General features: G+C 38.9%; 2 protein-coding genes across 2 annotated transcripts; one reads left to right on the forward strand and one right to left on the reverse strand.

Annotated features, from left to right (window-relative positions):
- Positions 1-14,823: 14,823 nt before the first annotated feature.
- On the reverse strand, positions 14,824-119,621 carry LOC135699494 (neuroguidin). The gene is made up of 5 exons (XM_065219776.1): positions 119,375-119,621; positions 118,604-119,182; positions 31,526-31,754; positions 30,842-31,459; positions 14,824-16,392 (listed from the first exon to the last, which is right to left on the reverse strand). The coding sequence occupies exons 2-5, from the start codon at positions 118,610-118,612 to the stop codon at positions 16,253-16,255; spliced, it is 996 nt and encodes a 331-aa protein (XP_065075848.1). The 5' UTR covers positions 118,613-119,182; positions 119,375-119,621; the 3' UTR covers positions 14,824-16,252.
- An 8,676-nt stretch (positions 119,622-128,297) lies between these two features.
- Positions 128,298-130,955, forward strand: sip1 (septin interacting protein 1). Its single transcript, XM_065219758.1, has 2 exons — positions 128,298-130,251; positions 130,309-130,955. The coding sequence occupies exons 1-2, from the start codon at positions 128,382-128,384 to the stop codon at positions 130,884-130,886; spliced, it is 2,448 nt and encodes an 815-aa protein (XP_065075830.1). The 5' UTR covers positions 128,298-128,381; the 3' UTR covers positions 130,887-130,955.
- The last annotated feature ends 13,224 nt before the right edge of the window (positions 130,956-144,179 follow it).

Below are 144,179 nucleotides of genomic sequence, written 5' to 3' on the forward strand. Positions count from 1 at the left end.
TACCAATGCTTTGGAATCCAGCATATTTTGATGATGATATATTTTGCTCTCACGGAGCTATACTTGATGCTCAAGCTGGGCTCTTGCCAACCCACATCGCTGAGAGTTGCGGAGTTCGTTCTCGGGTGTACATCGACTCTGCCTACCTAGCAGAAATTTTGACTTCGTGATACGCTCACCCAGAGCAGTAAACTTGGAACTTCGTGATGTATTCGTACAGAGCATGGCTCTTGATGGCTTCTCCCAGTGCGCATGAATGAGTGATTTTGTATTGTATTCGAGAATGAAGTGCACAACCACGAAATGAAAAAAAAAAAACATTATTTACCTTTCTGACGTTTATAACACGCACACTTGCCTAATCCCATTTACAAGGGTGAAGTTTGTTATCCTCACTTTCGCTTCAGCCAAAAAAAAGGTTTGTTATTGTTATCCTCACTTTCGAACCATCAATACTCGTGCGCATAGAATGAACTATGCATATATTCCGTAACTCCAAAGTGGCAATTGTATTCGTAGGGTAACTTTCTATATTCTCGGCAAACGTCCCTAATTTAGGCAAAGCAGAAATAGCTCCCGTGTTTGTAATCACGACTTCGGCATTTCAACTGTCTCCTCATCGTATGGCGGATCATCTCTTGTGTCGAAAACTAAAATTGCAGTTGAGATACAAGAGATATTGGGCTATGCCGGGAATACATACATAGAGTCGGAGATAGAAACTTCTACGCTATCTATCATGTATGAGTTACACATAGAGCAAACTTCCTTTAGCGAATGGCAATTTTAGTTTACGTGGTAGTGTTTTGATTCTCGAGAATTTTGTATTTAATGCCATTGCATACGTGTTGGGTTGTTTCGCCTATTTTGCCTTTGGTCAAGAAAAATTTCTGGATCAACAGTAGAAAAAGGCCCATCAGCATTTGTAAACAAACCATGCCAAAGCCCTTTACTCACAGAGCGAAGGCAACCCACGCAAACCAACACCATCATCGGATAGGGCAAACTTCCACCTACACAATGATATTGTTGGTTTGTGTGGGCGGCCTTCTGTGAGGAATGGGCTTTAGAACGGCTTGTTTACAAATACTGATGGGCCCTTTTCTATTGTTGATCCAGATTTCCGAACAACCGCATTTGCAGCGACCGTAACGAATTGAATGAATGAACATGTTAATAGACAACAGGAAAATACAAAAACATCACCAAGGGATAATCCATAAACGGAGTAATTAGTGCTTTTACTAGTTGCCGCGCGTGCTCTCTCCGAATGCATAACGAAGCTCTATATTTACGGTTTCACCGAGTCCATCCCGAAGTTCAAAATGTTGTTTGGTGAGCAGAGCCGATGTAAATCACGCCTCACTCAAGAACGAACCCCGCATCACGCATCGTGTTGCGTGTTTGTGGAAGTCCAGCTTGAGCATCAATCTGAGCTTGAGCTCTTTTGCGCTCTTTGGATTTGACATCATTGCTCTTTATATGTGAGGGATGAACTAGCTCACGATTAATGAGCAGTAGACTGATGCAAATTTTGAAATTTTCGCTCCACAGTGCTTAAACGGTTCCAAATTAATTTGACGTTTGGCTGAAAAACGATATTCCGCAAAGTTATAGCTTAGAAAATTTCCCGTGAGAATAATTATAGAAATTTTCGAAAAAGCAATATGGAAAATGGGTAGAAGACAATGAACAAAAAGTTTGGTTTTCCCATAGTAATTTCCATATAAACTTCGAATAATTTGTGCCAAGTCAGTTTCTTACCAAATGAGTTTAAATTTTGGGAGACTAATCAGGACCTGATTTGAAACCGTTTGAGCACTGTGGAGCGAAAATTTCAAATTTTGCATCAGTCTAATGAGCATCTATACGGCATAATCTGAATTCGAGGAGTTAAGGCAAGCCTACTCCTTAGATACCATTTCAATCGTTTTTAGATACGTTTTTTGTTTTCAAATATAGTGCTTATGAAAATACATATCAGGCGAAACATGTCAGAAGGGTCTAACTCGAAACGTAAACAATGACTTGGATCGTCGGTTTCTTACGAATGACAGCACGCACACCCACTAAAATTAGCTAAATCATCTGACAGAGAAATGTTTGTTCTATGAGCTGGTGTAGTCAGATTCCGTGGGTGTGTGTGGTCATTCAAGAGAAATCGACGTTCAAAGTCATTGTTTACGTTTCGAGTTATACCCTTCTGACATGTTTTCCCATGATATGCCCTTTTAAAATATGACGCTTGAGTCAAAATGTTCTAAATGTCTATGGAAATTCCCCCTCCACTGTCAGAAACATAGTCAAAATTTAATTTAAATCGGAAACATTCAAATCAGGTCATTTACCTATTTCGCGTGGAACTGCTCTGGATGGTTTGATTTTACTCTGCTGCATTGCTTGATTTGATTTCCAGCAAACCACATTCCGGACCAGGCTTGGGCAAATATTTGACAAAACAATCAAACCCACCAGCACAGGATAATATTATTCGATTATAAATGTATACAACCATATAAAACGCACAAATAAACTGACTTACGTTACCATTTTCACTAGAACTTCAATCTAAATATCTAATTTATCGATTTAAAAAAAGGTTTAGGAATTTTGTTTGAGATATCCTCAACAAACCGAAACGTTATTTTTGATAGTTGATTCGAAATGCAATTTCTCTTGTTTGTTTTTTTTTTTTCTTTTTTCAATTTGATCCTGTCAATTATGATTGTGACTTATTCTTCGTGAGACCGGGTGCAGGAGACTATTGCGAAATGATTGTTCGAATTTTGGATCTCAAAACGTAGAGGCAAATTTTGGTCCACTTAAACACTAAACCCAATACTTATGGTTAACTTACTTGCCTAAAAATAGTAAAAAATTTAAATGTATATCAATTAATGGGGATTTCCAAAGTGCAAATTTCGTTTAACTTATCTCTACTAATACTTTCGGTTATCGGCTTTTCATTTAAAAAAAAACGCAATACTCACACGCTTTGCCTAATTAAGCAATTTATATGACTCTGTCGATTGTAAACAATTTTGCTTTAAATAATTCGATCATGATTCGCGATTAAAGTTAATCAACGGGAAATAATCCCGGTCATTTTGGGGGATGAGAGAAGGAGAGGTGGGGTGAAGAAAAAAAATAAAATATAATAATTAAGCTCCACATGGTGTGATAGTTATTGCTCTGTCAGGATAAGCATGTAATCCCGCATAGTCAGTGCAATGCTGGCCGCCCGCCCATCTACGGAGTGGGTGATGCATAATAGTACATATCTTTTAAATTGCTTTTAATTCAACAGCTTCAGATCCGGTGATTACCAGAGGATTTGGGCGTAGAGAGGGGAAACATCGAGGATCATTAATTAGTCCAGCGTTAAGCGATCTTTATCGAACTGGTTATGAATAGCTACTGAATAAATGCTGTAGGGACGTAGAGGGGCTTGCATTGATTATCTGGATAGCCCTTTGAGTACCAAAAATATAAAATAGTTTGAAAATGCTACCGACTTTTGCGTCATTACCGGTTGTAGAAGTACCTGCTACTCATGGACAGCAGCCGGAAGATAATATGTGGATCATATTGTCACATTCCGTACTATCGTGGGGTAGGACAATCGGTTCCAAGCATCCCTGAATTTGGTATTCAATGGGTACAAAAAAAAAGCTTTCGACCGACTCAATCACGAGAATCTGTGCGGTGGCGCCCCCTGAGATGCAATGAAGCAGTTCCGGATACAATCTTCAACTTTATCGAATGAGGCTTGCTGAATTCTGCAAAATGGAATCTAGTCCAACCTTATCCGGGTACTTGCTGGTGTGTGAGGCAAGCATTGAGCTGGTGTGAGGATTATTTACCATCGCTTCGTAGACGTTCTGACCATGTAATTGGGTTTCGCGATGGAAACCTCCGACCATTTAACGTTCCAGAAAAATTTAAAAAAAGCAATAAACTTATGATGGACCAGCCTCCAGTTCGATATATAACCCCAAAATATAAGCCTTTACTCGAAATGGTAATGATTGATAAAGGTTTAGAGGTCGCACCAATGCATCATTGCAATGATTTGTAATTTGTAGGAGATTTCAGAGAATTATTATGGGAAATTATTGATTTTCACTTACATTGGTCTGACTTTGGCTGTAGTTGTCCAAACGTTGAATTAGTGGCTGTCATGACAATGATCAATAAGCCTGATGTCATGTTACCCTATTAGGCCTATTCTGCGCGGCGCATGAGGTGAGGTGACAGGGAAGTGATGGTGAAATGACAATTGTCACCTCGGGTGAGGTGACTCTCCATTTGAATTGCACGGGGAGTCACCTCACCCGTGGTGACAATTGTCACCTCACCTCACCCGCCTCGCAGTATAGGCCTATGGCCTAGGTGTTTTTTTTTTCTCGTTTCTATATTTCGGATTAGCTGGTTTTGAGCCAAACGAACTGTCAAAGCCATAGCCAATCGTCCAGCGTTTATCTTGATTGCATTGGCAGTGTTGCAAGACATCATCTAGCCAAGGCAGTTAGTTTTGAATCCGCTCCTCTCTTATACTAGACCCTCTCGAAGGTAAATGGATGTAATGTCGGCCTAAATGCATCTAATTTGGGCCCATGCATAAATTCAGCAATCGACTAAATATTCAATAGCGTTCAAAAATAGCCATTAGTACCGTCCCACTGGCACGTTTATTTAGATAAAATTGATAAATAGCAGATTTTTAGCGATGGGCCCAATCTTAGATCCATAGGCCCACATTAGAGCCATTTCCCTTATGCTGTAAAACTTTGGACAAGTAGAGGGAAAGCTAGAGCGATACAAGTGATTCTTTAAATTCGTCCATAGTAATCCCCATACAAATTTTAATTCATTGGCGTGACCTCTGAACCTTCATCAATCTTTACCATTTAGGTCCATATTCTGGGGTTATCATTCGAACTGGAGGGTGACCTATAAGAATTTCATCCTTTTTTTTTCAAAATGAAGCACCCTACTGTGCATCGCTCGATTTCTTCCCGCGATCCAGCACAAAGCATCACAGCTTAAAGAATGGCATCTTTAATAGGCCTATCATGTCTGTATGACTTCCCCCAGACTTCTCGATCCAGTCAAACTTGCTGGTTCCAGTCATCTCAGTTGTTTTGGCTCTGTGGGCCAGAATGGTGACGGGGTCTTCAGACTTCCTAAAACTCCAAGCACAATGCTTCAGAACTTGATCCGTTGTTGCAAATCTGACAGGTAGACAATAGATTTAGCAACCACTTTGCCGGACTCTGACAAGCATGCGTTTAATAATGGACCCATGGACAATGTGTTTTTATATTCCACCTCAGCTACTCGTCACTCTGATTCAACTCATGCATGAACTACGCCAACATTTCCGTATCTACTACTGACTGTTGGAAATCCCAAGTAACAATTCAAGCTGAACATTAAGAACAGAAGCTGATAATTGGTTGATTTAAGGTGTACAAAGCTGAATAACATCAGGCTGAATATATAGTTGATTAGTAGTGCATGAAGCGATTTGTACCCCCATAATCCAACCTCAATAAGTTAGCTGATCTAAAGATTGAACAAGCCTTATTTAAGCTTAACACAACTCCACAAATCAGCAATGCGTTATTTTGATAGCTTGATTTGTTAAATGTCGTCAGTGTCTGTGTCCCTCGTTGCATGTCCGACATTTTTGTTCTTCTAAATTCACTGCCTACCTTTCCAATTACAAGCAGTGGCAGCAGTAGAGACAAGGAAAAGGAGATTTTTAGAAATAGCTGGTAGATGTGGGCTGCGACAAGTATACATTTGTATTCCTGTGTTTTGTCTGTTATATTGCACTGAAGTTTCAGACCGCATTTCAAAAATATTAGTTGTTGTTTACAATTCTGCATTGCTGTATAATACTCTTCCGGTTGCTGTTATTCAACTTAAATTTGACGTGCTTCAAGTTAATGGTCATACCTTTTGCCACACATATGCTTAAATGGTCCAGTAGGTATGGTTGACGCCTGTGATTCAGCGACTGCCGGTTCGAATCCCAAAATCCAAAGGTAACTTTTAAACTAAAATTAACAACATAAAGGTGTAAATTCAATTAGTCAGCAACAATTTAAAGCAGTTCCATATAAATGCATCATATATGAAGCGGTGTTACATTATTATTTTTGAAATAAAACTAGAAGGCTGAACAAGGGTTGGAAAAGACTGTTATGTAATGCCTTAAAAAGCTTATAATGTACATTACTGTTCAGCTTTTGGCTGACTAAAATCACCAGATTTAGGCAAGGTTGCAAAGACTCATTTGACGTAAAACAATGTTTTTCTAAATTATGAAATAATTAGATGCCATGATCAAATTTTGCATTGGTAGGATACAAGAAGAGGTTGCAAAGAATGTGTTTGACATATTAAACCTGTTTATTTCACTTCATGAGAGTCACAAACAGCGATTTTTCACAAACTCACTCACTCACTCACTCACTCACTCAGCGATCAGCAAATCGCTGATTGTGACTCATAGAAAGCAAAATTTACAGGTTTTATGTTTCCAACGCATCTTCTTGTAAGTTACAAGTAAAACATGCCACCATACCATCTTTTGGTTTTATTATTCCGAAAAACATTATTTTAGCTGAAATGAGTCTTTGCAACCTTGGATTTAGATGTTTAAAAGCTGAACAAAGGTTAACGTGGTCTATGTATAGCAATTATTCAATCTAAGGCTGAATTAAAATCGATTAAACAACACTTGTTAAGCATCAAATTGTTACCTGGGGAGCTTGCTCGCTGATTCGCAAACAATGTAGCATGCAAGAAAAACCGAATATATAGAAACGTCAAAGTGATCCGATGGCCGCGCTGCGGTGAGTAGTTCGCGGAAACGATAACATTCAAACCAATCGTTAAATGCGCAAGCGATGATCTAGAATGAAGAGTTACGTCTGTTTGTCTATGGCTGTATTTATAGTAGTCATATGTGTAGTGTTTACCGTTCACTTTTAGAAATTATTATCAACTTCGGTAATGTTATATACCCCGTACAGACTATGGCTTATATCATGTAATATAGGCTGTCTTGCAATGAGCACTCAAACATAGGATTTCCAGTGAAGACTAGATATATGAGTGCTCATTGCAAGACAGCCTATATTACATGTCATATCAAACTTCATGAATTTCAAAAAAAAAAAAATCATATCGTCCGGCCATTTTCCACAGAGATGGCGCTGTTCCGCTGGCAGGAAGTGATAAAAATCCCCATATAGAAATTGAGAGAAGAGGAAATAATTCGCTTTCGGTGCATATTTTTTTTCCGAGAATTATTGTTAAACAAGCTACAATTAAATACAAATGATTTTTGCCCATACAGTTTTACCTATTTTACTACCAGTCCAAAGAGAGCCAAAAAATTCTAATTTGAGAGTGAAAGTTCTCTCTCACGAACTCAATCTCTCAACATACCATGTATGATGACACTTGATTTGTGATTTCCCTTTCACAGATTACACAATAGAGTACCAGACATGTTTTTCAATAGCGACCTAAAATATTCATTAGTGCCGTTCCAATGACGCGTTCATCTAGATAAAATTGGAAAATAGCAGATTTTTAGCGATGGGCCCAATTTTAGATCCATAGGCCAACATTAGAGCCATTTTCCCTACCTAGTATGCACTTAAGTGAAAACCGTTTTCAAATCCGTTAATTCAAATCCGAAATAGACCCAAATGATGTTGTTCCATTTGGCCATATGAAATTTGGCTTCATTCGAGTTGTTTGCAGATGGACGACGTTGCAGTGTGCCAAATGTGTTTAGTTGCCATTTATATCATGAATAGTGACGCAAGGTCTGAATGTGAGATCATCATTGATATTGATACGCGTCATGTTGAAGATTATACATTTCCCCGGGGGCACTGGAACATTCCCGGGAGACCCAATGTGACCGTGGACTTTCAATATAGTCATTACTGGCCGAGTTCTGCAAAATCATGAAGTTTGATGTGTCTTGTTGATAATTGGTCATTTCCCTGAGGGCACCAGAATATTTACGGGATATCCGTAAAGATTTCATGCTCGGACGTGCTAGAGTGATTGTGGACTGACAATAAGGCCATTACCGGACAAGTTGTGAAAAATCATGATGTTTGATATGTCGCACGATAGGTTTTAGTTCATTTCGGCCACTTCCCCGGAGGCTCCAGAACATGCCCGGGAGGGCTAGTGTGACCGTGAACTGTCATCAAGGTCAACACCGGCTATGTTTTGTAAAATCATGAAGTTTGATATTTTTCTTTTTTTCTTTGCCCTTATTTAACGTCGGTCTCTGTTCCGCAATCTAGTACCAATCACCGATGGGCATCGATTTCCATCCATTGACGGTAACGGAATGTGTAGGAAGCTGCATTCCACACCTGCGTAGGATATCGCACCCATTCAATTCAATACACATGGGCCGGGACCAAAGGCTTTACTTACCTTCCAAAGGAAGACGTGACCAGAGATTTGTATGCCTCAGAAAAATCCCACCGACCTCGGCTGGGATTGAACCCAGACCCATTAGGTTGAGAAAGCAGTCAGGAATACCACTACACCACCGACGCTGGCTATGAAGTTTGATATGTCGCACACCGAGTTTTGATTTTTCTTAAGAATTGGTCACTTTCCTAGGGATTCCGGAACATTCCTGGGAGGGCTAGTGCGACCGTGAACTGTAATGCCATTACTGGTCAAGTTTTTAAAATCGATATGTCAATAGACATAAGATAGGCACACAAAGGCTAAATAATCGAGTCTTGCCGTTATGCTGAAGTTTTCCTTGATTTGAATCTTTCAAAAACTAATGTATTGAAATGTATTATTTTTACCGAACAGTTCAGCTGTTGAAAGTTCGGTAAAAATTACCGAAGTCGGTAATCATTTCTATGTGTGTTCTTTAGAAAATGAGCAGTTCTTTTTTCGTGTTTATGCCAAATGGCCTTTTAGCTAAACGACAAAGGAGATCGTTGACACTTTTTTTATTTTGCTGCTGTTTTTAACCATTTTAATCATGTTTGAACAAACTTCCGAATATTTAGGTTAGCGACTGAAAGTCAATTTTTATTTGTTATATGCGACAGTTAGAAGATACTGAGAGGTTAGCACATATCATCGGCAAGAGACGTGCGTGTGAGAAAATTTGCGAAAAAATCTAAGGGCACCGGTGGGATTCGAACCCACAATTCCCATTCAGTACACGGGTGCATTGCCAATTATACAACGGTGGACCTATGGTCTACGGATGTATTTGGCTAATGACATATGAGTTTCGAATCCGTTTCCCTCCCTTAGTCTTTTTGCGCAAGCGTTCTCAATTTCAACATGTGTGATGTAGAACAGAGACGAGTTGTGTTTGTTCACATCGACCGATACTGAGTGGTTGCGGTACAAGCACATATCGTCGGTAATAGACGATTGTTGTGTATTGAGAACGCTTGCGCAAAAAGACTAAGGGAGGGAAACGGATTCGAAACTCATATGTCATTAGCCAAATACATCCGTAGATCATAGGTCCACCGTTGTATAATTGGCAATGCACCCGTGTACTGAATGGGAATTGTGGGTTCGAATCCCACCGGTGCCCTTAGATTTTTTCGCAAATTTTCTCACACGCACGTCTCTTGCCGATGATATGTGCTAACCTCTCAGTATCTTCTAACTGTCGCATATAACAAACTTCCGAATGTTCAAAATCTCATGGACGGGATCGAAATAGATCAGACCTTGGCGGATGATAAGTGAAAAAGAAAAAAGGAAGGTCCAGGAGCGGCGTTTGTTGGGAGCTGTCTTAGCTGATGGGCAACGAAGATCCCAAGATGATCACGATGGTGTGAATCCAGCCGGCTTATAATGATACCGAAAGATGCCGGACTGTTGCATTTGATGCATCTCTTTCCGAGGGCTGGCAACGAGTAGCGGTTTTCCTTAATCAAGATCCAAGAAACTTTTCTGAACTGCATTCGGAAGTTTCAAGGATTATTCGGGTGAGATCCTTCCTTTTTATTTATTTAGTTCGTAACATTATGTTCCATATAAATTTCACTAATACAGTACTAAGAAAACAAATTGAGGAGCTCGGCTAGCTTAGCGGCTGCTGCGTTTGCTTACTGTGCATAAGATCGTGGGTTTATTCCTCAATATAACAATCATATGCTTTTGGTTGTATCGCCATCGGTGTATCCTGACCTAATACAGTACCCAATACTCCAACGCCGTAGTACTTATGAAGGTAGTTCGGGTGCTCACTTATGAGGAGGTTCGGTGGTCTCTCGTTGAGTAAGTACTACATCAACATTTCCTTTCCTATCCCTAGTTACGGTAAAAATAGGCGTGGCCGGGAATAGTGACAGTCATGCTTTTGGTATTCTTGTCTAGATTGGAAATAATGTTAACTTCCTAGCATTATTCCTGAACGCAGTCTGACTAAGAATTTCAAAAGAGGCGTGAGTGTCACTAGTATCCGAAGTATACCGTAGCAACGCTGACGCTAACGCTAATGTGTTGATCGGAATTACATATAAAATCCTTCTCAAGAGCAAATGTTGCCAACGTCGGTAAGATCACCGCTGGGATCGAAATCTAGTGATAGCAAGTTGAATGGGAACTTGATCGTAAATTTTCTGTGATTTAAGAAGTTCGTTGGCCTTGTGGCAACCAATTTTGCTTACTGAGCAGAAAATCATGGGTTCGAAAATTTTAGGCTTAATTTTTTTTGTCATTGATTTTTTCATCGCGTTTTAGCAGTTTTAGCCCGCAACAATGTGCCACTCGATAACATAGTTCTAGAAAAGAACTTAAGTGCAAAGCAAATGCAAGTGATCGGGTAAAATGCATTTCAAAGTGTTTTTTTTATCAGCATCCTTTTCGTTCGAACTGTTATTAGGCGATTTTGATTGGATTGGAAGCGGATTGTGCAAGAGTTTCTTTGAAGATCCGATGGAATGGTTTGAAGTGTTGAGCTAGAACTAGCCCAAGTAACACAAGTTCATATAATTATGTTGAGTAAACTGCTATACAACCAAAACCAGTCATACAAAGGTCATAAAAACTGTTATAGGACATGTGTGTTGCTCGGGAGGAGGTGCAACAGTCCTCCACGTTTTTGCTTCACGGGTAAACCATCGTTTATTTGGTGAGATCGTTCCTGTTTATATAGTCACCAGTTTCGGTTTCTACAACTTTGTCTTAGACATCATTTCGAAGAGCCACTTTCGTGCTGTATTTTGATGAGAAATCAAATGTCGGGTGCGCTATTGTCAAAGGTTGGGAACGAGTGGGTATGGCCAAGTTCCAACATAGATTTGCCAATTGGTTCATTCGGGAGAGTAGTGCTAGTGCTTTTTTCTAGTTTTAAACGTTTGATGTTTTGTACCTTAAAGTTCCATTTTTGTGATTATGATTTGCCTGAAGAATTTTTGAACTTGTTTCGCAATAACCCGGAAAAGTCTTGGAAGTGCCAGTAGTGCAACAGGATAGTAAGAGTACAAAATGAAGGAAACTTTATTTTCATTTATATGTTTTTAAATTTATAATATATCTCTCACCTGTTCATGTTCAGCGTTGGAAAATTTTGCGAGGTTTTATGAAGCACACAAAATGAAAAGTTCGCGACTCATTGTGAGTTTTAGCGAAATTTTCCTGTAGATTTATTAGAGACCCGTTTTTTCCATTCTTTACACAAGGGAAGATAGAACTAGGGCAGTGCGCAAAACAGTGAGTCATTTTGATATGAAGATGAACTGCCATCTGCCTCATCATTCACTGCCTCGTGAGAGTCTGAATGATTCAGAGGTAAACGAGTCACTGACAGCCGAGCACTCAGTCAGTAGCTCCTTCAACACGTTTATTCTTCCGTGATGGTACCCAATATTTGTTTTGAATGACTGAGCGTGCATTTTCTATGGAAAAATGACTCAATTGCATGCTGTGTGAGCGAAGGCAAGCGGTGTGCGTCGCCTGCTCGTGAGTGACTGAATGTTTTTGTTGGCTCTTTCATTGCCTCGTCCTTTACCGTTTGGTACAAACCGTACAAACAGTCTGCACAGAGCAATGGATTGAATAGTGCAGTGCTTTCACACTCAGCCTAGGCAGTCAATAATTTTAAGCTCTGAACTAGGGTTCCTTCCGAGGGGGACGACTCTATCTACGCTGCAGGAAAGATTGTGTTGTGCTGTGGCTAGCTGCTTGCACGCTGAGTAGATAGAAAGAAGATTGATGACGATTCTGAAGATTTCCTGCAAAAAGATGATGCTCGATGCAAGCAGATGCGAGAAATGCAAGAAGATTTTCCGAAGATTGATTCGATAGTGTGAGATTTTTTGAACATCTAAAATTGAGATTTAGATGTGTCGCCCCCCTCGGTTCCTTCCTCCTTTTCGTTTTTCCTATGGCCTTTTATCCCATTTTTTTCCTTTTCAGAAAGCGAGTAATGGCGCTATAACCATAAGCCATATAGGGCTAAGACAAGAGCTAGTGCTCATGTCTAACCATTCGAGGAAAATTGAGCATCATTTAACTTTTTTAGATTAGATGCTCCCAACGCCCAATCATTTATAACAACGGAACGTACGGTACGAGATGTTCACGTTTCATCCATTTATTGGATTCTGAAACATCGTGTTTAAATCTTTGATTTAAACAGGCCCGATGTTTCTGAATCATCTCGCCCCTTAAATGCTGCACAGTAGGCCTGGCCGTTTTGATATATTTTGCGCATCTCTGATGTACAAAATATACCAAATAGACAAGAAAAAGGATGGAGGTATGTCTATCATTTTTCAGGATGCTTTCATGAACTGGCTGTGTTGGTGTTAAATTAGATTAGATGGCTAAGCGACATTTATGTCAAAATACCAAACGCGGTAGAGTTTTTGAAACTGCATCGATTTTTCGGGGAATGTTTCCCTTACCGGCTATTAGGGGAACTTGGGGCAGTTTGGCCACCTTGAGAAAATCATCACTAATGATATGTACCAACTATTGATAGTTGCAAGCCCATTTTACATAATGAATACAAATTGAATAATAAAAGAAAACTTTTGAATCCTATGAAAGAAGATTTGAAAAATGTAACTGAAATAAAATCGTTGGGGTACAATGAGCACCCCATCGGGGTGGTATGAGCGCCCTTGTAAACAACCGGTAAGAATATTATGTTGTATTGAGCTACTTCAAAATGTGATTTCATATGATAAAGTGGATAATGTAATAATGCAAAATTGAAGAATTTTAAGTACAAGATGTTTGAAATATCAGTTTGAAATGCAGATTTAGGTGGAAGGATATGTTTTGAGCCTGAAATGGAAACTTTAGACTAAAAGTCTCTTTTACAAAGTTCTTTCTTATAGTTAGGCCCTCATTTTTATGACAATTAATTCTAGGGTGGTTCTTATTGTCATTGAAATCATAAATCTAACTTTTTTGTTTGAAGGAATTAGGGTATACATTTTTCGGCAACTGAGCTGAGCTAATTTTAAGCAACTTTGTAAAACAGAACTTGTTTGTATCTCTTGAATTGACCGATTTAGAGCTATTTTCTTGAATTGAGTTGGGGTGTCTCTAAAAAAAACAGTTGTTTTGCTCTAGAAATGAAAGCCTAACTATAAGCAACAACTTTGAAGAAGAGACTTTTAGCCTAAAGTTTCAATTTCTGGCTCAAAACATATCCTTCCACCTAAATCTGCATTCTGGAACTACTGTGCAGTGGTGCTCATAATGCCCCGAATGTACGTAAGTAATGTTTATTGAAAACTACAAAAACATCATGTCTCATAAGAAACCAATGACCGTTTATATAGCTGTTTAAGGAATAATAACGATAAGTTATAAGAATCTACTGATAGATCTTATTTTCTGAATCAGAAATCTTATATCATTTTTGACATTTTGAGCTAGTCTAACATTTTTCAAATATTCGCACTAGAGAAAAGTAATGTTTTAAACTAAAATGAAATGAAATGCATAGTTCAAGTACGCTTCAAGCATTTTTTTTTTTTGTAAAACACGTTCAATAACTTGATTTTTAAGCGGGTGGCCATATTGCCCCATTGGCGATATGAAACGTTGGTATCCATTGTCTAATGTCTAATTCATTTCAGTGAGCATCCAGGCCGTAAATCTAACATTATCAAAGCTAAAAATCCCATTGCTCCTAGCAACCAAAGCAGCAAAAAAATCCATACACTCTAACCCTTAAACCACCAATCAGGGGCACCGAAAGGATCATGCTCATTACGTTGCAAAAATAAATTAATATCCCGCAAACCCCCTTTCCCCGCCATAAACGACCAAGCTCGCCAATTGTTTACGACGACGACAACGACTACGATGACGATCCGATAACCATTATCAATAATATATTGGCACAGGATGGCAGGATGCAGGTGCAAACGATTGGGAGGAGGGCACAAATGCACGCAGCCAGCCAGGTAAACCACGCGCAACCGGTCATTTATGTTTGCATCATAAATCAATATTAAATTATTCACGCCCAAATAGGAGTCGGCGGAAGAAAAAAAGTATCCGTGCAAATAGCTATGTAACCCGGTACTGCTGGTAACAATCAATGCTGACTGTGTTTACCGAATCCACCGTCGATGAAGAGCGCTCAAAACCGCATGAAAAAATCAACATTCGATGATTGACTGACGGCTTGTTTGGTTTGGAAATGGAAACTATCACACCATTTAATAATTTAGGTATTCAAATTAAATGAGGGAAATTACCAACCAATAAACGAAAGGAACTTATGATATTATCGAATAATTAAAAAATAAACAAAACTTACCTAAAACTAAAAACGAAACATTTATTGGAAACGAAAACTTAATCAGAAACTAAGCAATAAACAGTTAAATGGAGAAGATCTTAACAGATAAAAAAAAGGGTGATGAATCTTTATGTTCCTAATCTACTTTCTAGATGTCGCGGTATTCCACGACGGCATTCCTGTGTCTGTAATTGTATTTGCATCCCATTCGACTCTGCTTGCATGTACGTATTTTGATTTCATTTCACTGCACAATTGGACGAATTGTATCTGTTTATTCTGGTATTGTTATTATTATTTCATCTGTAGTAACTTTTTTTTTGTTTTGTGGTTGGAATAATATTCAAGTGTTTATCTTCTTTGCTCTTTGCGCGTTCGCTTTGTCATAAAAATGTATCTGATTATGATTATAAATTGTTTCTTTTGTTTAATGCCTTCAATACAACTATTGTGTAATGGTTGTACAAAATAATGCCGTTTCTTTAAATTGTATGTGTGTATTATTTTCTAAACTACCGGGCATCATCTTGCCACCATCGTTTGATCAACAGGTTGCTGATCAGGCGAATTCGGTGTGAGTAAATTATTCCAGGCGATCCCAGCAGCACCACGATTCATGTTTATCTGAGGTTATCTGTTTATACTTGCATTTTGTTTATTTCAACACAAAACTGGTCAACTGAGTGTTATCTGTGTATGTTATCTTGTTTGTCTATAGAAAAAGAATATTTGTTTGTTATAATTCACTATGTAAAAGGCAACAACTGTTTCTGGTTCAGCGAACATCGATCGTTGTTCACTAGTTCTCTTGTTAATGCTTCTTCATATATATGTAACTATGGTTGCACTTAATCGCTATTTGTTTCATACACCGTTAGTATAATATCTTTGTATATATTTGTGGCGCGAAAGGTGGTGCCCGACCGCCGGGAACAATTTTCCTCCCCCATGTGAGCCCAGAGCATTCATGCGTCAATTGGAAGAAACTTGAAAATATTCTCGTATAAATATATCATAAAGGCTCTTGGTGAGTTGTATTTTCATTTAAAAATCAATAATTCTTATTTCAGCAACAGTAACTTGTTGTAAGTTTTCTTATTAGTTTTATTTTCTCATCGTTCTATTTTGTTTCACTTTTGCACATGATCAGTAAACATCATGTACCCACAATGGCTTAATCTAGTTTTTTTTATTGTGATAAACCTTCTAATTAGAATCAAATTAAACGGAACGAAAATCAACGATTGCAAAATTGGAAAACGAACGATAATGGTAAATCAACAGTTCCCAGTTGGTTTCTAGTAAGTTTCAAACATATATAAGCATAGAACATAGATATAAACCTAAATCAATCGAAGAACATACTCGGAGAAAATCATAACCGTTAATCAAGGAAAGAATAAACGTTGAATAGTTTTGTTGTCCAGCACGAACGCCTAGAAATTAACGGAAACGTCTTTTCTTACCGTGCTTTTTACCGCCCTTGGAAGCTTTGCGTTTCTTGCCGGTGGCTTTCGACGACGGATGTTCATCGTCCAGGGCGCTGATGTCACCGAAGCTCGTCAGTTCGTCGCCGAGAGAGCCTATGGGAGAGATAAAAGGGATAAAGGGTGGTCGTTTTAGATGAAAGCTCGAAACACTCAGGAATTGACGATATGGGACATGCGCAATGTGGGAAGCTTGCACTGATGACTTGTGTGGAAGTTTTATTCTTGTTGTATGCAATCGACCAATACAGTCAACTCTTCCTAGCTCGATTCGATATTTTCGGGATTATCGAGTTAGGAAGAATGAAGAACTTTTATGAGAAAAGTAGACAATGAGATTTAGGGTATTTTCGTTTATCGTGATTAAAGAATCGCGAATTTCGTTCTAAATATTTCAAACATTTTTTTTAATAGTTTGAAACTATGCAGTACTTCTCAAAAACTACCCCCGTGGAACAGCTTTTGAAAGACGTCCATACTTTTACTGTAGGGCTTTACTGCCGCTCTTTGAACGTCGGTCCCATAGTCGTTTTCAATGCAAATGGTAGCTAATTATCCATATTTTCATACCCTGGATGAAGTCATCAACGTTATTCTGAAAGTACAGTCAAATTGGTTGTCCCATCCATTACATCAGAAGCAATAGTTCCAAGCAAACTTAAAACGCTGATTTTCGTTATGGGACGGAGCGGTAGTTTACCCCTCATAACTATGTCGAAACAAAGCTTAAGTGATGTACAAATGATTAAATGATACACTGGAGTTGCTTTTTACGCGGGTGATACGTCCCGCGTAAAAAAAACCGCGTAAAAAAAAACCGCGTAAATTCCGGAATCCGCGTAAAAAAAACGCGTAAATTCCGAAATCCGCGTAAAAAAAACCGAGTAAAAAAAGACCGTGTAAGAAAAAATCGCGTAAAAAGCGATATACCGCGTAAATTCTGAAATCCGCGTAAAAAAAAACCAAAATCCGCGTAAAAAAAAACCGCGTAAATTCCGGAATCCGCGTAAAAAAAAACCGCGTAAATTCCGAAACCCGCGTAAAAAAAACCGCGTAAAAAAAACCGTGTAAAAAAAACCGCGTAAAAAGCGACTCCAGTGTACAGTCAAATAATAGACGACCTTTTCAATGATTGCGCAGTTTACGCATTTACAGAGCTGGTAACAATCAATGCTGTCAAAAATAGTGATTTTAGTGACCATGTTGAAGAAATGAATGAGCAAATAGTGACTTATAGTTGTAAGAATAGTGACTAAAAAGTGAGCTAAGAGAAGAAAGTTAGTCGTTCTGATGGCATACCAAATAAATGTTTGTTATTTTAGACTTATTCAATTCGAATCTCAAAAACACTTCAATATGTACGGAACCTTTAAAGGGAAAGATTCAATAGAATGTTTATGGCTAAACATCCAAGAACCTACTACCTAGAACCTGAAAAACCGGAAATCATCAGGGAATTTAATTTTTTTCTGAAAATACGTTTAAGTTTCAGGGAATCTTATCATTACTAGGAAAATTACTCATATATGAAAAAAATAAAGTAAAATCCCTCCAACGATGCTTAAGCATGTAGCCAAAATGACTGATATTACAAAAAATATTTGAAGATACATGTGGTGCTAAAGTATGGAAAAACTTGAATGGAATAATGGGAAGGACAAACCAGGTTTCTAATACTGAGCTCCAATACAAATAATAGATGTAAATCATCGATTAATCTAGAAACTTGTGAAATTTTTAACGATTTTTTTGCAAACATTGGAGCAGAGCTCGCAGCTAATATTCCAAAAAATAATTTGAATCCACTAAGTACTGTTACTCGACTTGAGCGACTCCTGTTTCCACGCTGTCTATTGTCAATATTTTTTTTTCATATGATAGTTAATAGACTTGTAAAATTCTTTAACAAATTTAACGTTTTGTACAAATTCCAATACGGGTTTAGGAAAGGAAGTAGTACTTCTACGGTAATAGTTGAGCTGGTTGATTTTTTATTGAATCAAATTGATAATAAATGTATCGTGGGAGGTCTCTTTTTTTATTATAGTCACTTTAACGCTCTTGGGTCATTCGTGGGAGATTTGAACTCGTGACTTTGGCGTGAGAGGTATGGATGCTAACCACTACGCCGGGGTCGCCCCCTAGGAGGCCTCTTAATTGATTTAAAGAAGACGTTCGATACTCCTAATCCTAATCATAATCATAATATTTTGTTTGCAAAATTAGATTGCTATGGCATACGTGGACTGGCAAATGACATTATTCGTAGTTATTTAAGTGATAGACAACAGTTTGTAGTACTGAAAGATGCACAAAGATCGCACCGGCCAGTAAACGCAGGAGTTCCTCAAGGAAGTAATATTGGGCCCCCTCTTATTTCTGATCTACATCAACGATAATGGAAGATTACCTCTTAATGGAATAGCCAAATTATTTGCGGACGATACAGCACTTTTTTACCCTAATCATGATTCTTTATCGATTGTTTCTTGCATAAACGATGATCTGAAAGTTCTCATGAGATACTTTGATACATATTTACTTTCGTTAAACTTATCCAAGACTATATATGTAGTGTTCCACCCACCAACGAAAAAAAAATCTTCCGCACAATAGCCCGTCAATTGAATCTTAAGTAATAGAAAAGGTATCCAGTTTCAAATACTTAGGTTCGGTGTTAGATCCTACGCTATCTTGGGGTGATCATTAGGGACGTTGCGATACTTAAAAGTATCGATACTTGATTCGATACTAGTATCGAATAACTGATACTGAACAAAGTATCGAATCATTTGGTAAAAAAGCAATGTGATTGAATTTAAATTAAAAGTCCATGTTTAAGATCAATAACGAACAGTTTGTATCATTTTATTAAAAACAAAAGCATTTAAACCAACTAATTGAACCATTCAGCATCATCGACGCTTGCTAGAAATATTAGTTTCTGTAAATATTTTGCTGACAATCGGTTTCTGGTCTCAGTAATTATAGATCCAGCCTTTGAAAAGAGTCGCTCGCATGGAACAGAAGTTGCCATGCTGACCATATGCATCCTAGCCTGCTGATACAGCGCTGGAAAAACTGACTTCATGTCCTCCCAAAAGAACTGTCAATACGCGCGAGAAGCAACGGTGCCGTCAACGTCAACTAAATCGAGTTACTTGTTTTTCCATCCGATTCGATACCGATACCGCGAAACCACGATAAAAGTATCGATATTGGAGAAGTATCGATTGTAAAGTATCGATACTTAATTACTTGGTATCGAAATAAAAGTATCGATACTTAACTGATATCAGTAGTATCGCAACATCTCTAGTGATTATATAGAACACGTCCAAAGGAAAATTTCGTCTCTCTGATCGTGTTAGCAAATTTGTGCCTAGGAGTGCGCTTCTAACGGTTTATCATGGTTATAAAGTCTGGAACGCGCAAAAATTGGTCAACTTCAAATTGGAATATTTCTGTTAAAAATGCATTTAAAAAAAAACTGAAATGCTGCATTTCGAAGTTGAGTGTATATACAATGGTTCCTATGATGAGTGTTCACCAACTGGGGGCAATATCAACACTGCGTCGACACAACCATCGACTACGATGTCCAACCGGGGACGTCCGAAGATGTTGACCGGTGTCTACAAACCATCGAGGAGGCGATTTCCCGGGCCAGGGAGCAACACGTGCCAGTATCCAGACAGGTGAGTAACACTCTGAACCTTGACAACCCTACTCAAAGATCCGTAACACCATTCGTAAGCAGTACCAGCGTACTGGCCTGCCTAACTTGAAGACCAATTGTAATCGATTAACAAAGATCATTCAGGCCAGGATGGTGGATCTCAGAAATAAAGATTATGCTAGTAAGATCCGCTCTCTCCCAGATTGTGCTAAGCACTTCTGGAAACTTACAAACATTCTTAAAAACAAGCCTAGGCCCATTCCACCACTGACCCCACTGGATCGTCCCGGCGACCCAGTGGTTCATCTGATAACTCCTGAAGAGAAGGCTGCCGCGATAGGTCAACAATTCGTCAGCTCCCATAATCTCGGAGAAAACATCGTCAGCCCTCATGAATCTGAGGTTGCTGAAAATGCAACCGATCTTCATCAGATTCCTAACATTTTTCCAGAGGAATCTGAGATTACGGCTGACGAACTGTTGGCCTTTATCAAATCATCTAAAAACATGAAGGCCCCAGGTTTCGACAACTTCCTGAATCTGGAACTCAAACACTTGAGTTCCAGATTCTACAACCATCTGGCACTGATTTTTAATCAGTGCCTCAGACTTGGCTACTTTCCATCGTGTTGGAAGTCAGCTAAAGTGATACCCATCCGGAAACCTGGGAAGGATCCGTCCTCTCCTTCAAGTTATCGACCAATCAGCCTTCTCTCAGGGTTATCAAAACTGTTCGAAAGAGCAGTGTACCACCGGCTCCTAACATCTGCCGAACAAAACAACTTGTTACTCGAGGAACAGTTTGGTTTTCGGAAAGGTCATTCGACCGTCCACCAGCTGACTCGAGTGACAAACATTCTCAGACGGAACAAGTCTGTTTTGAAAACATCTGCCATGGCGTTGTTGGACGTTGAAAAAGCGTTCGACAATGTCTGGCATGATGGCCTGGTGTTCAAATTGCAGCAGTACGGTCTTCCAATCTTCCTAGTGAAGATAATAAACAACTATTTATCAGTCCTGTCTGTCCAAGTATCTCTGAATGGCATCACATCGGATGCTTTCAACATCGGTGCCGGGGTTCCACAAGGAACCATCCTTGGCCCCATCCTATTCAACCTGTTCACCTCCGATATGCCGGCTCTCCCTGATGGTGGATCGTTGTCTCTGTTCGCAGATGACACATCCATCGTCTACAAGGGTAGGGTCATCGGAGCTCTGACTACCAAACTTCAGAGAGGCCTTGACGTCCTGTCTGAATACTTCAACAGCTGGAAGATCCGTATCAACGCGGTTAAGACCCAGGTCATTATCTTTCCCCACTCTAAATCTCCCAGACTTGTTCCGTCGGAGAATAACAAGATCTACCTGAACGGCAAAGGGGTGGAATGGTCCAAAGAGGTCGTGTACCTCGGGCTAACACTAGACAGCAAGCTTCTTTTCAAAAACGAAAACCAAGTGCAACATCTTGATAAGATCGTTGTATCCACTTGCTGTCTATAAACAAATCATCCTTCCTGTAATCGAGTACGGTATGCCAATCTGGGAGAGTTGCGCAAAATGCCATCACCTTAAACTCCCAAGGATCCAAAACAAGATCCTTAGGATGGTCCTAAACAGTCCCCCGCGGACTAGAAATTCTGAGATCCACTTCCTGGCTGGAATTCAAACATTAGAAGAACGGAGAGTATTCATCCTGGAAAGGTTCAGAGACACCTTTCTGAGATCAAATCATCAGATCATACGTGATCTAGCACGTGAGGTTAAGTAATACTCGTAGTTAGGTAGGTTATCACTTTTTTTCAATTCAAATAAAACAAATCCCCAAAGGGGTATTTTGTAAACTAGTTGAAAAACGCAAATATTAAATTAGAATATCAAATTAAACAAAGATGAAGAGCCAGATAGGCTAATTAATTGATATGATAAATCAATGTAGGGGAGAACAGTACATAACGCACCCCCGGGGTAAGACGCACTTTTTCATTTTATTTTGAGTTTTTCTTGGAATTTTAAATCCAATTCTAGGATTTATCATGCAGGATTTTGAGTTCAGATGCTATGCTAGAAGTGCTGCTTGATAAGACAACAAAAAAGTTACTTAAAAGCCATGAAAAACACAAATGAAAGTCAGCTGGTGCGTTCTGCCCAGGGGGTGCGTTGTATACCATTCTCCCCTACTACCATAATCAACAGAAATAAACATAATTTTACTACTACTGAGTGTTCACCGTTTGCTCTCCAGTCTCCAGTTTTCAAAATGACGTCCAGGCAAGAGGAGCAGCGTGTCAAAATGTTGCTCGCGCAGAAGAGAATCCGAGAATCCCGAAGAGTTCGGGAGCGTCTGTCGACCGCCAGGAAGCATGGAAGCGGCGGCAATCGTAATCCGGACGTGGCAGCGACGACGAAGAAGGTGGCGGTGAAATATAAGCGGAATCTTAACCTCTCCATCCGGGACGTCGCTGGCAAGCTCAATGTCTCCCATACTGCTGTGAAGCGGGCCATGAAACGAGCCGGGTTGTCGACGTTTAAGAAGGTGAAGGTGCTCACAAAGTTCGACTGTGTCGTCATGGACGACGAAACTTATGTGAAGGTGGATTTCAAGCAGCTTTCGGGAGAGGAGTTTTATACCGCATCAGGAAAAGGAAAGATGGCTGAAATTTTCAAAACCATCAAACCATCGAAGTTCCCGAAAAAATATCTCGTCTGGCAGGCCATATGCACGTGCGGTCTAAAAAGCGACATTTTCATAACTACGGGAACCATCAATCAAGAGATCTACGTACAGGAGTGCCTGGAAAAGTGGCTGCTAACATTCCTAAAGCAACATAATAGACCTGTGCTGTTCTAGCCGGACTTGGCGGGCTGCCACTATGGGAAAAAGGCAATCGAGTGGTTCGATGCGAATAACGTGGTTGTGGTACCCAAAGACCACAACCCTCCTAACAGCCCAGAACTCCGCCCTAAAGAAAGGTATTGGGCCTCAAACGGAATCTCAAAAAACTAATAAATCTATGCAAAACGAGCAGCAGTTTAAATCTAACTGGCGTTCGGCGGCGAATAATGTCGATGAGACCACTGTGCAAAATTTAATGGAACGAATATTTTTCCTTTAAATATATGAATTGAACTACCAAAACAAAAATAAGAAGATGTTTGTAATATGAATTTTGACTGAAAGAAACTTTTTTTTCCTTGATTTGTTTTCCGTCGATCTTGTTTTCGTGCTGAGCATCAATGCTACCGACGCCAGGAAGGCAGCTCCCACACTTGGACCCTACCTATCAACCCATCAACTCATGAACCGGGGACCAACGGATTTACTTCCCGAAGGAACGCGTGATCAGAGATGTTATGCCTCAGAACATCCCGGCGGCGCCGACTGGGATTGAACCCAGGCCTGCTGGGGTGAGAGATAATCACGTTTACCACTACACCAGCGGCACCGTTGGAAACGATTTTTTGTCGACCAATTTTTGAGAATCATTGTTTGGAGACATGCTTGCAAAGCTTAAATGAAAAAGCTTCAAGTATTGCAAAATCGATGTTTAAAAATCATTTTTCGCCTACCGCAATTGTATTCTACTTTCCAACTTTACACCAACATATCGCACAGTATTCTCCCATTACGTGGCTTGTGTAAATTAGAGTCTAGCTTGTTTATATACGATACGCTAAAAAACCCGAACATGCATCGTAACCTCATCTTACCGATCGCAAATCATGAGCACAACACTCGGTATGCAAATCATTTAATTCGCTCGAGGGCATTTACATGCCTTGGTCAAATACGAATCTCCTTTTCTGGTCCATCTGTATATAACGTACTTCCGGAACGCTTGAAAAACTTGAACAATCGATTGTTATTTAAAACCAGTTTGAAACAACATTACAAAACATATATTAATGCACTTTGACTATATGTTTTAGTATTACTTCTGCGTGAAGTTAACGATTTACATAGTTGAAGATGCTAATTTCAAATAACAGACTAAAGTGGTAATTTTTATACGATAGATGGAGGAGATGAAAGTCTAGAGTTGATAGTTCCGTAAGAGTACGGCAGTGTGAAGATTGTATATAGAAAGTAGATAGCGAGCTAGGACAACTTTTAAGGAAGGCACAAATCAGTTTTTTCATCTCTCTTTACCAAACTCCCCCTTTGGAGAGGGATGGTGAGGGATGGCAATTCTTAGGAAAACTAAAATAAAATTTGAGGAATATTTCAATGGAATTGTGATAAGTATTTTAACTATATTTTTGTGATATTTTTTGAATCATTCAGAGAAGCGTTCCAAGTGAATTTCTGAAATAATTCCATTCAAGTTTCGGGAGAATACGACAGTGGCGTCGCGTCCACATGTGCAACCTGTGCACGACACAGGCGTAAATAATTTAAAAAAAATGCGTTTAGATTTTTAAAGATTTTATGATCACATTATAGCTGTACTTCTTTACTCCAGACCACATGTGACCATGAATACACTATTTTATAGTGTGGTTTAATTAAATCTTCGGCCTTGGTTTGCTTCAAAAAGGATTAAATTCAGTTGGGATGGTCTGCCTAATCCCTAATGCATTGATTTCTAACGATCATGAATCTTCTCTAAAGTTTTAACAATTCACTGAATTGGTCTGGAATATCTCTGCTTTGAGGATATCTGTTTTTTCTTGAAGTTTTTTAGAGCTTTTTTAGCGAGATTAATATCTTTCTTGAAGTTCTCGAATCTTCTCTAAAGTGTTTGCAGTTCTCATGAAGCTTGTTGTACTACTCTGAATTTAATTGAACTGTCTTAAAAATGTGTATACCTCAATAATTTTCTTAACACTCTAAAGTTCTCTGGAAATCTAGGAGCTTATTGAAATTTCCCGTTTATTTAGTGAAACTAATGGAACTGTATTCCCATGCAATTCCCTTTCTTTTTGGAGCTTAACTAAACTTATTTGAGGGGGGGGGGGCGAAATGACCATAAAAGTTTCTGAAGTTCTCGGATCTTCCCTTAAGTTCCATAAACTTTTATGAAGTTTTTGAAATGTTTCTGAAGACCTCTGTACTTCTGTGAAGTTTTCGAAGTTATTCTGAAATTTTAGGAACTTCTTTAAGCTTCCGCATATGATTTTCATTAAAGTTCTCAAGATTTGTCTGAAGTTCAAATTATCGAAACTAATTCATAGCTTCTTCAATAGTCTAGAGTTTCCTGATGTTTTTAAAACTGCCCAAAATATTACTGGAATTTTACTGGAATTGATTTAATTGCCTTTAAGTTCTGCAATTTTCCTTAAGTCTTATAAAGTTTAAAAATGCTCACGGAACTTTGCCGCGTACATCGTACGGGTTAGGCAAAAAGGTGTGCGTTTGACTTTGTACTGTTGTATTAATGGCCCTTCGCTCATTTTCAACTTCTATTCAATTTTCATACTGCCATAAAAACACTTTGAATGCTGAAAACACTAATTTTCCCTGGAACGCCTGGACATCCCAGAAGTTTTCTATGCTTTCATTAAATTACACTATTTTTTTTAAATAATTCTCTGAAGCTTCTAAAATTTTCGAATCAATCATAGAATTCTCGGAACATCCAATAATTCTAAGGAACTCCTTGTAAGTCGCTGCAAATTTCCTTTAGGTAATGTGATTTTCCTGATGTTATCTGATCGTCCTTGAAGTACTCGAAATTTCACTGAATATAATTAAGCAATCTAAAAGTATCTAAATTTTTTAGAAGTTCTCTGGAATTTATTTAGATTTTCTAGCCTTTTTTTATTAATGGAACTTCTTTGATGTTCTCTAATCAACTTTTCGATTTTTTAGATCTTGAAATTTCTATGATAACACCCTTGAAATACTCCCACATTTTCCGGATGTTCATATAATTGTTATTGCGTTCCATAAATTTTCTCTGAGCAAACCAAAGTTTCCGGAGATTCCGGTTTCTGCAATTTCTTGAAATTTATTGAACTGCCCTTTAATTCTCTGATCTGTCTTGATGTTCTCGGAGCTTTCCTAAAACTATCAACTTTCGGTTCTGCTTTAAAATAAATGGAATTCTTGTTAATACCTTCAAACTTCCCTGGAATTCTCTGGATTTCTGTGAATTTCCTTAAATATTTCTGAAGTTTTTATAAATTTTCTGAAGGTTTCTGTACTGAATCTATCTGATCATCTGATGAGTTCTCGATTTTATTTCTGCACATAGTGGAACTATCCTGAATGTGTCTAAACTCACGCTTATAGATTTTTAAACCAATTCAATAGTCTGGGGTAAAGTTTTGGGGACTTCCCCTTAAGATCTCTGGAATTCCCCAAAGATCTCTAGATCTAGCTTTTTCTGAGATCAATAGAACTTCACATTTTTGTTAGTACGAAACTTCAGGTCATTAAAAAAATTGTTATCTTAGACTAACTAAAATGAAGTACGTGTTCAACTTCAACGTTTCATGGATTTGATAGTAAAGCTGTTTCTTTAAAACTGATTGTCATAGCATAGCATATGCGATTGCACAAATCGTAGGTGGATATATAATGATCAGCTCATATATTCCGCAAAAACATAATATGTTGTCGCAAAAAGAATACTTGGGATTAATATCCTTTTCCCATACCATGCAATCTGCAAAACAAACCTCGCATTGTATACCTGGCTACGTCCTTACAATCGCAGGGGAAAGGTAGGAATGTTAGTTCAACATCTACTTAAGAAGGTGCAGGGAACCCATACTACCTTCATAGACGTTACAGGAAATGGAAATCTTGTTAGTAGGGGAAGGGGGATATAAGGATGCTCTATTCCACAATATAAAGCAGTATAAACATGAGATAAATAATTTATATAAATACAATCAATTATATGCTTACCTTTTTAATATATTGAAGTCATTTCCTTTCATACACCCGTTCATTCTTTTTCTTCAACTGAGTTTAAAATGACTGAATCGATGGGTTCAGAGCAAACGTAACTTTTAAATAAAAATGGTGCGAATCTATCAAGTATTACCATCATTATTGAAATAAACTTTATTAATAAGACAATAAAGAGATAGAGTATTATATTGTATGCCTTAATCATCTAACTTTACTGCTCATCTGAATCAACTGACTCATCAATATCATATATCTCCTCGATTTTGTTTGTCACTTTCTCTCTGTCTCTGGCCAGATCCTCCCATTCTTCCACGCTTAGATCCCCAAATCTTTCAACATTTTGTCGAATTATATCAAACCAAGTGAATGGTCGTCCTATCTTTCTATAATGCTTTTTATATTTAGCAGCTAGTTTCAGCAGATGATTATCCTCCATTCTGATAATATGGCTCCAAAATCTCATTTGAAGGGCTCGAATTTTTTTGGTCACGGTTTTCCCTCGTAGAATATGATTCCCATTTGGCCTTTCTCCGTCCATAGTACAACAGCTCGCCAGTTCCGCTACTATTTGTCTCTCGTATTTTCGCATAGACGTACGAGTGTGTTTGGTGATGACTGAAACTTGGGTTCCAAACGTCATTGTAGGAGAAATGATGGTGTCATACAGTAAGTTTCCAATCTCCACACTTGGCCTGTTCTCTTTCGCGAATGCAATAACAGCCTTAGAGGATTTAATGGCTTTCTTACAGCGTGCTTTAATAGATTTGAGGCGGTGTAATCTATCAGTTATGGTCACTCCTAGGTAGCTGAGTTCCTTTGCAACCATGTAAGTACAACCATCAACAACTAACGATGTTGGTGCTTCTCCTCTAGGTGCCCTAACAACTATTTTGGTTTTTATGGGATTTAAGAACAGGTTTACCTCCTCAAGATGTTTCTTCAGCACCGGAATGATTATGTTCAGCTGTTCTTTACTACATCCAATAATCAAAATGTCGTCTGCGTACACTAAAATGATGGGGTATCGAATATTGTGTACCTGATCCAACACGAAGAAACCATGTAAATCTGCTTCCGTCTTTCTGAGGACCTCTTCCATGATTAAATCAAACAAATACGGTGACAATGGACATCCTTGATTTATGCCCATTCTACGATTCTCCTGTGCAGATTTTTATCCATCCCAAAGCGTTTGGTATGTTTCCTCCCGGACGCATTCAACAATTCTGGCTATTAACCCTTTTGGAGCTCCTTTCTGTTGCAAGATCCTTGGGAGATCTTTTAAGGAAATTTTGTCGAACGCTTTGCTGATGTCGAGACATCAGCACCAAATCATCTCCCGCATTCCACTTTTCTTCTAACACTCGTTTTACAACAAAAAGATGATCCATTGTTGATCGCCCGTGTATGAATGCTGCCTGATGATGGCCGATTGGGTCTGTGCATCGAATTAGTTCTTTTAGTATCCAGGAAGCATACAAATTCTGCGGTAGTCATTTTCATTCTTAGGATATGCAGATTTTGGTATTGGAACTAATAATGAATGCCTCCAATGAGCTGGCAGCTCATTCTCATCCCATACCCGTTGGAGAACTTCTTTGAACTCGGTGATTGTATTTGAGTTTGCATATTTAATCAGCTCTGCGTTAACGTTATCCAATCCTGGTGCTTTGCCATTTTTGCTTTCCCTAATTATGATATCCAAGTCTTCAATATCAGGTACGTTACAGGAATCTGAATCCATCACATTGATTTTTTCCGGCAACAACAAATCACCGTCTTCTCCAATTTTCCACTTCCGCATAGATATGTTTGGTTTCCGTATCCTATTATGTTTTTTTCTATGTTTTTTCATGTAATGATGAGCTCTGCTAATTCATTCACCAAGCTTAAAACTATTCAGATTTTCAAAAAATAGCCTTTGATCATTTTCTTCTTTTTTCCTACACATCTGTGAAAAATTAGTCTTAGCATCCTTCAACTGATTTGCTACATTCTGGCTGTACGGATGCATTTTGATTCTAAAAGACCACTTCTTGACCTCCGCCATTGCTTTTCTACGAGTAGGTTACAACGGTATTTTATGCAATTCAGATATGGTATTATTAGCTGCCTGCTTTAGCTTTGTCACAAGAGAATCCCATGCCTCCGAAATATTCTCGTTTCGAATATTTATTCTGAAGTTGTTTAACGCATCATGGTAATTTCCCTTAAATTTGTCGTCCTGCAACAGTTTCAAATTCCACTTGATTTTCTTATTATCTTCCAGCACTTTTTCCTTATATGAGATATTTGGGCAACTTTCAGAGATGTTTATATAGCAAGAAAGCATTTTATGATCAGTATCAACTGATAAGACCCAGTTGGCTTGAATTTTCTTTAAAAAAATCCGCGAATTGTTTTTAGTCATAACATGGTCGATCTGGGAACCCTTACTTCCTCTGACCCACGTTACTAATAACGATTTGTTTGACATTGTGCTCCTTAGAGCAAGATTGTGTCTTCGCAGAAAGAATTTCAATTGTTCACCGTTACTATTTGACTGAGCATGGCCAATGAATTTCCCAAATAGGTTGGTATCTTCATCATCTATGTCATCCCTACCGATTTGAGCATTTGTATCTCCTATGCAGACGAGGTTCTTCTGATTCTTGACAGCTAGTATGCAGCGGCCGAAACTGTTTAAGAATCTGCTATATCCATGATTAGGAGCGTGGAAGTTCATGATATGCATCGTTATCCTTTTACCGGGAATCGAGAGCGCAATCTCGGCTAACTGTATATTATCAAAATTATCCAATTTAATAATTGCAATATCCAGACCCTTCCGAATCAGCAACGCCAATCCTCGAATACGGTTCCCACCATTTCTCGATATATGCCACGTGTAATCCTCACTACACAATTGTGTTGCTTCAATACTAATCTCTTGAAGACATGCAAGGTGAATATTTCGCTTTACTAGCTGATTATTTATCAACTTCCGTTTTTCTGACTGGCAGCAACCTCGTACGTTCCAACTGCACATAGCTGGTAAATATTGAGAAACATCATCAAGTGATGCAGAGACTTCACGTATAGGTTCTGCTACATACACTTCTGTAACACTGTGAAATAATCTAACTCCGTTAATTGCGGTGTAGCATATTTTCACATGTCTTAATGTATCAATTCCTATGACATCTGGTTCGAAGCAATTCCACATATTCCCCTCAACATCAAATACCTTCACTTTCACTCTGCATGTATTCGCTAAAGCTATTAAATCTTCGAAATCTGATAGATCAAGGTGAATCTGTCTTCCACTGTCGTAACCCGATATTGTTCTTGTTATTTCTTTAAAACTGATTGTCATGTCTTAAAAACGATTGCGTTAAAAACATATTTTTAACGCATTTCATTAATAGCATTCTTATTATAAACCTGCGCCAAAGTTATGGAAAAACATGGAAAACTCAGGGAACTTTATTTAGCCAAATGAGTGGACACCCTGTAGATAGAGAAGAACGATTAAACGTAAAAAAAAACTCTATACAAGGTCGTCAACTTCGAATTGTTCAACAAATAGAACAAAATGTAGGCCTATTAAGAAGAATGATAAATCTTGAAATAAATTCACGTTTGAAAAAAATTTAAAATAGTGACTTATTACAAGAAAAACTGACTTTAGTGACATGGTCTAAAAAAAAGAGACTTTTTAGTGACTGGCTTGAAAAAAAAGTGACCATTCACTAAAAAGTGACTCACTACCAGCCCTGTATGTTGGCAAGTTGATTAATGTTGGTTTCCTTCCTCCCCCTCTCCGTTTCTCAATTCAAAATCATAGGGGTTCCTTTGACAGTTACTCGATGCTACTCTCATTTTCGTTGAATACTATTAATCGAAATTAGGTGCAGACAAACGTCGATTTCAAATCGATTTGGGTTTGAACCAAAATGTATAATTTGAAGCACATACGTCAACTGCAATAAGGAGCTAGCAAGAAACCACAACGGCATAACACTCACCCAACGTCGTCATTTTCCGACTTCTATGCTTATCCGCCTTGGTCATCGGCAATCGCATCAAATATTTCTCTTCGTACTCCTCCCGTTCCCGTTCCTTTCGGGACATCTTCTGCATCGCTCTCGAGCTGGAGGAAATCTCCACCGGCGTATCCAGATACTCTTCCTTCAGTTCCTGAATCATCGACGACCCCAGAGCGCGCTTCCGTGCCCATTCCATTTGCTTTCGCGCCCGATCCGACTTTGATTCGTCACTGTACTGCACGGCCATGTGCTTCGGAGGCACGTACACATCGCTGCTACTGCTGGGTTCGGCCTTGGCGGCCGCCGATTTGGCTGCCTTGGCCTTCCGAAGTTTCAGCATTACCTTGGCTGAATCGTCCGATTCGTCACCGGAATCAGCGTCGTCCGCTCCGGCTGATTCCGGAAGTTGTGACATTAGATTAGCCGGGTTCGCTTTGAAGGATGTCGGATCGTCTGCGACGCTCGCCCCGGTGACTGCCGTTTTAACCAGTTTATCTATCTGGTAGCGCAGTTTGTAATCGATCGGACGGATCTTCTCCAGTACGGTGCGGATTTCGATGAGCCGATCGATCGAAGGATCTTTCTCGATTTTGTGACCTAAAATGAAGATTTTTGATTGTGAATTCAAAAACGTACTTTGAATGAAAGCTAGTTTCTACGTACCCGAACATTTCCTCAGCACCACGTAGGTCAGATTGATCAGATAGTTGAGCAGCATGTGATATTTGATCTCCAGGAAGTTGAGGCCATACTCTGTGGACAGTTCGCCCGTTTTGACTCGCTGCAGCATATTGCCAACGAGGTCGGAAACCTGTTTGAAGTTATTATTCATCTCGTCCAGCAGTCGGAGGGCCTGGGGAAGATCCGGCTGAATATCGTATTCGTCGAGTGCCTATCATGAAAAATCAAAATAAAAACATTTCATGTTATAGTTAGTTCGATCCACAGACAGCGTGAGTTGAATGAAGCACAAAAAAAAACTTATTTTCTATTCTATCGTTCAGCCTCAGTGTGCGTTCAGGTCGGTTTCAGTCCAGCTTTCGACTTGCATATGGGTGACTGAGCCGAGGCAGGTTTGAACGCGGTCCGTTTGTATTTATAAAGTGCATTTCATAAATGATGAAATCCGGAACACGTTCCGCCGTAGCTATGGATGCGAAACAATGCCCAGGATTTCCCGAGCTCGACTCAAAATAGTCAGGCGAATACAAAACAACCACTGATAGGAGCGAGAGTGGCCGGGGGAAAAAATGCGATTCCGTCCGTCATATGATGAAACGAACGAACGAACGGTCAGTGCCAGCAAGAGCACCACATAAAAAGCCTTGATATTAATATCAATATCAATCAAACAGTTTTTTTTCCCGAAGTAGAGGAAGCTGACGTTGAACGTGCATGTGTATTGGATGAGGGCACGGAAATCCGGACAGTGGTTTGAGATGAAGGGAGTGGAATAAACGGGAAAGGTTCTGTTGCGAGAAATGACCAATATGCAGCATACGTGATAGAAAAATACGTGGAACCGAGGGATGAAAAAAAAATAATAATAAAATGCATCGATGGCAAAGCCGATGAAGCTGCCGTGGTCGTTGCGAGGTAAGCTGTGGGCTGCATCATCAGTAGTTCGTAAAGCGTTAGAATGAAAAATTTACTATTCACGTTATTATCAAAGAAATTAAATTTATTTGAAGAAAATAAGCCTGGAATAAAAAACAAATTAACTCGGGATGAATTGATAAATAATAATAAATTTATAAAAGATCACTCGCGCTGGTATTTCTATCAGATATTTTGCTTGGTTATTCGGACTTCCAGTAAACAAAACTAATTTATTGCATACCGTCCTACGTTGAGGCAGGTTTTGTAAACAACTGTAGAAGATTTCAACCGCTTCGAAACGTAGAACGTGTCCATTCAAATCCAATTTTTAAACTCCCGGTTTTTTTCCGGTTTTTTAATAATAACCCAACTCAAACATCACTCCTGCCTTAAACAAAAAAAGCGTCCAAAAATAAACGATTAGAGATAACCTATTTTTTTCAGCAGAATTGCTCTACAATACGTCTGCTTTGAAGAAAAAATATGGGATAAGATTTGCATTAATATGTTGATGATCTAGATCTCCAAATTCTCATGGAATCATGAATTCGTATAAAATCAAAGAGTTTCACTGCTAAAATGATCCCAAATCTTGTTTTGGTATGTCGGAACAAGCAAGATCTGAGCAGAAGAAACGAAGTATAAAAAGTACTTCAAATCTTCCTCGAGTTACGATCTTAAAGTTCATTTTATAACATACTAGCTGAGTGTGCCCGGTCTTGCTCGGGATTCAATATTAGCTTGAGTTTATGCGCCGATTTAAAAAAAAGCATGCTATATTGTACGTAGCCCCCCCCCCCCCTATTATCTAAGGGGCTACTCCCTATGATTATCTCCTTATACCCCCACACTCGCCCCCACATGCCTAATTTGGTTCCATTTGCTTGATTAGTTCTCGAGTTATGCAGAAATTTCTGTTTCATTTGTATGGGAGCCCCCCCTTACAGAAGGGGGAGGGGTCTCGAACCATCATAAGAACCTTCCACGGCCCCAAAAACCCCTGTATACAAATGTTCACGCCAATCGGTTCAGTAGTTTCCGAGTCTATAAGGGTCAGACAGACAGACAGAAATTCATTTTCATATATATAGATAGATAGATATATAGATAGATAGATATATAGATAGATATATAGATAGATAGATAGATAGATAAAGAGATAGATAGATTGTGCAATACAAAGATGTGTTGCCAAAATATTTATAATTCTCCAAATTATTCTGGCGATATTTTACAGGTTAATCGAAATCTTAATCGATGTACACTCAGAATTTTTGAAAAAATCGTGTTTGAACATTACATTATTGAATTATACAAATCATTCCGGACTGGGCGTTGACTCAACGAAGAAAACTAAATTCTTTGATATTCCCTGATTTTCTAGTCTTTTTTCAGGAAAAAAACCGGATATACCAAATCAGTTATATTTTTGTAAATTTATATATTTAAGACATGTCCTTAGCCAGGTAAAAAATTAAAGCAGTAGCCATGGCGTTACTTTGATTGATAATGATGTGTGAATGAAACTGCAATCATTTTTATACCAATCATACACGAAATTAAAGATAAAGGTATCATAAAACGATTGGCTTACTCCCAATAACATGCATTTTCATTTTTTGATCGCCAGAATGTGTTCATGTTCCCCTTATTTCCACAATTTCCTCACCCTTATTAGTTATTTTTTTACCGTTTCTGGACTTTCCGTTAGGAACATTTCTCCGCATATGAAACACTTGTCTTTAATCCCCCGTTATAAAATATATTCCCCATGTACAATTCAATGCCCATCTCAGCTCCATTGAACATTTGTTATGGATAACACGTTAAATCAAACGCTTGATCGCAGCGGGATACCTCCGGTGGGAAATCGTTCACAAGCACGTATTGCACATCCCAGTCCAAGTAACATTGCAAATGTTTTTGAGGTTTTAAAGCACTCTACAAGTCTAAGTCATGGTTTACAGTATCCTCATAAAACCAAAATTATTACATTGAAGGCAACCAATAAGCCCGCTAATTTGGGTTGATTTTGCTATAAAGCTAACATACGACTAATAAAGGGCTTCGGCAAATTATTAGTTAGGATTATTATTAACCAGGCTTGTTAATTACTACCCCCACTTTCTTTCCATCAACATAATCGAAAATTTGATATTCAGAGTTGTGCTTTCACAAAATTAAAAATGTTGGTCCATGTGACCCTGAGTTCAATATTTAATCATAATCTGCTACTTCAAGTAATCAAAAAATCCGTCCATCCAAGCAGGATTATAATTCTAAAATTGCATTGGATAGCTTAATGTCTATATTCATCCGGCTCTTAAGCACACAATGAGGAACTAGAACTACAAGTATTCAGAAATATTTCTCTTAACTTTTTTTTCCATTCTTGCATTTACAAAAAGACGATCCAACCCCTTTTCTGAGGTTTATTATTTGTTGGATCGAACTAAACAGCACCAGAAACGCGCTAATCTATTTGGAGCATGAATTTTGTTCAAAGAGGATTATGAAATATTTCCCTGATTTTTAAAGATATTCCCTGTGATTTCGTGATTTTCCAGGACTGAAATGGAATTCCCAGAAAATACAGGTTTTTTCAGGTAGTCGACACCTTGCCGGATATCTGATCTTGAAGTGCTGCAGACTTAACAAGGTATACGATTATTCGGCTAAATGATAGAAGGGTTAAACCTTCTAGAAACCCCTTAATATCATTGACTTTTTTTAATTAGGTTTTCCAAAATGCCTGGAATTCAGATCTTTATTTTTTTATTATAGTCTTACCAAACGTAATTCTAAAAAATACTCTGTATGCTGTCGTGGTAGGAATAACGGCAAAATCACCAATTGCCCCGTGCACGAATATATTGCGAGTGAGAGCAAAATGTGCAATACATTTGTGGATTTTTTTTATACTTTACCACAGTGAAAGACATAATATGAAAGTTGTGGACAGATGTTAAATGATTTGCAGGGGTATATTTATAACATTTGAACTACCCCCTTAATTTTTTTCACAGTTTGCGATATGGAAAATATTTCTTTGCTTGCCATTTTGAAAAGTTAGTATCAGACTTTTTATCACCTTAATAAGCTTCAATCAAAAGCAGTAAAACTACAGAAAGTGTTTTCTTAAGTTGGATGTGTATTCAACTAAAAATCAAGTTGAACACAAAAAACTTGTTGATGTCTAAACATGCGTTTTATTTTTCATAGTTCAATGTAACATCTATACATTAGTAGATATTATGCTTATTGTAAGACCATTGTTTAAGTCTTACTTCTTACCATAGGCCATTGCTCGAACTTTTCCTAGTACATGGCCCATCATCTTCTACACGAGCCCTGTTCCCACTTGCTTGGCGCCACATTCAATTTTTTGTTGCAATACAGAGGCGTCGCGTGCCTCATTTGTTTACCTGTGCACCAAACTTTGTTCGTTATAGTTTACCACCACATATAAGTTTGCGTTTTTTTTTTTTTCAAAGCTCCATGAATTCGAAGGACATATTGGGGAAATGGGGGTAAAATGCCCAGTCGGGGCAAAACGCCCCATGGCTATATCTGACGAAAGAAACATTTTCAAATTGCGTTTGATATGCCAATCTCTTCTTTTTAACAATAAAATGACGGTTTTGATAACATAAACATTTTATATAACATGAAGCCTTTCAAAAATGAAAAACATTTTTTTTGGCCTTTTTCATACAATTTTCACGATGCCTTGCGTAAGGTTTTACGCTAAAAACAATCAAAGGACATACCTGTGCATTGTCCTCCTCACGAACAGTGGCCCTGGTATTCAATTGCCAGCAACAAATCTTTCTCGTTTATCAGTTTTTGTTTTAATTGATCGAATTTACTTCAACAACTCTAGGCGGGTCAAAATGCGCCATGCAAAAATAAAATAAATCTAATAATGGTTGCAGTGCAACCAAAAATTTACATATTGTTTAATTTACACTTGCATCATTACATTGTTCAATATCTTTAAGGCTTTACATAGCAGATGATGTTAGAATTATTTCAATACGTTTAAAATATTCCACAAATTTAACAGAATTTGTTTTAAAAGTAAAAAGTGTCCCAAGATGACACTTTAATCTGAATTTAGATTGCATCCGATAAAAAACATTCTTCATAAATCATCATTCTAGCAGCACTGCGCGTAGCAATACATAGTGCGCGTAGCAATGCAACTCAAGGCAAACGTCAAATTGTAAAAGAACGGTGTTTATTTTAATCGGTCAAAATGCCGCGGAAATACATACGAAAAACGAACTGGCGGCTTTGGACGGAGGACACACTTATGGCGGCAGTGAACGCGGTCAGGATGGGTCTGTCGAAAAGGCAGGCCGCAATCATTTATAAGATTCCGAGGAAAACACTTTCACGGTACCTAAGTATCGACTCCCACAACGAACACGGACTGAAGTTTCTGCCGCTGGGGAGCTTTTCTCCTGTCTTCAATACGGTCCAGGAACAGGAGCTGATGCAGTTCATCATTGAAATGAACCAGTATGGCCTTGGTGTGACAAGACAAGAATTGAGGAGCGTCGCTTTTCAATTAGCGGAAAAAAATCTTGTGAACCATCCCTTCTGTCGTGAAACGGAGCTTGCAGGACGTGATTGGTTGCAGGGGTTCCTGAAGCGACATCCGGAGCTTTCACTGAGGTCTCCAGAGCCGACGTCTCTTGCTCGATTGAAGGGATTCAACCGGGTCAGTGTTGATCGGTTTTATGAGCTTCTTAAAGATATATATGACAGCGCCGATTTTCCACCTAGCCGTATTTGGAACGCAGATGAGACAGGTTTTAGTACTGTAAGTAATTGATTGATAAAACTAACAATTATTACAATTATTTACATATACCTTTGTTTTCAGGTTCCAACAAGGGCTCTTAAAGTTGTAGCAGAGAAGGGCGTGCGTCAAGTAGCGGGAGCGGTCTCCGGTGAGCGAGGTGTAAACACAACAGCCATAATGGCCATGTCAGCAGCTGGACAGTTCCTTCCTCCTCTGTTGATTTTTCCGCGAATACGTATGAACGAGGCTTTGAAGGTTGGAGCACCTCATGAGACTATTTTTGCGTGCAACGCGAGTGGTTGGAGTACAACAAAAACATGTTCAATGTGGTTTGACCATTTTTTAGCATACACACGACCAACGGCAGATGCCCCAGTGCTCCTTATTCTCGATGGACATTCAAGCCACACAAGGAATCTGGAAATGCTTGAAAAAGCAAAGAAAAACCATGTTCGGATTCTAGCCATACCACCTCATACCTCGCATAAGCTGCAGCCTTTAGACGTGGCCTTCATGGGGCCGCTTAAGGCTTATTATATCAAGGCCATCAACAAGCTTCAAAAGCAAAATCCCGGAAAAGCTGTTACCATCTACAACGTCTCTGCCTTGATAAATGAGGCATTCATTGCAAGCTCGTCTGTCGCGACCGCTCAAAACGGTTTTCGAGCGACCGGAATTCTCCCAATCAACCGCCACATTTTTTCCGGAAGTGATTTCGCAGCGTCTGATTTTTTGAATGGAGATCCTTCCAACGACGTCATGGTTGAACTTGCTGTTGGAAATAACGAGGCTTGTCCTGAGGCTCAAGGCATTGTTGATTCTGCGTATTCCGTAGATTTCACCGAACCGTTTGAGCAAAACATTGTTTATACCAGCGGAGACAATGATCTTCAATATGATGTGTCTGATATGCTTGTTTTGGATCCAAATGTGTACTACAGTGTAGAAGAAAACGGGAACATCGTTGTCCATTCCATAGTTACTGATGATCACATTGTTGAAAACAGCCCATGTGGATTGGAAGTCATCCCTCCCACAGCTGTTTCGGAAGAAGAGAAGGAATTTACTGCTGATACTAAGCAACGGCGTTGGGATTACAATAGAGTGCCAACAAAAGGAGAGTTGAAGAGATTTGATGTGCCACCCATCGCAACAGCACCAGTAACGACGGGTCATAGCGTTAAACGAGGCAGAAAACCTAGAAAGCAACAGAGTGAAGAATTGACATCATCTCCGTACCGCAAAAAACTGTTGAAAGATAACGCATCCGAGGAAATCAAGATCATTAAAAAGAAGGATGTGAAAAGAAAAGGTCGGCAACGCAAATCTGTAGCATGTAATACGATGGATGATATTTTGTGCTCTTTCTGTGGAAATGTTTTCAGCTCGTCCGAAGATGGGGAGGGTTGGATGATGTGCATTCGATGCAAAACATGGTTCCACACTGAGTGTGCAACTAACCCTGATTCAATAACATGTGACATGTGCGTTTGAAACAGAAGCCGGTTTTCGAACTTGTTGTTTTTTTTATGAATTTAATATTCTGAACTTTTAAAGAACCTATACTTAATTAATTTCAAACCCCAAATAAATATGAATTTCAGCTGAAACTGTCTTATTTTAATGTATTTGTCACAATTTCCATGTCCTTTCCATATAATTACATCAAACTGCCCGCAGATGTTTGTACCTAATCAAGAAATTACATGCGGTGCATTTTGCCCCTTTATTGTGGGGCGTTTTGCCCCTTTGTTGTGGTTCGTTGTGTACACACATATGCGCCTTTTACCCCTAAAGTATCTTAAAATGAAATTTCGAAGTCTTTTTTAATTTTTATGATTTTAATCAATTAAATTGAACTTTCTTACTTCAGCAGCAGTATATAAAACGCAAAATTGTCTTATATTTCAGACACACGTGTTAATTCTTGACACGAATTTTCTATTAACAAGGAATAAGAGCTGCTTCTTAAGGTGGGCATTTTACCCCCTCCTCCCCTTCTCTATTACTATCACCCCTATTCTGTATTTCGTTCGAAACGAAATTCTCATACAAAAAAAATATTTTTTTGTATAGGAATTTCGTTTTGAACAAAATACAGAATAGGGGTGTATATTAATCACTACCTAACGTATTTGAAGGGCCCATCATCTTGTGTAAACAAAACTTGTATGGCCCTTTTCGCGTTAAGCGAAGAAGGAAGAATTGCAAAACTTAACTAATTCTCGTTTTTATCCGGGACGAGACTTGACAATCCAGCTTCTCACTCTTCTTAATGTTTTCGATGAATGCCCTTCGAAAATTTGAGCATGGTGTTTGACGGAGTTGACCAATGATGCCAGGATTGCAGAATGTTTGTTCTATTTTAATTTTAATTGGATTCGGAGTTTCTATTGTAGTTTAGCAGCTTGTACATCATTTTTGTTTAACACAATAAAAACAACCATAAACAAACAACAATATCCATCGCTTAAAGCACGCCGTGGACCCTATTTTCCAACTTTACTTTCGCAAATATAAACAATTAACAACGCCATTGACGTCAACCTTGATTCCGGCATCACTGCCAGTCAGATTCCTTTTTATTCCACGATTGCTACTGTCAAATCGACCAATCAGCAACTGGCTCGGATTTTACAGCAAATTGTCAAGTCCCGTCCCAGGTTTTTATCACAAGGAAGTCGAAGAGTTATCTTTCGACTGAAGCGTAATGAAGAATATCCGTCAAACACTTTCGCAAACATTTTTTGATGCAAAACAGTGTCAAAATCTAGAGAAAATTCATGAAGTCCCCTGGGTAGCAAACTTGAATTAATCAACTCTTTATTCATCAGAACAACACTATCAGAATGGACCAGGGAAGCTCATAAGTTTTAACAGGCGCACCGGCCCAACCATAGGAGAGATTTGATTGAGAGATTTACAACTGACAAGAGAGTGAGAGCGAGCTTTTGCTTTTCTCCATTACTCTCTATACAGCTATAATGTGGCCTTAAAATCTATAAAAATCTAAACGCATTTTTTCTTTAAATTGTGTCGTGCACAGGTTGCACATGTGGACGCGACGCCACTGTTCCAATAACATGCGTGATATTGAGAGCGTATGAGAGCGGAAGAATATCATTTGATTGATGATTTTGCCAACACTGCACCTCATGCTGTCCAGAAAAGGCAGTAGTCTCCTCCGTAGGCACTCCTCCTGGTAAATTTGTTGGTTCATGGTCTCAGAAGTAACGAAAGTTCTGCTTTTCAGACCGCAACTGCAGATTGCTTGCTAGACAAGGAGCTTTTTGGGGAATTTTAACTTCTTTTTAATTTTACATTCTTCCGGGGCACTCTTCCGGTCAACCTAGGTATAAAATTCCTGCCCAGGAATTTGATCGATAACTGCCAGTAGTGGATAGACTGGAATTTTCATTTCGAGCGTGCATGATCGAATCGAGACGTGCGGGCTCCGGTGAAGCCATGATGTAAACAAATGGAGTTATCTTGACACACACTTAGATTATTTGACCGAAATCTGTGAAATTTTACCGAAATCTCAACAGCTGAACGTTCGGTAAACAGTTCGGTGAATTTTCACAGATTTCCTGTAATTTTTCACAGATATTCGGTGAAACATTACAGGAAATCTTTGAAAAATCACCGAACTGTTTACCGAACGTTCAACTGTTGAGATTTCGGTAAAATTTCACAGATTTCGGTGTGCAACCAATGCCTACTATGATTATATGCACTCTTAAACTGAGGCAAATAGACTTAAGAATTTCATAAGACTCGACTTATGAACAACACATATGAATTCCATAAGCGCGACTTATGAAAGGTTTTCGTCTAACATGAGGTAGCCTTTAGTCATTCAATTTTCCCAAGCGTCGACAGACGAGTGAGTGGTCAGGATTCTGGACCACCATGGTTCAATTCCAGTCTGCTGAGGTTTTTTTATATTTTTTGTCAACATTATTTTTCATAAGATAAATCTATAAAATTCAAACCGACTTCTTGTGGCTATAATTCATAAGTGCTTCTTATAGAATTCATATGTTCTTTTGCCTCGGTGCAGCTTGATTCAGTGAAATTTTGAAAAAAAAAATACTCAAAAAATGTGTTAATGGCAGCGTTTTTAATGTGTCCGGATTTTATCGTGTTCAACCTTTAATATAGAGCAGTTCCAGACATAATAGAAAAAAAAGAACTTTTTTCATTCGGCCTTCTATGATTTGTATGAAACTTTGCGTAAATGTTATGGGCAATGATTAATAATTTTTGCAAAAATTCTGCCATTTTGGATATTGTAAAATTTTCAAAACGACGCCCTTGGAATTTTTCAAAATTGAGGCACAGTTGTAGAGAAAAATAATGTCTTTTGTTTTTTATTTGTTTATTTTAAGTAAAAACTAAAAATAAATGTTAAAAACCCAAATATCTGCTGGATTAAAAAAAAAATAAATCGAAAAGCTTATGAAAATGCCAACTTTTAGAATGCTGGAACCATGGACCAGGGTTACCAAAACTACAGATAATTCTGTATTTCTACAGAATTTTCAGAGTTTTTAAAGCAAGAATCTGTATTCACAGATTACAGACTTTTAGGATCTAAACAGATTGCACAGATTTTTTAAAACATGTTCAAACATTTAAAATATTAAACTTGAGATGTTCAAAAACAAAACATTATTTTCACTTATTTGACCATCACCAACTTATATGTATATCTTTTTTTTATAATGCGTTTATTTTTCCAGGCTCATTTGCTGTAGCTTTGCAGAGCCTATATGTATATCTAAGCATGCTTTTATTTTGCGGAATTAAAAAGAAGAATGAGAACTGTCAGAGATATTCTTTTTTGCCAAACCATAAGGAATTTATGATACATATATTGTTATCTATTTTATTGTCTCTTTCAGAAAAATGGCTCACTGACTTTTTAAAGGAAATTTTTAAATTATCATCACAGATTTTCTGGACAAAAGCTAAGATGAAAAGATTTTTTTGGGCAAAAACACAGATTTACTTTTGACAACCCTGATGGACACTTGAAAACTGACAAAAATCGTAGAAAAAAAAAACTTTTTGAACGCTTTGTTGAGTGAAGTAATGAAATTGGCTTGTTAGCGGAATGCTTAAATAAAACAGCAAAAGAGGGTTATCTTCCATTAAATTCCACTTAATTAATTTTGGTATCTATGACAGATACGTATTTCGACTACAATGTGCAGTCTTCATCAGTGTCATTCCCACTAAAGAACTTATCAAAATCTAATCCCCTAAAGTACTCATCTCCTAGGTAGAAAAGCAAAGATCACAGGTATAAAAATGAAACTACATTGTGTTTTATCAACATATACAAACGTTCGTGATCCTAGATTTAGAAAAACAAAAACAAAATTGGAAATGTATTCATCATGTTTTCAACTGAGAAAAATCCTCAATTTGGAACTAAAGGTTTTATTCCAAAGAAATTCTGAAGAGGGAAGATTAACGAAAAAATATATATATATATATATATATATATATATATTTCTGATCACGGGAAGTAAAGCCGTTGGTCCCCGGTTGATGAGTTGATGGGTCGATATGTAGGGTCCAGGTGTGGGAGCTGCCTTCCTGGCGTCAGTAGCATTAGTGCTCAGCACGGAAAACAAGATCGACGAAAAACAAACCAAAGGAAAAAAAAAAGTCCCAAGAAATTCTGAGTTCTGAATTTAATTCGAAGGAAATTCTGAGCAGAATTTATTGGGAATCGTGAGAAGAATAGCAGGAGAATTTTATGGAGAATTCCATTAGAACAGGTGGAAGCAGTACTATGACGAGCACCTCAACGGTGATACAGTAAAAAACGAAGGTTGGCCGGCAACAGACCTTGGACCTTCACGAAGTTGAGGAGGAGATCGGTCGGCTGAAGACAACAAAGCAACTGGTGTAGATCAACTACCAAGTGAGCTATTCAAATACGGTATTGAATCACTTGCTGGAGCGCTGCACTGGGTAATTGCCAAGATTTTTTTTTTTTCCTTTGGTTTGTTTTTTCCGTCGATCTTGTTTTCCGTGCTGAGCACCAATGCTACCGACGTGCCAGGAAGGCAGCTCCCACACCTGGACCCTACCTATCGACCCATCAACTCATGAACCGGGGACCAACGGCTTTACTTCCCATCCGAAGGAAGGCGTGATCAGAGATGTTATGCCTCAGAACATCCCGGCGGCACCGACTGGGATTGAACCCAGGCCTGTTGGGGTGATAGGTAATCACGCTTACTACTACACCACCGGCGCCGTTAATTGCCAAGATTTGGAAGGAGGAAATATTAGAGGATGCAAGGTGTCGTATGCCCAATCTACAAAAGGGCGACCAGTTGGATTGCTGCACCTACCGCGCGATCACACTGCTGAGCGCCGCCTACAAGGTACTCTCCCAAATTCTATGGCGCCGCCTATCACCATTTGCAAGAGAGTTCGTGGGGCAATACCAGGCGCTACCACGGATCAAATTTTCGCGATTCGGCAGGTTGTGCAGAAATGCCGCTAATACAACGTGCCCACACATCATTTGTTCATCGATTTCAAATCCGCATACGACACAATCGATCGAGATCAGCTATGCCAGATTATGCACGAGTACGGATTTCCGGATAAACTGACGCGATTGGTCAAGGCGACGATGAATCGAGTGATGTGCATTGTTCGAGTATCGGGGACACTCTCGAGACCCTTTGAATCTTGGGGGGTTACGGCAAGGTGATGGACTTTCGTGTCTGCTATTCAACATTGCGATAGAAGGTGTGATCAGAAGGGCAGGGATAGACACGAGTGGCACGATCTTCAGGAAGTCCATCCAGCTTCTTGGCTGGATAATTTGAATGCGTATGCTTTTTCTGCTGAACGGAAACTTGAGAGAATCGTGTGTGGCACGTGTGTGCGTGGTTTTACAATGTTATAAATAAAAAGCCTGTATAGTATAGTCGAAAGCGTATACAGAATACGAAATAAAAAAGAAAAAAAAATCATTGCATCGTCTGTAAGGACAACTTATATCATTAGCTGAGGTGTCCGCTGTGGAGGATAATAGGAAATGCAACTAACAATCAATGTAGTACATTTTTGGTTTGCGTGTGCAAACCCCATATTGACGCAACTTGACGCATTTTAGTTATACATGCTTAAAAAAATATGTTCAATGTTAAATAGTGATTTAGTAATATAATAGCTTAGATAAAGAATGCATAACAGATTTTAAGTCATTTTATTGTATAAAGTGTTAGTTTTCAACGTTCATTATTCAACTATAGAGTCAGGTTTTAATCATTTTTATCAACCTAAAAACAATATGAAGACTGAAAGACAAATCATCCATATCGGATTAATCAACCGATCTCCATAATTTTCTCGACAATCACCAATTGCATCCCACAGTACAGCACCGTTCGAATTAATATATGCATAAATACACCGAACATTCCCATTCGTATTTTACCCCCTTCTCATGAACCGAGAGCGCAACATTCCAAAAATCAACGAACCAATCAGTCGGCGCCGCAAACAGAGCACTCTTGGTCGGGATTCGAGATCTGCCAAGAGTACCAATTGGTGGTGCCACCAGACAGGCAGGCCTCTCTCCATAATCAACGAACCGTACCAATTCAGATCCCAGCTACCGAATTTTTTGGATCAAGCTGAAACACCCCCTCGAAAAAAAAAATAACAATAATGCCCACTCGTTGAACTCCCACCCTCTAGAAAAAAAAATATCCTCAAAATTCGCGAACACCACGAATGAAAAAAAAAAGCCAGTAAAAATATTACGATTCCAATTTTAAAATATAAATTGAACTCCCGAAAAAAAAGATCCCACCTCTCCACTTACTTCATCGTTCCACAAAAGCGGTCCCCCCATCAGCGTTTCCCGGTTCGCTCCTCCGGCATTATTGATTTATTTCCATTCATTTCATGTTATTCTTTTTTTTTGCCGATATGTTGCTGCTACACAACGGTCCGGCTCGCATTTCCGCGCGCACTCGATTTTTACGTTTTTTTTTTTTTTTGTTTTTCGAAAGCCGGGTTCTGCTCCCGATTCCTGATGAAGAGTAACAAAAAAAGGGTATTCATCACATACACACAAACCTGCACACAACAAAGCATCCTGCAGCATCCAGTAGCCAGCGAGCAAGCGAGCGGCACAACAACCGTTTGCCATTCTGGTCCCTCGATCGTAGTTTCGAATGGCTACACCAAAAAAAAAAAAGAGGGGTCATGCTGTTTCGATGTGAAATTTCACTTAACTGAAAATCCTACTGCAAAATCGCATTGAAGTTTCATTTTTTTTTAAAGAAATTGGAAAAGGTTGAATGCGTTTCCCGGTTGGAATCAACTTGAAAACTTTTGTCAGTGTAGGGAAATCTTTTTGATGTGTGATAGGGTGGTTCTCACACGCAGAAAACATACTACCCGAAATTTGGGTTCTTTATACTTAATTTTGAGTTGAGCCTCTCACTTGCGCTCGTTCTTGTTGTCAAAAAAGAAACGAGAAACTCGACCCAACGATATATATCAGCCCAATAAGTTACTTTTGAGTAAATTTCATATTCGCAGTTTTACCCGAATTAAACTTAATTTTGGGTGCAATATACTTAACAGTAAGTTTTTTTTTGTTGCTGGTTTTAAATGGAAACTACTATATGCGATTTACTCAAATTTGGGTTATTGGGTTGAGCCCGGGAATTGAAGGAAAAGTACTTAATTTTGGGTAGTTTTTCATCTCCGTGTAACGCTTATAATGTTTTTCAAAAAGCACCACATGAATAACAAAAAAAAATGCCAATAATAAAACTGTATGGCGACAAAGAAAATTCACTGCTCATTGAAAACAACGTTTACTGTGAACTTATTGATTAGAATTACTTGAGATCCACCCTAAGCAAAGCGTTAAATCGCATTGTATAGTTACATGTTAAAATCATCTAAGAAATAAATCATTAAGGGGTAGAATTCTTAACAACCCAGCCTTTGGTCCGAATCAATATCAGATACATCCCATTCAGCACAATTCAGTATGTCTTAGCATTCTAACAGAAACTGCTTTACGCATGGGGAAGTGTTAACAACATTATAAGTAGATATGTAGGTAGGGATTTCACAGCAGCTCTAAAGCAACAAGCAACAATTTGTATATACCTAGTGTTGTTCATATATCGAAAGGAAAGAGATAAAGAAAATGCTTGTTAGTGCGACAACAGGAAGCCAACAGCTGAGTCGAGTGTTGATTCTGACTTTTTTCAGCATAGCAGCACGTGGTAAGCACGTTGAACAAAATTCACGAAGGGTTGAGGATGCATGTTGGCACGGGTAACAAGTGTGTGCACAAGCACTGTAACCTCAGTTCAGTCCCAACCGAGAAGAGGATTCAAAGATTCTAACTACCAAGATAGCTAGATTTTCGACAAATGGATGAACCGCAAGGTCAAGATTGCAATTTCAACTTAGAACACAAAATGACGTCAAAAGTTGATGGAGCAAAACTTTCGGCCATGACTACCGCTGCTTCAAAGTCCGCCAACCATCTCTCATCATTCCAGCAATTTCATGTTTTGGTCATCAGTGGATTTGTGCATGCTCCAGTTTCAGCCGTCTAGAGTAAGTAATATGTAGGAGGCAACCTGGCATTGAGTGCTTTCCATCCCAATTTTCCAATACCGATCGCAACACGTCATCATCATCATCATCATCATCGTCGAACGGTTCTGATGGGCATTTTTCCTGTCACGGTTGCTGCTAGGTGACTACTATGGTTAGTAGCCCGCAGGATGCACATGTGAACTCAATCCCGGGTTTCCAGTAGTAGTAGGTAGGTGACACGATGTGTGGAAGAACCAGTACATATTGAACGAAAACACAACAAAAAATCCTTCTACGAGCTTTCTGCATTCGATTCAACGGAATTTCAAACTCCTTTTTTTTGCTTCTTTGCTGCATGCTGTTTTGTTTCGTTCAAGCTCCCATTTTTCCCACTGACAACGAGGTGGGCTACTCACTCACTCCTCGGCAATAGCCAATGTTGAGCTTCGTCATCGTTATGTGTTGTCCTGGGAATGGCCTTACTGGTGGTGTGACACGGTGGGAATTTTGTGGAAGGAGATTCAACTGAAATTTCTTTACAGGCTAAATTGGCGTGGGGTGGTTTTCAAGAAGAAAACGGATCATACTCAACAAGTGGAAGAATCGCTTCCTGAAATGTGCCCTTCATATCACTTAGCGCTGAATTTCTACCCTATGATTTTTTTTTTGTAAGGTTCAGCTCAAAACGCGTAAAGCTATCTGTGGTTGAGGTCAAACAAAAATGACGTAGCATATACACTATCGATCATAAGTTTAAGGACACTCCCAAAAAACCATGCAAATATGTTTTGTTCAATGATCTCTCATTTTACGTTCAATGTTCGATCTCCAAGGGTTATTTGAATAGTATGATTGGTATAGCATAAGTGTTCTACTACTGTTTTTATTTCAAAATTTGGCCAACCCAATTCTGAGAAAATCAGTCACGATTCTTCAGAGTAAATTTTGAAAAATATTGAAACTTTGGGTAAATTTTTAGCGCACAAAATTTGAAAATTATATTGGACATTTGCCTACGACGAAAGTTCAATTCAATACCTTTCAAATGATCTAAAGAGAACGAAAATTGGACGTAACATGACAGAGATATGAACATAACAAATTTGTCATGTTTTTTTGGGGGTTTCCTTAAACTTATGATCGGGAGTGTATGTCGATATTTTAAGCACCCCCACCCCCCCGGCACTCTTACAAAATCTCAAACACCATCCTGAAAAATACGAACACTCAACAGGGAAATGTAAGATTCTATTACAGATTTGCATGAAAAGTATGCAGAATTTGCAATGTTTCGCGACATGAATTGTTTTAATTATCTGCAGCTCGGTCAGTGCTCTTTGTCGTCGCTTTTGGAGCAAAATTTTCGACAATAATGGCCGAAAAGGCAAACTTTGTGTTTTGCCTATCCAGATGGGAGTTCAAGGCCAAACATGGGCGAGATTGTAGACTTCGTTAAATCATTGGACGCGAATCATGGTGACATATACGCCGCATAGGGTTGATGCATATATTTTTTTTTTAATTATTATTATTATAGTCACTTTAACGCTCTTGGGTCATTCGTGACTTGTCCGGGGGTGAGATTTGAACTCGAGACTATGGCGTGAGAGGTATGGATGCTAACCACTACGCCGGGGTGGCCCCCAGAGGCATATATTATGTCACGCTCTAGGGGGGGAGGTCTAAGATTTTGTGACAAGCAATGCATTAGGTATTGGAAAAACGTTACGATAGGGGGGGTAAATTTCTCCTCGATTTAGCGTGACATAATTATTGCATGGCCCCATATCGAATTGTTTTTCTTTTTCCTTGGTTTGTTTTCTGTCGAACTTGTTTTCCGTGCTGAACATCAATGCTACCGACACCAGGGAAGCAGCTCCCACACCTGAACCCTACCTTTCGATGCATCAACTCATGAACCGAGGACCAACGGCTTTACTTCCCTTCCGAAGGAAGGCGTGATCAGGGATGTTATGCCTCAGAACATCCCGGCGGCGCCGACTGGGATTGAACCCAGGCCTGCTGGGGTGATAGGTAATCTCGCATACCACTACACCATCGACTCCGCTGTATCGAATTGTTAATATGAAGGCGTTCTAAACGACAACGCCACATTCCCGATCAGGTACTAATTTCTCTGCTGTTAACAACGGTTAACGAGGAACAAATTCAACATTCGTACCCGTACACACCAAAAAATTCTGAATTTTACTGGCGATGTAAACATCCATGCATGCAAATATTAATGCATGTAAACTTTCTTTTCACGTAAACTAGCAGCTTGCAAGAAAGGTTGCAAACAAAAGCGGACAGTTGCATACAATATATGGAATATTGCATGACATGTCTCATAAATTTACACGATCTATAATCTAAACTTGTATGATATATGACGCTCCATTTATGTGCATCATAGAAACGGAAATTTACACTACTTTTTTTAGCTGTGTAGGTACGAACAGCTCACAAGCTTCAAATTCTCCATCTATACGTGCTGCTAACAACGTTCAGCAAGTAAATGGAGCTATCTATGCTGCTATTGGGTTCTTTAAGGGTTTTGAGGTAATTGGATATTCGTAATCTACATCACAAATAGAACCGAAATCCAAAATTTCATCCATTTTGGAGCACTGGAACTGTTTTAAATAAGTGTGATTACATAAGCAAAAATCACCATCTTAGCGCCCCTCGGTGGTACTTTGTATGGGAGTGAGCTGTCAATATGTTAGTTTTGTGTCAAACAGTGAAGTGATCAGAGAGGGGGCGACCCCGGCGTAGTGGTTAACATCCATACCTCTCACGCCAAAGTCACGAGTTCAAATCTCACCTCCGGACAAGTCACGAATGACCCTAACACTCGTGGGTGACTATAATAAAAAAAAAAAGAAGTGATCAGTTTGCTTTAAATCCTGATTTAAAAATCAAGATTGAAGTAAATTGGATCGAAAAAAATATCGTTGTGCTCAGAAAACGAAGCCCTCTCAGATGATGTAACGAAACCGATATATTTTTCAAAATTCAAGAACCCAATTGCAAAATTCTAGCCAACATAATTTTAATGGAAATTTTGATGATTTTGAGTAAGGTAGCATTACTGCTCCTAAAATGGAAATTTTTACAGAAGTCATTAATAGACATGATTACTGATATGTTAAAAACTAACTACGTGTTTCATGCTATTCAAACTGGAGTTAGATTTGCGAACTAGGGGAAATGAATGCAATGTCGGCCCAAATGTCCCTAATTTGGGCCCATACATAAATTCAGCTATCGACTAAATTTTCAATAGCAACCAAAAATATCCATTAGTACCGTCCCAATGACGCGTTCATCTAGATAAAATCGATTAATAGCAGATTTTTAGCGATGGGCCCAATCTGAGATCTATAGGCCAACATTAGAGCCATTTCCCCGGTATCGCCATGACTTCGAAATTCAGTAATGGATTTTAAATTATTAAATAGTTTGAATTGGAATGCTCGATCTCTTAAAGATAATGAAGACGAGCTATTTAAGTTTTCTAAAGTTCATAAAGTGCATATCGCCGTTAAAACTATAAAGGACGGGGACGCAAATTATTTTATTTATAGAAATGATCGTCTTAATGGAGCCGGTGGTGGCATTGTCATCATTGCTCATAGACGTATCAAACATCAATTTCTTTCTTCATTTGGATCCAAAGTTTTTGAACCTTTGGAAGTTTCTGTCGTAGCAAAATTTGGACAACTTACACACTTAGAAATACCTAATCTTACACGTGACGGAATCCATCTTTGACATAAAGGATGAGACGTAAACAAACATGTCATGTAAAATTAAGTGCTCCGAGGCTGAAAAGTTCGAAAGTACGTTTGATTCAGCTGAATTTCGCGTCTATTATGACTAAATTTTATGTCAAAATTGACGCTCGTATATGTCAATTTTTCTAAGTGTGTACGTTTATAGCTGGCTATTTACCATTCTAATGCGTAGACCAGCAAAATATTTTTCTCAAGGGTGACCTTCAGAAACTTACCCGTCATGTAGGTATGCATGTATGATAACCATAATCCCCCCTTTGAAGATCTTGTCTTGTAAGTAGCTCAATTTGAGCTACCGATCTGAATTCAGAAACTTTCCCGCCATAGTTCTAAATTATCTATTATTGGTGATTTTAATGCAAAACAACGCTCATGGAATAATGCTCAAAAAAATTAATGTTTTAGTATTCTGTTTGATGATTGTTCTGCAGGTTCCAAACATCCCAACATGCTTTTCTTTAGCAAGAAATCCCTCAACTATTGATTTGGTCTTAACTGATTCATGTCAACCTTGTATCCAATTGGTTACCCATGCTGACTTCGGTTCTGATCACCTTCCAGTAACTTAAGAAGTATCCCAAGCAGTGTTGAGCAAATATCAAAAAATCAAATCTCACCAATACCCAAGATCACGCTTGATTTCCGTAGACAAAAATCAACAAACATACAACTGCGGTTGATTTTGCAAGCTGTGATATTGCAGCTCGGAATAACAAGCTAACAAAACTCACCAGCTGCAAATCTCAACAAACTGTGGTGAGATTGAGTTTCATGATTTTTGCTTTACACCCGAATGCAACCGAAACTTTCATAACGGTTGGCAGCAGTAGCTTTTCGTGTCTGACATCGGTGAAGAGTAAAAAGAGATACACACTTAGAAAAATTGATGTAAATTTAGATGCTCTGAGACTGACATATACGAGCGTCACTTTTGACATAAAGTTGAGTCATATTAGACGCGAAATTCAGCTCAATCAAACGTACTTTTGAACTTTTCAATCTCGGAACACTTAATTTTACATGACATGTTTGTTTACGCATCTTCCTTTATGTCGAAGATGTATTCCGTCACGTGTCAGATCAAGTATTTCTAAGTGTTTACACACTCAGAAAAAATCATGTAAATTGAGGTGCTCTGAGAGTGACATAAACGAGCGTCAATTTTTAAAATAAATTTGAGTCATAACAGACGTGAAATATAGCTCAATAAAACGTACTTTTCGTCGAGCAACGAAGTTTTCAGTCTTGGAGCACTTACTATTACATGACATGTTTGTTTCCGTCTCATTTTTTTATGCCAAAGACGGATTCCGTCACATGTAAAATTAGTTATTTCTAAGTGTGTACCAAACTATACTCTCTCTTTCTAAGAAAACGATGTACAACGGAATCATTTTTGTGTAGAGTCAACTCTCAGCTTGATTTGTGCTCGTTGTGAATAGTCTCGCAATATCAAAGGAGCTTGAAAAATCAATATCAAGCATGGTATTTTGTTCCAATATCACGCGTGATATTGAGACCGTATGCGAGCGGAAAAATATCTTTTGATTGGTGATTTTTCCAACACTGATCCCAAGAAATAATTTCTAATCCCAACAGCTCTACTTTCAATCATCAAATTTTAATGGAATATAACTTTGATCCAAACATTCCTTTGCCCTTGAAAATCTTACTACTTATATAGTTGAAGCAAGAGCTGCCTCAGTACCAAAATGCGAGGTTAAATTCGATTCAATTGTAATAGACGAAAATCATCAGCTCTTAATCCGTCTTAAAAATCTCCGTAGGAGGCAATATCAAAAAAACACGTGATCCTGCCGTGAAAGTTATCTGGCGGTATTCGTAAAAACAAATTAATAAGCGATTATCTGCTCTGAGGAACAACATTTTTTTTAAATAATGTTTTGAAATTAGACCCAAGTTCCAAACTCTTTTCGAAGCTCACAACAATTTTGAAAAAAAAAACCTCAAAAACCTATTCCAGCGCTTAATGAAGGTGGTCAAATTTTGATCACAAATTCGGAAAAAGCTCAGAAACTTGCTAAACAATTTGAGAATTCCCATAATTTCAGTTTGTGTCTTACTAGTCCTATTGAGAATCAGGTTGCACGGGATAATCTGAATATTTTCTATCGGTAAAATATGTTTGATGATTCCTGGGGGACTGCATAAGTATAGATTATTATTATATCGACTGTGAGCATTCATAAGGTCGTATAAGCGATTATCGATTCTCTTCGTCGATTTTCTCTTTGCATTGCTACAGCTAAACGAAACAATTTTCTAGAATTTGTTCAATGCAGAGTTGTAACAGGTTGTATTGGCTATCAAAAGCAACAGCAAACGCACCGAGAAACGTTAATTCTAGTGAGTTATTAACAAAAGAGAAAATCTAAGAAGAGAATTGATCATCCCGTTTACGCCCTTATGCATGCTCTGCTCACTGTCGATATGTTTTCTATAGTATTCTCTTTCAATTGGATGAAAATAATCCGTAGTACCTTTAATCGTATGTCAAGGAACGAACTTCTGATCTGACCCATGAGCTTCAGCACAGATTCCTTGGTGATAATTGTGGCCACTTTTTTCCAGTCTTTTTTCAAATTCTTCGATTGAATTCGCTGCCTTAAAGTGTTTCCGGAGATATCGCTTGGAAAGGACCCAAAAACTTTGTACCAAGCTACCGTATCTTGCGAGTAGTGCACAAGTATGGGAAAATTCATTCACTCGCGCGAGCACCACAGAATCAAAATAGCCATCATCACCTACAAACAGATAATGATGTGTAAATTATTCCAACCAAGTGACTCTGCAGGTCGACTCAGAACTGACAGCAGTACCTAGAAGGAAAGAAGAATAAACTGAAAGGCAGCCGAATAATTTTCTCTACCGAGGGATAACCAGATTGAATGCGTAAAATCCGAATGCTAACGATTTTAATAGCCGAGTCAGATAGTTTTTGGCTCACTGATTTAAATCATTAGAATTAGCCACAGCAGTTTCACGGTATTTGCTTGACGCTTATATTTATGTGTTACAGTAGAACTTTTTTCTCCATATTAATAGCAATTTAAATGTGTCAATGCCCGTAAAAAAAGAACCATAGAGGCACAACGAAATGTATTGTAACCATACAATAGAATTTATTGTATTTACAATAAATCATATTGTCTACAACGATAAAATAACCATAACGTGTATTGTTTTCACAATAGAATCTATGGTAAATGGGAAAATCTACAATAGAATAAGGGGGTTGTTATGTATCTTAACCATAGGAAAAATCACTTTTTCCTGAACAAAGATGAGCCATTTACCATTAATTGTATTATTGTTCTATTGTTGAAAATTCTTACTATATGGAACGTATTGTAAATCTATTGTAACAACAATATGTTAAAATTTCTTGTACAATATACGTACAATAAGATCAATTGTTGGCAATAGATTTTGATGTAATTGTATTTTATTTTATGGTAATTGTATGGTTATTTTTTCCGGGTGTATGTTTAAAGCTAGAAAAAAAAACCCGAATTTATCCACCTATGCTGTGATCAGACCCTTCTTACGTATTCAAGTTTATTTATTTTATTGTCATTATCAGTGACCAAGCCCCCCACCCCCGTGTCATCCAGTGACACGGGGGTGGGGGGTACCCGGAATATATCTGGGTGTAGTCTATTTGGTGAGGCTACCAATCACCTTATCATCGTATTTTAATGTGATTTAATGGGTTTTAATTCAATTCATATTCAAGCAACTTCCCCGGGGTACCCGGAACATGTCCAAGTGTGTCCAATGTGGTCTGGAACACTTAACACGACTTGCATTGATCTTATTTTTGAATTCTGTAGTAATTTGATGTGTCGCATGATGGTTTTGATACGTTTTCCGTTAAATCCAGCGTGAAGGTCCATATTCACCGGATCTTATTCCGGCCATATCTCCGGAACCGGTTCACCGATTCCAAAACCGTTCAATAGCGTTCAATGGGACCCCAAGACCTATCATTTGGCGCCGAGTTTGTCCAAATCGATTGAGCGGTTGCTGAGAAACGTGAGCGCATTCATTTCGTTACATACACACACACATACACACACACACACACACACACACACACACACACACACACACACACGAACACACACACACACACACACACAGACATGTTCCGATCTCGTCGAGCTGAGTCGAATGGTATATGACACTCGGCCCTCCGGGCCTCGGATCGATAGTCGGGTTTTCAAGTGATATCTATACCCTTCTTTGTAAGAAGGGTAAAACGTGATTCTTTCTGCAAAATTCTCATTCAGCTAACTCAGCAGAATGCAATCCTAAAAGGTTCAGCATATAAAAAATAATAAGAGAGGAACGATCCACACTACTACACTCAGAATCATTCATGTTACGCTAAGCTGTCTGTTTTGCTCAATTCTGCGTTCATCGAAGAAAATAGAAGCAAAGCGAATACGGACGAAATCAGTGCGGCTCGCCCAAGCTGCTGTTCGTTTCTGATGTTGTATGCATGTGAGTGAGTATTAAATGCAAAATGAAACGATTTTTCCCATGCTTGGTAGTGCATTGACACCAAATCGGACCAAAATAGTACTGGGCCATCATGTTGAAGGATCATGGGCCGCAGACGCCGATTCAAACACTCCCGAACGTACATTTCAGTGTTCATCGTCTACTTTATCGCAAATGGCTTTGACAACTTGCCACACTCACATATCGCTTACCAAATCATGGCCGTCTAACCATATTGTTCGGTAAAAATTTACTTATCAGCATCGTCGACCATCACGGACTGTGTAATATTGGTCTCCCGGAAGCGTCTTGCAGTCAAATTTGGCGTATGTTTCATCGTCCATGATAACACACGCCATTTTCCACACAGCAGGCTAACATATTGCTTCCGGGCTCTCAGCTTCTTGAACGTTTTCAGCCCGTTTCTTGCCTTGGCACGTTGGACGTTACTTTTCGATGTTTTCAATCGCCAAATCTCGAACAGAGGCACTTTTCTTATTGACGAAAGTTTGGGTGATCATCCGGTCCAGTTTTCGGTTCACCGGTCCCGGTTTACGGCCAGATTTCGGTGTATCCTCGAAGGTAACTGCTTCATCAAGCTTTCGGATGGCGGTTCGGACTGCTCCGATACTTACTTCCTCCATTTTCTCCAAACTTTCTTACTGATATGTTGGGAATAGTGCACCATTTGCCCACGATCTGTTTACACTGTTCCGGGGAAATGCCTTGATAAACTGTAACTAAATAGATTCAAAATATGACAGCTCCAAGTGATGATGGAATTTTCTGTATCCTCATCAAAAAACTCCCAGAGAACACCTTGTCTTTCTTGGTAAAACTATTTAACAGATGATTCCATTTGGCATAATTTCCTGATAAATGGGAAAAGGCAAAAGTTGTTCCAATTTTGAAACCGGATAAAAATCCAGCTGAAGCTTTTTGCTACCGTCCAATAAGTTTGCTTTGTTCAATTAGTAAACTTTTTGAAAAGATAATTTTAAATAGAATGATGCTTCACATCAATACGAACTCAATTTTTGCAGATGAGCAGTTTGGATTTCGCCATGGGCATTCAACTCCTCATCAACTCTTAAGAGTAACCAATTTAATTCGTTCAAACAAATCTGAAGGCCACTCAACTGGAGTTGCTCTTTTAGACATAGAAAAAGCATTCGGCAGTGTTTGGCATGAAGGTTTGATTGCTTAATTGAAAAAAAGGTTTAATTTTCCATTCTATATTATGAAATTAGTTCAAAATTATTTAACTGACAGAACTCTGCAGGTAAATTATCAAAATTTCAAATCTGATCGACTACCTTTTAGATCAAGAGTTCCTCAGGGTAGCATTCTTGGGTCTATATTGTATAACATTTTCACTTCGGACCTCTCTTTTGCCTTAGAGTTGCCACAAGTCTTTGTCCGCTGATGACATAGACATTTCTGCTCAAGGAAGAAATCTTCGTGTTATTTGCAGCAGACTGTAGAAAAGTTTAGATATTTTCTCTTCTTATTTACAAAAATGGAAGATTTCTCCCAACGCTTCCAAAACTCAACTTATAATATTTCCACATAAGCCTAGCGCTTCCTTTTTGAAACCTAGTAGTAGCTACATAGTCACTATGAACGGAGTTCCAATTTCCTGGTCAAACCAAGTGAAATATCTTGACCAAACATTAACTTTTAAAGATCACATTGAGGGCATTCCAGCCAAATGTAACAAATATATAAAATGTTTGTATCCTCTTATAAACAGGAAATTCAAACTTTGCCTGACGAATAAACTTTTAATATTTAAACAAGTTTTTAGACCGACCATGCTTTACGCTGTGTCAATATGGTCTAGTTATTGTTGCACTACCAGGAAAAAAGCACTTCAAATGATTCAGAACAAAGTTCTGAAGATAATGTTGAAGTTGCCTCCCTGCTACAGTACTACCGAGGTACATAGAATTTCGAATGTTGAGACTTTCCTCAATTGCAACAATTAATTCTCTTTATACTTAGATAAGATTTAGTTTTGAGATGTCTATTATTATACTGACATACAGGTATAGAAAACCAGTTCAAAATACTGAATTTCCAAGGTAGGAACATTGAAAAAACACTTATTTATACTGATTATTTATCGGATGTGTCTTCAATATAAGTCAAGATCCGTTAGACTTAAGGAGTAAATGCATGGATTTATTCCAATTTCTTAAGTAGACCCATAAGACCTCTGGAATTAACTTGCAAGATATCCGAAGCAAGAATACAAGACTTTACCAGATTAAACCGATAAAATCAGACATACATTCATGAGAACTCTAAAGTTAACCCGTAAGGCCTCTTATATTGACTCAAAAGATACTTATGTCTTTCACTGAATTCTTGTAGTAATTTTTATGTTTTCCACCTTTTTAGGTTCAAGATTATCTCGATTTGTCTGTGCATAGTGGAGTGAGACGTCAAGTCATGTAACGGCAAACTAATAAACCTCTCATTTAACAACTTTGAAAGCTTCCAAAACAACGCAAAAAATAAATAGTTGAACTGATTACCATCAAGTAGACATCCCCGCAAAGCCCAACTTCGTAATAAGACATACTTCATCATTAGCAGATGATTTCCCACCGTGTGCAGTTCCCGATCCCCACCGACAACGACGTGGCAGGCAGGCGGCAATGAATGCGGTGTCGGTGGTCAGTTGCAATATAGGTAGATTGACAGCACCGTATTCAGCTGTCGTCATCGTAGCCGTGGCGCGTCCGCGAAATCACCCCTCCGAACCGATGCCGGATCCCTTCATCAACGTCATCGTCATCGTCGTCGTCGTCGTCGATACGGCTAGGCTATCCTAGCCGAAAACCATTGCCTCTGCACATTGATGTGTTGCGCGTTCGCTGGATCGTTTGGCTGGGTGGCCAGCGGTGAGCTGTGCTGCCCTTCATCGAATTGTGTGCCGATGCCATATCCCGACGAATGCCGCCTTTTCATATTCATCCTCTCCTCCGCGCGCACACACACACACCCCCCACCCCACCGGCTACTTCCAATGCGCTGCTAAGGGGATGGCCAATACATGATGTGCTGCGTTGTATGTTTATCCACCCAGTCTCCTCTTCCTGAAGAGGAAAAAAAAGCCCCCACCGACTCATCCCGACAAAATCGTGCATTGTGGATGTGGAGCATCTCTCAAAAGTGACCGCGCCGCGGCACGGCACGGCATGGCACGGCAAGGGTGATGTGATATACTCGCAAACTATTTCTGTATTTGCGTGTATTGGGAAAACCCTGTGCAGCAGCCAGCGCAGTTTTTGCATTGATGATCCCGTTATTTCCCTTTTTTTTTTTGTTTTATTATTTTTCGTTGCATGATTTGTTCGCAATTCGTTTTGATCATCGACGCTCCGCCGCGGGAAGCATGGCGTACATTGGGAGGGTGAGCAGGGGAGGTGCTTTATCTGGGAAGCAGCAGCGAACGAGGCGAGGTCATTTTTGGCGACTTTTTGCATTAAATTAATAATAAGCTGGATCGTGCGATTTTGACAGGACGGGAGTGACTCGTATTATCATATTTTCAATTAAATTGATTGCACGGTGCACTTTTATAAAGTCGCTTCCGACGGATACTTGGCGGAAAATAACGACAAACTATGTGAGCGAAAAGCGAATGTTCATGTTAATGCGAAGTTGATGTGTTCAATATTTATATGAATCACTGAGCTGCGTCAGAACGTTCATTGCATTATAAGCCTGATACGGTAAAGGACGGTCACCCGATAGAATGGGGAAAAATCAACATCAGAAATTGAGCATATGAAATTATTCTCGTTGAGAAAAGTGATCCGAAATTGCTACTTGTTAAAAAAAAAAAGATAAAAGTTGAGATACATAGGCGTTCCGGTTTCAATTTACAATTTTGTTATCTCAAAAGGCAATTGCAATTTTGCTATCCATTGTAATGTCGTGGATACGCAACGCATGTTTATTTATGAAATTCTGTAGAACAAACAGCAGTTGAGGGCAGTCCACATCGCCATTTAAAAGTTTCGCGACAAATAAGGCTTGTTGCATTTTTCTTCTGTGTTCCAGTGTGTCCAGGTCCAATAGCATGCATCGGTCTGCATAAGGTGGTAAATTCATTGGATCGCGCCACGGCAGGCTGCGCAAAGCCAACCTCAAAAATCATTTCTGAACACGTTCTATTCGGAGATTCCACACTAGCTCATATGGAGACCAGACCACAGATGCATTCTCAAGTATGGGCCGAACTAAAGAGCAATATAGGGCCTTCAAGCAGTGAGGGTCTTTGAAATCTCGTGCAATCTTCGAAATAAATCCCAGTTGACGATTCGCCTTAGAGATGATCGAGGAATAGTGCAGATTGAAGGTCAACTTTGGGTCCAAAAGAACACCAAGATCAGTCATACGTTCTACTCTGCGAAGCGTTACATTGTCAATGCAGTAGTCGTAAAGGATTGAACTCTAAGAGCGGTGAAACGTCATCACTGCACACTTTGGAACGCTTATTGCGACGGCACCAAGCAAATTTAGCAGAGCTTGAAGACGATGACAATCCTCAATCGAGTGAAATGTGACGTATAGCTTAAGATCATCTGCATAAACAAGCGTGCATTTAACTCCCAATAAAGCTGCTACATCGTTGAAGAGACACAAGATTCTAGTCGTACTCGAAGAGTTCGTCCAGTCAAGTAGGAATGTAACCACGACCTAAGTTGCTCAGACGCTCCTAGTCGGGAAAGCTTGTATAACAAAATCGTCTGGTCGATTTTGTCGAATCCGGCTTTCAGATCAGTATATATGACGTCGACTTGTGCCTCATCCTCCATCGCGGTGATGTATGGACTAGTAAAATCCGAAAGGCTAGTAGCTACCGATCTACCGGGAATAAATCCATGCTGGTCAGTTGAAATGTAGTTCTTCGAGCGATTCAGGACAAATTCGCTCGAGATGATCTCAAACAGTTTGGACGCTGCCGGAAGACTGGTGATACCTCGATAGTTCTTAATATCCCGTTTATTGCCAGCTTTGAAAACAGGAAACATATACGACTGCTTCCACAATGTTGGAAATTTTCCTTGCTCAAAGGATGCATTAGATATCGCTGCTAAAGGTTCTTCTAAGGCAACTGAGCAACGGCAGAGCACCACTGCCGGAATTCCATCTGGACCAGGAGAGAGTGAGGTTTGAAGTCTCATTGCTGCTGAAAGTACCATATCCTGAGTTACTTCGAATGTGCTCAGTTCCACTAAGTCACTAGGCTTATCAGAGGCAGCAGATTCAACTTCAACGTCCCTTGTCATTTTTTTTTATCGAAGGCCGATGCAAAGTGTTTAGCAAACATCTCACACGCTTCGCTAAGAGAAGTGGACTCTTTCGCATCGAGTAGCATGTTGGACGGTATACTCAAATCTTTCCTGTTGCTGTTGACAAAGCTTCATGAATTTCGGAGGTTACGCCGCAACTTCCACTGGACTCTGAGGACGTGTGAGTTGTACAAGGCACTGTTAAGTTTAATGTAAGCGATACTGGCACGCTTCGTGTCAACTGTTCTGTGACGACGTAATTTTCTCTGGACTGCGTTACGCTCATGCTTCAGCACTCTAGGCTGAGGAGTAAAGACTGGACTCGGAAAAAATGAGACACACAAAAATGATCAACAAAAATTCATTTTAAATCGGATACTTCTCAAAATTTCAGGGATTAAATATCTATATATTAGCTATGTTTTGGCATAATTTATTTATTGAATTTTCTCCCCCGAGCTGAATGCTCGAACATTTCTCTTAACACTGCTCATGAGATCTTGGGCGAGGCTTTGCCATCTTCCTTACACAATTTCTCTTCATTATCGCCCAAAACTTTTCGATCGGACGAAGTTCTGGTGAATTTGGCGGGTTCGCCTCCTTCGGGACCACATTGACGCCCTTCGCTTCGTACGAATCCATTACAGGCTTGGCGTAATGGCACGAAGCGAGATCCAGCCAGAACAGCGTGGGACCACGGTGAGAGCGGAGGAAGGGCAGCAAGCGCTTCTGCAAGCATTCCTCTCGATAAATCTGCCCGTTTATGGTGCCGGTTGTAACGAACGGCTTGCTGTACCGTCCGCACTCGCAGATCGCCTGCCACAACAGGTACTTCTTCGCGATTTGTCCATCTTTCTCTTCCGGAACTTTTCCGGAACCTCCATGCGGGACGTACCGACAAAAAAACTCGAGGCCGGGGATTTGTTTGGTGTCCGCCTTGACATAACGAGACAGCCTGGCTTGACCAGCCACTCACGGTACAGCTTCCGCGCACGCAATTTGGCCACCGTGCTTTGCTTGTCAGTCCGGTTTGGCGCCTTCCTGACCTTAAAAACACGTAGCCCAGCCCGCTTCATGGTCTGCTGGACGAACCACTTTGACGAATTGACCTTTTTGGCCACGTCTCGGGTGGAAAGGATCGGGTTATTCTTAAAGTACTGCCTTATCTTCCGCGCCTTCTCTGGGTATTACGTTTTCGGTTTTCGGCCGCTTCCAGCGCGATGGTCTTCGTCTCCTGGAACATCTTCAAAACGCGGGACACGGTGGAATGGTGGATTCCAAGCCTTTTGCCGATCCATCTGTGCGACTGACCAGGATTATCGATCACCGCGCCCAAGATTTGCTGGCGTAGCTATTCTTGTTTCGAATGCATCTTGAAAACTACTTGACAGCTCTAAATTTTGCACACATATACATAACACTCTAAGCTAGTATTACCCAACATTTAATTAATTTTTACCCACGCGATAAAAAGTTACACCCAAAGCAAAGTGTCGCATTTTTTCCGAGTCCAGTCTTTACTCCAAGCTGGGGAAATTGATCGTCTTTTGAGAGGAACATTTGATTCTAACCTATGTTTAATAATGCTACAGAATTGCACAGTCATCGCATCAACATCAATGCATTCAAATACATCGGCTCATCGGCGATACATGACATTAATGATAAAATTTCCAAGTTCAACACATTTGTTCAACAATACTTAAGAATCGATGTAAAAAGGTCGAAAGACAAAATGTCGAAAGAACAGAAGGTCTATAGACCGAAAGTACAAAAGACTGGAATGAACGTCTTTCTACGAATGGAATATACAGTGTATCTCAAAATTAATCGTACAGCAGTACAGTAGCCGTTCGCTAATTGGGGCACGACTGCACCCCAATTATCGAATAACATTCGCTAATTGGGGGGTGTCGACAAGTGTCAAAGTTGACTGGGGGCGCTTGACTCGTTTGTTTTGGTTTTCAGTCTTTCGTCTGCTTAACTGATGCTGTGAGCAGCTATGTACTTAGTTTTTGTCTTGCGTGAGTGTAAATTGAGTGAACGATTGAATATTTTGATGAGTTATTTCCGGCGCTGGTAAATATTTGTGCATTCATTGCTACTGAAAACGAAGAACCCAAAGACATCGATTTTCCAACCGCGATGAAGTCGCTTGATAACGTGATCCAATTCGTACAGAACAATCCCGCTCAGACTTTGAAACTGAAAACCCTGCGAACTGAATTGCTGGAAGCAGAGTGGAAGAGACGCAATCTGTAACTGTTTTGTTTTAATTTGCTTGTTTTATGAATTAAATTGATTTTTTACAAAAAATATTTTGTTTTTCGTTATTTTTTATCAATCATTGAAAGACCCCCCAAAAAATATGACATCAAAACGTCAGCATGATTTTGACATCAGATTTTGACGGATGACTTCTTTTTAATTGGGTCGCGCCCCAATTAGCGAACCCCAAATTAAAAAGCGCCCCAACCAGAAAACCCCCAATTAGCGAACTTCCACTGTACATAAATTTTAGAAAAACGGCTCGGAAATCACAAGTTAAAAAGATGCGTTTCTGAATTTTTGGGCAGCTGACTCGGCATACATAATTCAATTATTGGCTCAGTATTGGGCATATGCGGTTGAGTTTACGAAAAGTTAGAACACTTTAAGAAGAACACCTTTTGACGTAGGACGTAGGATTTCTATATGGGGGTACACTTTGTGAAAACCGAGAATGGAACATGTAACAAAATTAAGAAAGATTTTGAACGTTACTAACTCAGCTGCTCCTGGACCACCAATCACCAATCGATCAGAAATATGTCTACGCATCTGTAAAATTTAAGACCTTAACATTTTTTCAAAATGTCACTACTGAAAATTGCACGAATGTGTAACTGTTGCTATGATAATTAAAATTATCACCGATTGCCTGCGAAAAACTTTTCCCTATCACAGATTTCAAAGTTGAATTCCATCCGGTCTCACCAAACGGTGTTTATTCAATCACCGTGTGGTGAGTGGTGGTGTTCTCCAGTACACAACGGAAGGCAAGGCTGGCCTCAACCGCTGATCGGATTCAGTCCCAAACACCGTGTGTGGTGGTGTTCGGTTGTTGGCATTAGCAGTAGCAGCAGTGCTTTCGGCGCGTGGCGTTGAACTTGTTCTCCAGTACACAAGAAAGGCTGCCTGCAAGCAGCGAGCTGCGTCCCACATGAGCATTCATAGAAGGAGGAAGAAGTCGCACCGCTATCGATCGGAATCAGTAGCTCTTCGTGAGTCACTGTGGGCCATCTATGTAAAGCGCGTCATACTAAAGAGTATAAACAGAGAGAACCCCACTATAATTCCTATTCCTACACAAAATACAAGCTCCTGCTGCAGTTAACAAATAATATTCATTATATAAGACCACGTAGTCCTACGTCATCATTGCGTACAACCCCATAGGGCTGTCCCTTGTAGTTTTTTCTTGAAAAAACTTATTTTCTTTAAATAAAATGAACTTAAATTCTTGAAATTTTGCTATTTTTAAGTCGTAATAAATATCTGCCACTAAATTCACTAGAATTCGTTCACTAGTTAAAAAGTTACTAAACTTACTAAAGTTACTAAAATAAATCTAACTTCATATAGGCTCCTCAAATAAAGACCAAAGTTATAGCAATAAATCTATAAACATCTGTTCAATCACCATCACGATTTTAAAAAATACGTCTATTCACCATGTTTTAAAAGTGTCTTTCTAGAGTGTGCGATCAATTTTGAGATACACTGTAGAATAGATAGCAACTCGTATTACTTCATTCAACAGCAAGTAAAATTAATTTAATTAATGTTCTTACAAGTAATTTGAACACCAAATGTTAAAGAACGAATAGATTTCAAAGAAGAAAATCCAGGTTTGCAAGTAAATCAGGAAAACTGGGATAAGTTCAGGATTTTATTTTCACCAGGAAAAACTGGGAAAATGTCGGAAATTTGATAAATCTACCAAAAAATAAGCTTGTTTGTATGATTTAAATAGCTTCTGAATTTCATTTTATAATGGAAAAAGTTTTAACAAAACGAATGTCACCTTAAACAAAAAAGGCGTTCAAAAATAACCCTTTAGAGATAATGATAATGATTTGTCAGCAGAATTCTTCTACAATATGCAGGGCTGGTAGTGGGTTATACAATAGTATTGACTATAATAACGAAAAAAGTGACCGAATAGTGACTTTAAAACAATAAAACAGTGACCAATAGTGACATTTATTGATCTCAAAGATATTAAAGATATGAATCTAATCTGTCGTTGAATGCGATCCGTTTTGACAAATATAAATTCTCAAACCACCATGAGCATTTTACAAGCTTTTTTTTTTAATAGAACGACCTATCACAATCACGATCATCAAACAGTTGATGGTAGTAACGCTTTGTACATTCTTATCAATGTGCTTGTCGAAGCACTCTCCATGACCATCCATCAAGTTGACGAAAGAAGTAAAAAGCAACTGGTGAATGTCGTCTTCTGTTGTGATCCATCACCGATCTGGTCATTCCTGACAATCACGACACTCATCTGTGCTCGTTTTGAAGCAGTTGCTGCTTTGCTTGCTTATGTGAGTGTGTTGGTGAGGGAGCCCAACAGCTTCCGTTTCATGTTGCCTGCTTTGTTTATAACTCACACAGTCGCGCCTGCCGAGACGAACTTGAAATGTGTAGGTATTGTTTTCATTTTCTTCTGTCGTTTCGCTTTTTCTCATGATCGTACTGCAGAAGTCTTCACTGTTTTCGTTGTGCTTTTCATCATCAGCAGCGAGTGTAACGTTTGGCTTGTGAGCAGCGACCATTACTGGTGATTGTTGTTTGCCATGGCTCTAACTCTCACTGCGTGACAAAAGGTTCTGTGAGCGATAGTCGGTTGATGCGTTGACGAGTGTCGAGTGAGTGTCATGATATTTTGCATCACTGGTTGAAGGATTATATAAATTTGTTTTCGTCAAATCAGTATTAATTGGATAATCAATAGGTCAATTTGTAACCTGCATTTCTTCACACAGTACTCATTTTTCTGTCACGATTTTTTGGAAACCAACCGTGGAATTTAGATTCAGATCGCGAATCGGGATGTAAAAGATTGAACATAGAAATTTATTAGGAAAAAAAAGACAAGCAATTTTAAAGATCTCGAAAATAGAAACTTCTGCAAAACTTCAAACATAGACAAATTTTCATATCTCTGGAACCTAGACAAGTATTCTGGATCGTATCAATAATTATCATTATTCTGGAACGAGGAAAATTTTCTCGAAAAATCTCGATCTTCAAAAAAGTTGTAAGATTCTGGTATACATTTTTGATGCATTGGACATTTTTGTTTAATGCTCGTACTTAGTAATTCGTTATCTTTAATTCAAACAAATTAAGAAAGCGTAGAATAATTTACGATACGTTAAAATGTAAGTTCACAGTCTGAGAAACATTTAATGATTCTAAAATATAAAAAATATTTCATGATTTTAAACATAGAATTTATCTAAAATCTGGGATTGGAAATTTGCTGATTTCGGACTTGTAGAAAATACAATTTTATGGGCTTGGAAAAGAACTTCTGAAAAAAAAGAAGATTCTACTACATGATTTTTCGATGATTGCCGATACTAAAGCTTTCGGCCTTCAAAGATTTATCGAAATACAAGTCTTTGAAAAAATCTCTAGCGCTTGGAAAGTTTCCTAGAACATTTTCCAACATATTAGGCTAGGAAAACTTTCAAGATGGTGAAGAGATATCGAAACCAGTTTTTTTTTAAACCTCAGAAAATTTGTGATATCTCGAGATTGTAGACAATGGAAAAAAAATGTAGGTATATCCTAATTTTTCTTGAAGATAACGGACTTGAAATAAATGCACTCTGGCCATTCTATTTAAGAATTTAAAAACCTGTTTTTTCGTTTTTTCAGTTTTTTGACCTAGTTTTCCAAGTTTAATTGAAACAGTTAAATATGGTAAAATATCCCAAGAACCGTAACAAATTTTATCGAATGATAAAACCCAAATCCTTACTTGAAACATAGATTATTATTTCGCTTAACTGTTGACCCTAAAGAATACAGTATGTAATATGTTGTAAGGTCAAATTATGATATTCTCAATTGGGGAATGGAATTGAGAAGAGAAATGCAAGGAAATTTCAATGATGATTGAAATAATCTTAAAAAAATCTCTACAGGATTCCAAGAGGATGATTTGAGAATGCTTAGCAAAATTTCAAGGAAAGTATTTTTTATGTATAGTATTTTTCACACTCTTGGATCATTCGTGCTTTATCCGGGTGAGATTAGAACTCTTGATTTTGGAGTGAGAGGTATGGATAAAGATCTTTATGTTTTACAGACTAACCTCGGGATTTAAAGATGTATCTTGGTATCTGGTTAGCACAAAGTGCAGAAATTAATGTTTAATTTATTTTTATGTCCGGTGATCGGTAATGATCGGAGTTTGCAAGGAGTTTTAGATGGCATGAATCTGCTTCTCTGTCTTGAAGTAGCATCGTAACAAGATATGTCTCGCTCAGCCTTTATACTAGAACTACTTCACTAGGCAAACTGAAGCTAAAGCTGCATTCCAATGACACCATTTGAAATTCTATAAATTTAGCTATCGTAGTAGGAACAACGAAAAAATCACCGCTTGATCCGGGCGCGAACAAATTGCAAGTGAGAGAAAAGAATAATATGAAAGTTGTAAGGAAGAGAATATAATGATGTATGTGTTATATAGTTGATTGATTTCAAGCAACATTATAAGTTTAAATGTTTAAAGGATTCTTCAAGACCAAATAATGGCCTGCAAAACTAATATAAAATCAAAATTTTTACTTGGGATGAGTATATATGATCATTCCCGGTGCAATTTGGGTTATCCTGCATTTTCCCGGTAAATCCGAATTCCCGGTTTTTTTCCGGTTTTCCCGGTTGGATGGACACCCTGATAATATTAAACTGCCATTCGGGCCACCCGCATATATAAAAAACAGAAGTAGTCGTACGTCAAAAACCAAAAACAGGAGAAAACGGAAACTGTCTTCACCAGTTTCGTCTAAGACACAGGTACAGTCGGATTTTGCTTGTTGGGCTAACTTTAAGTGGGCTACGTTTCAGTTGGGCTCCCAAGTCAAACGTCATTTCTAAGAGTGCTGATATCTTTTAGAAATTTCGACCGGCTTCATGCAAAAACCGGCAAACGAGTGGAGTAATGATACAGATTATTTCAATGCGATACAACGAGTTGCTTCCTTGATGGTTGTCAACGATATGGCTGAAGGAGGTGTGAATCTAATTTCTGACTTATAAAGAAACTCACCCGAGACCTAGATCAACAGCAACACTTGCTTCAGGGGATAGAACAGCATCGAAAGTACCTTGAGAAATCGTAGAATATATTAAAATGAAAAATAATCATTACAATCCAATGACATTTGTGCAAATATATCTGACATTGTATATTGCACCAAAAGAGTAGGGAAAGGAATGGGGGTACTCGCTTTCAAACTGCTATTATAAGATTGAGCAAATGTTTTTGAATAACCCATCAAAACAAATCGAGAGATGGGAGTTATTTTAGTCTTTATGTTTACTTTCATTGATATAAGTGAGGGGCGGAAAGGATACAGTAAGGACCCCCCCCCCCATATCTAACTACGCCTATTAAATTTAGCACATGTTTTTGAATACATCTGAACATACCAACTTGACACGATCAGAAACACCGAAGCTATTGCAGTTTGAAGCTTTACTTCCATTTATATGAGTGGGAGTGGTGGGGGTATAGTAACCCCCCCCCCCTCATCTCTTAATATGCCTAAGAGATTGAAAAAATGTTTTTGATTCATTCATCTGAACATACCAAATCGTTTCAGTTTGAAACATTACTTCTATTGATATGAGTGATAACCCTTCCCCCGCCCCCCTCTCCGACAACGCATATAAGATAGATCCATTGTTTTTTTTTAAATATTTCATCTGAACATACCAAACCGATAAAATAATCAACTTCGAAATCATTTCAGTTTGGAATCTGACTTTCATTGGTACACCGGCAGTGTTGGCAGAAAAATGGATTTTTTGCATTTAATTCGAAACAGCTCTAACTTTTTTTATGGGCATTCTAGAACAATACATATTTGAGCAATGTTAGGCACTTCCTGGGCTTGTGCTAGATGCGTGGTTTGTGCAAAATTGTGGTTCCTAGTAATAAAGATGCAAAAAAGTAGGTTTTTCTTTTTCTTAATTTCCATACACATTTCAAACGCAATGCGGAAAGCCGGGTTACAATCAATCTCCCCAAATTTTGCATAGTTGTTTGGGACCCCAAATGGAACCAAAAAAAACTTGTTTTGAAAAAATGATCATGATGAGATGACCCATCCTAGTATTTATCTCCATTTTATTTATTTTTTTCTGCATATCTACATGCTTCATTCATCGCAAAAATTGAGTGAAAATTGACAGCTGAGCATACCGTGGCTAAATTCAGATTCGTTTTTAAGTGCATTTATTTGTATTTATTTGCGGTCGTTTAGTAGAGCGAATTAATAATAAAGTTAATTATATAAACAGCAAAAACGTTCCTTTTAATTCCACTTAATTAATTAATCTTTAAAAATTCTTTATAATTTCATTATAAAGGTCTTAATACGGTCTTAAAAAGTTCTATAAATATTAGTTTATTCAAAATTTAGAAGAAACTTGTTCAAAGTTTAGAATTCTGAAAAGTGATTGAAATTTGGTATCTTAAAAATGTATCCATCTTGAAACCCTTGAATCTTGATATTTTAAGTGATTTGTATTTTTTCTACAAGTCTCTTACACAAAAAATCAAATCGTAATAGCATATTAATACTTATAAAACACTTTAAAATGGATTCATCCATCTATTTGTCGTGTTCACCTGTTTTATCATTTTTTTTTTGTTCGCTATTTGTCACAACATAGATCTATTATTTGGAAGTTAAGTGAAATTGTATATACTTTTTTATGAAATGACACTATTGAAAGATCAAAATATCCTTTAACCTTCAATCAATCAGTTTGTTTGCTAAGAAATTGTTTACGGAATCTACAAAATGAAAAATTTCATTAACCATCGTACTGTCACCATGTAACATGGTTAATTAATCAATAAGAATGGAAACTAATATCCTTTACAACATGAAATTAGACATGTAGAAATACAACGTCTGGACGTCAGAAGTCTGTTCCAAATTACCGAAGATAAAACAAAAAAAAATCCTATAACTATTTTGGAATTCTTGTCAAAATAAAGTTTTTTTTTTGGGAATTCCCTCATATTTAACTATTTCTCCTTAAAGCTCACCTGGAATTCACCTCACAATTCCTTTTTCGTAAGTGATCTTCTTAAATTCCCATGAAATCATGACAATAAATGTCTCCTCAAAATTCCCTTGAAATGTTCCCAGTAATCACTCGCGAAAAACATTATGTTATTATAAAAAGACTGTACTAGAAAAAAGTGAGACACATTGATTAATTAGTGACTTTTTAGCTTGTGGGTAAAAATTGATGAAATGTTGACTGAAACCAGCTAAGAGTGTAATGTTTACGTTGGCAGAATTTTATCACAATCGAATCTGTCCAGTGGTTATCGAGATGGCACCACATGGTCCAAAAAATGTTGTGCGCTGTCGTGGGAAATCCGACTGCGTCTCACTGATGTATCGGGAAACACCTGGGAATCCATCATTCGACGATTTCCCGGGTCGTGAAGTCAGTCAAGGAAACCCAGCCGACGCAGCAGCGGGCAGGTTGTGGTAGAAAACGGAAAACAACTGACCCGGTGAAGACAAGAAAGGTGTCACGTTTGTTTAACCGGGAATTGCTGACGAAACCGAGGTGCGTCGTGAAGAAGAAGGTGGACAAATTCGCCAAATAGTTCTTGGTATGGGAGGCCATCTGTGGGTGCGGCAAGATGAGCCAGCCGTACATCTCGATGGGTACCATCATCGGGAAAATCTACCGGGACGAGTGCCACCAGAAGCGCCTACTACCCTTCCTACGGTTAATTAAGTGGAATTAAATGGACAACCCAATTTCATCACTTCACAATAAAGTACAATACAAACGTGGGGAATCTTGATCTAAAAGAATTTCTCACTTATTCCCTATCTAAATCGTTCAGTCTTCAATCTATAATTTTCGAGTTGGTGAGAACATGTTTCATATTCTTTCAGTTTCTCATCTGATTCACTTTACTGCTGCAGCCACATTTTCGGTAGAATCAACACTTATTCAACTATCTTTTAACTTCCAATCATGGCTATTTATATGCGCATACTTTAGTAAATGAATTTAATACTAATTGATTCATTCGAAATCGGTTAAAATTCTCTTTCATCCAAAACACAATGTTTTGCAATCGTTTTCATAACTTTCATAGAAACAGTAAAAAAATAATACTTTAAAGTAAGAGTAAATGTTGGAATACCTTCTGATTCTACTTAAGTGCCCTTAAAGGGCCATAAATGCCTTCATTGTGACTTCAATTTATATGTATTTTAAAACTTCAAAATTGGCTTCACGGCGAGATTTTAGAGATTTTAGAGATCTTTTTTATAATTTAAACATAAATTTGAATGAATACATTTATGCAGAATCATCCAAATTTAAGAGGGTTCAGTGGTTTGACAAACTTAACTCTCAGTGTAACAAAAGGGGAAATCTGCGTGTCGATGATTTGGGAACAACCGGAAAACAAATTTCAAGTGTAAGTCTTAAAGTTGCAATATTTGTTTTATAGATGAAGTGTAATGAAATGAAAACCCATCCCTGACAGATGAAGCAGACGCTTATTTCCAACATTGAAGCAGGAAGTGGTTCCATCAACCATCTCTTATCAAATTCCACCCTCGATTTTCAACCATCTATCCGGCAAATCCGTGCATCAACAACAACAAAAAATCATATCCAAATGCACCCGCTAGGAATTCTCGGTTGCATTGAACGGTTTTCAACATATTAACGGCGTAATTGGATGAAAGCCTAAAAGCTTTTCGGAATGAAATTTTTCCCTAACAAAGTAAAAGCTGATCGATATTGAAAAATAGCAAACAGTGAAAAAACATTCGAACAAAATCGAACAGAATTCCAAGCCTGGCTCTGAATTACTTGGGTTGCTGGCGTGAACGAAAGCCGACCTGCTGCTGCTCTCAGTTACTCCTACCTGTATTTTTACCTACGTTCAGGTTTTAACCAAATCGACTCCGATGTCGTGACGTGTGTGCCGGTAGCAGTGCGAATCAGTCGATGTAGGTACAACGCAGCGCACACGAGAGTTCAAAGTTACCATTCGAACCATCCAATCATGTTATTGATTTAGAGCAACCTTTTTTCGCTCACTCCAGCAGAGTTTGCCTTCGCTATAGCAGCCATACACCGAGGAACGCAGCCCTGGTGCACGGAAAATGATGGTTACATCACACCCACACACACACACACACGAGGCCATCAGTGTTCCAACGACTATCGAAAATCCACCAAGCAGTCAGTCAGATTCGCGAGTTCTGGACAAGGGAACGCTCACTCATTCCATTTTTTTTTCAAACTCTGGGAAAAGTATTAGACTCGATACTTGTAATCGATCCCAGAACAGCGCCAGTTGCTGGCACCTGGCACTCGCTGCTAGGTGGATGAACGAAACCATTTTTTGTATTGTACTAAAATGGGTAGAGTAAAAATCCACCCAACCATCATTCGGGGAGCGCGAAATCCTCACTCCCATCAGGAAGTGTCCATCCGCGCGTCACGAAGGACTATGAAGGACAGTCAGCATCCAGTTTCGCGGACATCGCACCCTCACCCTCACTCTCTCGCTGGCAATCCAAATTAAATGCTTTTCGCTGATGGATTCCGGCGTCGTCGACGTCGAACGCACTCGCGAATGACAACGATCGTTCGCGACGTCCAGTCCACCGCACTATATTCGCGCGATTTTTGCGTTTTTCCTCCCTCCCTCCCTGACAGTACTTACTGCTGGTCCATTCGAATACCACAGACGACAAGGACCGACTGACCGACGAACGCAGGGATGTTCGGTGTCACATGGTTCACTGGCGATGAATGTGGGTGGGGTTAAGTGCTGTTGGTGGCGAGTGTGAGGTATCCGCTCAGTAAAGGGGTGGTTGACAATGTTCGCGAATTTTATCGCGACGTGATAAAGTAAACATCTCGGGACACACGGGATTCACGTGTGTCCTTCGCTCTGTCGGTTGGTTTGGGGGTGAGGGATGAGAAGGGATGTTTTAGGTAGGAACTGGTATGGGTTTTGTGCACTTTAATTAGTTCGATGGATAATTACTGCCATCATTGGTTGATTGCATGCCAGGAAAAGTGAATTACATGGGAAATATTTTATGGAGTTTCGGATAAATGCATTGTGATGTGGATCAACTTTTTGGCAGGTCTGACGTGTATCGGTATTTTTTATGCAGCGTAGATGTTTCTCCAAATAGAACGAGGATAGCATTTCATTTGTGCTGTCCATACTGTCCCAATTTTTCAACACGTCTTCAGTATCTTTTATTTGGAAGTGTAACTCTTGAGATTCCAGATATCCCTTTTAGTCGAACAGCTCCCGTAATATGACAATTCATCTAGCAGCTAGGCAAACATGAAATATCTTATTTTTAACCGTAACGTGGGTAGATCACCTTTTCTCGTGGTACGTTACGGGATGACTGCTTCAAACTAGGGGAACGGGTAATCAAAGGAACACTTCTTAGTCCTTGTTACTTTTTATGCCTTCTTGATAGTGACAATACTCGGCTTTGTCCACCGAGGATGATCTTGAAACAAGGAAAAATGCGATAGTTAGTCTTCATCTATGTGATTTCTAATCTTCAATTCGTTGTTCCCTAATTTGAAGTGGTTAGGACTAGGGTTCTGATGCATGGTTATTATAGGTGTCATTGCTTGATTTTTTAGCTAAGGAACCCAGTTTTGACTGACAGAGGGGCGCACCTTTGGAGGGTGCTCTCACACTTCGAAGGGCATGACAACTGTAACAAGACCGATCATTTCTCAATAGTGATGGAGTAATACGACATGCACTAAACTAAGGACACGGGATATGCTACAATAGATCAAATTACTGGTCGCAGTGGTTTTATGTCCGAACAGAAAAAATAATTTTAAAAAAAATAACTAATAAAAAATGTTTCATCGGGCTTGGTTACGATATTATAATTTAAGGTATATTTTATGTGTTTTATCTATTTATTTTTTGCTGAAGGAATTGTTACTGCTACCTGCAGCAACAACAAATTTAAACAGCACTTTTTAGTGTCCAATATACCTTTACATTTTCTACCATTCTCGACTCTTATTCCTCTTCGATCCTTGTTTGGACCCTACCCGTGGTAATCCTGCTTGGATATCGAATTGGAAAATTCCTCTTGAATCCTTCAGATTTTTTCTTATAGTTATCTGCTTGGAAGTCGTTTTGGATAAACGTTTTACTGCCACCATGGCGCCAAAGCGCAAAAGAAAAGGGCAATCTCTTGATCCCCCTTTTGATGAAATTCATTTGAGCAATCAATTTGATTTTCTCACGGATAATGAGAATGATCAATCAGACAGGAAAATTTCTAGTAAACTTTCCCGGCTTAATGCCAAGAAGGAAATGATTTCCTCTATTGTGATAACCACTTCCAATTTCCATGCTCTTCGCACGGAACTTTTGATCTTCGTGAAATTCAAGTTCTCTATGCAAATTGGACGTCGGGATGAATGCCGTGTTTTGTCGTCTCGTCTCGTCTTCTCAAGTATCTTACTGAGAAGCAGCACCAGGTTTTTACTTACGCTACCAAAACTGAACGTGTGTTCAAGGTTGTCTTGAAAGGTCTGCCCAGTGGTGAATCCCTGGATCAGATCAAAAATGAACTGGCAAAATTACTTGGAGTTGTGCCGGTCCAAGTTATCAAAATGAAAATTAAATCCCGTCCTGGCAATTCGAGCAACGGGATTTCTAATGATTTTAATTTAGTTCACTTCTAGTTTAGTGAACTAAACAACCTTAAGGTCTTAGAAAAAGCTACCCTTATGCTCCATATCCGAGTAAAGTGGGAACACTTCAGGAAGACTGGAGCAAATTTCCAAAACCTCACCCAGTGCCGTAAGTACCAGGGATGGGGCCATGGAACAAACAATTGCTACATGATAGCTAAATGCATGAATTGTAGTCATTCCTTTCACGCATAGGACGACTGTCCTGTGAAGGAATATCCTAAGAAATTTAAATCCTTTTTTGGGAATGTAAGACTCTCAAAGCGATCCTACAATTTCGTTCTAAACGACAGGTAGGAAACGCTCCACGTTCCCTGACAGGTACAAATTCCTCTGCTGTTAACAACGGCCAGCGATGAACAAATTCTACATTCGTACCCGTAGGTACAAATATCACCCCTGGTTCAAATTCTTCATCTATATCTGTTCCCCTCGCTGCTAACAATGTTCAGCAATTAAATGGAGCCACCTATGCTGCTATTGCAACGGGTAGAAATCAAAATACTGGCCAACATAATACAACCGGAAATTTTGAAAATTTTGGCTTAGAAAGCATTACTGCTCCTAAAATGGAATTTTCACAGCAATCATTAATTGGAATGATTACTGATATGCTAAAAACTAACTCCATGTTTGATGCTATTCAAACTGGAGTGAAATTTGCGAATAATATGGTCATGACCTTGAAATTCAGCAAAGGATTTTAAATCATTAAATTGGAATGCTCGATCTCTTAAAGATAATGAAGACGACTTATTTATTTTTTGGGAGTTCATAACGTGCATATTGCCGTTATAACTGAAACGTTCCTTAAACCTGACCATAAGGTTAAAAGGGACGCAAATTATTTCATTTATCGAAATGATCGTCTTGATGGAGCCTGGGGTGGCGTTGCCATCATTGTTCATAGACGAATCAAACATAAAACTTTTTCTTCATTTGAAACCAAAGTTTTGGGAGTTTCTGTTGAAACAAAATTTGGACAACTTACGTTTATAGCTGCCTATTTGCCATTCCATTGCGTAGGCCAGCAAAAGAATTTTCTCAAGGGTGACCTCCAGAAACTTACCCGTCATAGGTCTAAATTCTTCATTATTGGCGATTTTAATGCAAAACACCGCTCATGGAATAATGCTCAAAGCAATTCCAATGGTAATATTCTGTTTGATGATTGTTCTGCAGGTTATTACACTATTCAATATCCAAACAGCCCAACATGCTTTTCTTCTGCAAGAAATCCCTCAACTATTGATTTGGTCTTAACTGATTCATGTCAACTTTGTAAGCAATTGGTTACCCATGCTGAGTTTGGTTCTGATCACCTTTCAGTAACTTTTGAAATATCCCAAGAAATAATTTCAAATCCCAACAGCTCTACTTTCAATTACCATAGAGCTGATTGGGAGCAACATCGAACATTTATGGGATATAACTTCGATCCAAACATTCCTTTGCAAACCAAAGATGAAATTAATTATGCTCTTGAATCTCTGACTACTTCTAAAGTTGAAGCAAGAGCTGCCTCAGTACCAACATGCGAGGTTAAATTCGATTCAATTATAACAGACGACGATCTTCAGCTCTTGATCCGTCTGAAAAATGTCCGTAGGAGACAATATAAAAGAACACGCGATCCTGCCATGAAAGTTATCTGACGGGATTTACAAAAACAAATAAAAAAGCGATTCTCTGCCCTGAGGAACAAAACTTTTGAACATAATGTTTCTAAATTAGACCCGAGTTTCAAACCCTTTTGGAAATTCACAAAAAATTTGAAAAAACCTCAAAAGCCTATTCCAGCGCTTAAAGAAGGTGGTAAAATTTTGATCACAAATTTGGAAAAAGCTCAGAAGGTTGCTAAGCAATTCGAGAGTTCCCATAATTTCAGTTTGGGTCTTACTAGTCCTATTGAGAATCAGGTTGCTCGGGATTATCTGAATATTTTCTCTCGGGAAATATTTTTGATGATTCCTGGGGGACTGATTTGGACGAAGTAAGGTCTATAACTAAAAAGTTTCAAAATATGAAAGCTCCAGGAATTTTCTATATCCTCATCAAAAAACTCCCAGAGAGTACCTTGCCTTTCTTGGTAAAATTATTTAACAGATGTTTCCATTTGGCATACTTTCCTGATAAATGGAAAAATGCAAAAGTTGTTCCAATTTTGAAGCCGGATAAAAATCCAGCTGAAGCTTCTAGCTACCATCCAATAAGTTTGCTTTCTTCAATAAGTAAACTTTTTGAAAAGATAATTTTAAATTGAATTATGCTTCACATCAATACGAACTCAATTTTTGCAGATGAGCAGTTTGGATTTCGCCATGGGCATTCAACTACTCATCAACTCTTAAGAGTTACCAATTTAATTCGTTCAAACAAATCTGAAGGCTGCTGAACTGGAGTTGCTCTTCTAGACATAGAAAAAACATTCGAGTGAGTGGCATAAAGGTTATATTGCCAAATTGAAAAAAAAAAGTTTAATTTTCCACTCTATATTATGAAATTAATTCAAAATTATTTAACAGACAGAACTCTGCAGGTAAATTATCAATATTCCAAATCTGAACGACTACCAGTTAGAGCAGGAGTTCCTCAGGGTAGCATTCTTGAGCCTATATTGTATAACATTTTCACTTAGGACCTCCCTGATTTGCCTCAGGGTTGCCACAAATCTTTGTTCGCTGATGACACAGGCATTTCCGCTAAAGGAAGAAGTCTTCGTGTTATTTGCAGCAGACTGCAGAAAAGTTTAGATTTCTCCCAACGCTTCCAAAACTCAACTTGCAGACTTTATCAGTGCCAAGTACTCAACACCACTGAAGAATCCATCTTTTATCTCCGAGTTAAATACTAATCAATAGGTCCTAAAAATCAGCAGGTATCCACATCCACTGCCATGTCACAATTTACCTAACCAGGTACCTACATTTAGTCTCCAACAGGTAGATGCATGCTACGATGTGTGGTTTTAGGTAGCATGCTAGAGTCTCGAGTATCCGGTTCCTTGATCTCTAGTAAGCAATGTTGATGGATTATGTTTAAATATTTTTAAACTTTCTGCTACTTTCTGTCTAGTTTCCAAGGCGAAGATACACTCCGCAGAATATTAATGTTATCCTTTGTCAAATTGTGCCCCTTTGTAAAGATATGTTCTGCAACATTGGATTTAAATTCATAATGAAGTCCTTTATCCATCTCTTTGTTAGCCTTTTTTACCTCTGCGCTGTGTTCCTTAAACCTTGTTTCCAAAGTCTTTCTCGTCTGACCAATGTAGATTTTATTGCAATCTGGACAAAAGATTTTGTAGACTCCGGCTTTCCCTAAGACATTTATTGAATCTTTTGTTGATCCTAACCAGGGCCCCACAAAGTCACTTTCAATAGAAAATCGTCAAGCGACGATGAAGCTGTCAACCATCACTTTCAATTGAAAGTCATTCTGTCTTCTCTTCGAGCAGATCCCCGTCAACATCAACAGAACCACTTTCGATCAGTTGTCATGATGTTTGTTTTGGCTTGACTCGTGTTCATTTCTTCTTTGATTGTCAAATGAACTTATTTTTGCATTGAAGCGAAGCTGTTCGATCCAAATTCGTGCAAATTTTATGACTTTTGTTGCTTGTTCACTCGGTTCATTTAAGCGTATGCGCATAGATCTGTGCACGTGGATGACAAATTTATCACTGTCGGGTGGTTTGTTTACCCATCAATATGGGTATTTTTTTAATCGGAGTGACGTCTAGAGATCGAAAATTGATATGCGACGCCATTTTGAAATCCAAGATGGCGGCTTCCAGTTTAAGAAAAAGTGGGAAATGCTGTCAAATACACATATATATAGGTATTTTTGGAATTGGGATGGCGTCAAGAGGCCGGAAATCAATATCTGACGCCATTTTGAAATCCAATATTCGGCTTACTATTTCAGAAAAAATGGGACATGCTAATGCCGTCCCATCAATATGGATATTTTTGGAATCGGGGTCACGTCTGGAGAATGGAAATCAATATCCGACGCCATTTTGAAATCCATGATGGCGGCTTCCGGTTTGAGAAAAAGTTTCAAATTCTATCAAATACCCATACAAACCCGTTTTTTGTAGAATCAGGGTAACGTCTAGACGCCGTCGATATCCGACGCCATTTTGCAATCCAAGACGGCGGAAAAGTGTCTAATATCCTAAAAGAGGGCTATTTTTAGAATGGCGATGAGACGTAGATGCCGAAAGTTAATGTCACGCCGTGTTTAAATCCAAGGTGGCGGCTTTGGTTCAGAAAAACTGTGAAATACTGTCAAATACCGATCAATCTGGGTTTTTTGGAATCGGGCTGACATCTAGAAGAAAGAAATCGATGTTCGACGCCATCTTGAAATTCAAGATGGTGGCTACCGATTTCAGAAGAAGTGTCAAAAAGCCTACAAATGGCATCGGATATCGATTTTCAGCATCTACGCGTCGTCCTCGTTCCGAAAATACCCAGATCTTAGGGTATTTGACACTTTGTATAACCCGATGGCCGCCATATTGAATTCCAAAATGGCATCGGATATAGATTTTCTGCATTCACACGTTGTCACCATTCCAAAAACATCCATATTGCAGGGTATTTGACACTTCCTAAGCCCTGATGGCCGCCATATTGGATTCCAAAGTGGTATCTGATATCGATTTTTGGCATCTACGCGTTGTCCCTGTTCCGAAAATAACCATATTGTAGGGTATTTGACACTTCATAAAACCAATGGCCACTATCTTGAATTCCAAAATGGCATCGGATATCGATTTTCGGCAGCCGCACGTTGTCTCCGTTCCGAAAATACCCATATCTTAGGGTATTTGACACGTTTTATGAAAATTGATGACCATCATCTTGGATTCCAAAATGGCGTCGAATATCGATTCCCGTTCAGAAAATACCCATATTGTAGGATAGTTTACACTTTCTGAATCCTGATGGCCGCCATATTGGATTCCAACATAGCGTCGGATATCGATTTTTGGGATCTCCGCGTTGTTCCCGTTCTGAAAATAACCATATCTTAGGGTATTTGACTCTTCATAAAACCAATGGCCACTATCTTGAATCCCAAAATGACGTCGGGTATCGATTTTTAGCATCTACGCGGCATCCCCGTTCCGAAAATACCCTATTGTAGGGTATTTGACACTTTTCTGAAACCCGATGGCCGCCATTTTGGATTCCAAAATAACGTCGAATATCGATTTTCGGCACCTTCGCGTCGTCCCCGTTCCGAAAACACCCGTATTGTAGGGTATTTGAGACTCTCCCTGACCCCGATCGCTGCCATCTTGGACTCCAGAATGGCCTCGTTGATTTAGTTTTCGTTTAATATAAAATAATATACACTCAGGTCTTTTTTTACACCGGGGATACGTACCTTCGAGATTTTGATCGGATTTCGATGCCATTTGTAATTATAGCATGCTATGGTCCATATATACAAATTTTAAAAATAATGTGATTGGAATCAAGTCGATAGGTTGTATCGTTGTCGAGAAATCGTTAAAAACGTACCGTGTAAATCGCGAAAAACCGTGTAAAAATAACCGTGTAAAAAAAACCGCGTAACCGTAACCGTGTGTAAAAAAAGACTTCAGTGCATTATTACTACAGATGCCATCCCTATCGACAACCGATATTGTGCGGATACTATCCGGATACTATATTTTGATGCCTGCGTCGTCAGGTCGTGACAAGTCGAATGAGCTCCGAATTGAAGTGCAAGTAGAAAAAACGGAGGAAGCAGTTTTCGTGTCATTCATTGCGTCAATTGAAACAAGTCTTTGCTTCACATGAAATGAACTGTAGCACTTGACGAACGAAACAAGTGATAGCCCGCATAAACGCGAACCATAAATTGACCTTACCGAAAATGGTTAAAAATTGTTTATAATCCCTGCTAAACTTCAACTGAAATGGTTATGGAACTTTACATGAACGTTTAATGATAAAGTTTTAACCTTATGTATTATGGTTTTTTGGAAGCGGACCTTACAAATAATGAGTTGTTAAGAACCATTATTATTCAAAATTCTTGTTTTCTCCATATATTTTCGGGAGGAGGACTATATTAGAACCTTTTAACTTATGGTTTGAGAACATTAATGGTTATGGTTATGGTAGTCAGTAAGGTCCATGAATTGTTTTGTAACATCGATCAACTTTATGTGGAATATATCGCGAATTGGTTGCCTGTAACTTACTGATTACCAATTCACGATATATTCCACGTAAAGTTGAGCGATAATACAAAACCATTAATGGACCTTACTGACTATCATAACCATGACCATTAATGTTCTCAAACCATAAGTAAAAACGTTTTAATATAGTTCTCTTTTCGAAAATGTATGGAGAAAACAAGAATTTTGAATGGTAATGGTTCTTAACAACCCATTATTTGTGAGGTCCGCTTTCAAAAAACAATAATACATAAGGTTAAAACTTTATCACACAAACGTTCATGTAAAGTTCCATAATCATTTCAGTTAAAGTTTAGGAGGGATTATAAATAATTTATAATTATTATCGGTAAGGTCAAGTTATGGTTCGCGTTTATGCGGGAGTCCAGTAATGTTTGAAAAGAGGAATGTTCATCGTGACTCGATAACAAGAAACACGATGACTTACATGAAAATGATATTGCTCGAAATGAAGCGATTCTGCGGAGAAATCATTTTCTTTTCTTTGTTTCGAAAATGCAGAACCCTGATCCTAACAGTGACTTCAGCTGATTTGTCCTGCTGCTGGGCCAAAACTTCTAAACTTCGAAATCAATGGTTTGGTCACGTTTTTGTCGAAATTCACTGCTACCCGTTTAAAACCCTCAGTTACTGGTGTAAGAGTTGTCGAAATACGCCTAAAATGATCCCTTGTTCTTTTATCGATTTGTTGTTTATGGGAATGGTTTGAAGTGCTTGGTATTATTCGCTTTGTATTTGTTGGTTTCATATAGATTTCGAAATTGAACGAAGACGTTTCCCTGATGATGAGAAGATCTAAGGAGTTTGCGGTCTCTCTCTTCTTCACGAGTAAATTTGATGTCCTTGTGATCGTTGCTTATGGCCTCCAAAGTTTTTGATAAATCTTTCCTTTTGACAATGCTAAAAATGTCATCGACATTTGGGCAACAAATTCCTATCCTCCTATGGTTAGCCAGTGGCGTCACGTGAGAAAATTCACTAGTTGTGCACCTATTTTATTTATATTTTGTCTGTAAAAGTAGAAGCCAATTTTGATGCATAATAAAAAAAAATGGGATACAAATCTTTCGACGGGGGTACCTGCATAAAAAATAAACGAAATGATGATGGGAAACAGTTCTGCTACCAGTTTTGCTTACTCTTACATAGAAACATTGATTTTCTTTTTAAGTCTCATGTTTATGATATTTGTCATCGTTACTCACCGTTTCCTAAGCAGTAGCGTAGAGTTGACGCCAATTGCGATTTCCTCGAAATGCTCCACTTCCCGCGCAATTTCCTCGAGCATGATACAACCAGCAATTTCCACTTGTCCATTTTCGGCAAAGTTCCGCGTTGTGATTTTACCATTTCTTTTACATGTCGTTTTCAAGTTGTCCAACTTTGGTCGTGGGACGTCCATTCTCGCAATAAGCATTTATTCCTCCATGGATCTTCTGGCAAACGGTCTTTTCAGGAGGTCATCAACAATATCCTGTTCCATGATTCCTATTTAATTTTGCACTAAGCCATGAACAATATTCCATCAGTGCGCTGAGGCGTCTGAATGAAATGCAGACATGGTAGTGAGAAAATTTAAAAATTTAAAAATTCGATGTGTGTTTGTAGGTAGGTATACAACGAATGACGGCTCTCCAAGATTCAATCAATTCAGAGAGAAACTCAAAGGCGACGTTGCCTGTACGTGCCAATTTATTCTCTTCTCTTTAAACTGTGCAAAGATAGAAGTGCACAAAATAAACACTAACACAGCGGCAATTATGCTTACGGGACTTCAATACATATACAACTGATCTGGTTGTAAATACGAGCGTTTCTGGTGCACAAGCATAAGTGCTCAGACTGGGAGAACTAAGCATGCGGTGGCTTTGGTAGAACGAAGGCATATTTTCCTTGCTTGTTTTGTGTCGCTCATTCGCCATAGAAGCCCAAAAAGAGTGTTGCCCGTACGTGAAAACAAGATCGCTATGCCTGGTTTCTGTTTTACGTACATTTCTTTCAGTGGTGGGTAAAACGGAGGTTGAGCAACGATGTGGTAAACAATTCAGCTACTATCCAGTGATCTGGTGGATAATTCAGTTACTATCCATATGAAACCAATAAATAGGGCGGACAAAAATGGTTTTAATTAAGTATTAAATTTTTGCCTCTTCATTTTTATGAAATATAAATTTTACTTTTTGAAAATTCGATATTGTGCAGTGCACGAGGTGCACATATGGACGAGACGCCACTGAGGTTAGCCATGAACAATTAACATAAAAATGGAGAAAGCGGATTGCCCATAGGAGCATCTTTAGTTTGCTCAGGGCTGGAAAGCACCTTAGAGCGTTAGCAAAGCAACTTTGTGCATGTATCTCACAACACTCGACAAAGAGTGTGTGGTTGTCCCGTTTACTTTGCACACTCTTTTTCAACTAATCTGTGAGAAAGCGATCCACACAATGAGCGGTACACTCCGTACGGCGCAGGAAGCGAATATAATACAACAAGCAGCTAACGTCTTCTTTGAGTTCTTTGTCCTATTTGCTTACCACGATCCTATGGATGATATAAAAAGGGCATAACGAAGAAGAATTTTGTCTTTTTGCTGTGTTTCCCATTTGCAACCCTACACTGAGTGGCGCTCTTTGCGTCGGAGCCGTGAGAGCGATGGCTACACATTGAGCTTTCGTTATTTCTGGGTGTGTGTCTGTCTTCTCTTCTCCGCAGCTTCACACTTGCGCAGGGTGAAAAACAAGCCAACTTTGTGTTTGCTTGATTCTCACTTTGTATATTTCAGAATATCAGTACATTGCGCGCATTGAGTGATCAGATGACAGCCCTGAGTTTGTTTATAAAACAATTCTCTAGAAATAAAAAATAAATTCCTCCATACAAAGACGAGTAAGCTTGAGATATGACTTGGATATGACCGAACTTTGTTTATCCAAGTAGAACCCTCACGTTGCTTCAGAAGCCAGTCCTCTAAGAAACTGATGGCTTCCTTTACTGGTACACTCGGAAAAAGTGCTGTGACAAAATCTGAATCAAATCGAGAATAAGGAAACTTTTTTATGTTCGATAGAGTGTAGGTGTGTCATTTCATCATGTATTTTATCCAAATTCCCCATACAAAATTCAAACTAAAAGCACCAGCTCATCTTAGAACCAAATGAGCTGAAACTTTCAGAGAATGGTTTCCTCACCTAATGGCACAAATCTAGGGGTGGGCCCGTGGAAAATTAGAACTTTTATTTTTATGGGCCGGTCTAATGTCCACGCATCCTTCTAACCTAACGCGTTATCTAACCTAATCATTTTCCAGGATGCTTTCTCGTACTAGCTGCGTTTGTGTTAGATTATTTTAGATTAGATTCAGATTGCTCTCGATGGAACCTTGAAAACACCTCAGCGGGAGTTCCGCGATGCCATCTTTCGAACATGTCATCTGTCATCTTGAATCTGTTAACTTTATTGCTTCCATTTGAATAATGATTTATTGATGAAATTTGTAATTGATTATGATTTAGGTTGTAAAAACATAGAGGTTTTGTGCCGACGGGAGAAGAGGTAGTAACATTTCATATATTCACTCCGGCGGGTTTTTTTTTCAATAAAAAAATAAAACACAACATAATTCCTTCCTTTTAATAAGCTATGGTTGTGACAGAAATGGTGGGTTCACCATGTTATATCGTCATTTTCTTTCAGCAACCTTATCTTCCAACAGACGCTCTGGACAGCAATTACAACATTTATTTGAAAAAAAAATCTACATTTGCCAACAACACTGACTGGGTGTATCCTATGGCTTACCTTCCCTACTAACATAATTCCTAAATTCCCGAGACATTTATGAGGGGTCGTAGAGTTCTCTGCATCTCTCTTAAGTAAATGTTGGACTAACATACCATTCCTATCCTTACCAGTTGTAAGGACGTGGCCAGAACAATCCTTAACTGTTGGAGCGGGATAAATTATAGAGTAATTATTTTCTACTTACTATCTGTCCAGTAATAGATATCCGTCTTGCTCTTAATAGTTTTGAATTCGTACCACCTACGATACTGTGCATTTTGTTCGATGCTAATAATACTAATGCTAAATTGACAACGCAAGTATGTATTTCAATAAATTTTTTCCCAATAAATATTTCTTCAAGATTTTGAAGTGGATTTTATCAAGTACTAGCTGAGTGTGCCCGGTCTTGCTCGGGATTCAATATTAGCTTGAGTTTATGCGCCGATTTAAAAAAAAAGCATGCTATATTGTACGTAGCCCCCCCCCCCCCCATTATCTAAGGGGCTACCCCCTATGATTATCTCATTATACCCCCACACTCGCCCCCACATGCCTAATTTGGTTCCATTTGCTTGATTAGTTCTCGAGTTATGCAGAAATTTCTGTTTCATTTGTATGGGAGCCCCCCCTTACATAAGGGGGAGGGGTCTCGAACCATCATAAGAACCTTCCACGGCCCCAAAAACCCCTGTATACAAATTTTCACGCCAATCGGTTCAGTAGTTTCCGAGTCTATAAGGGTCAGACAGACAGACAGACAGACAGAAATTCATTTTTATATATATAGATTACAGAGCTCCGGTGGACGCACCTAGTCGCGAAATAATTAGTATAATCCATCGACAAATAAAAAAGTTACAGCCTTTCAAAGTGTCCTGGGGTCAGATTAATCCCAAGGTACATACCAAGGGTTAACCCGTAAATTAGGGTGGCAAGTGAATTTCCATTTTGAAATTCCTGTTTTTTCCTGGTTTTCCTGGTCAATGATTTAAAAATTTCCTGGTTTTAAAAACCATGTATTTAAAAAACAATTTTTAATAAAAAATAAAGTGAATCCTTGTACCATCATTGTTTGCGCAATGCGGAGTTTCACAAACCAAAATAGGTATTAAGGTTCTTGTGAATGCCCGTGAAATCTTTATCTGATTGTTTGCTGTAAAGAAGCTAGTAGGGAGCCGCGCTACTTCGTCGTATCATGGCGCCTATTTCCGTTCTATGTGCTAAAACTATAATAGCAAAGCGTTTTCACTCATGTTTTTGCAGAAACAGCTTTGCTTACAAGATTAATTACGATTGACACTGAAACATTTGCGATAACCCGTAAAATGAGCGATTTTAGGGGTGTATGACGAAGAAAAGCTGAGATACAACGGACTAGTGCGGAGCCCTATCTAATGTCTGAAATTTAGAGATCTATAAGCCCCTAAATCTTGAGATTTCTGTTTTTGAAACAGCGATTTTTTTAACATTATTATTGAGATTTTTAGCCAACGGGCTAGTTTATCTCAAGGTGAAATTGCGAAGTGTGTTATGAATGAGGACTCTTTAAACAAACCTTTGCTTCTAACAATTTTACGGATTTCCAGTTTGTTTAAATTTTCCGCAAATTGTCAACGATTAAGGATCTTGTTTAGCGGAATTTCGATTACAACATGATTTCAAACTCATATGATTAAAAGTTTCATAAACAACGCTGGTTTAATAACTCTTATTATTAAAAATACTGACTGCTGAAACTCCCTAAAGTTCGTAGAACTTCCCTGAAGCGTTAAGGTCTTTCCTGAAGGGTTCATTGAAGTTTGTATTGCCTGAATTTCATGGGACTTCCCCGAAGTTCGAAGGACTTTTTTTAAGATCTTAGGACTTCCCTGAAGTTCGGAGTTTTTTTTGAAATTCATAAGAATTTCTTTAATATCGTAGAAGTACCACGAAGTTCGTAGAAATTCTCAGAAGTTCGTAAGACTTCCTTCAAGATCGAAGAACTTTCTCGAAGATCTGAGGACTTCCCTGAAGTTTGAAGGACTTAACTGAATATATGAGGACCCTAAATTTTGAAGAGCTTCCCTGAAGTTCATAAGGCTTTAAATATCGAAGGGTTTTCCAAAAGTTTGTGGGTCTTTCCTTAATTTCTTGGAAATGCTCTGAAGTTTGGAGAGCTCCCATGAATTTCGTAGGACTAGCTGTAGTTCAATCGACTTCTCGGAAGTTCTAGGAATTTTTAGGATCTTGGACAACTATGTTAAGTTCAGAGGACTTCCCAAGAGCATTGAAGACTTCTCTGAAGCTCGGAAAAAATCCATAAGTGTCATAGGATTATCCTTAAGTTTTAAGCAATGCCTAAATGTCGTAGAAGTTACATTAAATCTGTAGAAAATTCTGTAAAATTCGGAGTTATTCCCCAAAGATTAAAGGACTTCCCTGAAGTTCGTAAGACTTCTCTGAAATTAATTTGTAGAACTTCTCTGAAGGTTCGGAGAGATTTCCTGACCGTCGTAGGTCATCACAGTAGTTCGCAGGATTTTCCTGAAACTTGTAAGACTTTCCCGAATTTTGTAGAACTTGCATGAAGCTCGAAGGCCTTATCTGAAGTTTTAGAAATAGAACTTTTTTATTGAACATGTTGAACAGGTACTTCAAAGTAGTTACGAGTTGGCACTGCTTAAGTCTGCTATCAATTAAGCACAAATCATACATGCAATTGATTCGAGATTTTTTTTTTTTTTTTTGTAGTGATCCAGTGGCAGCACTTGCTTAAACTCTACACTGGACCCCTTTTATTGATAAATTTTGCTTCTATGAGCCTCTATTTTAAATCAACACACAGAAGTTCCTAGGCTATGGTGCCCGTTTGGTAACTGTTGTTTTTGTGCTGATCCAAATAGTTTTGATAATATAATTGCGCATTCTTTTTTTTTCTAAGGTTGGTTTTTGTCCCAGTCTTGTCTTCTGTCGTCACTTATTTTGTCATTTTGTCTTGTGTATTAACCCCCACTTGTCTTGTTTATTGTGTCAACTTGTGTCTATTGTCCTTCCCCATCTGTTACTCTGTCATGACTAATTTCATTGATATATAAAAATAGTAATATCAATTACAGGATAATATGGTTATTTCTCGATTACTTTTTCAAAGAGAAGCACCAGCTCCTGCAAACAATGCATCCGATCCACGATCCGGCGCAACCGGCAGCTCGCACATGCTTATCAACGCCCAGTTAAGCCAAATCAACGACAAAACGCACCGCCTACAAAAGCCGTATCGCCGCTCCCTTGAAAAAGTTATCGAGATTTCTATTAATTAATGAATTATTGACAATTACCTCTCATGATCCTTGGCTCTGATTTTAACTTACCACTTTTTGATTATTTATCAAATACCTCTCCCAGAATATATAACTCCCCGATGCCTTGTTGGTTTCTGGTCTCATTTGGATTGGTCCTGAATTTGTTTGACATCCTGTTCGAAGTAATTCTTTGAGTTCCAGCTTGTACGTGTCTCACGTCATATGATTCGCCATTCATAAAGATAATGGGTTAAAAGGGAGTAAAACATACATAAAGGTAGATTAGTATTAGTTGTACTTGATCCAAACAATAGAAAGAAGCATAGATGACTTAGTAGAAAAATAAAACTAATATATAACTAAAAGTGCAATGGATAAGTGTTAGTTCCGGGATCATTTTAGTGTTAGTAGTTATGTTAGTTTTGATCCGTATTCAGCCCTGCCGGCCCCTCCAGCACTATTTGCATCAATTGTGATAAGATTATGCGACACTGCTACTACTACTATATTAGATGTATGACTTGTCAATTTTCGCAACGCAATGTCTTTCAATAAATCACTCAATCAATTTGATGTTTGAAAATTTGCTCAAAAGGGCTTTGTTGACACATCATACCTTACCGAAAACTAAAGCACAACAATCCTAATTCTTATTTCAAACCTATCAACATATTTAACACATCTTTCCTAAAACTTTCGCTATTGACATTGTCTGTAATTAACAAATACTCTAAATAGGAAGATTTATTATACAACTTCATAGGCTAGTCGCCTCCCTAAGCGGACCCCCCGCGTCCTATCTCTTATGTTAATTAACTTTCTGAATTCTATAATTGAAGTTTATTTAATAAATAACTGAAATCTCTAATCTACCTACACAATCATAACCCATGCTTTTAAACTACAATTTAACGTGTTTCAAGTACTTCTGGCTTTTACATACATTAATTATATCTTTGTTCGTCCCAGATGACACCTTCAAGTGACTCAAATGCTTCACTTTGAAGTTAGTTTCCAAGCTAATTTTAAATTGTATATTGTATAGGGTAAATGTTCCAACTACGCTCTCACGCTTCCACTATGTGGCACCACAGAAATACATATGGGTATGTCACAATAGAAGCACACCACAGTAGAAATCCCGAGCCATAGTTCAAACACTTATCCCAAATCAAAATGAAGCACATATAAGATTAGTTACAATACCATGTACAAAAATGATGTTTAACATTGTTTCCTGAGTAATAATTCAATGAAAGCTTGTCACGCAAATAGAAGGAGCACTGTTGGGCACTTTCTGAAATTTTTCAATAGTATAATTCCCTTGCAAACCCAAATGAATCTATCTGCGTAAAAATAAATAAAATAAGAGTGATTTGCGGCAAAACCCGCCAGTATCACACCCAACGTCAGTGCCTATACGTAAGCGTACTACGACGCGGCTCTCAATTAAAGGAGTAACAAGTGTGTTACTATCACTGCTAGACTAGATCTTTGGTTCTCTCATGCAGTGGTTTATCAGAGAGGGGAAGCTCAGTAATCTCCATTGCCTGTCCATGACGCCATTCTATCGCGGCATGAGCCAGCAACGCCGGCCATAAACCCACCGTCTCCAACACTCCACTAGCATGAAATTAAGCCCGCCCACCAACAGCAAGGTGCAAAAACTAGCCAAGGGGAGGGCAATTGATTCGAGAAAAAAATTAAATTAAAAATAAATACAAAATATATTTACTAAATTCTCAGGGTAAATTTTGTTCTTCAATGTTTAGTTGTGTAAAAGATTTAGCTTGAACATAATGGTTAGTTTTGACCTGATTATAAAAAGAAACTTTGACATAGGGGAAATGGCTCTAATGTTGGCCTATGGATCTAAGATTGGGCCCATCGCTAAAAATCTGCTATTTATCAATTTTATCTAGATGAACGCGTTATTGGGACGTTACTGAATGGATATTTTTGGTTGTTATTGAAAAGTTAGTCGATTGCTGAATTTATGTATGGGCCCAAATTAGGGACACTTAGGCCGACATTACCTGCATTTCCTCTACATAAAATTTAAACCACATTTAAATTATACAAACAAGATTATTTTCCTGGTTTTTTCCCGGTTTTTCCTGGTGAAAATAAATTCCCGACTTTATCCCGGCTTTCCTGGTTTTCCTGGTTCACTTGCCACCCTGGTAAATGCATAGTGTTGCCATTTGGCAACACACATATGTTTATCTTTAATTATAGTGAAACAAAATTTTAATAGTAAGCGCAATATATACCACAAAAAATGTCACCGCAAAAAAAAACATGCATTTACGGGCTAAGGAGCACCCTAGGTTAAAGCAGAAAAATAGTAAAAGTTCAAATGAAGACCTAGGAAAATTATGTTTTCAGCTAAATTGCTTGAAATAATTGTTTCTACCATAATTCTTTGTTAGCTGAAAAATTTAACCACCTGCAACTTAAAACAAAAGTTAAAATAAAATTTATGTATAAACAACTTTAACGAAGACACCAACACCCTAAAATGAATAGAAACAGAGTGAAAAATGAACTCCCGCCAATTTGCCGTTTCGGGCTATAGTGGATATGGATTCACACACTATAATCATAAACAGAGTTTCTGTTCCCGAAAGACTCGACAATGGCCTCAGAAGTGTAGCCAATGTCTCGTGCTATAATTTTAATGAGAGCAATAAATTGCCTTCACATTCGCTAGAACAACGTTTTAACAATACAATTATACTGTCAGCCGAAATGCAAACCTCGACCCAAACCATTTATCTGCAAACCAATCATCGCAATCCTGTCAGGCTCTGCAATATTTTCCAAAGAGTTATTATCATGCAAGAGCCACTCCGAGTTTTTTTTCTGTTATTATTATTTATTAAAACATGATGAAAGATTGCCATTGCTGAGTCGCAATACTTTTTGTCCACAAAATTTGTTATGCAACCGTGTGCACCTCCACCGTCCTGCCTGCACCACTCACTCTCAATCCGCCCAGCGTTGCTTCAGTTCTCAATAAAATATTCCATAAAAATTTATTATTGAACTACGCAAACATCCCAACTTTCCGGAATAACTGAAAAATAAATTAAAATTGAATGATGAATAGCAGCGGGAAAAAAATGATGCATACAAGGCCACCAAACAGCAGCAGAAGCAGCAACAGCAACGATTGCATATAAACGAAACGCAAATAAAAATGCACATTTTCCATTTTTGCAGCGAAATGCCGTGTACGCGTAGAGACAGACTTAAAAAAAATAGAGCCTCAGAAAAAATAACAGCATTTCATCAGAGTGGATCCTGTCTCGCACCAGAGGACCAAGTGAACCGTGACTCGCGCTTTCATCCACCAGGAAAAAAAGAAAAGTATAAATATTGATCGCATAATAAAATAACATTGCTGACGACCCGAAACGACCGCACAACAACCAGCGACCGGGCAGAAATTCGCGAATGCAAATTGTGACCAAAATGCACCAACGGTGTCTGTGTGAGTGGACTTCTTCAAGATGTTTCATTCATAAAATTGAGAGCATCTTTCGCGACGCCGGGATGAAACTTCGTGCAGTAGTGGGGAGTACACACGATCTGGAAGCGTAGAATAGTGGGACATCATTGTTGGAATAGGAGGTAGATCAAGAAGAAGAAAATGAACCGTGAATTTGCCGGAATAACACGATACGCGAATTGCGTGTACACGTGGAATAAGAATGCTGCGCTGGTTGCCAATTTTCTGGCTAATTTAATGCGTTTTTCATCCAGATGTATTTTCAGTGCAATGCAGGATTTGTTTTCAAATGTTCTTGTGTTCTACTCTTTTGTTCATTTATGCTTTGTCGAAATCGTCTGGCAACCGTGCACAGCAGCACTGTCGTCATGCAGAGCACTGAAGCAAGGACATTCTTTTTCCACAATACCGAGAACACCGAGCGCTCGAAACACGTGGCCATCGCTGGCTACTAAGCCCAACGAATCACTATTGAGAGTGACAACCACGGGAAAACGTGGGCGAGTATCGAGCGTGAGCCGAAAAACAAAACGACGAAAAAACTACTTTCCATTGGAGCACGCAAAAACAACACCAGCAGCAGCAGCAGCAGCAGCAGCAGCATCAGAGTATCAGCGAAGGATGAAGAAAAAACTTTTCATCATCTGCAGCAGCAGCAGCAGCAGCAGCAGCATACCCATCTCATTCCTTGACTGACCATTTTCATCCAGCGTGTATTTTTTCTCCACTCTCACTTGCATCACGACGAAATGTCGCTGGATGATGGCCGGTTGTTGGTTCGGGTGTGTATTTGTGTGCCACCCCCGCCCACTCAACCCACCCCGCACCAGGCACCGGGTTCGGTTCAGAGGACGAATAAATCCTTTCCATTTGATGTGATATTTTCGATCCCTCGCTCGCTATATGTGCATAGCGAAATGCGCGGGGTTCAGTTCAGTTTTGAATTTTTTTGCTAACTGCTTTTTTTATTTTCGTTTTTGCTTTTCCCTTCGCCTACCTATGGCTCCATAGTTTATTACGGACACAAACGCTGCCAACCAGTGTATGAGCCAATGATGCCCGGCGAAAGGTATTGTATTGGACTGCTGGCAGTTCCTGGAATTTGCCCAGTATTAGGCGTTTTGGCAGCTGGCAGCTCCATTGTTGCAGATGTGCTGCAATTTTTCGGTGGAAACACAACCAAATATAAACCGGCTTCTTTCTTCCGGATAGGTTTTGAAAAATTGGACTAACTATGCAGAGCAGCAAATGCCCATCAATGGTCTGTCCGAAATATTACGCACGGTTTGTGTTCTCCAAATCGGTTGGTTCTTGAATTCATTGAAAGCCATTTTCACCTGCAGAAAATTGCTACTAGTACACTTTTTAACAGGGTTTTGGAGCCGTTGTCGAACTGAAGAGTCAAACTCGGAGTCGGCAAAATTATGACTGCAAGATCAGAAGAAGCCGGCGCCGGTGGTTTAGAACGTTAGAAAAACGCTGGACCATTTGAAAGAAGTTTAGTAATTGGATGAATTTCAGGGGTAGGTCAGTTCAGTTTCAGAAAATTAGTGGGAAATTTAGAGCAGAAATTCACTGAAGCCTTAACATTTTTAGAACGGTTCAATTAAATTCGAAAAAAAAATATCTTCATGAAAACAGCAAAAATTCGAGAGAAGTTTTGAGAATTTCAGAAAAGAATAGAGAACCTTCCAGAGCAGTTCCGTTAGCATTAGAGAAGTCACATAAATGTTAAAGAAGTTTAGAGAACTTCAGCGAATTTTGAAAACCTTTAGAGGAGATTCGTAATCGTTAGAAAAGTTGAAGAAACTTTAGGAAGTCCTAGAATTTGATGAGAAGTAGAATGGAAGTTTAAGAATTTGATGAGAAGTATTGCAAGCTTCAGGCTAGTTTCTCAAATTGCAAAAGACCTTCAAGGCATTTTCATTAACTTCAGGAAAAAATTGGGAACTTCCAAGTAGTTCTGAAGACCTCAGAATAGTCAATTACATATTCAACGGAGATTTCCATTGAAATATGCAAAATTTCGTTGAAGCTATCCGCCGAATATTTTTTTTTTTTTAGTTTTCCTCAGAATTACCTTAAAATTATCCACAATATGAACCCTTTGGAAAGATTCTCAGAATATTCATTGATTTCTGATTTCTTTTTGAATCTCACTCCTTCCCTTGGAATTCTACTCACATTCAAAGTCTCCTAAGAATTCATTGGCATTTCTCCTTACAAATTCCTTCAATTTCTTCTCATAATTTGTTTCGCAAACTCTCCTGACATTATTTTCCAATTTTTTTTTTTGAAGATGTTCTGGAGTTATTCTCGGATTTAATTGTAATCCTCCTTTTAGTATTTTCAAAAAGTTTCCAAGGACTTATGCCCCGGATTCGTTTCTCCCACAAACTTTATGAAATCATCATCAGAAGACCATTGGAATTTTCCTCTGAAGGAGTTGCTCCTCAGAAATTACTAAAAGTTTTCATTAAAATTTGCTTCCAATTCAACTCAAGGCTTCTTAAAATTCTACTCAAAACTATCAGGCTTCACAAGAAATGTTATATTCCTCAGAACTACCTTGAAAGCAGATTGCATTTGATGTTTTTCTGAAAGATTTTTTTCCCAGAACTTCCTTCCTGTTGTTCGTTGAATCCATAGTTGGTCCGATGGGTAGGTTGTCACAGAAGCGTGTAACTACGTAGAACTCTGTGAGGAGCATTGATGTAGATTTGGCTCACAAGAGAGTTGCAATCCACGTCACCGCTAAGCAATCCAAACACGAAGAGTCGCTGAAGTAGTTTTCTCCTTGCTGCCAACGTGTCCAGGTCAATCAGCCTGCACCGTTCTTCGTAAGGCGACAAATTTACCGAATCCTTCCAGGGCAGAACACGTAAAGCGTATCTTACGAAGTTTCGCTGAATGACTTCGATTATGTTAGCTTGAATAGCGTGAAAGGGTGCCCACACAACAACAGCATATTCTAGAAGACTGCGGACGAGAGCACAGTATAGTGATTTCAGCGCGTAGATGTCCTGGAATGCGTTTGTGTTTCGTTTCAAGAAACCTAATGTGGCGTATGCTTTAGCAGTTATCATTGAGATGTGCTCATTGAATCTGACTTTAAAGTCGATGATAACACCCAAATCCTTAACTGAAGAAACGAAGAGCAAACTACTGAGTCCTATCCTATAGTCATGTCGTAAGGGCTCGCGTGAACGGCTAAAAGATATTGCGCAGCATTTTGTGACATTAACCTGCAGACCGTTCAATGTACACCAGCGCAAAAGGGAATCAATATCCTTCTGGAGTGCGCAACAGTCAAGTCTTGACTTAATTGTACGAAAGATCTTTAAGATAGCGCGAGCTTTTTAAACTGTGCATGGAATTTGACTCCAGATTCTTGAAAATTTATTTAAGTATTATCGCTTTTAAGTCCAGAACTAGTTCAAATTTAAAATTCCCTCCCCTTGGCTAGTTTTTGCACCTTGCTGTTGGTGGGCGGGCTTAATTTCATGCTTTATAGTGGAGTGTTGGAGACGGTAGGTTTATGGTCGGCGTTGCTGGCTCATGCCGCGATAGAATGGCGTCATGGGCAGGCAATGGGGATTACTAAGCTTCCCCTCTCTGATGAACAACTGCATGAGAAAACCAAAGATCTAGTCTAGCAGTGATAGTATCACACTTGTTACTCCTTTGTTTGAGAGCCGCGTTGTAGTACGCTTACGTATAGCTACTTACGTTGAGTGCGATACTGGCGGGTTTTGCCGCAAATTACTCTTATTTTATTTATTTTTACGCAGATCGATTGATTTGGGTTTGCAAGGGAATTTTACTGCCCATAATCGCAAGTCAGTCCCATCTGTAAACAACTGGAAATGAGAAAACGGCATTCAAAGATTTTCCAAGTTTTTGACACTTATTTTGGAGGGATTAATTTAAAAATAAACGTACAATGTGATAGAAAGAATGCATCTATGTTTGCCCAAAAATATTAGAAAAATATCGTGAAATTTGTATTTTATGGCCAAAATCTTAGTGGGACTGACTTGCGATTTACATTTTCTTAATTTTCAAATACATGCTATTTTCAAACGTCGATATCTTCATGCCAAATTGAGCTACAGAAAATCTTGACAGCTTGGAGTTTCGCAAGAAATCTCTCTATTTCTGGAAGTGTTGCCAACTATGCTATTTTTGCGAAAGTTTAAAAAAACACATTTTCCGCTATATAGGGGAAATGGATGTAATGTCGGCCTAGATGCCCCTAATTTGGGCCCATACATAAATTCTGCAATCGACTAAATTTTCAATAGTAACCTCGACCGGACCGGGAATCGAACCCGCCACCTCCGGCTTGGTTATCCCGTGCCTTTACTGACTAGGCTATGAGACCCCAATGACGCGATCATCTAAATAAAATTGATAAATAGCAGATTTTTAGCGATGACCCCAATCTTAGATCCATAGGCCAACAAAGCCGGAACACTAAGACTAAAAAAAAATATGTGACTTCTCTTATGTTAACGGAACTGCTCTGAGGTTCTCTGTTCTTTTCTGAAATTCTCAAATCTTCTCTAAGGTGTTTGCAGTTTTCATGAAGCTTGTTGTACTGAGCTGAATTTAATTGAACCGTCCTAAAAATGTTGAAGCTTCGCTGAACTTCTAAACTCATGGGAAGACCTTAATTAAATTTTTAACGTATCTGAAAATCTGGAAACTGCCTTAAATTTTCACTTATTTTCTGAAACTAATGGAACTGACCTCCCCCTGAAATTCTTCCAATTTTCGAAGCTTACTAAACTTCTTTGAAATGCTCCGGCATTCTGCTAATGTTCATACAAATTTCTGAAGTTCACGGATCTCCTCTTAAGCACCATAGAGCCTATGAAGTTCTCGAAATGTTTCTGAAGACCACTGTCCTTCTGTGAAGATTTCAAATCTTTTTTTTTAACTTCTGGAACTTTTTGTGCACCCGCAATTTTCATGGAATTAGATCACTTAATTAATATAGTTCTTTGATTTTCTCTGAAGTTCTCAAGATATTTATGAAGTTCAAGAAACTTCCTTTAAATTATTGGCACTAATTTAAAACTTTTTCAATAGTTTAGACTTTCCTGGTGGTATTAAAACTGCCTAAACGATTATTGAATTTCCTCAAAGTTCTCTAGACTGCCCTGAATTTATCAGTATTTTTAAGAACCCGCAATTTTACTGAAATTAAATGATTTGCCATGAAGTTTCGACAATTTTCCTCAAGTATAATAATAATTATAAACGCTCACTAATTTTTCCTGAACTTATTTATCTTTGCTTACCTGAAGTTCTCTTTTTTTTTTTGATAATCCTTCAAATTTGCTCAGTTAATGGGATTATTCTGAAGCTATCTGATCGTCATTGAAGTACTCGGAACTTCACTGAATATCATGAAACCATCTTAAAATATCTAAATGTATTAGAAGTTCTCTGGATTTCTTTGAAGCTTGCTAAAAGTTCTCGCATTTTTTTTTAAATAATAGAGCTTCGTTGATGTTCTTCAATCAACTAAGCTAAATTTTCGAATTTTTTTAAAAGTTTCCGTGGATTCCCTGAGTTTCTCAAAACTTCTTTAAGGTTTATACAAATCCTTGAGATTATTTGAACTGCCCTTTGATTCTCTAATATGCCTTGATATTTCCGAAGCTTCCCTAAAGCTCTAAATTCTATTGAGGATCTACTCAGAAACAGTGGCGTTCCGTAACCTCACTTTTTACCTGTGCACTAACTTTCAAAACCAGATTTAATGCCATATTCATACTCGAATCGGTTGAAAAATACACTTAATCTTCTAGTTTACTCAATATCTATCCATTGCAAGCAATATTTTGATAATTGTTTATGATTTGAGAGTTGGTGCACAGGTAGATTGAGGTTAAGTAAACGCCACTGCTCGGAAATAAATAGAATTCCCGTAAACACCTTTAAATTTCCCTGAAATTCTCTGGACTTCTGTGAAGTTCCTGAAATATTTCAGAATTTTTCATAATGTCTCTGAAGGTCTCTGTACATCCCTGAATCGGAGCATCGTAAGGGTTCTCCATTTTTTTTCAGCACATCATGGAACTATCCTGATTTTTTTTTCTAAATTTACGATTATAGATCTTTAAAATGCTCCAAAAGACTGGACAAACGTTACGGGAACTGCTCTTAAAATCTGAAATTCCCCTCTAGATCTAGCTTTTCTGAGGTGCTTAGAACTTCTTTAAATTTTCCACAATACCCCTCAGGTTTTCTATAATTCTCAAGTTCGCTTGACACCTGTGAAGTTCTCTGAAATTTTACGAACTTCATAAAAGTTCCTGAAAATTTTCGGATGCTAAAAGAACCGCTTTGAGGTTTACAACGCTTCCAGTTAACTTCCCTTATGTTCCCGCAGTTTTTTTTATGGAACTTCACTGAAATTCTCAGTATTTCCTTTCATTCCTCAGAACTCCTCCAAAGTTCCTACAATTGTTGTGAAGTTAATGGACTGCAATTCAGATCTCTAATCTTTCATAATGTTACTTACGAACTTGAAATAAATCATTTATTTATTTTTTCCTTAATTCTGACACTTTGAAAATTTTCAATATCTTGAACTTGTAGGGTAGAGCGCTACTTCGTCGTAATCGCCCATTTCACTTCTATCGATCAGAAAAGATCAATAATATCAATGATTTCACCGTGCACAAATCAATACTAGGTTTGTTCCGATGCGCTAGTTCATTAGCTACAACATAAATCCTGTTAGAGCGCATGGTATGAATATTTACGCTCATTGTTCTCAAAACAAAAGAAGCGCTCCTAGCGAATCCCCTTTTTCTACGTTTATCCGTAGGACGAAGAAAATTTAATAGCATTTCAATGCGTTAGGACGGAATTGAAACTCGTAGAACGAATTTAGAATCAAGAAGCAGTGTAAGATTTTAGACAATATCTCAACAATTTGTGACTCTTTGTCAAATCCAACGGTACGTATATGGAAAGGTGAATAAATTTGCAAGTCATCTTTGACAGAAATATTCAATTTTTTGTTTAAACTCGTTCAGAAAAGAGAGGTAAAGCGCGGGTTGTGCTTAGTAGGACGGAAATTAGATCAAAAACCTTACATGAAATACGAAACATCGAGACATTGAATATTTTTAGATCTTGGACTTACTCAAATTAAGTAAGTGTTTTTTTTATTTTATTAAAGTGAGAAATTAAGTAAGTGTTAAACTTCAACATTCAATTGATTTGATTGTAAAGCTGATTCTTTAAAACTGATTGCCATGTCGTAAAAACGTTTGGGTTAGTTGGTGTTATTTTTGATATACACTCAGGCCTTTTTTTACACGGGAGTAACGAACCGTGTAAAAAAAACCGTGTAAAAAAACCGTGTAAAAAAACCGTGTAAAAAAACCTACGAGATTTTGATTTTTTGCATGCTTGAATGTTTTTAAAAAATTGGATTTTGATGCCATTTGGAATTAAAGCATGATATGGTCCATATAGATATATTTTAAAAATTTCTGTATTTACACCAAAAATTGTGATTTTTTTTTTAAGTATGCCATTCGATTACCTATAGCTTGAAACGGATAATGTGATTGGAATCAAGTCAATAGGTTGTATCGTTGTCGAGAAATCGTTAAAAACGTACCGTGTGTTCTAAATGCACATCCATAGTTATTAATTGAGAGCTTTCGATGCCAATACCAATGCATGAATATGTATATTGTGTGGCAAGCACAATGAAACTCTATGCCCAGGGAAGTCGAGAAAATTTCCATCCCGAAAGATTCCCTCGACCGGACCGGGAATCGAACCCGCCGCCTCCGGCTTGGTAATACCGTGCCTTTACTGACTAGGCTATGAGACCCCAATGACACGATCATCTAAATAAAATTGATAAATAGCAGATTTTTAGCGCTGGCCTCAATCTTAGATCCATAGGCCAACATTAGAGCCATTTCCCCTATATGATATTTTTTTCTCAGCGGAACCGTGTTCTTTAGACTTTTTTCAGTATAGAACACTCTTCTACTCAATGTGAAGTGCACCGTTTCTGAGATATGCCGTTTTAAAATAATGTAGTCAGTAGGTTTTCTTATAAAATGTAGATTTTTGTTGCATAAACACATACAAACTATGAAAATGATGGCACCTGCATCTTCCTATTGGTGGATACACTTCGAAACAATTTAATTTTTATCATAACTTAATATATTAATGTCACAAGTCTGAAACAGTGTTGCCATCATTGATGTTATTGTAATGAATATCTATAAACAGAAGAAGCACGATGATAGTTGTAGTATTGGAGTGTTTCGGAATACTTATGGAGAGTATGATACTTGGAAAAGTGGAGGGACCGCTGAATCCAAAGAGTTATTTAAAATATCGAGATGTGGAGACTTGACTTCACTTATCAATAGTAAACTTGCTGTTACTATAAAAGAAAGACCGAAAATTAATCTCTAACACGGATTTTAATTTCGCATACCAAAACATCAACACTTACTCACCTTCCACCATTGATCAAATTTCAAATATGTTTTCCATACCAAATGGGTGGGGTAACATGCAAAATTATATAAAGTTGTGTTCGATAAAATAGCAGCGCATGCCGATTTTCATACAAAATGGTCAACTTTGACATGATGTAACTTTGTTAACTTATGATCAATTGAGCTGAAACGTTCACCAAAGAACTACCAGGGTGTCGACTCAACGAAGAAAACAAAATTCCCTGATATTCCCTGATTTTCCATTAATTTTCAAAAAATTCCAGGTGCAGTGGCAACACAACCCCATCAGCTGTAACTTTTCTCAGAATATATTGGTACATTTATATATATATTTTTTTTTTCAAAAATACCACACGGACCTCTAACCCACGAAGAGTGGTCCAGTACAATTTCAAATTAAATAAAGCGTTCCATACATTTTATAGATTGTAAAAAAGACAGAAATCTCATGCAAAAAACGGGAAGGATCCGCATTCTACCATAGGGACATAAATTCATCCAAATCTCCTTAATCTTAATGGTGACCAGCAAATCTCGATTAGCAATTTTCCCGTTTTTCTTCCAAAATTTTGGAAATTATCGCGGTTTAGGTATTTTAATTAAGCACAAAACTGAAAGCGATGAAGCCGAAGGTTAAATGGGTAATTTCTAAGACAGCAGCACCTTTGCTGGATCTTGAATTTGGATCTGCGACAGGTTCGAAGTCTTCACAATTTGTGTACGAAAATTTCGCTCAAAACTTTACAGGCTTTTATTTGATTGTTCTCAAGCCTTTCCTTTAGATTAATTTCCTTTCACAGAGATCTCTCCAGAATCCTTCTAAAATACATTTGAAATTCTTTCTGGAAATCCCTAGAAATTATTTTTATAATAGTACAGAAAATCTCTGTAGAGGACTCCAAAAAATTCTTAAAATTCATCCTTTCTTCGAATTTTAAACTCTTTCTAAGGATTCACTGGATCTTATTTTTTTTTAAATTCGCATGAAATTTACCTCAGACCAACAATTGAAAAGGGCCTATTAGCTTTTTTGAGCAAAACTTGTAATTCCCCTTCCCTGCCAACACCATCTGGCAGGGGAAATTCTCCCGCCGAGAATTGTCTTCAAATTTTGCTCAGAATTATCTTGGAATGCTCCTCTAAATTCTTCTGAACATTGCATGGAATTCTCATTAACATGCTCTAGAAATTCCTTTCGAAATACGCTTGGAATTATACTCGGACTATCCTTATAGATCTTCACATAATTATTTTGGAATTCAAAATTCGCGTTTCTGGTATTTTTCAAGATTCCTGAAATCCTCTTCACTCTTGGGAGATCTAGTAAAAACTCTCCTAGAGGTTTTCCTAAAGCTACCTAGAAAATATTCTCTGAAATACCTTGGTGTTATCTCTAGAATTCATTCTAAAACCAGCTCAAATTTGCTTTGGAAAAAAATTAAAATTCTCTTAATTGTTCTTCAAAGTGACTGTAGTTATCCTGAAAATCTAGACCAGTTCAAGGGTCTTTTTTTATCTAGTTCGTTTATTTGGAAGGCTCAATCGCGTTAGCTTTACGGAGCCGATAATTCATTGTTCACTGTGTGTAACAAAATTCACTTAATTCTATGTCTAGTAGGAGTTGGGCCGATTACTCGCGGCTTACTCGAGGTTAGAAGGGTACATTTTCGAAGGATAGGATCAGGGGAGGAGCTTGGGGTAGGGTTCGTTGTCTCATCAGAGCGTTGTCGCCAGTATGAACGGTAGTGCAGTTCTAGCTTCGTCCGGAGTTCGACCGGCTATGGTGGGTGACCAGTGGGCGACGATGAGACTCATCGAGACGGGGGGACAAGACAAACAAAAACTAATAAAGAGAGACAAAAGACAAAAGGAATTAAATTCTTATACTAGACATTTGAAGAAAAACATAAACGGACTGCATATAGCAGAGATCACGGGTTGCCAACACGTCTCTGATAGGAACATAGGGTTGTCTTCCTTGGGCCTCGAGGGTATTCAAAAGTCGCTCTCTGGCGGCGTCATTATCCGTACATTACCAAACTGCGTGTTCGATGTCATCGTAACCGTTTCCACATCGACAGATGTTGCTGTCCACGAGGTTTATTCTATTGAGATGAGCATCTAGCGAGTAGTTGTTCAAGGGTCTTGAAATCTTATTATTTTTGTAGAGAGGACGGGGTATATTTTTCCAGATTTGTCAACTAAATTCATGAGATTTTCCCGGTGACTTCAAATTTCAGCTTTTTCCGGTTTTCCCGGTTCACTGATCACTCTGCATTTCACATATTTCTAGATAATATTCCAAAAGCTAATTCGCGGGCGGATTCCTCCTCTGGCCTCCTTTGTTACTCTGGCAATGACTTGCCTTATCTAAACCCAGCTTAACTCTTAATCATTCTTGCATTTACTCAAAGGCGCTCCAATGCACTCAAGGAATTGATTTTTGTTGGACACAGCTGGATCGAGCAGACGCAGAATCTGCTGAAGATTAAATTTTGTCAGACGCAATTAGATATAACGTCTGTTAAGAGACGCACATTTCCATAAGCAGCTTAATTTTGCAACAACGAACAACGTCTAACGCCTCCACGGAACTGAATATTTATCTTGGTTTAACTCAGGAATGTGACAACATCCAGTGGAAGCTGAATTTATAATAGGCTCAAAATCATCGAAATACCCTTTTATTTAAGTAACTTTTGCTCCACTTGCAAAACTGCAGCATCAAGTGTTGAACAACCACACTTTTGCAAATCAATTTAAAATTTGAAATTGAATATCATCCTCAAACTACAACGAGTAGGGTAGAGAACTACTTCGGACTAATCGCCCGTTTTGGGCCTATCGAGCAGAAAACTTCAAATAAATCCATTATTTCAGAGTTAACAAGTCAATTATGCGTTTGACACGATACTTTAGCTAAAGCTACCGAACGAAGTCAATGAGAACGCGTGATTTGAAGGTTTGCACGCATTATTTCCAAAAACAAAAGAAGCGCTCCGACCGAATCAATTTTTATCTTCATCCGATATGCCGAAGTGAACTCATTTGCGTTTCAATGCGCTAGGCCGAGTTTAGAATCCGTAGGCCGAGTTTGGCGCCAAGAAGCAGTGTTAGACTTTTGACAATATCTCAACGATTGGTTTCTCTTTATCAAATCTTACGGTACATACGGAAAGGTAAATAAATATGGAAGCCATCAGTAATAATAAAATTCCGTTTTGTGCTAAACTACGCTACATAAAGGACTAAGTGCGGGTTGTGCTTAATAGGCCGAAAATGGGGTAGTTAACCCTAGTTAAGGGGAGGTTTACTTGGATTTTTTCAAAAAAAATTGATTTTTTTGCATAAAATGAAAGCTACAAGTGTGTAGAATATGTGGCCAAAAGGATTTTACGATCCGAAACATATTTAGCGAGTTATGGCGCTTTGAGTGAACCTTTGTCATGCGCGCTGAGGGACGCTACAAAAACTTTAAACGCGTTTTTCTCGAAACCATATTTTTTATAACAACTTAGAGCATAGGGCTTGAACAAATGATCCGATTTACAATCGGAAAATTGTTAGTTACTATTTTTTAAGCAAGGTCAAAGTGAGAAAAAAAGGGGTAAAAAAAGCACTAAATTTTCAAATGTCCATAATTTGGTCAATTTTTGTCGGATTTCGTTCTAGTTAGGTATAAGCCATAGGGAATATTATCAACTTTAACCACAATAAAATTTTCATTTCAGTTCACCACCAGAGGGTGTGCACTCGAAGTTCTGCAGCAAAACCTGACTGACACTCCTCCACGCGAGCCGCCATTTTGAGCCGCCATTTTGTTTTTTTACCTTCAAAAAATTTCCAAGTATTCAGGAATAGTGGAGAAATATAATTATCGAAACCGGAAGTTCGTATGTCTTTTCATTCTCCTGAAAAAAAAATCCAAAGTTCAACTGTTTTTCAGCCAAATCCAAGTAAACCTCCCCTTAAGTCGCTTGGAAGTAGCGAAGTCAGCCATACTTGTTAATATGTTTCTGTTATAAAGAAATATTTCCCTGACTTTGAATGAAATTCCCTGACAATCCCTGATTTTCCAGGTCCAAAAAGGAATTCCCTGATATTCCCTGATTTTCCAGGTTTTTCCAGTTAGTCGACACCCCGTACAAATATGTTCAATTTTAAGATTACAAAATATTAAATTTTTGGAAGCATCTGCCGGAAAGTGAGGCACCAGGTAAAACTGTTCAAAATAATAGCAGTGCTAATAATTTTCATTTCAGCTTAATTTTGAGATTTTAAATTTTACATTTCTCAAAATTCTAACATACCCAATTAATAAATGTACATAATAGTTAAAAATGTTTAAAAAATTTTGCAGCACGTAAATTTTCAAATAAAAACTGCTATTATTTCGAACAATTTTACCTGCTGTCTCACTTCCAAAAATATAATATTTTGTAATCGTAAAATTGAACATATTTGTAGTTCTTTGGCGAACGTTTCAGCTCAATTGATCATAAGTTAACAAAGTTACATCTTGTGAAAGTTGACCATTTTGTATGAAAATCGGCAAGCGCTGCTATTTTATCTCAGCTGTACGTAGTATAAATTGTACAGACCTGAACATTTTTGAGCAATTGCTTGCTTAAACTTGAAAGCATGCCGAGATAGAAGAACATAGCAAAAAAAAATATGGACAAGTTCAGTTGAGAATTTCATCACCATGCTACACTATTGTGTCATTTTTTCCTCTTTATTATCGTGATTTTCAGCGGCAAGCTAGTTCATCACTTATTTGTGCTATTCGGAAAACTTTCAAGAAATTACACCACTGTTTTGTAGCAGCTGATTGACGCAGCTCAAACTGCAAATTTAATATTCAAATTAGTGTTTTAAGATGTACAAATTTAACACTCTACTTACAAAAGATAGTTTCTTCTCTACACCTCTTGCTACGAGCGATTTGCGGTGATTTATGGATCTCAAAACGTTTCTTCACTAATGTTACTAGTCTGGACTTTTATCCACAATTCTAGTCGCTAGATCTAGGAAATCGTAGAATATTAGATTTAGTTTTGTGTACTAGTGCTTGCCAACCTAGATATAAGATGTTGTTTTCAGTTCATTATTTCTATTAGTTGCATGATCAAATTTACCGTATATCCAATTGAACACACTTTCAGATACGATTAAATGCACTTTTAGATACCTTAAAACTAGTTTTGATTATTTTTTCAACCGAAATATGAGCTAATTTTGCTAAACGCAATCCAGAATTTTCCACACTAATGAACGACTTTGTTTTTGTATACATTCCTCCAATTCAATTCTACCGTTTACCTGACAGCGTCGTAGCATGTTCGCTAGACTGGTATTTGGCCCAAACCGTGTTCCCAGTTTTCTTCACATTGCCATCTGACTTCTAGTGGAATGCTGTCTTCAGCAAAGTAGTTGATATGGGCGAGACATGTTGGATGATAAGCAGCATAGTTCTGAATTCTCACACCAGATGGCGTTGGAGTACCATTTGACTTCTAGAGGCTTGAATAAACTTGACTGCTCAAATAGACAGAAGGTCTACGGCAAAGTAGATTGTATGTGGATGATAAACAATTTAGTTCTGAATTCTCTCACCAGGCAGTGTTAGTGTGCCTTTTATCTTCGTGAAAACTCGCCTAGAAAGACGATTGCTATCTTTTTCCAAAATTGTACAGACGAGCAAGACCTAATTAATTGGATGGTGGACAATTCAGTTTAACAATTCTTTCCCCGGAACCAAACCAAAACAACCATTTAGCAGAATTATTCCGTTGTATTTTCTTTATTTCTTTTTTCCCCCAACGAGCGTACCCATAGGCTGTTGATAGCTGCAGCTGAGAGTGTCCTTGTCGGAGGCCAGAATCCTTCCGTGTCGCTTTGACGATTTCCGATTTCGTTTCTCTCGCTGCCATCACCCATTGGCATCGCACCGCATATCTGCAAGCAAAGCCAAAATCCAAAATCGCCGGACCCCGACCGGCCAGCAGAACCAGTACGGGCGCGAGCGAGCACTACTAGTAGTCGGACAACGACGACGATACACGATGAGAATGATGGCTGATCATGATGATGATGATGATGATGATGATGGAAAAGGGACAATGACACAATGATTGCAATAACCTAACTTGGAACCAACCAACAGCAAGGGCAGAGCCTCTCGACGAGAAATTGGAAAATGCTAAGCGAGCGAAAAAAAACAGGACCATTTTACGTCGACCTGGAATAGCAGATGCTGAAATCCTTGGGAATAAAACAGCAAATTAGCGGAATTAATCGTTAATTGCTAATCGCTACGAATTGGTTTGATTTTAACGTGACAGGTGACACAGTTAAAATATTGTTTACACACTAAAATATTGTTGATAACATTGACGCGAAAATATTGGCGGTTTATTGACGAAAATTCTGTCGTGTGGGGTGTACAAATTAGGTTTCTTAGAGCACTATCACAACTGTTTATTGGGAGCAGCAATGGTTATGGGAAAAGATTTCATCCGTTTACGTAGAAGCAACAATCTAAATCCTCAAGGGCCACCAACATTAGATCCGTTTGCGTAGCATCATAGCTCTAAGACCAGAAGGTCCCGTAGAAACGTGCTCAACTTTTTGGCTCAGCTCTGGTACTATCTTCGGTCCCAAGCTAATCGATTCACCCCTCGAAACATAGGAAAATCCACTAACCCCTCATTTTATCTGTCAAACTTTCATAGCGAATCAAAACAAACATTGTGTAGTACTAGAATTCTTACTAGAATAGGGTACGTTAATCGATTTGCTTGGGACCAATAGGCTAGTCAAGTAGTGAGCCAATTTAAAATTGTTAGTTTCGTTGGTAGCATTGCGTTGAAATTTGACAGTTAGACAATAGATTGAGCAGTCAGATCCGGGTCTAAAGGGTGTACTGTTTAAAACCCGCACACACTTAAATTGCTCTAACTTCTCATCTGTTGGGTAACATTAATTGAAATTTTGTGTAGACATAGTTTAATGTGTATTGTTTACACTCTGTGGGTTGATTTCATCAGGTGCGCAAAAGTTTTCAAAATGGTGCCGAAAGAACAGTGCGTGCGCGAAAAAGTTTTGCACGAGTACTTTGAGATTAAAGGCCCACGCACATTAGATTACGGCAAAGTGACAGCTAAATCTATTGTCTAACTGTCAAATTTACGTCAACGCAACGCAAACGGATCTAATGTGGGTGGCTCTTAAGGATCTGTCGCATCGTGCCATCGGAAAAAAAAGTTGGGAATCGCGAATTCCACGGTGTCTGGTATCATAAAACGGTTCGAAGAAGGTCTGACTGTTGGTCGGAAGCGAAGATCCGGAAAAAAGCCGTCAGGTCAACGAGAACGATCAAAAACGCGTGGTTGGGGCCTATAAACGGAAACCGAATGCCTCAGTTCGAGATGTGGCTAAAAAGTTGCATGTGAGCAAGACTTTCGTGCAGAACCAGGAAACCTTTATGTGATTGCCAAGGATAAGTATGATGTTTCCGAGAACCTCCGGACACAGAAGATGTCGAAGTTCGCCAAGAAGTTCTTAGTTTGGCAAGCGATTTGTAATTGCGGAAAGCGGAGTACATCTTTCGTTACAGCAAACACTATGAATGGACAGGTGTATTTGGAACAGTGTCTCCAAAAGCGGCTTCTCCCTCTCCTGAAGACTCACGACGGTCCGACGATTTTCTAGCCGGATTTGGCATCATGCCACTACACGAAGGACGTGCTAGAGTGGTGTTAAGTATACTATACAATAGTCTTCTCTAGCCCATTGTCGCGCTTTTGTTATACAATTTTGTGCGTGGCTATATAGTGGTGCAACTTCTTGCAACTAGTGATTTTTTTCTGATTTTTTTTTTTTTTTGTCTGTGCAACAAAATATTAACAACTAGGGGAATTTACGTATTCTCGGCAACCTAAGCAGCGACCTTCTCTCTATAGCCTTTTTCTCTAAGGAACGCACACATATGCAGTATTGGTTTGTTTACAATCTTTTGCTGCCAGCTGCTCTAACAATTTCAGTCGAAAGAATTGTCAAAAACTGTTTTGAAACGCTTTTACAAAGCTTCAATCTTCTCTAGTGAGAGCGAGTATTGTCGGCAACCAGTTTTTCTTCGGCAACCGTTCCATTTGAACTGCATGTAAATCTGCTGTTCTATTATCGGCAACTCGAAATCAGCTACAATTTGTAGTGCGTGTGTTGCATTTCAAGAAAACCTTGCTAGATTGCTTTTTCTCAGTGGTAAAAATATAGTCAAATTGAAGCTGAAAGCATAAAGAATCGTTTGCATGCATTCAGCGAAGTGTTTTCTTAAGAAAATCCAGTGAAAATAGTGTTTCAATTTGGGTTGCCGAAAATAGTCTGTCATGCCGAAGCCGTCATTTCCCCTAGTAATTAAGTAGATTAATTGGTGGAGGTTTTTTTTCTGATGACGCTGCAAAGTCTCTAGGCCAATCGGGTGAGATCTTTCCATTTTATCTATTTATATTTTATTTTTTGTCACTGATTTATCAAATGCTCTATATTGACGAATAGAGTTGCCAAATCATTCACCCTCCCACTAACACAACTCTTTCCTTCCTGTGACACCTATGAAGGTAGTGTGGGTTCCCTGCACCTTCTTAAGTAGATGTTGGATTAACTTTCCCTCCCTTCCCCTGCGATTGTAAGGATGTGGCCAGGTGTATAATGCGATGCTTGTATTGTAGATTTTATTTTTGTGTGGGGAAAATCACTAATCCCAAGTGATATTTTCTGCGTCAACACTCGATATTTTCTGCAAAACGTATTAGTTGACCATTATATAGCCACCCACGATTTGTACAATCGCATATGCTATGCTATGCTATGCTATGCTATGCTAATTGGTGGAGGTTTTTTTCTTTCTTTCTTTTTTAAGCGGTTGTGCACCGCTTTTGCGCAACACTCATGGCGTCTCTGGATACCTACGTTGCGCGAACTAGATACTACCAACGGTCTTCGAAAGGACCATGGGTTGTCTTTTTTCGGCCTAAAAATAAACCTTTGAAAACTCTCGACATTTCGAGAGACTCGCTGCGAAAGTATCCGGGAATCTTTGTACATAAGGAGAGATTCAATAAACTGCGTGTAGAAGCACCGACTTATGATGTGGCAAATAAAATTGCTGAACATGAGCTGTTTAGTGTTGAGTACAACATCTAAATCCCTTCTCGAGATGTGGAGATAGAAGGTGTAGTCTCCGACGTGAGTCTGAGTGTCGAGGACTTAAAACGAGGTTGCTTCAAAAACTCGAAAATTGGAGAGCAGGTACAGAGACTGGATGTCAGGCAACTGCATTCAGTATCTTTGCAAGATGGCAAGAAAGTTTATCAGCATTCAGAATCATTTCAGGTGACTTTCGCTGGTTCAGTTCTCCCAAACTTTGTCAAAGTTGATGGTGCTTTTTTTCCGGTGCGGTTGTTTGTACAGAGGGTATATAATTGTACCAACTGCAATAGGCTGGGATACTCGGCCAGCCATTGCGGCAGCAAAACTCGTTGTGGCAAATGTGGTGAAAACCACAAAGAGGATTATTGCCACAAAGAATCAATAAAATGCGCTTACTGTGGTGAGAATCCTCACCCGACGGATTTCACGCCAACTCATCCAGTGGTTGGCAGCACCCTCTCAGAACCTTATGGAACTTTGTGGGTGTGGAGACTTAGCAATTTTAAGCAACTTTGCGTACTTATTTTTTTCAAAATTTATCTCGCCTAACATTTGATAAGGGTCAAAGTTTTTTGTCGATTTTTTTTCAAATCGATATAGCTTAAAAATGACAAGCCCTACAAAAAAGTGATGTATGGCGAACTTTTAGCAAATAATCTGAAATTTTATAAAAAAAATTTAAATAAAGTAAAAAATCGGTTTCTACACTCTAAAAAAATATATTTAAAAATTAAAAGTCATTTTCCCAAAAATGGTACCCCTCAGATTTGCTTGATATTTTTTCTCATGAAAGGCAATATAATTACCTAACTTTTCTTCATACATCGCAAAGTGGGCGCTTTTAAGGAAAAAAAGTTGTTCGAACAACAACTTTTTCATGTTATTTTTTTTTTAGCGTGTTTCACTCAAAGTCGAATAGTAATACGCGCACAACCTTATTAAAATTCGATTAAACTTTATGGGTATACTTTTCGATAATCTGGGCGAAATCTAGCCTAACATTTGAAAAGGGTACAGAGAAGTTACCTGCAAATCGTCCAATAAGAGTTCAGAACAAAACGTTCTAATGAGGAACAGCCATCTCAGCATGGTTTGCACTTTCCTGTGATGGATTGTATTATAATATATGCATACACTCTATCCAACTTCTATAAAACCACCCTCAAATTGTTCTAAATCAACAGGTAAACTAAGTAAAAATCACTTAGTATGTTTTATTCATGAAAAGATTTCAATTCATGTATTTGTGATTAATTTAATTAGAAAAATAATCATTCATTTATTTTTATGTATTAGGTGTGTCCATTAGTAAGCAATATGCATATATGTTTATACCTCATCTCTCAAGTGAATACATATAATAGCGCAGGTAACTTAACGATTATTTAAGGCATGCCTAAAATAATCGTTAAGTTACCTGCTATACAGCAGTTATATAACAACGCAGGTAGTCACATGAGAGATATAAGGTATAAACTTAAAGCACCGCAGTCTGTTTCTACCGACATAATCTAATATTTAAGTTTGGTGATATCACAACAATGCTCATAGTTGCTGTAGTGCATAGTTGTTGAAAGTGTAGTGCTGCATAGTTGTTGAAACGAAAAAGTGTTTATATATACAACAATGGAAAAATCTGCTGAATTGATTATTAAAAGGGTGCAATGTAGTGCCAACATAAACAATCCCAATTGCAGCCGCAATAATTTACGTAATTTATCATCAAGTCTCATAGAGAAAATACATTCATGGGGCTTTGATCATCAATTGGATGTAACAATGCGTATTTGTGAATCGTGTCGTGGAATTTTAGTGCACAATAGGACACCTCTCCCGAAAAAGAGGCGATCGGATGGAAAAGAATCAAGCCATGCTCGGAAGTTTGAAGAGCCGCAACCATCAACAAGTCATCAGCAATCAGAACATCAGGAATTTGATGATACACTAGGTAAATAATAATAACTTTAACTGTTTCAACTGTGTGGTTTAAGGATTGTACATCGAAGATACAACTTCATTTTCAACATTTTTTTAGAGCACGAGCTGGATGAACCGCTTATCGTACAAATTTGATCGATTGGTAGGCCAACCTCGGTGAACAATCTATCAAATTTTCACGACTGTACGATATGCGGTTTATGCAGCTCGTGCTCCACAAACATGGGGAAAATTCAGATGCGGCTTCGATGTACCGTAAACGGGGATGTCTTTGATAATGGAGGTAACTTTGATAATGCAGCTAATCCAAAAAGTTATGACTTAATGCTTTTCGTATTCATTATTTTGGAAGGGAACATCGGTTTCCTATCCAAAATATTGCGTACGATGTGCCTTAAGTCATAAATTTTTGGCTTAGCTGCATTACCATATAAAGAAATTGCAGACAAAATACTTTGCAGTAGTCCTACTAGAACCATAGATTGTTTTTATCGTACATGTGAAGAATGCATTTCCACAGATAGTATCGTGAGGGAACTTACATCAGTATTAGAAGCAGATGATATGGAAGAAGTTTTATTTCAACAGTGGTTGACTACCGACCGTTGTAATTTGGAAACTATTATTAAACCTGCAGATGAGTTTGTTCAATATTAGACGGAAAAAGTTGAAAAGCTCATAACCCATGATTTTATTCATAAAGAGCAATCATCTTACCTAAGTAATAAAAAAAATTCTCTTCAAAACGGTGAAATTTTAGTGATTTGCGACTTTTCTGAAAATTATTCATTTATTATTCAAAACTCAGCACAGGGGTATCATTGGAACAATAATCAAGCTACGATACATCCTTTCGAAATTTACTACATAAAAGAAAACAAGTTGGAAAATTTAAGCTTTATTATTATTTCAGAAGTATTGACCCATGATACAATAGCAGTTCAATTATTTATATCAAAATTGTTAGATTTCATTAAACAATCTATTAGTTTCACAAAAATTACTTTCATGTCAGATGGAGCAGCGGCTCATTACAAAAATAAAAAGATTTTTGCCAGTTTGTGCAACTTCAAGTCCAAGTATGGATTGGAAGCAGAATGGCACTTCTTCGCAACGTCTCATGGGAAAGGCCCATGTGACGCAATTGGAGGAACTCTCAAACGAATGGCAAAGAGAGCAAGTCTTGCTCGAGATTATGGAAACACAATCACAACTCCACAAGAACTGTATGACTGGGCAGGTAAACAAACAGATACAAGCATAACAAAATTGAACTTCTGCTTCATATCAAATGATCAATACACAAAGATGTCCGATGAACTCAAGGAGCTGTTCAGTCATGTAAAAACTATACCTGGTACACAAAAATTTCATTGTTTTGTACCTATTTCTCAAAACATAATTTCTACTAAGCGATTTTCACATTCAAAGGAAACTCCGAAAAATTTCACTCTGTTTCCGATAGACTAATAATCAATGAAAAACTCAAATTATGTATGGAGAATTATAGGAAAATAAATTATGCACTAAACAAAAACACTAGAGTTTTCATTTATTAAAACACCATTCGAAATGCAGGAAAATCCTCTGTATTAGGCCCTTTCAAATGTTAGGCTAGATTTTTGTTTTAAGCACGCCCAGATTATCAAAAGGTCAAAATCTTTATGCTCATTAAGTTTCAACGGATTTCAATAAGGTTGTGCGCGTATTACTATTCGACTTTGAGTGAAACACGCTAAAAAAAAATTAACATGAAAAAGTTGTTGTTCGAACAACTTTTTTTTCCTTAAAAGCGCCCGCTTTGCGATGTATGAAGAAAAGTTAGGTAATTATATTGCCTTTCATGAGAAAAAATATCAAGCAAATCTGAGGGGTACCATTTTTGGGAAAATGACTTTTAATTTTTAAATATATTTTTTTAGAGTGTAGAAACCAATTTTTTAATTTATTTAAATTTTTTTATAAAATTTCAGATTATTTGCTAAAAGTTCGCCATACATCACTATTTTGTAGGGCTTGTCATTTTTAAGCTATATCGATTTGAAAAAAAAATCTACAAAAAACTTTGACCCTTATCAAATGTTAGGCGAGATAAATTTTGAAAAAAATAAGTACTCAAAGTTGCTTAAAATTGCTAAGTCTCCACACCCACAAAGTTTCATAAGGTTCTGAGAGGGTGCTGCCAACTCCGAAGACGAGTTGGCGTGAAATCCGTCATATGACGCTCCATTTGTGTGCATCATATTGAACAGAAATTTACACTAGGCTTTTCGAACTGTGTATGCCGGATGAAACTAGTCGCGCCTGTTGTTCAGTGCGAATCATTGCATCGGAAGACTCGGCATTGCAAACCGAATGTCCCGCTTGCGACCGATCAGGTGTGACGGACCGTTTGATGGTCAAGTGTGACTCGTGTGAAATCTGGTATCACTCTATCTGCGTCGGGGTTGATGAGGCCGTGATGGATGGAAGCTTCTGTTGTACCCAGTGTTTACATCGTCATTCGCCTGTCTCCTCGCATGTCGGGAAATCATCGACCACTAGTGCCATTCAAGCAAGGGTCGAACTTCAAATGCAACGTATAGATGAAGAGAAGCGGGTCCAGGAGAGGCTCACACAGAAAACTGAGGAGCAGGAGAAGGCTTTACGAGAAAAATCGATGCAGCAAGAGCTTGAAAGCAAGCGGAAAGCGAATCAGCAACGGTGGGAATTGGAGAGGCAATTCATCGGCAGGAAGTACAACCTTCTGCAGTCCGTGAATGAAGGTGACGACAATGTGAGTGTGAGGAGCCTACGTAGTAATCGTAGCTCTAAAAGCACGGTTCATCGGTGGTTGGAAGACCAGAGAGAAACGATAATGGCAGCTTGTGCTGGGAACGTTGAAGTCCCAGTAATTACCACATCGTATACTGGAACGATCCCAAAACGGACTACTGCAAGGAGCATAATTACCAGTAGGAACCCAACCACACCAGTCATAACAAGCATTTCATCGAGACAAGCACAGGTCAGGTATACGAATGAAAACTCGCTGTACGCCATCGCAGTAGGTCAATTTTTCGAGGCGGTCGGCGCATCAGTTCCAGTATCAAAAGTCGATACATTGCCGGCTCCCGTTCGTAATCCAATACCTGCATTCAGCGATTTGATCTCTCCACCAACTTCAAAACAAGAGGAACTTGCGAAGACTTTCTCCAAAATCTCGTCGAACGCAGAGGAAACTGGAGCAACAGATACTCGATTTGCAGCAACAGATGGACGATCTTCAACATCAGTCAGCGAATCAACTTCGGTCCCACCGGGATCGAGATATTCTGATGACTCAAATTCCAGCTGTAACTGATTCAAGTTCACACGGTAGGGTACCGTGGGAAGGTAGGTCAAGCCAGCTGTTAGATTCTTTTTCGGCAAATCAAGTGCCCACTTCACGATTCAGGGAACCATTGTTGAATTCGACCCCTGAAACAATCTCCAACAACTCCCACGTTAGAATAAGTAGTGCTTTGGGTACTGTTCACTCATCAGCCCCTTCCAGTGTGCCTCTACCACACCCCATAGTGACTACTATTCATAGTTACCCTAATCCAATTCCATCTCCATGGGTTCCACCAAGGATGCCAGTAGTTTCACCAAACGTTCCGATATGTGGTCCGAATGCCCAGCAACTTGCTGCCCGGCATGTCGTGCCAAAGGAACTTCCTCACTTCGATGGTAATCCATTGGATTGGCCTTTGTTCTTCAGTAGCTACACAAACTCAACCCAAATGTGTGGCTACACTGATGCAGAGAATCTGATGCGGTTACAGCGTTGCTTGAAGGGCAATGCTCTTAGTGCGGTGAGCTATCAACTTCTGCATCCATCTTCCGTCCCGCAAGTAATGGAAACTTTCCGAACATTGTACGGTCGGCCGGAGTTGGTCGTGAATAGTCTTCTCACTAAAGTTCGATCCACTCCCGCACCAAGGGCTGACAAATTGGAGAGTATTATAAGCTTCTGTCTCGTAGTGCAGAATCTTTGTGGTCATATGTGCTCGTTGGGTATGGAGAACCATCTGTCGAACCCGACTCTGTTGCAAGAGCTGGTGACCAAGCTTCCGGCGGGAGCCAAACTCGATTGGGCTCATCACCAACATCGAATTCCTGTTGTAGATCTGCGTGCTTTCGGGGAGTTCTTGTCGACAATTGTCTCTGCTGCCAGCAACGTCACGTTTCAAAGTGACTTCGAAACGATACGCTCATCAGCAGCTTCGAAGTCGGAGAAACCGAAATGGAAAGAAAAGGGATTCCTGAACGCTCATGCGGATGATGGTGATAGAGTAAAGGTGCAAGGTGAATGGAAGCGCAACGTCAACACTGTGGAAAAAGGTCCAGTTCAGCCGAAACCATGTCGAGTGTGTCAGAAGAATGGCCATAAGCTGAAAGAGTGCTACAAGTTTCAGAAGAGCAGCATCGATGAGCGTTGGAAATTGGTCCAGCAGCTACATCTGTGTCGACGCTGTTTGGCATCCCATGGAAAATGGCCCTGCAAGGCACCTTTATGTGGGCAGAATGGCTGCGAATTAAAGCACCATAGTCTGTTGCATTCAGAAAAGGCGGAGACTCCAGCAACCAAAGAAATCTCTTCTCAATCAACTGCGAAGGTGAATGTGCACCGTGAAGGCTCGCGGTCTACTCTCTTCCGGATTGTGCCAGTGCGGTTGTACGGTAAGGACTCATCAATCGACATATTGGCTTTCTTGGATAACGGGTCATCGTTTACGTTGATGGAGCAAGGAGTTGCGGATCAGCTCGGAATGGACGGTGTGATTGAACCCCTTTGCCTTCAGTGGACAAACAATGTTACCCGCACGGAATCGGAATCCAAGGTAGTACAGTTGGGAATCTCCAGTATTAGCGGTGACAAGCGATATATGTTAGAGCGAATAAGAACGGTTGAAAGTCTCGGGCTACCTCCACAATCTCTTCGCTTCGAACAGATGGAACAACAATTTCTATATCTTCGGGGGCTACCAGTGAACAGCTACAGCGGAGCAGTTCCACGTATCCTGATTGGCTTAGACAATACCGACTTGATGGTGACACTGAAGAAGCGGATCGGCAAACCTCTGGAGCCAGTTGCGACGAAAACGAAGCTGGGATGGACAGTCTATGGGAACGGGGAAAGCCTTGATGATCCACCAGAACATCGCCTTCTGAATCGTGAACTACATGATCTCGTCGAGGAGTTCTTCACCGTTGAGAGTACTGGTGTGAAGGTCGCACCGATAGTCGAAGCAGATGATGATCGTCGGGCACGGGAAATTATGGAGAAAACCACGATTCGTACACCATCTGGGAGATTTGAAACGGGTTTGTTATGGCGTTATGACTGTATCGAGTTTCCCGAAAGCCGCCCGATGGCAGAGCGGCGGCTTAAGTGTCTCGAGCGTAAACTGACTGCAGATGCGGAACTTTACAACAAAGTGAAGTTACACATCGCTGACCTGGAGGCCAAAGAATACATCCATAAGGCGACACCGGAGGAACTGACGAATTTTGATCCGCGGAGAACCTGGTTCCTTCCGTTGGAATTGGTTATCAACCCAAACAAACCAGGAAAGATCCGTATGGTGTGGGATGCGGCAGCGAAGGTGGAAGGCGTGTCATTAAACTCCATGCTTCTGAAAGGACCCGATCTTCTAACATCCCTCAAGTCAGTTCTACACCGTTTCCGACAGCGACAGGTAGCTGTGGTAGGGGATGTTAGGGAAATGTTTTTCCAACTTCTCATTCGCGCCTGGGATCGTCAATCGCAATGCTTCGTATGGCATGATGATTCATCACTACCAGTCGAAGTCTACGTGATCGATGTTGCCACTTTCGGTTCAACGTGCTCACCATGCTTGGCGCAGTACGTAAATAACCGGAATGCTGAGGAGAACAGAACAGAATTTCCAGAAGCCGTCGAAGCAATAGTCAACAACCACTACGTCGATGACTACCTCGACAGTAGGGACATCGAAGAAGAGGCAATCCGAATAGCGTCAGAGGTTAAGCAAGTTCATGCAAAGGCTGGGTTCGAGCTTCGTAACTGGTTGTCGAATTCGGAAGAAGTTGTTCGACAGGTCGGGGAAAGTTCTGCAAGCGAATGCAAAAGCTTCGCGACGGACAAGTCTACAGGGATCGAAAGAGTCCTCGGCATGCGATGGCAGCCCATCAACGACGAATTCACATTCAGACTTTGCTTGCGGGAAGACGTCGCGCAGTTGTTGAGTGGCGATATGATTCCGACCAAGCGAGAAGTTCTTCGAGTTGTCATGAGCGCCTTTGATCCACTGGGACTAGTAGCAGCATACGTTGTTCACGGGAAATGTTTGGTGCAAGACATATGGAGAAGCAAGATAGGATGGGATCAGTGAATTCCAGAGGAAATCTGCAGTCGATGGCGTCAGTGGGTGCAAGCACTTAAAGGACTGGATCAGATTCCAGATTTAAATCAAAATTAACGAAGTTCGCAATCTTAAAAACATATCTAAGTTCAGCATTATGAATATTTCTGATAATTCTTGAAAATTTCTCATGTTTCCGAATTTTCGCAACATATCCATGTCCGGAATATTGTAAACTCCCTTCTTCGGAAAATACTGTATAAAACCTGTAAAGAGTTCCAAGGGTAACTCTTTACAGGATTTCTACAGTATTTTCTGAAGAATATCCTTAGCAGAATATCCTCAAAGTTCATCTTAGACCGCTTTCTAGTAGTCCCTTTTAAATTGCTACTCTTGACAATGTTCTACAGCACACTCTTTGGATTCACTCTGTAATGCTCTCCAAAATATCGGTTAATTCCCTGGAGGTGACCGTACCAGCATCAACTTTAACCAGCAATCCAAAATCGATCCATGATGCAATCCAAGTAAAATAATGTTTTAAGAAATCTTAATATTCAAAATTCAAATGTTTGCAATTTAAATAAAAGGGCAAAATTCAACAGGAATTAATTCAAGAGTTTCAACATTCTTTAAGTAGACCATTAGTCAATGATCCCAGGCCTAACTCATTGACTTCACAGAAAAATTATGTCATATTTGTTCATTAAATTTAAATAAGAAACCTAATCCTTTAAAAACTCGTGCCATCACAAATAATTTTTTTTTTTTTTTTCTTTATTATAGAGATTTTTAGCCATTTTAGGCTAGTTCATCTCTTATCACAAATAAAAGAAGAACTTGCAAATTCAAATACCATCCGATTCATCAGCTAGATCCGTGAGCTCGTAGGAACGTTCCTAAAACGCATAAATGCTACGCAATTCGACTTCTCCCTTCTTTCGCATTTAAGGAACCCACTTTCAATCATAAATGAAACACCCTTCAGTTATTTCCCCCTTCCGTCCCTGACCTATCCAGAAAATCATTTTTTTTTTTCGCTTCACCCATTCCACCAGCTTACGAAATCGCTCACGCGTAATCATTAATGAAACACATAACCCGCAGCCAGCCGCAGAATCCCGAAAGTAGAAAAAAAAAAACACCCAAACGCATCAACCGAGAAGGGAAAAGCAAGACCGACTTACCTGTACCATCTTCTTGCCGCGTTCGCTCCGTTTGTCGTCGTTACTCTGCCGTTTGCTAATGCTGCTTCAAATTGCCTCCGGAACACACCGTCCAACCGACCACCGATTCAGTGCAATTCGGTTGCGTTTTTGTTTACTTTCCCCTTGGTTCTTGTGCAAGCGGTCGCCCGGACACCCTATCTGGCCGTTTCTTGTTCTTTCCTCTTCGCTCCTTGAGCAGGCCGCCACACAAGCAAAACACCACCAGTCAGTGCAACAGCACACGTCTTAATCCATCCGATCCCGGGGGCAGTTGCTATAAATCTTTGGTAGTTTTCTTAAACTTCACTCTTCTTCCCGGTGCACTTTCCAACAATCACTTTACTTTCACTCGAATCCCGCCGCGGCTGCACACGCACTGAAAACCGGACCCAACAGTATCCAGGTATGTATCCAACATAAAAAAAACTGATCCGTACTTACGCAGGACTCGCGGAAATTCGCGTCTTGCTTCCACTTGAACTTCAGAACGATTGAATCGACGAGCGGGACTAGCCACGGATTGTTCCCCCTTTGCTGGCTGGTTTGGCGAATGCGAATCTACAATAGGAAAATAGAAGAGGAAAAAAATCTCTGCGTAAGCGTGCATGTACCTCTACACTCGGACCCCCTATATACAACTACAACACAACAGTAGTGTGTAGTGGGACTACGACGGGATCAGGATCAGTCAGGAAATGACAACACATACAGCGAACCTGCCACAGCCGGCGACCGACCACCAATACTCACAATGCTTTTTGCCGCGGTCTGTTGTGAATATGCCACCGAAAAGGATAACAACGCCGACGACGACTAACGTGTACGTGTATATATGCAGTCCGTGTGCAGCACTCTCAGGATGCACGGCAAAAGGATATGGTATCCGAAAAAATACACAGAAGGGGGAGATTTGAATCTGGGTGGAACGAGAACCTTGCGCACAACACACAAACCGAAGAACCACGCTGGATCTGAAACTGTTACTCTTGACGGATTCGCGAACTGATGAACATCGGGCGGAGGATGCAAAACAAAAACATCAACTGCTCGAATTGTTGACGTTTCTCCATCAGCGCGAGCACGGCGAGCACGAGGTATACAGTGAAGCCGCTGTAAAGCGGACTATGTGGTGGTTTGTTTTTAGGTGGTGAAATATTTCATGACATGGTACAATCAACAATCAATTCGAAACCACCCCCCGAGCATCTAGACAGAAAACCTTAGTTTCACGTACCCACTTGCAAATTGTAGATGTCTCCACCGTACGTAAACAATGGGGTCAGCCATCGTTGGTGGCACAACTTTTTTCACATCAGAAAACATGTTTTTGTTTCACTTCATGTGGACGTCGAAAGCAAACCAAGAATAAATTTCGAGTGAGACGTATTACTGGTGTTGCACATTTTAGATCATGATGCTGTCAACAACCATCGAAATATGTTGATCAAATTATGCATTGATTTCTATCTTAAATATCGACTGGAGCAGTACGCCAAAAACTTCGGTGGGATCAAGATTTCACTACGTAAAAAACTTACTAAACTGATACTGTTCCGTGGAGAATGAAGAATTGATTACTGTATAGTTCAATAAACGTCACAATAAAAAAAACTTTATTAATCCACCAATGGTGTGATCTGGCACTTCTTATTTCTGTAAATTCTGATATTCTTTTTAAAAATTACCCCGAAAGCAGCACCCTAATAAAAATGTTCCATACACGAACCATAACCCAAATGGTTTAACCATATGACACATAGTTCGGAACCTGCACAGGTTTTTAAGCACTTTTTATGGTTATTTCCTATGTGGGCACTGGGCAGTAACCCGATTAAAGGGTTTCGTTTATTTCGGTTATGTGGTTGCCGACAAACATCACTTAGTTCCCGGATTTTAGGGTCTTGTTCCGTCCATATATCCGGAACCAGTCAATCGATTGAAAGTCTATTAATTAACATTCTATAGAATCATGGTAGCTTTCATTTGGTTGTTGTTGCGTTCAATTCGGTAGAGTGGTTGCCGAGAAATACATATAAGAAAATTGTCTTACGCGCTCTCTCACACACATAAATAGACAGACATTTTCCGATCCCGTCATGCTGAGTCGATTGGAAGACTATTAGAAAAAATATCAATGTTTTTATAAAAAGTTAAAAAAAAAAACAAAAAACTTAAAAACGGGAAAAAAAAAGTTGATAAAAAAATAAGACCAATTGTAAATTTACTCCACCATTATTCGATTTGACAGAACCAGAGTACCAGAATTTTCGGGGTACATTAGCATTACACTGGAGCTGTTTAGTTGCTCCCGGGGTGTTCGAAACTAACGATTTTAAATTGGCTCACCACTTTAGTAGCCTATTGGTCCTAAGCAAACGATTAACGTACCCTATTCTAATCGAAATTCTAGTACTACGCAATGTTTGTTTTGATTCGCTATGAAAGTTTGACAGATAAACCAACAATCAATACGAAACTAACGATTTTAAATTGACTCACCACTTTAGTAGCCTATTGGTCCCAAGCAAACGATTAACGTACCCTATTCTAGTCGAAATTCTAGTACAACGCAATGTTTGTTTTGATTCGCTATGAAAGTTTGACAGATAAAATGAGGGGTTATTGGTTTTTCCTATGTTTCGAGGGGTGAATCGATTAGCTTGGGACCGAAGAGAGTACCAGAGCTGAGCCAAAAAGTTGAGCACGTTATTTCGGGACCTTCTAGTCTTAGAGTTACCTCTATGGATAAACTGAGGGGTTATTGGTTTTTCCTATGTTTTGAGAATGTAATAGCAAAAAGCAGATACAATATTACCAACCGGTGGAAACTAACGATTTTAAATTGGCTCACTACTTGACTAGCCTATTGGTCCCAAGCAAATCGATTAACGTGCCCAATTCTACTCGAAATTCTATTACTGCACTATGTTTGTTTTGATTCGCTATAAAAGTTTGACAGATAAAATGAGGGGTTAGTGGATTTTCCTATGTTTCGAGGGGTGAATCGATTAGCTTGGGACCGAAGATAGTACCAGAGCTGAGCCAAAAAGTTGAGCACGTTTCTTCGGGACCTTCTTGTCTTAGAGTTACCTCTATGATATTACATCAATGAATGTAATTTTGTTCGCAAAATCGATGTACATCGTACAACCAACAATCAATACGAAACTAACGATTTTAAATTGGCTCACCACTTTAGTAGCCTATTGGTCCCAAGCAAACGATTAACGTACCCTATTCTAGTTGAAATTCTATTACTACACTACGTTTGTTTTGATTCGCTATGAAAGTTTGACAGATAACATCAGGGGTGTGTGGATTCATGCAGAACATGCAGGGGTGAGTGAAATAGCTTGGGACTGCTTGGGACCGTTGTTCTGGTACTGAGTGAGCCAAAAATAATAATGATTTTCTTCGGGACCCAGCGGTCTTAGAGTTACCTCTATGGTACAACCATAGAGGTAACTCTAAGACTAGAAGGTCCCAAATAACGTGCTCAACTTTTTGGCTCAGCTCTGGTACTCTCTTCGGTCCCAAGCTATCGATTCACCCCTCGAAACAAAGGAAAAACCAATAACCCCTCATTTTATCTGTCAAACTTTCATAGAGAATCAAAACAAACATTGCGTAGTACTAGAATTTCGAATAGAATGGGGTGCGTTAATCGTTTGCTTGGGACCAATAGGCTAGTCAAGTAGTGGGCCAATTTAAAATCGTTAGTTTCGTGTTGATTGTTGGTACAACGTTATATTACACAACCGATGGATTGACCTTGTTGCAGCAGTTTGGATGTAATATTCAACAACTTTTTTTTCTGTCTAGTAAGTGGCTATCCTAAAGTCCATCAAGCAAGACCGCACCCCAGAAAACTGCTTTCTCCAGTCAATGAGGGCATCTATGCCGAGGCAGCAACGTCGTCCAACAAGAAAATGCAATTGGCCATCATCAGGCAGGTTCAAAGTTCGTTGGGATGACTTGGAAAACGCTAATAAAAAGCTGCCTGAAAAATTATGAATTTAGAGGGTATCAAAACTGATAATACTTTATGTATACTTACCAACTTCTCTACCGACCAACATGTGTTACAATTCACCATTTAGAATTTCTGGAAATTACTTACTCACCAAAACAAAACATATCTACTCAGAATTTTAAAAACCTTATATTTGACGCAAGAATGAGTTGGATCTACTCAGTCACTGGATAGACTCAAAATAGCGTGTAGCCAATCGGTCCCACAGACAAAGAACAAAAATTGTTGCAATAAAAATAATGCATTCTCAAATTTAAAGTTTCCCAAAATCGGTAGTTTCAACTAAGAAAACATTCAACATAAAAATCGTGCTTTGGATTGAAAGTGTTTCTTCCACTTTTCACTCATAAATTTAAAAATGTCAAAATACATCTTCATAACGATGTTTTCACTGGCAGCACGCAACCCTTTTTTGCCGCCTTTGCTGCTAAAACCAAAACAACATTTCTGATTTAAACGACTAGTGGAAACAGCCATCTGAAAATCATATAAGTTTGCACTATGAGAAAATTTAGTAAAATATACCTGTTTTCATTATGAATGTTGGTCACTAAAATATCACTGATACGAATTTTGTTCATTTAAAACAAAAATATAAATGTTTATACTCTAAACATATGAATTATTCGAGGGGGATGACTCTATCTACGATGCAGAAATGAAAGAAGATTTTTCGAAGATTGATTCGCTAGTGTGAGATTTGTTGAGCATCTAAACTTGAAATTTAGATGTGTTGCCCCCTTCGGAATTATTCAAAGTAAATTGAAAGCATGTTTAATTTTAGTTTAGTTTTAATTTATGTTTGAATAAAATTCAAAAGCATGTTTATTTCAACAATATCAGATTTGGGTAAACGGTTTTTAGCGTGTCATGCCTTTTTATTTCCTTCTTGTTACATTCGGAAAAAGTTGCCCCAGCTTCGCTCAACCTCAACAGAAAACGGCCATCCATTCCGAATCCATTCCGGATCCTCCTCCGACACCAAACATAGAAAGAAACCGGTATGAGTTCCAGTGGCAGAAACCGAGGCAGAAACGGCAAAACGACGTTAACAACACAAATTTGCACCGGTTCCACTGAACTGGAACCCCCGGACACCCACCCCAACGGGTTATCGCATCCCGGACCAGGACCCCAATACCCACAGCTCACCCTTAATCGCACCCGAAACATGAACAGGAATTAAGATGCCCTCCCGAAGATCTTTTTTTTTTTTCATTTCTTTGCAAACCGTTTTATTTTTTTTATTTACCCTGCACTCAACTACTAAAATAATTTCAAAATATGTATGTATGCTTCTCATGTTTAAAATAAACATATTTATTATTGTTCGCATCGCTTTCAAACCAAAGAAAAATAAATACGTTTATTTTCAACACGAATATTTTTGAAATAAACGTAACATTATTTTTGTTTTAAACATTGATTTCACATGATTGGTATACGTTTGAAATCAACCTAGTTTATGTTTGTGGCCAGAACAAACTGAGTTTACGTTTAAATTTACCTCAAATATTTTTGTTTCGACCATAGTTTTTTCTGCGTGATATATCTTATAAGATAATTATGTTTATTTTATTGGAGTTGCTTTTAACGATTTTTGACGTTTGTTGATATGTCGCGTGTAAACAGACATGTAGAAACTATTGAACAGTCATTTAACTTTGCAGTAAAGGGTGATACGGTCAAAATTTGGTCAAGGGAAAACGCGTGTAAATCGGTGAAATCGTTTATTTAAAAAATCAAATTAAATTTCTTTTTCAAGTTCAATTAGTATAAAATTCAGGAAAAATATTCAGTTAGGCTACCCCTGCCATCAGATTTTGTACAGCCACCTTGTCCACCTTCTTCGCCGCAGAAAGCCAGTTTGCCTTGAACTGCTGCTCGCCCTTAGCAGTTTTTTTGGTCTTCTTTAGGTTCCGCTTGACAATAGCCCAGTATTTCTCAATTGGGCGGAGCTCTGGCGTGTTGGGAGGGTTCTTGTCCTTGGGAACCACCTGCACGTTGTTGGCGGCGTACCACTCCATGGCCTTTTTACCGTAATGGCAAGATGCCAAATCCGGCCAAAACAGTACGGAACAACCGTGTTTCTTCAGGAAAGGCAGCAGACGTTTATTCAAACACTCTTACACGTAAATTTCTTGGTTGACAGTCCCGGAAGCTATGAAAATGCTGCTTTTCAAGCCACAGGTACAGATGGCTTGCGAAACCAGATATTTCTTTGCGAACTTTGACAGTTTCATGTGCTTGAAAACATCTGCTACCTTTCCCCTTCCTTTTGCCGTATAAAACTCCTGTCCCGGAAGCTGCTTGTAGTCGACTTTGACGTAGGTTTCGTCGTCGATTACCACGCAGTCAAACTTCGTCAGCATCGTCGTGTACAGCCTCCGGGATCGCGCTTTGGCCGTCGTATTTTGTTTATCATCGCGATTTGGAGTCACTACCTTCTTGTAAGTCGATAGTCCGGCTCGTTTTTTGGCTCGATGCACGGTTGTAGACGATACACCCAGCTTATTTGTGGCATCTCGGAGAGAGAGAGGTTAGGGTTTCGCTTGAAACTACCGGCAACTCTCTTTGTCGTCTCAGCGGCTTCCGGTTTTCGATTTCCCCCCGATCCAGACTTCCTGGCTGTCGACAAACGTTCCCCAAACACTTTAATTACATTTGTAACGGTTGATTTGGCAACTTTTAGCGATTTTGCCAACTTTGCGTGCGAGTAGCTCGGATTTTCGCGATGCGCGAGCAAAATTTTGATACGCTGCTCTTCTTGCTTGGACGGCATTTTGACAACTGAAGAGTGAATTCCAAAATCAAAATAGGAGCAACATTCTACACACACACACCTTCAAAATGAGGGGTGTTCAGGTTTTTTAAATGCAAAATTGAAAGAAATACGTCAAGTTGATATTGACCAAATTTTGACCGTATCACCCTTTATAGGAAAACATGTATATCTCATTATAATAGTTTTCTTTGATTTTTGTCGTTTAAAGATTGTAAACAGATCTATCTCAATCATTATATAGTCAAATAGATTTGCCTTTTAAGAAATCCAACAGCAAACATTTGTTTTGGCATGGTTTTCTGGGATGAATATCGCTCCCAATAAAATACATCTTACATGATTGTTCTTCATAAATTATTGAAACAATTTTCAACGATGTTATCGTACACTCATTAAAATAATTAGTCGAACTAAATATAGCTAACAACAATGATACTGTTTTGAATAAACCTTGTTTGTTATTGTTTCATAAGATAAGGGGTTCCAGAAAAGAATGTATTGAGATTGAAAAAAAATATTCTATTGCAATATTTACCTTGCTAAGATTCTAATTGTAAACCTTCTACACACACTTAGAAATTATCGCCGGCTTCGGTAATTTTTACCGAAATCTGAACAGCTACAACACTACTACCACAGACAAACAGACATAACACTCGCAAGTTGTTCATCGAACAAGCATTTAACGGTCAATTTAAAAGTATCGTAGTTGGTAGTACCGCCACCTGTGGCGCGCATAGTCAATTCCCTTGCGTTTGACGTTTACACACTACCGCCATCTGTTCAGCGTACTACCCACCACAGTGTACTCAACAGATGGCGGTAATGTTTTTGCAACGATGTTTTACAGTGAGAAATATTCAATGTGTTATGTCTGTTTGTCTGTGCTACTACCAACAATCAATACGAAACTAACGATTTTAAATTGGCTCACTACTTGACTAGCCTATTGGTCTCAAGCAAACGATTAACGTATCCCATTGTAGTCAAAATTCTAGTACTACGCAATGTTTGTTTTGATTCGCTATGAAAGTTTGACAGATAAAATGAGGGGTTATTGATTTTTTCCCATGGTGGGTATATAAATGGTTTTTTTTTTTTTTTTTCCTTTGGTTTGTTTTTTCCGTCGATCTTGTTTTCCGTGCTGAGCACTAATGCTACCGACGTGCCAGGAAGGCAGCTCCCACACCTGGACCCTACCTATCGACCCATCAACTCATGAACCGGGGACCAACGGCTTTACTTCCCATCCGAAGGAAGGCGTGATCAGAGATGTTATGCCTCAGAACATCCCGGCGGCGCCGACTGGGATTGAACCCAGGCCTGTTGGGGTGAGAGGTAATCACGCTTACCACTACACCACCAGCGCCGTTGTATATAAATGGTGATACCAACAATCAATACGAAACTAACGATTTTAAATTGACTCACCACTTTAGTAGCCTATTGGTCCCAAGCAAACGATTAACGTACCCTATTCTAGTTGAAATTCTATTACTACACTATGTTTGTTTTGATTCGCTATGAAAGTTTGACAGATAACATCAGGGGTGTGTGGATTCATGCAGAACATGCAGGGGTGAGTGAAGTAGCTTGGGACTGCTTGGGACCGTTGTTCTGGTACTGAGTGAGCCAAAAATAATAATGATTTTCTTCGGGACCCAGTGGTCTTAGAGTTACCTCTATGATTGTACCACATGGCAACACTACTACCAACAATCAATCCACTAACGATTTTAAATTGGCTCACTACTTGACTAGCCTATTGGTCCCAAGCAAACGATTAACGTACCCAATTCTAGTCAAAATTCTACTACTACACAATGTTTGTTTTGAATCGCTATGAAAGTTTGACAGATAAAATGAGGGGTGAGTGGATTTTCCTATGTTTCGAGGGGTGAATGGATTAGCTTGGGACCGAAGAGAGTACCAGAGCTGAGCCAAAAAGTTGAGCACGTTATTTTGGGATCTTCTAGTCTTAGAGTTACCTCTATGCTACTACCATAGAAGTAACTCTAAGACCAGAAGGTCCCGAAGAAACGAGCTCAACTTTATGGCTCAGCTCTGGTACTATCTTCGGTCCCAAGCTCGGTCCCAAGCTAATCAATGCACCCCTCGAAACATAGGAAAATCCTAGAACCCCTCATTTTATCTGTCAAACTTTCATAGCGAATCAAAACAAACATAGTGTAGTACTAGAATTTCAACTAGAATAGGGTACGTAAATCGATTTACTTGGTCAAGTATTGAGCAAATTAATCATGTTTTGTTGTTTTTGACATCATCCACATCCAGAAGGCCAGTCACTTTCGAATGTATGGGAATGATAGGAAACCATTTGCAAATGCATGAAAATTTTCAGTTTTTATTCATTATCATCTTTATGGGCAGTTTTAGATGCACAAAAATTGCATGGGTACATTACTATGGTGATAAGTTAAACACTCGTTTATTTGATGCCTTCTGTGAAAGCATGTTTAGTCACAAATCGTGGATTTTCTGATATTCTCCATACTGCAAAAATGATTTTCCTACCACTTAATAGGCGACATATCTCGGATCTTCAGTATAGCTACTACTCAAATCATATAATTAATTTAAAATCGTTAGATTCCACCGGTTGCTAAAACTGCTGGATGAAGTGGTCTATTATTGTTAATCGAGTTCCCACCTTTAAAATAGTCTCTACTCATCTTGGACGCTCAGACCGATCGCCTAATGCAACTGGAAATGTTTCATAATCACCAAAATGCCAAAAATCACGTCCGATAAACTACTCGAATATTGCTGACAGCTGGTCCGATTTGTAAACAAGCATCCATGGAACTGCAGATGCGACAGAAATCGTTCAGGAACGTCGCAGAAAACATTCAAGTTATTTTTATTTGCTCAAAAATCATTTAAATCCGCGAAAAACTGTGGTTTTTCAAAAAGTGACAATGGCCGACGAAGAGTACGAACGCTTTGAGATAACCGACTACGACCTGGACAACGAATTCAATCCGAACCGGCGCAACCGACGGCCGACCAAGCAGCAGCAAATTTACGGCATCTGGGCGGATGACGATTCGGAAAATGAGGCCGCCGAAGAAGGTTCGTCTCGGCGCGGTCGTGGCCGTATGGGCAAGAAACCAAAGGACTATACCGCTCCGATTGGGTTCGTTGCCGGAGGAATTCAGCAGGCCGGTAAGAAGAAGGAAGAGAAAAGGGAAAGCGATGAGGAGGAGGATGATGAGGACGATGAAAATCGAGCACGGCTTGGGGGGGCTCCGAGCGGAACCAGTTCCGAGTCGGAGTCGGAAGTGGCTGCGAAGGCAAACGACTTTCGGTCGATGGCAGGATTTCGGAAGGCCCAGCCGGCGAGGAGCGGAGGTCCAGCTCTTTCGAAGGGAGTCGGTGGTTGGGAGCAGCATACGAAGGGTATCGGAGCGAAGCTTCTACTGCAGATGGGTTATCAACCGGGGAAAGGTTTGGGTAAGGATTTGCAAGGTATAGCCGCTCCGATTCAGGCACATTTGAGGAAGGGTCGTGGCGCAATCGGGGCCTATGGACCGGAGAAGAAGACGGTAGTGATGGATCAGAAACTGAAGAAGGAAAAGGAAGAGACGAAGGAAATTAAGGAAAAGGATCCCGGTCAGCAGTGGAGGAAGGACAAGCACAAAGGGAGGTACTTTTACAAAAGCGTTGAGGACGTTATCGAGAAGGGGAAAAGGACGTACACGCTCTTCGAAAAGAACTCGAAGCTGAGTAATGTTAAGGTCATTGATATGACCGGGCCTGAGAGTAGGGTCCTTAGTGGTTATCATGCTTTGAGCCAGGCGAAGGTAGCCGACGAAGATCTGTATGATTCAAAAGCTACTAAGGAGACCACTAATTTTGCGCTTCCGGAGTTGATGCATAACTTAAATCTGATCGTGGAGTACTGTGAGCAAGATATTATTGCAATTGACAAGCAAAAGTGCGAAGCTCAAGATCGGGAAGAGCAGTTGGAACTGGAGAAGGAGAACCTGATAAAAATCACTCAGCTGGAGGAGGACTACATTCATACCCTGGAGGGAGCTTTGGATTTGGTAAAGGCTCTGGTCGAGCCCGAGAGTGGTTCCGTTTCTTTGGAAGAATGCGAGCGGATTTTTATCCGTATTCAAACCGGATTCCCATCGGAATATAAGGAATTTGGATTGGCTGACTTGGCCCCGGGGGTAGTTGCACCGATGATAGCGGCTCGACTCAAAGAATGGAATCCCTTCGTCGATCCTACCCTCCATCTGGATTTATTCAAACGTTGGCGATCGATATTGGGATGTTCCGACACCGAGAAACGCAATCTGCTGGATCCCTATTCCGGACTTGTTTGGTCCGGTGTAATTCCCAGCATCCGATCGGCTGCCACCACTTGGGATCCAAGACTACATCAACCGATGATTGCTTTGCTGGACGCGTGGGCACCGTTGTTACCTTCGTGGATCCTGGACAACATCTTAGAACAAATTGTCATGAGCAAACTGACTTCAGCCGTTGGCGATTGGGACCCTCTGACGGACACCATTCCAATACACATCTGGATTCAACCGTGGGCTGGAATACTCGGTTCAAAGATGGAAGTGAGCATCTATCCGACGATACGGGAGAAGCTCAGCAAGGCCCTGAAGGCATGGAATCCGGAAGATCGATCGGCGAGGGCGATGATTACTCCGTGGAAGGGTGTAATGGCCGAGGAGGATTTGCAAGCGTTCCTCACGAAGAACATCATCCCCAAGCTGGAACTGCGGCTAACCGAACTGGTGATCAATCCACTGCAGCAAGATTTGGGTAAGTCCGATCAAACAAGGGTGAATGTGTTAAAATGTAATTTATTTGTTGTTTCAGAAATCTTCAACCAAGTCTGGGAATGGAGCGAGCTTATTTCCACCATTTATATGGCATCCATCTTGGACAAGTTCTTCTTCCCCAAGTGGATTCAAACGCTGGTGCTGTGGCTGAACCAATCGCCCAATTTCGATCAGGTCACCCGTTGGTACCAGGGCTGGAAGTCCCAATTCACCGAGGACATTATCCGCCAAACGAACATCAAGGAAAGCTTCCGCAAAGCGCTGGAACTGATGCAGCGTTCGATCGGCATAACGTCGTCGTCCGCGTCATCGTCGGCAACGGTGGAACCGATGGATACGATACCTCCGCCACCGAAACCGCCCTCGCTTATGGAAGTTCACGTGGATGTTCCGCCGACGTTGGAATTCAAGGAGCTGGTATCGCAGAAATGCGCCGAACGGGGAATCATCTTTGCGCCGATGCCCGGCCGGAGAGAGATGGGAAAGCAGGTCTACCGAGTTGGGAAGCTGTTTTGCTACATCGACCGCTCGGTTTGCATCGTCAGCTTGGACGGGGGCGTCAATTGGACACCGATTTCGCTGTCGGCGCTGGTCGAACGGGCGGTAAGTGGGTAAAGTGCGTCGGTTTATTGATTTATGTGTAACATTTTGAACATGAAGAACTATGTCAAAGGACTTATAACGTAGACACAGTGTTGCTAAAATTTATTTCATACCACAATATCCTTGCAACCGTATTCATCCCTGGGCACTGGTAAAACCTTGAGGTTGTTGGATTAGGCTACCAGGTCCCAGGTCCCAGGGCTGGTCTGGATCTTTACCTCATTGGAAAGATGCACACTAGTGTTACCAGATCAGATATAATGTGGACCAACAATGCTTTTAAAATAAGCGGGATTTACTTTTTACTCTGAACTGATTATTGATGGTTAAGTACAGCATTTGTTAATAGTAAGAATGTTGCATTTAATTTAAAAGATTCAGTATTGTTGTCCTCTTACGGGCCAGCAATCTTTTGGGAAGCATTACCACACAGATTCTACACTGGGTTTGGAATTTATGACTGGGTGGCGATTTTGCTTTTATATTTCTAGAACAACCTACTTTGAAGAAACGTGCCGAAAGTTGATCGAAAGTTGCCGAAGAAGCGATAGAGGCCGTTGAAGAACCAAGGATGCTGGTGGAACGAAAGCACTAACAGCTTCAAAGTGCTAGATCATGGAACGATATGTAGAAGTTGGTGTACCCTCAAGAATACCAACAACAACATTGTAATGTACATAGTCACAAATGTACATAAACAGGTAGTTTCTTACTAACTTTATTAATCTTATTGTACATATAATGTATTCGAACTAGCCAATTTAAGTTTCAGCTATTTATGTTCCGGCATCATCATCCCTCCCCCCCCCGACTTTTCCCCTGTGGCAGCTAATTCACGAATGGCGATTTGGGTGATTTGCCGAAATGTTGCCCTAGCGGTGACGTTACTGCAGCTCACCCTGTTGCACATTCGTGAATTACACAGAACTTATTTAACCTACTGTTAAAGATGCTGTGATGCCAACTCCCTTTCTACTGGTATAGCATGGATGGTGCCTAAACACACCAGATACCTGTCCCTTGACCCCCTTCTATACTACAAAATGAAATGAAATGAAAATGACAATATCCTTGCAACCGTATTCATGTGAATCGTTATCAACAATTTATGTTACTATCACAGAGAAGCAGACATACCACTCACAAGTTGTTCATCCAACAAGTATTTAACGGCACCGACGCCTGTGTCGGCATAGTCAATTTCCTTGCGTTTGACGATTACACCCTACCGCCATCTGTTCCACAGATGGCGGTAATGATTTATCGACGATGTTTTACAGTGAGAAATATTCGTCTGTTTGTCTGTGTTACTACTATGAGCCAGCGTCATTGTTTTATACTGTTCTGGGTACTACTATTAATAAGGGATTCCCGTCTCTTGCAATAATTTTCTGACGCAATTCACGCCAATGTGTTTTTGCTTTGGCATCAACGTCTTATTTACGACATCGGAAGTTGTTTTTTCATCGTTCGGTTGGAATAAAGAGAGGCGCGGCAGTCAAGTTGTTTGTCATAGTCTATCATTCTAGCTGTTAGGATTGAAAAGTGTTTTTACAAACAAGTTGCATCGCTTTCTAATTCAAACTCTATGACTCGTAGAGCTTGATTTAGAAACAGATGTAACGTGTTTGTGAGACACTTTTAAACCCTAACAGCTAGAATCATGGACAATTTTAGGAAGTTGATCTTTTTTTTAAGGTACCTACTTCTGATTCGTACTTTTGTAAATTACCAGGCGTTCTCCATCGAATTAAAGCAATACACTTAGGCTGATGCAAATTTTTATTTTTATTTATGTCACCCCCCCCCCCTTTCAAAATGTCAAAATATTGAGGGGGCAAAAAAAAATGGTTTAAGTATTTTGACGAAAACTGTCCTAGTTTTGGTTTGCCGTGTTGAAAAAATTCGACTGTTGAGTTGTTTTGGTTTGCCGTGTTTTACGCTAAACTGCCCGTTTTTATCGTTTACCCGTCATCAACAGCAACCGTGAGTAAAAATGACGTTTTCGTTATGTCAATGCACGAAAATTCGCAGGACGCTTCTCTCACGCATAAGTGCTGTCGTTTTTAGGTGGTTTCTTTTCGCTATCTCTTTTACTCTGAAGCAAAATGAGAGGTTAGACACGGTGCACTGATCTATAGTAAGCACTCCGCTGCATTTTGCTTTGATAAACGCAGTAAAAAAGTGTACTCTTTCGGACCAAATTGCTTCGTAGATCAAAAGTTGTGTTTCAGTGCAATCTTCGTTCACAAATGATATTGCGTGCCCGTGTATCACAATATGGTAAGCTGTGTGTACTTTTTATAGCCTAAAAACTGACATCAATGTTTCTTTCTAGGAAAAAAAGCTCCCGATGGCCATCCGGATCGAAAGAGACGGGAAATTGGTCAATCAATCGATCGTTTCGACCACGGCAGATAAATCTTTCTCCGACTTGATCAGTCAGGTGATGGGGTCTGTCGAAATTGAAACTATCTACGCCGGATCAAAGTCACTGGAAAAGGAACATCTCTTCGAACTTTCACTGACTACCACAATTGATGATGCTATTCTTGCTATTGGCTCTTGCACAAAAGTACTGTGCATCTTAAAATCCATGATCCCTCTTGTGAAGAAGCCACTTCCTAGTGCTTTTGATACGTTGATGAACAATGCATCCATCCTCAAACGTCCGGATAAACGATCGGAAAATCGTGGTCAAGACGGTATTTATAACCACACAGTTGATTATCTTCAGGATCTGGACTTGGGATTCCGAACGTTCCAAAGGGTTGAAATGGAACTTTTTATGTCCACCGTAGTTTCGGTACTTTGGTACCTCGACGGCCATTGGGAAAAGTTTTCGTCAGCGCCAGGTGTATCAAAAATGCCACAGAGGCTGCATTTTGCTCCTGAAAATCAAGACACATTTCGGAAGCTGCATCATGGAGATCAAAAAAAGAAAACTTTACCGCGGCTCAAGAAACTTGACTTGATTGAGCACTTCAACAAACTTGAGTTCCTTTCTTCAAAATCATTCATCCAGGCAGCAGCATGGAGATCAGTTTTAGATGACGTGTGTCAACTGAAAGTTTGTATCGCAGAATATATTGCCCATATCAATCGGGCGGAAGTACGTGGGAAAGCGGAAGAGGAAACAATTTCTCATCGGGATAATCGTTCGCTTAAGAAGGTACCCGCGAAACCGGACCGGAAAAACATGAGCAAGATTCTTTACGCAGCGCTGGAAACGGAACTAGAGTCGGCACCCCCTTACGTTGAGCATAACGTAGTTTTTTTTGCACCTACCGAACGTCGCGCTAAATACAACTATATTGCTGGCTTAGCGTTTGAGTTCACCATCTACGTTTATCGATCCTTCAAACCTAGCGCAACGTTTGTATGGAAATCCCCAGACGACGATCAAACTGCTCTGGCAAACACGATCGCTCGCATCGAGAAAAATATTGAAGAACGTGTTAAACACGACAAAGCTGTACACATGAACAACTTGTTCGGCAATACAGCACAATGGTCCATGGATAACGTCAGTAAGCTGATATCGTTTATAGCAGGGTAGTTTGTACTATCAGACTGTAACATGTTAATGTTTTTTTACCTTTATGCTTCATGCTTTGTTATTTTTAGATGATGATCATCTCTCGCAGGACGACACAGATGATACTGTGGCTGAATTTAAACTTTTATTGGACGAAGGGTATGAGCTCTCTGATGCTTTGACATTGGTCGAACAGGCTCAAGAGTCGAAAGCAGAAAAATTTGAGCTTTTCTGGAAAGCGGTGGAAAACGTGCTAGCTGAAAACGATTACACCGTTGCTGACGAACGACGTAACGGAGAAACAACTTGGATATCACCATTGTGTGTTCCTCTACGTGATTTGATGTCACAATGTGAGAGAAGAATGGAAGAGCTTTTCCCGGATTCCGACAACAATTTTATTCCATCGTATGAATATTTTCGAATCCAGTTTGTTCCTCGAAACAGCAAATCAGTAGTAGGGAGCAGTTATTATGGTCGATTCAACGTGAAGTTTGGATTGCAAAAACGAACACTACACAAAGCTCATGTAGATCAACATTACGGTGCTAAGCAATTCAAGTTTTTGAAAGTTATGGCGGGTAATATCTTTTAAATATCTGTTAAATTTTTATTACTTAATCTTATCATTAACGCAGGCATCTTTTCGGATCATTCGCTAGTACACTTCTTAGACGACAAAGCGTCCATTCCTGTGGGGTTTACTGGTGCACCAGTAAGTGCGACGCGTCGTCAGCGGCACGTATTGATGACTGGCTTAGATGGACGTGGTTTAAATGCCATGGATCATGATAATATCCCCCAACATATCGTACCATCAGTTTCCATAAAACTTATACCACCGAAGGATGTATCAGTATCATGGTATAAGGGGAAGCCCCTTATCATTTTGAAGGATGCCATTTTCGAAGCTTCCAATGCTTTTAGGCATGCCGCAGAATTGATTAAGCATACGGATGAGGACGTTGATGACCGACCAATGATGTTTATCGGCACCGATGGTGGTCCGGATCACAACGTCACAAGTATTCAAGTGATCTTAAGCTATTTAGCTTTATTCTTCGAATTGGATCATGATTTTTTGTGTGCAGTTCGAACTCCTCCCAATTTTTCGGTCATCAACCCAGCGGAACGTTTTATGAGCGTTGCTAACATTGCTTTGATGGGTGTCTCTTTGGCCAGAAACCATCTAGGTCAAAATGAACCAAAAGTACGGTCTCTGTTGTCCAAAAAGCAATGGAGAGATGCACAAAGCAAGCATCCTAATATCGACTACCGTCAGATGGCGCTGGACGGAACCAAAGATGCGAGGGAACTTTTGACAAAACGTTTTGAGGCATTAGTGTACAAAGGTGAAAATGTTGTGGTTGGTGATGCGGCCACGGATCAAGAGATCGATCGTTTGAAGCGAAAAATATCAGACGTCTGGCCCGAGATAGACATGGACAAAAAGCTAACCAAAGCGGATGTACTAAAAGTTAATTCTGCGAAGGACTTTTTTGAAAAGCACGTACGGTGCACTACTTATGCAATGCAGGTGAAGAAATGCAAGGACGTAAATTGTAAAGCTCATGCGCCAGTAAGGCTGGATGAAGCGACTTTCGACAGGATTGCGTGGCTTCCAACACCGGCGGTGATCGGAGATAAGTTTGCCGAATTCCATTCGCAGGGTGGCCAGCAAACCGGGAAAACCGGGAATACCGGGAAATATCCGGGAATTTGAAAAGTAACCGGGAAAACCGGGAAAAACCCGGGAATTCAGTGAGAGAACCGGGAAAAATAGGAACAAATTTTAACAATAGAATTTCAGAATAAACCATTAAAACAGAGTAATCCTTTACCAAATGAATGTCTTGCTCTATTTGCTGCATAATTTTCTTCAGTTTCCCGTCTTATTGTTTTTAGAATTTAATCACTCAGCAATATTGCAAATTGATATTTGTCGTTTCAATTTCAGATGTAAAGTGCTTGGTCCTTAAACGAAAATATTGAATTTACGGTTTAGCGACTATCCCACCAGTGCCCTTAAATTTTTGCAAATTTTCTCACACACACGTCTCTTACCGATGATATGTGCTTACCTCTCAGTATGTTCAACTTTCTCATTGAAAATATTGAAGATGCTGGACTTAGTAAAAACCGAATCTGAATTATTCTTTTGCACGGTTTAATTTTTTCGTTGTTCTAAATTCTCACGATTTGAATTCCTGAATTAACTTGGAATTCTGCTCTGAATTATCTTGAAATTGTTCTGAAATAAGCCAGAAAACACCCCGCGTAATAGTTACCAGTGAATTCTTCTTAGAATTTCCTTGCAACTCCTTCTAATAATTTAATTGGAATCCTTCTTAAAATACGCCTTTTTAATAGAAACTAAACGATCGATTCAACCTCTGGTGGTAAATAGGAGGACGTTAAAAAGAGTGTTGTGAGCAGAAATGTTTGTCGTGAGACATAGGAAGCGGAACACTTTTTTACTTTTCCTGATAAATTGATTCATCTGAGACGCTCCAAAACTTTATTTACAGTTTAAATATTTAATTCTGTATCGTTTTTGCAAGGATCCTGCTAGTGTCCAGGAATATTTTTGGTGGGAAAAATGGAAAACTATAAAAGTGCCTTAGTGGTTATTATATTCTGGATTTGTATATGAATAGTTCAAGTGCAAATCAGTTCAGATCTGTGAAAAATCGTAAAATATGGCAACTACTGATGGAAGTGAAGTTGGCAAGATGTTGAATGAAAAATGCTCTAATTTGTGTTGTGAAAAATCCTCATTCTGATGTAAATAAATGGTTTGGCTGACGTTTCCTCTCGAATTCGCTTGGCGCACTCTACATTGGTAGTGCATTTAAAAGACCTATTCTCTTGAGCCTATCTGGACATTTCGATTCCTTTGAAAATCTTTTAACTCTATTCAAAACAGCAGAACTCTTTCGAAAGAATTTTTTTCTAATTATCAGCAATTTTTTTGCAATCAATTTTGTTGGAGTTCTGTGATGAATCTTTCGCACTAGGGTTGAAACTTTGAACTCTGTTTCTTGTTGAATTCTGATCATAATTCTCTTGGAATACTTCTTAACATTCATCTGTCATTTTCCTCACGATCCCCATACAAATCTCCTCAATATCACTTAAGAATTTTCCGCAAAGTTGTGTTTTTCACAACTCCTTTTTAAATCTTCTAAAATTACCTAACAATTTTATTTAGAACATGCATTCTTCTCCAAAGAAATCCCTCCAAATACATCTAAAAATTTCTAAGGATTTCATGTCAGAATAATTCTGGTATTCTGCTCAGAACTTCTCATTCGAAAGCTGTGTGGGAATCCTTCTCTATATTTGTTTGAAATCAACACTTTGAATTCTTTTAAATTTTACTAAAAACTCCAGGGTTTGTCCACTAGATTCTATAGATTGTTCTGTAATTTGTTATAACCCTTAAAATGCCCCTTCAAATCTGTGATCTTGATTTTTTTTCAAAATCTCACATTTTAATTATTTTTCTCCAAATCTTGTACCACAAAGGTTATTATTAATCACAGATTTTGAAAAAAAAATTCAAGTTTCAAACTCTATTCAAATTTAAAGCCCCACGATCTTGGGAATCTTCTTAAATCACATTTATCCCTTCAGTAAATTCCTCTCAGCACGTTTTTAAAAATGCGTTCAATTTCGTTTTTTTTTGTTGAATATTAACAACCGGGAATTTTTTAAGATTTAAACCGGGAAAACTGGGAAAAAACCGGGAATTTCAAAATGAAAATTCACTGGCCACCCTGCATTCGGTTTATGGACAAGAACCAACTGATGCAGATGTTCCTAGTAAGAATGCAGCCCGGCAAGACCAAGTCAATGATCTTCCGAAAGCACCGTTTCCATTGGCACACACTAGAGCACGAATGATCGTATTCTGCACTGAATGCAACTTTCCACGTTTGCTGTATTCAAAATACGCGCTTGATAGAGAAACGCTCTCAAAGCTAGAGAATTTCTTTGAAGAAAAGCTTTATGTATGCGGCTCTAGTTTGGACTCGTTCCCAGAAGTGTTTCAAAATCCAAAACTGGTTTGTCACGATGCAGTTTCACTTCACTACTACCAAACAGGGCCATCTCTTCCAGGATATTATGATTTATGCGCTGAATGCGCTGATCAGAACACTGTTACTTCCGACAGTAAAGTTTTGTTGTGCAAAGTTTGCTACGAGAAGAAGAACTGTGGATCAGCTACCGTTACTCGTCGAGCTAGGGGCAGACCGAAGAAGGTGTAAATAAATGGTTACTTCAGATGTGCTTTTCATTTCGGTTTCGAAAAATAAAAATAAAATTTGACGTATTTTTTTTTGTCCCTCTTTATTTTTTTTTGCCCTCCCCCCCCTCGACCAATTTGAAAGATGTCGGACATAAAACAAATTTAATATTTGCATCAGCCTTATTATAATTCCAGGCCAAAAAGCGAAAAAGTTACCCGAAAAAAATTATTTTAATTAAACAACGAAATTACGATGATTTTTACTGTTAAATTATTGTTAAATTATTGTACGGGAGAAAAAATGGATTTCGATTTTTAACTATACAATGCTCAAACAACAAAAATTAGTGTGATGAGATCAAATTTGTTCGAGAAAAATCACTTTTTTATATTGTTAAGATGCTTAACAACCCCCCTTTTTTACTGTAAATTTCTCACAAAAACCATGATTTTCATTGTTGTGAACCATGAATTTCGTTGTGATTTTATGGTGATGGACAAAAATGTCCAATGTTTTGACAGTAAATAACATGGTTACAATGACAATGATTGGATTTTTTTTACGGGGTACCACCTCTTATAGCGATGACTATGTTTCCACCACCTTTGTCGGCTAAGATCAGCAAATGACGTTTGATAGAATTATTTACATCATCGTTTTGGATTATTTGCGTTATAGGTCTGAACCAATACCATACCTAAGTTACCAAAAGTTCCGCATTCAGCGATTAAAATCACTTTCAAGTTCCATAAAGTTCGATTAAAGTTCCGACCGAACCTTCAAGTTCCATAAACTTCAAATAAAGTTCCGACCGAACTTTCAAGTTCCATAAAGAATCGAATAAAGTCCTGAAAGAACTTTCAAGCCACATGAAGCAATCCGCACAAGTCTTTATTAGTAACAAAGTTTAATGTACGTAAATATGAAATGATCAGTGGCCGGAATAAATCATAATTCTTATATTTATGCAGTGCATCAACATTCCATAAAAAAATAATTAAAAAGTAATTTCCTGGATTCGAACCCGTGTATTTGGCATGCGATCTACGATTGCTAACCACTGCGCCACAAGTGTGTTGGAATACCATGCCGGCAAACACTTTTTTTTTTTTTTTTAACTCTTTATTTGTTCCAAATTCAAAATAAATTACATTTCATTTTAACCTAGGTGCTCCAGTTACTGCAGTAACGTACCAGCCTTAATTGTTATGATATATATCTAAGTGTTTTTACATTGTTCATGTCTTGGCAATTCAGTATTTTAAACAGGTTTTTTAACCTGCATGTCAGTATAACAATTGATATCTTAAAACTAAAAACTAAAACTAAATCTTATCTAAGTATAAAGGGAATTAATCGTTGCAATTGAGGATTGCAACGATTTTTGCCTGAAATTATTCATTATTTTGTTGGACATTTGTGCTAAAGTCTCAACATTCGAAATTCTATGTACTTCGGTTGTACTGTACCAGGGAGGCAACTTCAAAATCATTTTCAGAATTTTGTTCTGAATCCTTTGAAGTGCTTTTTTCCTGGTAGTGCAGCAACTAGACCATATTGGTACAGCGTAAAGCATGGCCGGTCTAAAAACTTGTTTAAATATTAGAAGTTTATTCGTCAGGCAAAGTTTGGATTTCCTGTTTATAAGAGGATACAAACATTTTATATATTTGTTACATTTGGCTTGAATGCCCTCAATGTGATCTTTAAAAGTTAATTTTTGGTCAAGTATTAATCCAAGATATTTCACTTGGTTTGACCAGGAAATTGGAACTCCGTTCATAGTGACTATGTGACTACTACTAGGTTTCAAAAACGAAGCTCTAGGCTTATGTGGAAATATTATAAGTTGAGTTTTGGAAGCGTTGGGAGAAATCTTCCATTTTTGTAAATAAGAAGAGAAAATATCTAAACTTTTCTGAAGTCTGCTGCAAATAACACGAAGACTTCTTCCTTTAGCGGAAATGCCTGTGTCATCAGCGAACAAAGATTTGTGGCAACCCTGAGGCAAATCAGGGAGGTCCGAAGTGAAAATGTTATACAATATAGGCCCAAGAATGCTACCCTGAGGAACTCCTGCCCTAACAGGTAGTCGATTAGATTTGGAATTTTGATAATTTACTTGAAGAGTTCTGTCAGTTAAATAATTTTGAACTAATTTCATAATATAAAGTGGAAAATTAAACTTTTTCAATTTAGCAATCAAACCTTCATGCCAAACACTGTCGAATGCTTTTTCTATGTCTAGAAGAGCAACTCCAGTTGAGTGGCCTTCAGATTTGTTTGAACGAATTAAATTGGTAACTCTTAAGAGTTGATGAGTAGTTGAATGCCCATGGCGAAATCCAAACTGCTCATCTGCAAAAATTGAGTTCGTATTGATGTGAAGCATCATTCTATTCAAAATTATCTTTTCAAAAAGTTTACTTATTGAAGAAAGCAAACTTATTGGACGGTAGCTAGAAGCTTCAGCTGGATTTTTATCCGGCTTCAAAATTGGAACAACTTTTGCATTTTTCCATTTATCAGGAAAGTATGCCAAATGGAAACATCTGTTAAATAATTTTACCAAGAAAGACAAGGTACTCTCTGGGAGTTTTTTGATGAGGATATAGAAAATTCCATCATCACCTGGAGCTTTCATATTTTGAAATTTTTTAGTTATAGACCTTACTTCGTCCAAATCAGTCCCCCAGGAATCATCAAAAATATTTTCCCGAGAGAAAATATTCAAAAAATCCCGAGCAACCTGATTCTCAATAGGACTAGTAAGACCCAAACTGAAATTATGGGAACTCTCGAATTGCTTAGCAAGTTTCTGAGCTTTTTCCAAATTTGTGATCAAAATTTTACCACCTTCTTTAAGCGCTGGAATAGGCTTTTGAGGTTTTTTCAAAATTTTTGTGAGTTTCCAAAAGGGTTTGGAACTCGGGTCTAATTTAGAAATATTATTTTCAAAAGTTTTGTTCCTCAGGGCAGAGAATCGCTTTTTAATTTGTTTTTGCAAATCCCGCCAGATAACTTTCATGGCAGGATCGCGTGTTCTTTGATATTGTCTCCTACGGACATTTTTAAGACGGATCAAGAGCTGAAGATCATCGTCTATTATAATTGAATCGAATTTAACCTCGCATTTTGGTACTGAGGCAGCTCTTGCTTCAACTATAGAAGTAGTCAGAGATTCAAGAGCATAATTAATTTCATCTTTGGTTTGCAAAGGAATGTTTGGATCGAAGTTATATTCCATAAATGTTCGATACTGCTCCCAATCAGCTCTATGGTAATTGAAAGTAGAGCTGTTGGGATTACAAATTATTTCTTGGTATATTTCAAAAGTTACTGGAAGGTGATCAGAACCGAAGTCAGCATGGGTAACCAATTGGCTACAAAGTTGACATGAATCAGTTAAGACCAAATCAATAGTGGAGGGATTTCTTGCAGAAGAAAAGCATGTTGGGCTGTTTGGATATTGAATAGTGTAATAACCTACAGAACAATCATCAAACAGAATATTACCATTGGAATTGCTTTGAGCATTATTCCATGAGCGGTGTTTTGCATTAAAATCACCAATAATGAAGAATTTAGACCTATGACGGGTAAGTTTCTGGAGGTCACCCTTGAGAAAATTCTTTTGCTGGCCTACGCATTGGAATGGCAAATAGGCAGCTATAAACGTAAGTTGTCCAAATTTTGTTTCAACAGAAACCCCCAAAGTTTCAAAAACTTTGGTTTCAAATGAAGAAAGAATTTTATGCTTGATTCGTCTATGAATAATGATGGCAACGCCACCACAGGGTCCATCAAGACGATCATTTCTATAAATCAAGTAGTTTGCGTCCTTCTTAACCTTATGGGCAGGTTTAAGGAACGTTTCAGTTATAACGGCAATATGCACGTTATGAACTCTTAAAAAGTTAAATAGCTCGTCTTCATTATCTTTAAGAGATCGAGCATTCCAATTTACAATATTTAATGCTTTAAAATCCATTACTGAATTTTAAAGTCATGACAATATTATTTGCAAATTTTACTCCAGTTTGAATAGCATCAAACATGGAGTTAGATTTAAGCATATCAGAAATCATGTCAATTAATGAATTCTGTAAAAATTCCATTTTGGAGGCAGTAATGCTTCCTAAGTCAAAATTGTCAAAATTTCCATTAGAACGTTGGTTAGTATTTTGATTTCTACCCGCTGCAATAGCAGCATAGGTAGCTCCATTAACTCGCTGAACATTGTTAGCAGCGAGGGGAGTAGGTACAGATGAAACATTTGAAGCAGGGGAGATATTTGTACCTACGGGTACGAATGTAGAATTTGTTCCTCGCTGACCGTTGTTAACAGCAGAGGAATTTGTACCTGGTCGGAAACGTGGAGCGTTTCCTACCTGTCGGTTAGAACGAGATTGTAGGATCGCTTTGCGAGTCTTACATTCCCAAAAATTGGATTTGTGGTTTTCACCACAATTTGAACATTTAAATTTCTTAGGATCTTCCTTCACAGGACAGTCGTCCTTTGCGTGAGAGGAATCACCACAATTCATGCATTTAGCTGGCATGTAGCAATTTTTAGTTCCGTGACCCCATCCCTGGCACTTACGGCACTGGGTGAGGTTTTGGAAATTTCCTCCAGTCTTCCTGAAGTGTTCCCACTTCACTCGGACATGGAGCATAAGGCTAGCTTTTTCTAAGGCCTTAAGGTTGTTTAGTTCACTAGACTTGAAGTGAACTAAATAAAAATCATTAGAAATCCCGTTGCGCGAATCGCCAGGACGGGATTTCATTTTCATTTTGATTACTTGGAGTGGCACAACTCCAAGTAATTTTGCCAGTTCATCTTTGATCTGATCCAGGGATTCACCACTGGGCAGTCCTTTCATGACAACCTTGAACACACGTTCAGTTTTGGTGTCGTAAGTAAAAAATTTGTGCTTCTTCTCAGTAAGATACTTGAGAAGACATTTAAATCCGTCCAAGGTTTCAGCCAATACACGGCATTCACCCCGACGTCCAATTTGTAGTGAAAACTTAACTTTCACGAAATTCAAAAGTTCCATGCGAAGAGCATGGAAATCGGTAGTGGTTATCACAATAGGGGGAATCTTTTCCTTCTTGGCATTAAGCCGGGAAAGTTTACTAGAATTTTTCTTGGATGATGGATCATTCTCATCATCCGTGAGCAAATCAAATTGATTACTCAAATTAATTTCATCAGAAGGGGGGTCAAGAGTTTGCCCCTTTCTTTTGCGTTTAGGCGCCATGGCGGCAGTAAATTTTTATCCAAATCGACTTCCAAGCAGATTACTATAAGAATCTGAAGGATCGAAGAGGAATTTTCCAAATCGATATCCAAGAAGGATTACCTCGGGTAGGGTCCAAACAAGGATCGAAGAGGAATAAGAGTTGAACAAGGTAGAAAATTTTTACAGGTTGAGCACTGAAAAGTGCTGTTAAAATTTGTTGTAGCTTTAGGTAGTAGTAACACTTCCTTCAGCAAAAAGCAAATAGATC

This window comes from Ochlerotatus camptorhynchus, unplaced genomic scaffold, assembly GCF_037179485.1.
Source record: "Ochlerotatus camptorhynchus isolate MF236.1 unplaced genomic scaffold, CSIRO-AGI_Acam_v1.1 ptg000111l, whole genome shotgun sequence".
Classification (NCBI taxonomy): domain Eukaryota; kingdom Metazoa; phylum Arthropoda; class Insecta; order Diptera; family Culicidae; genus Ochlerotatus; species Ochlerotatus camptorhynchus.

What these genes read in the sequence shown, in the direction of transcription:
- sip1 (XM_065219758.1), top strand. Translation starts at nt 128,382, where the DNA reads ATGGCCGACGAAGAGTACGAACGCTTTGAGATAACCGACTACGACCTG. An exon ending in TCCACTGCAGCAAGATTTGG is followed by an intron (nt 130,252 to 130,308) that starts GTAAGTCCGATC and finishes TTGTTGTTTCAG; the next exon opens with AAATCTTCAACCAAGTCTGG.
- LOC135699494 (XM_065219776.1), bottom strand. An exon ending in GGTGCTGAGGAAATGTTCGG is followed by an intron (nt 31,460 to 31,525) that starts GTACGTAGAAAC and finishes TCTTCATTTTAG; the next exon opens with GTCACAAAATCGAGAAAGAT. An exon ending in TCGGAAAATGACGACGTTGG is followed by an intron (nt 16,393 to 30,841) that starts GTGAGTGTTATG and finishes TCTCTCCCATAG; the next exon opens with GCTCTCTCGGCGACGAACTG.